The 106,742-nt window shown below is 47.7% G+C and overlaps 5 protein-coding genes across 7 annotated transcripts; 3 read left to right on the top strand and 2 right to left on the bottom strand.

Annotated features, from left to right (window-relative positions):
- Positions 1-5,756: 5,756 nt before the first annotated feature.
- DUSP15 (dual specificity phosphatase 15) lies at positions 5,757-15,352 on the top strand (the record flags this gene model as incomplete). 2 transcript variants are annotated; one of them, XM_084246927.1, is made up of 7 exons in its annotated part: positions 5,757-5,783; positions 7,824-7,857; positions 9,338-9,420; positions 11,818-11,867; positions 12,782-12,856; positions 13,895-14,066; positions 14,877-15,352. In XM_084246927.1, the coding sequence occupies 7 exons, from the start codon at positions 5,757-5,759 to the stop codon at positions 15,144-15,146; spliced, it is 711 nt and encodes a 236-aa protein (XP_084103053.1). In that variant the 3' UTR covers positions 15,147-15,352. The 2 variants fall into 2 exon arrangements, with proteins under 2 accessions (XP_084103053.1, XP_084103054.1); XM_084246928.1 differs by lacking the exon at positions 5,757-5,783 and adding an exon at positions 7,104-7,124.
- Positions 15,353-18,552: 3,200 nt separating this feature from the next.
- Positions 18,553-27,185, top strand: LOC311179447 (interferon regulatory factor 4-like; the record flags this gene model as incomplete). The annotated part of the gene is made up of 8 exons (XM_084246654.1): positions 18,553-18,783; positions 23,349-23,538; positions 23,824-23,918; positions 24,770-24,881; positions 24,988-25,053; positions 25,785-26,147; positions 26,738-26,856; positions 27,075-27,185. The coding sequence occupies 8 exons, from the start codon at positions 18,553-18,555 to the stop codon at positions 27,183-27,185; spliced, it is 1,287 nt and encodes a 428-aa protein (XP_084102780.1).
- Positions 27,186-29,689: 2,504 nt separating this feature from the next.
- Positions 29,690-31,049, top strand: FOXS1 (forkhead box S1). The gene has a single exon (XM_084246926.1). The coding sequence runs from the start codon at positions 29,800-29,802 to the stop codon at positions 30,790-30,792; it is 993 nt and encodes a 330-aa protein (XP_084103052.1). The 5' UTR covers positions 29,690-29,799; the 3' UTR covers positions 30,793-31,049.
- Positions 31,050-39,413: 8,364 nt separating this feature from the next.
- On the bottom strand, positions 39,414-52,800 carry MYLK2 (myosin light chain kinase 2). 2 transcript variants are annotated; one of them, XM_084247544.1, is made up of 13 exons: positions 52,667-52,800; positions 52,000-52,206; positions 51,138-51,468; positions 49,725-50,005; positions 48,106-48,211; positions 47,512-47,605; positions 45,764-45,873; positions 45,539-45,680; positions 42,541-42,611; positions 42,297-42,425; positions 41,594-41,746; positions 41,288-41,420; positions 39,414-40,324 (listed from the first exon to the last, which is right to left on the bottom strand). In XM_084247544.1, the coding sequence occupies exons 1-13, from the start codon at positions 52,716-52,718 to the stop codon at positions 40,244-40,246; spliced, it is 1,890 nt and encodes a 629-aa protein (XP_084103670.1). In that variant the 5' UTR covers positions 52,719-52,800; the 3' UTR covers positions 39,414-40,243. The 2 variants fall into 2 exon arrangements, with proteins under 2 accessions (XP_084103670.1, XP_084103671.1); XM_084247545.1 differs by having other exon boundaries at positions 52,042-52,206.
- A 14,299-nt stretch (positions 52,801-67,099) lies between these two features.
- Positions 67,100-103,130, bottom strand: TPX2 (TPX2 microtubule nucleation factor; the record flags this gene model as incomplete). Its single annotated transcript, XM_084247938.1, has 16 exons — positions 67,100-67,210; positions 68,780-68,967; positions 69,624-69,735; positions 72,376-72,522; positions 72,905-73,084; positions 74,109-74,204; positions 81,312-81,528; positions 82,723-82,864; positions 84,231-84,402; positions 86,023-86,174; positions 87,106-87,227; positions 88,864-88,986; positions 89,896-90,024; positions 94,815-94,941; positions 100,957-101,079; positions 103,025-103,130. The coding sequence occupies 16 exons, from the start codon at positions 103,128-103,130 to the stop codon at positions 67,100-67,102; spliced, it is 2,247 nt and encodes a 748-aa protein (XP_084104064.1).
- Positions 103,131-106,742: the final 3,612 nt, after the last annotated feature.

Raw genomic sequence — 106,742 nt, 5'->3', positions numbered from 1 at the left:
AGTGTATTTCAGTTGATCTGCCTGTTCTGTTCCCTACTCTGTCTCTGGTGAATACTCTCACCCCTCAACCCCTACACCTCTGGCCCATACCCCAGTTCTTTGAATAAAATAAATTAAATCTTAAAAAAAAAAAAAAAACAGCACCACAAACCCTACAGTGTCTCTCCTCTGCATATAACCTGATCTGGCAACTTATTAGCTATTGCCTCTCCTATGGATTCCCTGTTCTGTGCCTCACTTTCCAACTGCCCAGGGATTTATATACCAATCATACCATAGCTGATTAGAGACCATTTTTTTTTAAAGATTTATTTATTTATACAAGCACTGGGTACAGTCAGAAGCGCGGGAGGGTGAGAGAACCCAATAGAGCCAGAGCAGGGAGCAGAGCAGGCAGAAGGACCGAAGCACACTGCTGAGGGGAGCAGCGGGCGGCAGGAGAGGTCTGCGCGCCATGTGGGACCCTCCTCCGGCGGCTGGGGAGCAGCCGGGGATCGAACCGGCGCTGCAGAGGCTGCGGGCAGCTTCGCAACCCAGCGCTCAACCACTGCGCCACCAGGGAGGCCCCAAGATTAGAGATCATTTTAAAAATTATTGTTATTGGTAACAGCAATGATATAGGAGTAGATCTAACAAAATATATGCAAGACATTTCTTTACATTCTTATTAAGCATATATTCTATGCCATGACATAGTCTCGATTTTGAACACACAGCAGTGGCCAAAACCAACAATCATCTGCTCTTGTGGAGTTTATATTCTCAAGAGAAATTACAAAGTATTATTGAAGGACATTAAAGAAGGCCTGAATAAAGGGAGGGATATACCATGTTCGTGGATGGGAAGACCCACTAACATAAAGATGCTATTTCCCCAAATTCAATCATAATGTTTAATAGACCTTGTCAAATAAAAAAAAGTATTTGTGTTGAGAAAGAAGACATTTCTCTGCCTATCAAGTTCCATTATGATTCAGAGAGAATCAAATATCAATGGGATCCTAGGAACAGACACAGGTCTGTGTGTGTGTGTGTGTGTGTGTGCGCGCGCATGGTAGTGGTATGAACTTGATATACAATAGAGATGGCATCCTATATCAGTGGGAAAAGCATGAAGGACTCAGTGAATGGTACTGAGAAACTGGCTTTCCTTATGAGGGAAAAAATAGATGCCTAATTCACGTGGATTAAAGAATAAATATGACAAATATTTCAAACTATCAAAAATAAATGTATGTTTGTAGTTTCGGGACTAGGAAGGGTTTCTTAGATAAATAAAAATAAAGCACAGTTCATACAGGAAAGAAATTGATTTATGACTCTCAAATTTAAACTCACATAGCAAAAGACATTGTAAATTTGATTAAAAGACAAGCTACAGACAAGGAGAAAAACCTGCAACACGTATAACAAAAGACTAGTACTGAAAAAACTCCTACAAACCATTAAGACAATAACTTCCGCAAAATAAAAGCAGAAAAATGAGCAAAGAATATGAAAACAAAACTTTAAGCCAAGAGGGAACCTGTAATAGCCAATAAGCAAATTGAGGTATGCAAATCAAAACAATTACAAGATATGATTTTAAATACATTACTTAGACAAAAATAGAAAACATACATCACTGCCAAGTATTGCGAGGATGTTGGGAAACAGGAAGCTTATAGGCTTTTGGGACACACATATTCGGAAGGCATTTTGGCAACATCTCATAAAGTTGAAAATGTATACCTCTTATAACCCATCAGTTCCATTACTGGACATATATCCTATAGGCTCCCTAAATGCAGCTGCACAACCCAGGGACTACCTTCCATTTTGCTACTAACATGCCAAGTGACAAACTTGACTAAAGAAATTTATACATATGACATCTGTGCATAAGTCATATGTATAAGTCATGCTTTTTGCAATTCTTTTTAATGGTGAAAATATTAGAAACAATCTAAATGTCCATTAGTAGGGGAAATAGATGAATAGAGTGAGATATGTTCTAATAATAAAATACTATATAGTGATAAAAAAGAACAATCCAGATCTAAATTAACATGAAAATATCCCCAAACCTATTGTTAGGTGAAAAAAAGAAGGTTGTAGAAAGATAAATATCTTTAAAGGTTAGAATTTGTGTAAATTATAGACACACAGACAAAAGTATATCCTATATACTTATCAGCATAGAGGTAATAAATGTTTACAATTTTGGACTGGAAAGGGGCACATCAAATTCATGATAGTGGTTGCCTCTGTGGAGAGAGTGTAGAAAGAGAGGAACGGAGAGGGCACTTCAACAATTTCAAGCTTACTTGGAATTTTTTTTTTTATATCACGGTTGAAGCAAATAGGTCAAAGTGTTTGTTTTTTATTTTTGTTTTTTTTTTCCTAAGTGATAAACACACAAACCATAGCAATAAAAAAAAATATCATTACTATGTTAGAAATAGTTTAGGGTGCTTTGGGGATGCACAACAGTGGGGTCTAACCAACTCTAACTGGGGTTGGCAAAGACTTCCAGGAAGAAATGGGAGTTAACCCAGTAAAGGGGATAAGAAGAACTTTCTAGGAGGAGGGAATGGCATGTGCAAAATTGGATGTCAGTGAGGCGTGTTTGAGGAAGTGAGTGCAGACAAGGAACTAAGAGAGATGAGGCCACCAAATATGTATGTTTTCCTTCCTTTTTTTTTTTTTTGATTTTTTACAAATGTGGAAACAGAGCCCTAGAAAGGGGAGCAGAACCCAGACCTGCTAACTCCATGTCAATTGTTCCATGAAAATACTAGTGACAATGGTGATAATGATGACAGATCGTGCATGTCTCTGTACCAGGAAATTTAAATACATTCTCACTCAATTTCACTACAGACCTATGGGGCTTTTTTCCTTCCTATTTTATAGATGATGAAACCAAGACCCATTGAAGTTAAGAAATAGGCCCAAGATCACAGTGGCAGAAGCCAAATCCCACAGACCTCATTTGCTATGCTAAACAGGTTGGGTTTTTTCCTAAGAGTGTTGATGAGTTTATTAGGTTCTTATTGCTTTGTAGTTATCACAAATGGAGTGACTTAAAACAACACAGATCGATTAGCTTATACTTCTTGAGATCAGAAGTCTGAAATAGGTCTCACTAGGCTAAAATTAAGGGGCTGAGTTCATTCTGGAAGTGCCAGAAGCCTCCTTGTTTTTCTACCTGCGTTCCTTGTCTCATGGGACCCCTCCAGGTTCAAAGTCAGCAATTGTACCACTGCATCTCTGCTCTGGCATCACCTCCCCTCTGACTCTTTCTCTTGCTTCTCTCTTTCACTTAAAAGGACCCTGTTAATTACATTGAACCCACCCGAACAATCCAGGATAATCTCCCCAAATCACCGTCAGCAGATCAGCAACCTCAGTTCCATCTGCAGTTTTAATTCTCCCTTCTCTTTAACATAACATATACACAATTTCCAGGATTTAGAGTGTGGGCATTTTGGAGGTGACCATTTTTTTGCCTACCACAGTGAATTATTGAAGGGTTTTAAGCAAGGGGAATGACGAGGTGTTTTAGTTTACTGATTTTTGACACAAGCATTTGATTACGTTCACAGTGCTGTGAGTCAGGAATTTAGGAAGGGCTTCCCTAGGCACTTCTGGTTCAGGTGATGGCTGGAACAGCATGGAGGCTGGGCAGGCACCTCTTTGTATATATCCCCTTATCCTCCATGTGGTCTCTTGCAGGGGTGCTGTTTTGGGCTCCCTCATAACATGGCTTCCAGTGAGGCTGCCTGCTTACATGGCAAGTGGAGGCTACAAGAGCAGGAGGTCCAGTCAACAAGGAGGAAGCTGCTTCCTCTCTGACAGTCCAGCTGTGGTAGCCCTGTAGCATCCCTATGCTACTGTCTATTGGATATTTAATTTATATAAAAATACCCATACCTATATTTTAACATCTTCATAATATTGGTTTTCTAAAACAGTCACTTCATGACATTTAAGGCAAATTCGACTTTGCAATAATTAACACGTTCAAAGGCTGAACAGCACATAGATATTAAATGTGTAAAATCTAGCCACTATATTGCTTCTTTTTAGGGTTTTTATCATGGTAGAGTTCTTTTGCACATGTGATTTGATTATCCTCCCCACCACCACGACCACCAATAACCAAGTAGAAGTGAAAAGCTGTAATAACTGCTCCCGCATGGATGAAGAAACAGACCCGGGGGTCTGGCTGCCTTACCACGTTCACAGAGCTGCTGAGGCCAGGGCCATGAACATGAGCTAGTCTTCAGTCCCTTTGCCAGCATTTCTATATGCTACCCACTGGGTGGGGCATTCTGGGAAAGTCAAGTCACATGTCACCCCCAAGCCCACAACGTGGGGCATGCTAGATCCCTCATTCTCCTCTTTAACCTTCTCTCTTATCCCCTCTCCTTGGCTCCCACCTCTGCAGTCCCACTGGATCTTCCCAAGAGTCAAGCTTTCCCCACAGCCTTGCCTGTACTGTTGTTTTTGCTGGAAATGTGCTCTCCACTCTTTAAATAGCTGGATCCTTCTTATATGCCAGGCCATCTCAAATGTCACCTATTCAGAAAGATTCTTTCTCCCCCCTCTTCATTTCCTTTATAGAAAATGTGACCATTTGTAAATGCTGAGTCTATTTGCCTGTTTTGTTCCCCTCCCCGCAGAGACCTGACATTGTTATGTAGCTACAAGCCATTTGTGGCTACTGAGCATTTGATTTGTGGCTAGTCTGAAATGAGATGTGCTCTGAGTATAAAATATACACTGGATTCTTAAGGACATAATACAATTTTAAAAAAAGATGTAAAACGTGTCCTTAACTTTGCAATATTGACTACATATTGCCAGGCTAATATTTTGGAACTTCGTAATAATATTTTGGACTTAACAACCTGTCCCTACTTTTCTAATGTGGCTACTGGAAAACTTCAAAGTATACACATGCTCACATTCTATTACTATTAGGCAGTGCGGGTCAGGCTGTTAGCCAGGGATGGCTGGGATCATCCGCTTACTTGTATGTCCCTAGAACCTACCACAGGGGAGGTGCTTAGTAAAACTTCGCAGAATAATTTGGTTTTTATGAGAACCCTGGGGCTCAGAGAGAGCTGAGAATTGGAGGAATCCCCCCGTAAGTGGTGAATCTGAGGAAGAAAAAACAGTTTTCTTTTTCACCAGTCACTGCTCCTCACTTGGGTCCTGTCCTGCTCTGCGCTGCCATTCCTGCCACTGTCATCCACTCCGATAGATGAAGGAGGGGGAGGCAATGGCTGGAAGAGCAAAGTCGGCTCAGCAGTTTCTATTTCAGTCCCACAGGGGGTGTCTGGTTTCAATTATTTTACATTCTTCAGCTTTGGTCCTAGTAGTCAGGAAGGGCCCCCCTGAACGCACCCACGGAGATACCCAGAAAGGGTAGCTGGGGCTCCAAAGAGACTTGCCCAGGGTCACACAGCAGGTCAGAGGTGAACAGGGTCATATAACTAGATCTCCCCACTGGTCTCCCAGGACAGGACCCTGCCTCTGACTATACTGTTGTAATCTCCTCTACTGCAAGGGCCCAGGTGACTCCCCTACCTCACCCTGTCTCCTCACATTTACCTCTGATTTCTTGGGGCTGCTAACCCAGGAACCTAGCAGAGCTGACCCAAATGGACCATCCTTGTAGGGGCCAAAGTGAATGGGAGGAAGGGATGGGAGGATGGATGGGTGGTGGGTGGATGGTTGGATGGGTGGGTGGGTGGGTGGGTGGATGGATGGTTGGATGGGTGGTGGGTGGATGGGTGGATGGGTGGATGGGTGGGTGGATGGATGGGTGGATGGGTGAGTGGATGGATGGATGGGTGGATGGATGGGTAGATGGGTGGGTGGATGGATGGGTGGATGGATGGGTGGATGGATGGGTGGATGGATGGATGGGTAGATGGGTGGGTGGATGGATGGGTGGATGGATGGATGGGTAGATGGGTGGGTGGATGGATGGGTGGGTGGATGGGTGGATGAGTGGTGGGTGGGTGGATGGCTGGGTGGATGGGTGGTGGATGGCTGGGTGGATGGCTAGGTGGGTGGGTGGGTGGTGGGTGGATGGATGGATGTGTGGATGGGTGGGTGGATGGATGGGTGGGTGGATGGATGGATGGGTGGATGGGTGGGTGGATGGATAGGTGGATGGATGGGTGGATGGGTGGGTGGATGGGTGGATGAGTGGATGGATGGATGGGTGGATGGGTGGGTGGATGGATGGGTGGGTGGATGGATGGATGGGTGGATGGATGGGTGGATGGGTGGATGGATGGATGGGTGGGTGGGTGGGTGGATGGATGGGTGGTGGATAGATGGCTGGGTGGGTGGATGGGTGGATGGATGGATAGGTGAATGAACAGATGGGAAGACAGATGTTTGGGGCAGTGTGGAGGAGATGGTTGACAGGTGGGAAGCCTGCCTGGGGTGGGGGTAGCAGGAGAGAGGATCTACAGAAGAAAGGTGTAACCCTCTTTCCTCATCTCACACAGAATCTGAAAAGCAGAGGACCCTTAGCAATCACAGTCCAACCCCCATGTTTCTAATGGAAAACCTCCGTTGAAGGAGCGGGGTGTTTCGCCCCAGGGCCCGCAGGAGGTCCAGGCAGAGCCAGAACTGGGATGAGTCGCTGGTCCCCAGCTGGGGGCTCGTTCCCTGCCCCCCACCCTCCCGCGCCAGACAGTGCCAGGGTGGGGGAGCGGCCCCGCCCCCACCTCCGGAGGTGGCGGCCCCACGCGGCCCGACAAGCTGCCGTTGTCCCGCGGGCCCTGGGCCCGGCACACTGGGGCTTTGTCCAGCCCCCTGCCGCGACCCGGGGGGGCCCCACATGACCGAGGGGGGAGGAGGAGCCTGCGGCGGTACTGGCAGCGGCGTCGGCGGCGGCTCCACCGCCATTTCCCTCCCTGGCCGGGGGTCGGCGGGCGCTGGCGGCGGCGGGGCAGGGCTGGGCGGGGCCGCGGACGCCAGGCCCCCCGATCCCCGCCCGGCTGCAGGCGCCGGGCCTGGGCCAGCCGGACAGCTGCGACCCGAGCGCTCTCCGGGCGGCGAGCTGGGGGTGCGCCCGGACCCCCGGCCCCGGGATCATGGGGAATGGCATGACCAAGGTAGGGGAGCGGGGTTCGCGCCGCCCACCCCTGGTCGCCCCCAGCCCGGCCCGGCGCCGGCTCTGTCTGGGTCTCTCCGCCCGCCTCTGCCCTTCTGTTCCCTGCGAGTCTCTGTATCTCTGTCTCCTGGGGCTCAGACGCGGTGTCTTCAGGGGCCTGTGTCTCTCTCGGACCCTGTATCTCTGTGTGTCTGCTCCTGCCTCTGTCTCTGTGTCTCTCTGGTGTCTCCAGCGTCTCTGCCTCTGCCGGGCGCTCTGTTTCATTCTGTCTTTCTGTGGCTGTCACTCCGGACTCTCTCTCCAGGTCCCTCTCTCTGTCTCCATGTGTCTGTCTCGCTGGTCTCTGACCCCAGTGACCGGCTCCCTGGGGCTGTTTCTCTATCCTTCCCAGTCTGCTTCTGCATTGCCTGTCTCTGTCTTCCTCTCCCCAGCTCAGAATCCCACCCCCCCCCACTACCCCGTGCCCCTCCCTCAGGCCTTCCTACCCCCCTCCGCTTTCCAATTACTCCCACCCAAGCTGTCTCCCCTCCCCAAGCTCCCCCAGCCCACGCCCCTGCCTCTCTCAGAGTCCAGGTCCAGGAGAGGGAGGAGGTTGTTCCTGGGTCCTGACACCCTTCATGGGACAGAGAGGCCGTGGCCCCCAGCTGTGGATTCTGAGGTTGCAGCCCTCGGGGTTGACCCCTGCCTGTCTTTCCTGTAGGTACTTCCTGGACTCTACCTCGGAAACTTCATCGGTGAGCACTGCCCACTGTGTCCCAAGGCCGTGGCCCGTGTCCACCATTCATGCTCTGGCCCACGCACCTTGGGAAAACTGAGGAATGGGGCCTGAGGGCGGGGAAGCATGCCAGACTGTGGAGGGGCCACGGGGAGGTGGGGAGAAGAGTTTCTGAGCACTGAAGGTCTCATGGGCCGGGCAGTATCCCTAGTGCCAAGGGTTCAGAGAGCCAGACACCAGGCAAGTCTGCACCCCCTCTGAGCCTCAGCCTCTCCTTCACACAGTACCACCTGTCTCTAAGGGCTCTTCCTACCGGAGGTTCTGGGTTGAAGTCTGTCTGGGAGTTCCAGCTAGAAACTGGAACCCTTTCCCCCCGCCCCCCACCCCGAACAACCTCCTCAGAGGAAGAGAGGTCTCTGGAGATTGGACTCTATCTGGCAGATTTCATTGGTCAGCACTGTCTGTCCCAAGGCCATGCACTCTGCCTGTCCCAGGCTTGTGCTAAGAGACAGGCTGGAAGCTTCAGCAAGGCCAGGACGTCTGATGGGACAGGGCCCTCTGCTTCCAACCCTCCAGCCCCTTTGCTGTTCCACTCTTATAAACCCTGGTCCCTCCTCCCTGGGAGCTACTTCAGCAGCTAGTGATGCTTGGCCTCAGAATTTGATTAAGTAAATGAGGACAGGGGCCTGGAAGTTGAATGTCCCCAGACCCCAGGCCCAGCCCAGGCTGCACACCATAAGCTCTCAGCAATGTTCATTAAACGAGGAAGGGGACTTTCAGAGCTCGAGGGCTGTTGTTTATCTGATCATAGGAGGTCCACACACCCTGGAATCCAGCCCCTAGAGAGGACCACCGATAGCAGTATGGACACATCCCTGGGTCCTTTTTCATATCTCTTTGTAGATACAGATGTAATGTTTGAAACAAAAATAGAAACCTCTTCTGTGTGCTGTTCTGTAACCTGGGTTTCCCCTTTAATAACACATTGTTACTCATCAGAACATGGAGATCTTTTCAATGGCTGTAAGGTATTCAAGCATGAGTATATCATTATCCAGTCCCCTTTTGATGGCCACTGAGGTTGTTCCCAGTTGTTAAAACTTCGGATGTGTTTACTGGCATAAGCAGTACTGCATCAAACAGCATCCTCTACCCACAGCTTTCCTTGGCAGCTCACCCTGTACAGTCCATTCCTAGAAGTAGAATTGTTGGGTCAAGGCTATGCCAGGGAAGGGTATTTGCAATGGAAAGAACAGCATGGGCAAGGCCAGGGAGATGCTGAGCTCTGGTCACAAGACCAAATGAAGCCTAAGAGAGTGGCAGGCCCTGGCATGCCAGGAACAGGAGGTGGGGACGAAGCTGGGAGCTGGTAGAGGGTGGGCTAAGGTGGAATGGGTGGGGTGAGGAGGAGAGCTAAGCAGGGAGTCCTGCCTCCCTTGGTCATCAGAAACAAATAAGCCACACCTGCCAGATTGGCTCAAGCATCCTGTTTCTTTCAGATGCCAAAGACTTGGATCAGCTGGGCCGGAATAAGATCACACATATCATCTCCATCCATGAGTCACCCCAGCCTCTGCTGCAGGTACTCCTTGCCCCTGTCCCGGGGCTGGGCGTAGGTGGGAAGGACTCAAACCCTCAGGACACTCATATATCAACACCTACTATGTGCTGCCTCCCTGACCCATGCTGACTCATTTAATGAAAAACTGGCCAGTTGTATGGTTGTACCCTTATTTGACAACCGAGGCCCAGAGAGGTAAAGTAACTTGCCTAAGGTCACACAGGCTATCTAGCCTCAGAGGCCTGAACCTTAAAAAAGCCCCCATGTGGGCTTCCTATTACCCTTACAGAATAGATTATTCCAAATGGACCGTTCTGCGTCTGTGTCTGCAATGTGACCTCAGCTCTGGGGTGTAAAGGAGTTGCAGGATGGTGAAGGGGCTTTGGACACAGCTTGGCTTCCACTAGATGGGTTAGAGCTGGTTTTATTGAGACCTGGAAAAGAGAGGCTGGGGCATTAAGACACAGAGGAGGAAAGTGGGAAATCCAGACCACAGAGGCTGGGGTCCAGAGCCCAAATTCACACCTTCACCACTGCTCTCTCTGTAGTCAGGGGTACTGGACTTCACCTCTCTGAACATCAATCACCTGATCTGTAAAAAGGGATCTTTACAACAGTACCTACCTCCTGAGTTGTTCAGAGTCACATAATAGGTGCTCACAAATTACTAGTGATATCACAAAATTAATCATATTCTTATTCCTTAAACAGATCCTCCCCCCACCCTTTCCCTTGTGTGTGTCACCGACTAAAGGAAAAGAAATGTGGGTGAGAAAGGGCACTGGAGATCTGAGTTCCAAACCTGGTGCTGTCACAAATTTACTGTGTGACCTTTTGCAGGGTCCTTGCCCTCCCTGGGCCTTAGTTTCCCAGGTTTGCTAGTCTCTAAGAGAAACCTCCAATAATCTGTGATTCTCAGTGTCATTCCAAGAACTTTCCAGGTCAGTAGAGTCTGGTTTTGCTTTAGGGAAGGCTTGTTTTGAAGTATGCAGCCACTAGCTGCGTGAGGAAGGTTATCAAGTCCTGAATAGATTTACTAATGAAATAACTGCTTGCAAAGTCTCTGTTCCAGCAGCTTGGCCCTCTTCTCACAAGCCTCTTTCCTTCCCCATCCATCAGTGAATGTACCAGTCAGTGTCTGATAATGCTGTGCAAACCCAAGGCCAAATGTGTTGCAAAGGGAAACTGCAAACCTTGCAAAATATGCAGGATTTTGTGACCTTGGGGAAAGTAAGTTAGCAAAGGGCTGGAATCTCAAACAAAGGCACTGATGAATGAGGACCTGGCCAGGGGTCCCTTAGCCACTGGCCAGTGGCGGGCTAACCTCCTGAAAGAACCTTGAATATCCAAGGATTAAGCGAGGTCCTTCAAGAAAAATGATGAGGTTCTTGGAACAAGGGAAAAAATAATTCTATGATCTTGAGTGAAGGTTAAGTATAAGTGAAGGATGTTGTATTAACTTTGTTGGAGAAAGTACTGGTAATTGATTCATTGATTTTTTTTAATTTTATTAAATTTTAATTATTTTATTTTTTTAAGATTTATTTTTATTTATTTATGCATATAAAAGCTGGGGTGTAGGCCAGAGGTGCAGGGGGGTTAGAGGATTCACCAGAGACAGAATGGGGAGCAGAACAGGTAGATCTACTGAAATACACTGCTGAGGGGAGCAGCGGACAAGACGGGAGAGGTCTGCTGCACCATGTGGGTAGCTCCCTGGCCAGGGATTGAACTCATGCTGCAGTGGCTGGTGACAGCTTGATAGGGCTGAGACTTTAACCTGCACGACCAGGGAGGCCCTAAAATTATTTTAATAATTTTCACATAGTTTTATAACCCCAACTCACGTACTACAAGTTGTTTTCATAATCATTAGGTTTTTTTTCCCCAAGATAATAACATCTGCCTTGACCTTTTTGTTTTTTATTTTTTTTACATCATTGTTTGTTTTTAAATAATATTTGCTTCCCCTCACCCCCTCAGGTGTAGTCCCCAGAGTTTCCTTCGCCAATGCACCCATGCACCATCACCTCAGTCCCCTGTGCTCCTCCCTGCTTTGGCCTTTTTTTAGATGTATTTTTGTAATACTGATTTGAAGGGAAGTCACTTTAAGTGACCTATTAAGTGGCTATTTAATAGCCTTTATGGAGCTATTAAAAGAGTCCCTAGATCCTTTTTTCAAGTCCTTGTTCCCAAGGTACTCAAGCCTAACCTATGGAGTTAGGCTACCCTCTCCTCAGAAGGTTCTGGAATCAGTCAGAGCTGGGAGGCACTCAGAGATGGCATCTACCTCTTTGAACAGAGAGGACAACAGTGGCCCAGAGAGGGCAAGAACCGGTCTGGGGCTTGGGTGGCCCAACTGGGGTAAAGGGGCACAGGAGGGGCCTCCCACTGCCCACATGTGTTTTGTACTTGCAGGACATAACCTACCTTCGCATCCCAGTGGCTGACACCCCTGAAGTCCCCATGTAAGTTCCCCTGGATGAACTGACAGACAGACAGCTGCTTCCTGTAATGGTGGCAGGGAGGGTGGGAGGCGGTCTGAGGGGAGAGAGAGAGGACTCAGGCCAGAACGCTGACCTGGGGACCCCAGCACAGGTGATCACCAGGCCCAGGTGTCAGTCAAACCCCTGCTCATGCCCCCTCTACCCTAGCCAAGACCCTAACCTCCCAGATCTGCCTCTCCAGTTGTGAAATGGAGAAAGTACCCTGTCTCCCGGGAACAGATGCCCCAGTGAATTTGAAAGGATCAGGTTGAGCCTGTTCAGCCTGTTCCTGAGTTGGCATCAGGGTTCCAGTCCGGCTTTGCCATTTACTTGCTGTGTGACCTTGGACAAATCACTTCCCCTCTCTGAGAGGAAAAACACTCCCTGTAATCAGGGTCAGGGAGGCTTCCAAAGACAGATGGCATGACTTAAAGATCTAGGACAGGGCCTGGAGGGTACCAGGAACTCAGTGGGATCTCTGCTCATGTTATTAGCAGCAGGGCCCTCCTACTGGGAGGGACGCCATCAGACACTCATGCCCCTTGGGAATCTTGCTTCCAACCCCATTGCTTGTCCCCAAACAGTCTGGTTACAGACTCTGGAGGAATATCTCCACCTATTTCCTTGAAAGATCATGAGAAGTCTTCCATGAAAATAAGATTGTCAGGACCCAGCAGGGAGGTGCCCTGGCCTCAGTGGTGGGATTTGCCATCATTGGCCTCTGCCATTGCTGAAATACCAGCATTATTGCATCACATACATGTTCTCTATTCACTGCATGTGCTGGCTGACCTGAGGGCCCCAGGGTTCTTTATCTCTTGCCTTCCCGTAAAGGGGAAGGATACCTTCTAAGACACCTGCCCCCTAGTGCTCCCTGCTCTATTTTTCTTCTCCAGCAAAAAGCACTTCAAAGAATGTATCAACTTCATCCACTGTTGCCGCCTCAATGGGGGGAACTGCCTTGTGCACTGGTGAGTTAAGAGGGGACTGGGGGGAGTGGAAGGAAGTGTCTGTCCTCCCTCCCCAGCACCTGCATTTCCCAGGGGAATGTGGAGCCTGGGACAGATCTCCTCCCGCTGTCCGGATGCCATTCATAGAATAGCAGCCCATCCCAGGTGCATATCGGAGTTCTGTCCTTTATCAGCCGCGTGACCATGGCCAAATAGCTGTTTGCCCTGACACTCAATTTCCACATCTGTAAAATGGGGGAGAAGACCTGATGGACTCTGGGAGGGAAAGGTGAGGTCGTGCAGGAAGCCAGGCACCCTCCCATTGTTCTAGCTTTCTTTCCTCCCCTCCAGGCCTTTGAGTTGTTCCTGAAGAACAGGGACTGGGACTGGGATCTTCCCAGAGGCCCTTGGCTCAGTGGCTTTTTCATTCCATAACTTCTCACCCTGCCAGGCTCAGGTGGCTGTGCTGAGCGTGGGACCAGTTCCCTCCAGCCTTGACATGACCCTCTCCCTCCTTCCCCTGCAGCAGTGCACTGCCCATCTCCCCATTCTTCAGATCCACTCAGTTCCCACCTCATGGTCTTGGTACACTGCCCAGAATATTCTTGATCTTTCAAGATTTACCCTATGTCACATCCTTGGAACACTTTTCCTAACCTTCCCCGCTCCCTTCCACTAGGTTAAGACCTCTTCCAATGCAAACTCCTCTTCCCCTGCACTCACCTTCAGGGGTCACCACTAGAAATTGTTTCCCTGGTTTCTGTCTCCCCTGGTCATACTTCAAGCCCCAGATGGCAGAGCCCATCACTCTCTATCCAGTACCTGGAAAATAACAGATGATCAGGAAATGTTCACTGGGTGAATGAATGATGTTTTACTCAGACCTTTGATGTGGGAGAATGCCTGGGGGTACCATATGGGCAAGGCCTGGAGGTAGGAAAACAGGTGCAGGTGCCTTGTGATTGGTACTTAGGAGAGCTGGAGTGGGGATGGGATGCCAAGGAGTCCCAGAGGAGATTGGGCCTTACCTGAAAACTTTGGGGTGTGGGGGTATCTCAGCTTTGCAGGCATCTCCCGCAGCACCACTGTCGTGACCGCATATGTGATGACTGTGACTGGGCTAGGCTGGCGGGAAGTGCTTGAAGCTATCAAGTCCTCCAGGCCCATCGCCAACCCTAACCCAGGATTTAGGCAGCAGCTTGAAGAGTTTGGGTGGGGCAATTCTCGGAAGGTAGGGGCAAAACCTGGGGCAGGGGTGGGAGACTACACTTCCCTCGGGGCTCTGATCAGAAGGAAAAAGAGCCTGTGTGCTTCAGACCCCGCAGAAGGTTTTTCTGGGGTTTTGATCCGTGGTCTTGAGCCAATCTAGCCCCTACTTGTACTTACGTTTGGCCAGTGGGAGGTTTTCTTTTCCTTTTTAATTTAGAATGTGAACGCCTTTGGGCCACACCTTCCGTTTGATCGGGTCCCAGCCCTACCTGCCCCACCTGCCTGGAACCTGAAGACATTTAAGTGTTTGGCCCTTTTGGAGAGAAATGTCCTTCCCTGTCCCCCATCCCTGGGTCCCTGATGAGGGCCTAGGGATTCCTTCTCCTGCTCCTGCTGGGCAGATGGTACAGGGGCTGGCAAGAACTGAGGCCTCCCTGGGAACAAGGGATGAGACAGAGAACGAGAAGGGGGGCTGCCCTCCTCAGGGGGCAGGCTGGTACCCAGAGGCTTGACTTCGGGGCTGCATCAAGAAGATGCAGGCAAGCAAGCTGCCCTGTGTGAGGGGGCTGTGGCGCGGCTGGGAGGGGTTAAGGCGGTCCCCACTGTGCAGTAGGGTATGAATTCAGCAGGTCTGGAAGATTTGGAGTGTCAAAGGCCCAGAGGGGTTCAGGGAGAGGAAACCACTCAGTGAGGGGTACGGAGACTCACAAGGAGGCTCCTACGATGCTCAGGAAGGGGAGGGGCCTGGCGAGGTGGGACGCTCGGGGAAGGGCGGGGCCGTGGGGACTGCGGCCGGGCGCCCGCCCATTCCCACCCCACACCCCTACCCCAGCTCCGCCGGCTGCTGGAGGAGCGCTTCGGAGAGAGCCCTTTCCACGACGAGGAGGAGGTGCGCGCGCTCCTGCCGCTGTGCAAGCGCTGCCGGCAAGGCCCGGCGACCTCGGCCTCCACCACGTCGCACTCCACTGCCTCCGAGGGAACCCTGCAGCGCCTGGTGCAGCGCGCGCCCCGGGAAACCCACCGGCCGCTGCCGCTGCTGGCGCGCGTCAAGCAGACTTTCTCTTGCCTCCCGCGGTGCCTGGCCCGCAAAGGCGGCAAGTGAGGATCCCGCCCTAGTGCGGATCCCACCCCGCTGTGGCTCCCCTCTCCCTCCCCACTGATCCCCTTGGGGGTGGTCTGGGCCTCCCACGGCCTCCAGGACGGGCCCAGGGCCTGTGGGAGTCCTGCAGCGGCCCTGCCCCCCTGCCTGCCTTGCTTGTCTGCATCTGCAGTCAGTGTGTCCTCCACGTTTGTGTCTCTGTTTTTGAGCTGGCCTGCTGCAGCCACCTGGTGCCTTAGTCCTCGGGCTGGGTGAGGGGGCATCCGGGTCTCTGCCCCTTAAAGGCAGCGGGAGTGGGAGTGGGTGGGTGGGGGTTGGGTGGGCCTGGAAGATATTAAAGAGACACAGAAGTTACCTGTCTGAGCTGCTCCAAGTCATTTAGCAAAGTCAAGGCAGCAGGACCCTGCCAAGGGCCAGGAGCCAGAAGGAAACTGGTATGGGAGGGGGTCTGCATCCCCTAGAGCCCCCCGCAGCCTGCCACTCTCCCTGACTTCATTCTGCAGTGCTGACCTCTGAGACTATACCCACTTACTCCCCTGAGACCCCCTCCCATCTCTCTCCTGAGCCCTGATCTCCAGACTGGTGCTGAGTCTCTCCTGTCTAAACCAACCCTCTTCTCTCTGAGCCCCTCTCCATCCTCTTCCTCAGTCCCTTCCCCCTCCCCATAAATAAATACCAGCAGTAGTAGTGCCTCCCTCACACCTGACCTTTTACATGTAAGAGTTCACTTAATCCTTAAGGAAGAAACTGAGGCTCAGAGAAGTCAGACAGCTTACACAAGGCACACAGCTTAAGTAGGAGAGGCTGGATTTGAAGCTAGGTGATCTGAGTCCCTCAGGGCAACCATAAAGCAACAGACTATTCCGAGGATGGGCAGAGGTCACAAGAGCTGATTTTTTTCCTAAACTGAAATTAACCTGGGGCTGAGAAATAAGTACAAACTAGACTCACCTGTGTGGAGTTCTCACTATGCATCAAGCACTGTGGTTAGGGCTGTTGGGGAGGCCCAGATTTCAGCTTTGGGGGGTTGGGATTAGGCAAAGTAACCTTCGCCTGAAACATTCATTCACCAGTGTGCCAGGCATTGTGCTGGGCATTGGGGATACATCAGTGAGCGAAACCGCTGCCCTCTTGGTGCTGACATTCTGGTGTGAAAGACACCAGGGAAGCAGAGAAACAAAGAAATCGTGTTAAGCAGCGGGAACAGTAAGTGAAAAGGTCCTGGGGTAGGACTGTATGGCAGAGCAAGGTGGTGGAGCAGGGCGGCCAGATTCACCAGCATGCAGGGAGCCTGTGGCCCTCCTGACTGGCTAGTGGTGCCACGATCCACCTGGTTTAAAATACCTTTCTATTTCAAGGTGCCTCCCCACCTTGAAAACCTCATTGCCTCATCATCTGGAGAACAAAACAAGCCACCTTGATCTGATGTTCCAGATCCTTCATCATGCTCCCCCTTCTCTTGTTACACTTACCACACTCTGACTCAACAATAAAAACTGATTTGTACATTTATTGAACACTTGCAATGGGCCAGGCAGCACGCTCAATGCTTTACCCATGTCTCATTTAATCCCCAAGCAACCCTATGAAGTAGGCATTGCTATTTAACACGAAGAAAGTGAGGTTGGTGCCCAGGTCACCAGCTGGCTAGTGGTGGGTCTGGGACTGAAGTCAGGCAGTCTGGCTATGGACTCTGGCTTCCCTTCTAGTACCTTGCTCTGCCGTCTAGGAAATGAAGAGGCTGTTGGGCATAAGCAAGTCCTCCACTGCAATGTGATTATTACTTTGGTACATAGTTGCATGAAATGCTTCCTGCCCCACTGGAGTCCTCCAGGCTTGAGTTTGAATCTTGACTGTGGCTCTGTAAGTAGCAGAGCTAGTGACTCAAATATGGGGACAAAGGGTGAGGCGTGTCAACACACTTAGGTAAAATTAGAGTCTTAGCAATTGTCACTTGGAGACACCCAGTTAGTAAAAAGCAGAACTACGCTCCCCCAAATGGTGCTGGGAGCTCACAGTATTTAGACTTAATAGGCAGTCTTACAACTGTTTTAAGCAAGTAGGATGGATGGTGACTTAGGAAGTCACTGTGTCTGCATGATTGGTCCATTGTTTAGTCTCCAACTATCAGCCAATCCCACAGTGGTCTTCCAGGCTTCCAAATTATTTATTTGCAGTTACAGTTTCTATGAGATCAAAACCAGAAAGAGACAAGTTACTCTTCCCCATTTGTCTCCTTATTCCACAGGAACATGAAGAAGCCCCCCTGAAGGGCACACATGAAGGACAGCACTACCAGCTTCTGGTCAACACTGGCTGAGCATCCAGCTCTGTCCACTACAGACTAGAGTGGATTCCTCCCTTTAAATCTTAGTTCCCTCATGTACACAGCAAGGGGTGAAGCATTCTGAGCTAGCTGACCTCTTTCCTAACAGAAACCAATTTGACAATTTAATGAAAGATACAAACCATAGGAAAAACTCTCAGGCATGAAAAAAATTGCATAGACTTTCAAGGGGGACCACAGCCCCCACCAGGAATCTAGAAACTTCAAGTGTAGCTGTGGGGAGAGAGTTTGGACCACTGTTTAGCCGTTTGGGTTTGGGGGCAGAAAGACACAGGCTCAGATCCTGACTCCCCACCCCACTATCTCTGTGACCTTATTATAGGGCTATAACATCTTGAGTCTCAGTCTTTCTAACAAATAAGTGAGTAGCTTCATCTCATACTGCAGCAACACTACAGCAGAGACTTTGGCCAGGCCCAGCATTGTGGTGAGGGCAGTAAATGGGGACTTCCAAGATGTACGGAAATGTTCTCCAGGTGTGGCCCATGATCCACCAAGATCAGAATCCCATAGAGGAAACCCTTAAAATGGGCTCCCGCGCTTCCCGCCTAGAAAATTCGATTCTTCAGGCCTGGGGTGGAGACTAAGAGTGTGCATTTTTAACCAACCTCTGCCTCCCAATTCTGGTGGGAGTTAGAAGTTAGAAACACTAAACCATTCTAAGAGACCGACTTTTCCGGCAGGCTGGAAGATCAGAGAACAGGTGCAGAGGTGTTCAGAGCAGCGCCTCTGGGTCGGTGCTCATCAGGGGGCCCCTTCCAGGGACAAACAGAGCTTGGGCTAACAGCCCCACCCAGTGGGACTCTAGGGCCCCACTATACTTGATCCGGTGCACACCCCCGCAAGCCCCCCACCCCACCCCCAGCGACCACGGGGAGGGGCGAAAGAAACGGCCTTCTGGCCTTCGGGGATCCGGAGAACCCACAAACCTGAAAGAGAAACCCGCCCTCCCGGACTTTCGCTTTCGCTGTCTCGGCGCCATCCAGGTGGCCCCGCGGCCCGGGGAGAGTTGGAGTCCAGCCACCGCTCGCCCCGACCTAGCCCCCGCGCGCTGCGTCCTCGATGGTCGGCGAGCCCTGGCGGCGGGAGGAAGGGAAGGTCCTCGACGGCAGGCGACCCATGGCGGGGGCCGGGGGTCCCCTGCGCCTCCGCGACTGGCTGGTGGCGCAGATCGAGAGCGGGCGCTACGCCGGCTTGCGCTGGGAGGACGCGGGCAAGACCCTCTTCCGCATCCCCTGGAAGCACGCGGCCAAGCAGGGCTACCAGGCGCAGCAGGACGCGGCGCTCTTCAGGGTAAGGGGCGGCGCGGAGCACCAGCCGCGCTGCAGGACCTGGGGCCACGCGCTCCCTCGGTCCGCAGACTTCACTGGTCTCTAGGTTGAGGGTGGCGTTCTCCGTAAGCGGGAGACCTCAGGCTCCGAAAACAGAACGAGCCGCGGGCGGTGCGGCCTGCTTAGACGCCCCCGGGGGAGGTCCCGCCGCTTCCTGCGCCCAAAGCCCAACCCAAGTCTCCGGGAACTTGTCCGCGCTTCCAGCACCGGCGCTTCTGGGCACCTCCCCCCGGAGCCGTCCTGCCTTTCCCCAGCCAGCCACAGCTCCCTCCAGACTGGCTCCTTCCCAGCATTGAACTCCGGCTTGTCTCCAGGGGGCAGTGAGCAAACAGCTGCGTGTAGGGTCACTGCACCACCCACCCACGCCCCCCCTGCTCCGCCTCCCTGCCTCCCCTCCGCTTGGACAGGTGAAGCGCCCAGCCCCTCACTCCCACAGGCCCCCAGTCCCTCCTCTCTGCCCTCTCCCTCGCAGTCTGGCTTCTGGCCTCTGCCCTTGCTAATGTCTCTCGTTCCCAAACAAAAGTAAGGAAGGATGTCATCACTGTCTGCATCACTGTGACCCCCAGTGAGTCTGGGCCGGAGGAGCCTCCCTCTTCATTCTCAGGCCTGCCACCTGCCACCCCCCCCCCCGCCCCCCTGCTTGACCCCTGCTTCTCAACCCCCACCTCCTCTCTTCCAGCGCCTGGGCCCTCACTCACGCCTACAGCCCCCTATCTCCCACCCGCCCCGCCCACAGCCCCAGCATGAAACCCCAGGCTGCTGCTTGTGGCTTCCGGGACCCTTCCTGGATGGTCCCTCTAATGAGCACTTCCGCAGTCCTGTGCCTGTTGTCACTTGCCCCTACCAATTTCCGTGTCCCCAAAATAGAACATGGCAGCGACTGCCCCCACACCTCAGAGCCAGGCATCTGAGTCCTGGCCGCTCCCTTCTCTTCCAGTCTCATTCTACTCTGGCCCCAAGGCCCGCCGGCTAGTCCTGGGCACTTCTCTTCATTCCATCCACTTGGCCCATTTCCATCTTTCACCAAGACAACTGCAGGGACCCCACCAAACTCCCTGCTTCTCCCTTTCCCTCAGCTCTTCCCAAGGATAAATCTCACTTGGGCACTCCCCTACTCAGAATCCTTCCATAGCTCCCTACTGCCCTTGGGATAAAGTTCCCAACTCCTTACCGTGACCTCAAAGCTCTGCACTAACTACCCTTGCCTGGCCTCCTTTCTCTCCACTCCCGCCCTCCCCAACTTTAGACCTGACCTGAGAGTTCTTTCAGTTTCTAAATGCTTCCGTCTCTCTCACCGGTAGATCTTTGCTCACGCTCTTCCCTCTGCCCGGAAAACCCCTTCTCTTCATCTTCACATGTCCGAACCCTATGGGGCTCAGCTTAAACAGCCCCTCCTCAAGAGAGACTTCCCTGTCAAGTTCACTTGTTTAATGTATTAAGCTCCAGCTTGGTGCTTTTCCCAAGTCATCCCTGATGCCTCCTGCTTTCTCCACTGAACGACCTTTCGCTGTGAAGTATAAGTGCCTTGTAGGAGTCTGTCTCATCTACTACACCCCCTCCAGCTCCCTGAGGGTGGTGACACCAGGCATAGGGCCTGGCACATAGTGGGTGCTCAGTAAGTGTTGAGCAGGTGGTTGTGTGGTCTGTCCGTGTTCCCGCAGAGGTGGCAAAGGGGCCTTCTGGGGCCAGCTCTTCTACTGTGAACAGCTGTCCTTTCAGTCAGTCAATTTAGTCTCATGCTTTTAACATTTTTATACTTTTTGTTGGTGATTTCACTGCTTAAAATGGCACCAACACGCACAGTGCTGAGTTAAAGCGCTACCTAGTGACCCCAAGCCAAGAACGCTGCAATCTGCCTGATGGAAAAAATATGTGTGCGCAGTAAGCTTTGTTCAGGTGTGAGTTACAGCTCTGCTGACCTCAAGCTCAGTGAATGAACTGACAGTACATAGTAAATAAGAGACAGAACACACATAAAACTAGGCTACATGTTGATGAAAATAGTGTATATTGGGGCTCACAGGAACCTAGCCCAGTATTTTCCCCTAGCAACAGTTCCATGTTCATGAGATTTGATAGAACAGAGCTACCAGGAATAATGAGAACTATAGTACCCCACCCTCACACCCCCACCCCAGCTCCAATGACACCAGGCTGCTCACTGTCCCCCAAATGCACCATGCCCTGACCCAAGCTGTTCCCCCTGCCAGGAGCATCACTCTGCCTGCGGCTGCATACTCACCTGCACAGCTCAGCCCAGCTCCTACCACAGACATTTATTGGGCCTCTTCTGTGTGCCAGGAGTCATCCAGGTGCTTGGGAACGCAGCAGCGAGCAAAACCAAGTTCCTCTGTCATCACAGTGATAATACCTGGGCCCTCCGCCTGGGTTACCTTCGAGTTAGAGTATCTTGAACGTAGCGAATAAGCACTATCACAAACTAGCTCTGGCCGTGTGCCAGGCGTGGTGCTAAGTACCTTACTGACACCCACCACAATGACATGAGGTTCAATACGGTTTACGGACAACAAAATCAAGCCTTAAAGGTCCCAGCACTGACAAGTGGTGCTGAGAATGCTTCCTCGGACTTCCACTTAGGAGCGGTGGCTTTTTTGTCCTGATGCCCATGTGTCCCACTAAGCCTGGAATCTCTGAGGGCAGGAATTAAATGTGATTCATCAGTTAAGTTCTGACCACCAGCACCCCCGCCCTGAACATGAGAAAATGCAAGCAATACATCTGCTGCCCCCCCCTTGGTCCACTCCGCTGCAGCCACACTGACCCTCCTTCAATCTATCATTCTCTTCCTACCACAGGACCTTTGCACTGACTGTTCCTTCTACTAGAACAGCCTTCCCCCAACCCTTTGTCAAACCCCATATTTCTTTTCATTCAGACTTCAGCTCAAAGGCCACCTCCTCCAGGAGACCTCTTCTGACCACCCTCTCTAATCAGCCCCTCACTTCTCTGAATTATTTAGTGCCTCTACCACAGCAGTCACTCTGATGGTTTCATGAATATCTTTGAATTAATCTTTTACACCAGGCAGCTCTGTTTTGTGTCTTCTTACCTTATCCACATCATCTCAGTCTCCTTCTCAGTCTTTCTTAGTCTCACTCAGGATCATGCTCTGAAGATCTGTTCTTGTATATTCGTCCATATGCTGAGCTGCTCCTAGATGCTTCTAGATGCTGCATGATGAGCATCCATCGCACCCACACCACATGCACCTCTCCAGGATGAACACCTCTCCCAGGTGCTTTCCAGCACCACCAGTCGAGCCACAGTGGCTGTCCTTGCCCAGGTCCCCTGGTGAACCCCTGTGAGAATTCCTTTCGTTAGAATGTCTGCTCATAGGGTACATTTATACTCAATTTGACTAGGTGTGCCAGATTGCTATCTGAAGCTCCGTGTCCCTTCCACACCCACCAACAATGCCCCCATCAGCTCCCGGCATCATCCAACTCACAAAATTTTGTCAATTCATATTTTTATGTGCATTTCTCTGACGCTAATGAGTTTAAATATTCCCTCATATGATCACAGGCTTTGGGTTTCCCCTTCTGTAAACCACCAATTCTTGTCCTTTGATGAGATTTATATTTTTTTGCAGGGGGTGCTCTCTGCCTTTTGTTGATTTGCAGAAGTTCCCTGTATGTCCTAGTTCTGACTTAGGCCCCTGCTGATTTCAGACATTGTCAGGTTTTTTTGCCTTAGGGTTCATGCCTTCAAAGTTTTGTTTTTGTTTTTTTTTAAGATTTATTTATTTATGCATACAAGAACTGGGGTACAGGCCAGAGGTGTGGGGGGTGAGAGGATTCACCAGAGACAGAGCAGGGAACAGAACAGGCAGACTGACTGAAATACACTGCTGAGGGGAGCAGCCGGCAAGACAGGAGAGGCCTGCTTCGCCATGTGGGTAGCTCCCTGGCCAGGGGATCAAACTCATGCTGCAGTGGCTGGCGACAGCTTGATAGCGCTGTCTTTAACCTCTGCACCATCAGGGAGGCCCTTTCAAAGTTTTGTTTAAGAAGCAGTCTGTGCCCCTAGATTTTTTTCTCTATATATATATGTGTGTGTGTGTGTGTGTGTGTGATTAATTTTACAGGTTTACCTCTTACCTTTGGTTATTTTAGTCATCTAGAGTCAACTTTATATGGGGCAATAGGTAGGGACTTATATGGTAGTCTAGATAGCAAATCACTGCCACTGTTTATATCTTTTCTTCCGATTTATTTTTTTTTATTTATCACAATCCATAATTTGGATTATAGCTGTTTCCCTTTAGCTGTTTGCAGTTGTTTTCTCCAATTAGAATTGACTTCCTTGAGAGTGGGGACTGTGTTGTCTCCCTCCCCTAGCTCTGACTCATAGTAGAAGCTCTAGAATATGGAGGAAGAAAGAGAGGAAATAATGGATGGGCAGAGGGAGAGAGAGAGAAGGGTGGGGCACAGAGCAGTCCCTTACCCATTAGCATGGCACCCTCTCCTATATTCTCCCTGCCCACTTATCCCTGCTTGCCCCCAGGCCTGGGCCATATACAAGGGCAAGCACCTAGAGGGCGTTGACAAGGAAGACCCCCCCATGTGGAAGACACGGCTCCGCTGTGCCCTCAACAAGAGTGCAGACTTCTGTGAGGTGCGCGAGTGCAGCCAGCTGGACATCTCCAATCCCTACAAGGTCTACCGGATTGTGTCTGACGGTGCCCACGGCCCAGGTATCATCCTGCCCCCGGAGGGAGTGGCGAGGATGGCTGTCTAGCCAAAAGGGCTTATGTGAAATGTTGGGTTTGCTGAGCTTAAACTCATGGGCTGGTAAACATGAGGACCCTTAGATCATCCAGTTTATCACCCGATTTGAAAAGGAGAAAACTGAGGCCCTGGGAGGCGTGGACGTTACCTAGCTCATGAGTGAGCTGCGGTACTCTTGTCTGAGATCATTTCGGTTAAGGGGGTTCCCCTTAAGGCCCAGGAAACAACAGGCTGTCTGCTGCTCCATCCAGTTACCAGGGCATGTGCTCCTAAAGAGGACCGCGTTCCCCAGAGCTGGCAGGAGTCCCCTGCAAAAGTGGCTGAGCCCGCCTGCGGGACAGACAAGGTCAGTGTATCCTTCCAGGACCTGCAGCCCTTCCAACTCAGTCACCGCTCACCCAAACCACCCTCCCTCTGACCTCAGCACATTTATCTCTTCCTCTCCGTCAGCTCCTGCTCCATCACTGTCCACGTCCCTCCTAGTCCCTCCTATCAGCGCTACCTCTTCTTACCTCTGCCCCGTGTCTGCATTATCATCAGCCCCATTCTGCCCTCAGCGCCATCATCTCTGACTCTCTCCCTGTTCCCATCACCGCTGCTGTCTTCAGCTCCACCACTCTGTCTGCATCAGCCCTAGTTTCCAAATTCACCCTCATCCCTGTCGTCACTGGGGCCATAGTTCCATCCCCGCTGACCCCATCAGGTTCAGTTCCATTGCTCTGTTCCCTTCCCTGTCATCTCTTCCAGCTCTCTTGCTGTTACCGTCATCCCAGCAACTCCATCACTCCCTGCATTGCCTCTGTTCTTTCCACCCCATCACCTGCCCCCCACCCCATCTATGCTTCATCACTCCATTCCACTGTCTCTAGCCCCCATCATCATTCACTCCATTGCTCGATGCCCTTCCCCCACCTGTTATCTCCAGCTCCTTCATCTCTCACTGTCCTCATTCTCTCCCAGCACTTCCTCTCCCGGTCACGATTAGCTTGATCTCTGACCTGGTCACCTCCAACAACTCATCAACTCTCTCTCTACCCCAAGGGAGGGCTGGATCTTGAGCTCTGAAACTCCAAAGTTCCTATCAACCCCAGCTGGCCTTCAGTTTACGCAGACCTCCCTCTGCCCTAGTGGAGTCTGGGGACTCCTGTGGCCCACGGATCTCCTTCCCGTCTCACGCCCCTCTCTCCCAATGCTCAGGACGATTCCAGATTAGCCACAGAGGCTAAGGACAAGGAGCAGCCTCCCAGGCTGGCCCAGCGGGGCTCCCTACCGTCAGCTGCCCTGCTCCCAGGCCCTTTGGCTGACCACAGTAAGGACTGGGTCTCCTCACCCACCCCTGCCTCCTCCCAGACCTCTTCCAGGACCTTGATCTAAGGGCAGAGGGAAGAGGCACCTGACTCTTCCCCTCCCCCCAGGGTACCAGGCACAAGACCCCACACACCACTGGAGCCCTTCACCTTCTGAGGATTTCAGCAACCCCGGTAAAGAATCTAAAGACCCTCCTCTCTGACTAGTGTGCAGAACTGGAAAGGGCCCTGGGTTGGAGCAACTAACTTCTATGCCCCACCTAAAGCTCCCAGTCAAGACTCCCAATAACAACCACTAATATTTGTCAAGGGTTTAGCTGATGCCAGGCAACCTTCTAATTTCTTACACAGCTTTTGAGATAGATACTGCCATCACCCCCATTTGATAGAACTTTGCCCAAGATCACACAGCTAGTAATTCTGGGAAAGATGCTAATAGGTACAGCTTCCGAGTAGCTTGAGAGATTGGAATCCAGAGAGGCCTGGCTGCTGAGCCCACAGTCCTGACCATTGAGAGCACTGCTGGCTCCTCCAGTGGAAAGCTGTTTTGCTGTTGTTACTGTTATGTCCAACAGGATTAAGATCTATTTGCTGGGAAGAAGCCCAGATTCCCAGAGGCTGGGGCTCAGAGTGTGACAGAGGCATTCCCCACCCCCATGGCAGAGGTAGTCCAGGTCTCCCTATTCTTGAAGCTCACTACCAATTCTTTCCTGCTGGAAGCCATTATATACTAGCAAGCATCACTGCGGCCACTGCCACCACTAGAATTATCACATATAAAAAGGGCGGCCCCAAATCCCTTGGTGGGGGCCAGGAGGACCTCCTGGCTCCTTGTCCTCTTGCAGGAGTAGAGGGGGTGCTGGAGCCACCGCCCTGGCGCATGCCCCCCCCTCCCCTTTCCGCAGATTGCTGGCTGCACGTGCGGCTCTTCTACGGCGCAGAGCTGGTGCGCGAAGCCACAGCGCGCACGGCGGAGGGCTGCTGCCTGAGCCCGCGGGCCGCCGCCGAGCGCCTTCTGGGGTGGCCAGCTCGCATCGCGCAAATTCGCTTCCCGGAGCCTCCGCCCGGCGCCCGCGTGCTGCAGCGCCTGCTGCCCCATCTGGAGCGCGGCGTGCTGCTGTGGGTGGCGCCCGAGGGCGTCTTCGCCAAGCGCCTGTGCCAGGGCCGCGTGTACTGGCGTGGTCCGCTCGCCCCCCACCGCGCGCAGCCCAACAAACTGGAGCGAGAGCGCACCTGTCAGCTGCTGGACACCAGCCGCTTCCTCACAGGTAGGCCCGCAGGCAGGGCTGGTGAGGCTTCCGGCAGAGTGGAAGAGCACAGAGGGCATGGGCACAGGGGGTACAACCAGACGTAGACAGAGGATAGTGGGCACACAAGATATGGGTGCAGAGGAATGGGTTTATGGATGCTGGGCATGCTGTGGACATTGAAACAAAGGACAGGATACAGAAGCATCAGGATAGGAGGAATCTGGGCATCAGGAAAGCTGGGCATGGATGCAGACATAGGTGTATGGGAGGTGTCAGTGCGGGCAGGCTTGGGGCACTGGGTGGGGCAGAAGCATAGCACTCAGGCTCAGGAGACCATGGGGCTTAGGGATGTAAGCATAGGGTGGGTGCAGGACAGGCACAGGTAAGCCGTCATGGCTGTGGGGTGGGCATGAAGTGATGGGGGCACAAGGCATGATGAGTGAGGTGGGCACAGATGTGGGGCGTGAGACAGGCATAGGGACATGGAAATGGGAGTAGGCACACGTGGGGACATGAGCTTATAGGACTGGACATGGAACATGGGTGTCAGGTGGGCACCAGATGGGATGCCTGCCTTGGCCCGGCCCCCACAGTCTGGGTGCCCGTAGACCTGCGCGCCCACCTACATGATGGCTGCCCAGAGCCTGAGTACCAGATCCAGCTGTGCTTCGGTGAGGAGTACCCGGGCCCGGAGGATCGGCCTACGGAGCGGCTCATCATGGCCCATGTGAGTCCCCCTCCCCACTCCAGGGAGCATCGCCCCCTCCGTGCCCCCCATACAACCTTCACTGATTCCCCCCAGGCCCCCAGGACCTACTGTGAGACCCTCTGGTCTGCATGACCCTACTTGTGTGTGGGGAGGTAGCTGTCACTCGGGCATCCACTTCCTACAGGGATGGTAGGGGGTGGGCAAGGAGAGGGCTGACTCGCTGCCCCACCCCACAGGTGGAGCCAGTCTTTGCCCGGGAGCTCCTCCTGCACTTTAAGAGCCACAGCCAAGATGCCTCCTTGGGCGCAGTTCCCAACCCAGCACCCCCCAAGGCTTCGCTCATCTAACAGCGCAGCAGAGTCAGCCATAAGCATCGGTTTCCTCCTCTCTTACCCTCCATAAAGTCAGCTCACCACAAAGTCTGACCTCTACCCCTGTCTGGCCTGGCCTTAAACTGAGGCAGTGGACTTGGGGATTTTCCCGCCCGTCACCCAGGTGGGTTGGAACAGCTGAAGCTGATCTCAAAGCTGATCTCATCTGCAACCTCTCAGCCACAGGGATGGCTGGCATCCACAGCAGGTGGGGAAATCAGACTTGACCTGGAGGTTCCTGAAACAGCAGTCAGTGCAGAAACAAAACCTCATCTCTTGTTGAGAGCCCAAGTTGGCTATAGCAATTTACTTAAAGCCTGCCCTACCTGCAGTTGAGCCCATTGTCAGTGTTGCTTAAAGCTGACTTTACTAGCAATTAGATCTGCAGGGTTGTTTAGAGAGAGGCCAACTAGTAATGATTGCCTGGCCTCTGAGGGCTCTGAGTTTCTAGACCCTTCCTCCCACTCTACCACAAGTCTCTCTTTTGGGGGACAGCAGGGGGTTGGTAGAGCAAGGAGTTCCAAAACAGAGGCCTTGTCCTGAACCCAACGATTTGGTTGCTAACCACTGAACCAGCAGTGCCAGTGGATACTGCGGGTGCCCCAAACACAACCCAGAGACAGAAGCCAGCATGAGCACCAGGAGCCTAGCCCCTCCACAAAGCCCCTAAACTTCAAGCTGGGAGTCCTTGGGAACTGGGAGGGAGAACCCCCACTTCAAAAGCAGTCAGCTCTGCCATGTCAGTGAAGTCACTGTTTTCTGTCCCAGAAATCAGATGTTTTTTCTTTTTCTGATTTCTAACTTTATTTATAGGAATCCTCTTACAGATGGCAACCTAATAAATCTCTTTGACGATACACTAATAAGCCTTTTTTATGGGGGTAGGATGCTGGTACTGTATGATTCAACAAAGGACAGAAGTCAATTGGATCTCTACTTTTTAATTCATTCAACAAACGTTTACTGAGCACTTGTTCTGTTCCAGGCCAATGCTGGACACTGGGGATGCATGTTCCCTACTCTCTTGGGGATTACAACCTGTTTACCAGTGGGGGCCTAATGACTGTCCTCTACCCCTGCCCCTCACAGAGGAGGTAGGGTTTAGGAGGCAGAGACACAATCCAGGGCTCAAATCCCAGCTTTGTCACTTACTAGCTGTGTGACCTCAAGCAAGTCACTTAACTTCGCTGAGCCTCAGAGTCCTCATCTATTCAAAAGAAGCAATGAGGACCTCTGGAGCAGGGCTGGTAGAGGGGTAAATGTAGAAGGGAGAGGTAAGCAGGTTTGGCATGGAGGGTGGCACACAGTAGGGGCCCACTGACTTGGTTAGTTACTTGTGGGTGGGAGAGCATGGAGGAAGCTGCCTCATCCTCCAGATGACCTGACTGTCTAGGGCTTTGCTGCACCCCAGTTCAAGGCTGCTGCTGGGTAGGAGCCTCAGTCCAAAGTGACAGTCCTCAGCCATATCCAAATCCCTACTCTATGCTACACTCTCCGAGGACACTGGATTTCATGCAAGGGGATTTGCATGCCTCTTTACACAAATCTTACAACTGAAGAGTTGCTAACTCCATTTTAGAGAAGGAAAAACATGCTCAGTCAGGGACCAGGGCTTAATGGAGATGCTTCTTGGGAAGGGAAGGTCTCTGTCCTGATGACTGTCCTCCCCAAAGCCATCAGTAGAGGGCGCCAGGTCTCAGCAGAACAGGTTTGGCTGTTCTGGCCCTCCTGGGAGGTCCTGATCACCATCCCAGATACCCTGCCCCACATACATGCCCCAGTGCTCACTGGGAACAGTGTGACCTTAAGGGCTTTGCACTGCGGGGAGGAAAAAGTAGGCAACAAGCCTGGAAGAAGGAGAGCAGAAGGAGGAACTAGGGGTGGGGCATTTGAGAGACCCCTGGGGCTTTTCTTGTGGGGATTCCCGGTTGTCCAGGTCAGCATTTAGACTCTACCTGTCTCTTTTCTCCTCTCTCTCTCTCTTTTTCTGCCCCTCCCTCTCTTGTAGCTGTATCTGTGCTTCTTTCAGAGATTCTGACTTTCCCTGTGTGTGTGTGTGTGTGTGTGTGTGTGTGTGTGTGTGCCCCTCCGGGTGTCTTCATTTTTTCTGTCTGTCTTGCCTTTGTCTGTGTCTCTGTCTCTACCTCTATTTCTGTGTTCTGTCCCTCTCTTATTCTGTCTCTCCCTCTCTGTCTCTCTTTTTGCTCTTTCCCTCTCTGTGTCTCTGCCAATGTCCCTTTTTGTTTGTCTCTGTCTCACTCAGTTTCACATCCTGCCCCTCCCCAGCCACCACCATATAGCCCATGTGGCCCGAGGGTCTCAGTCCCTTCCCGCCCATCTCCTCATCCCTGGCAGAGCTGCTCACAACTTCCCAATCCTGGCCTCTCCTGCCCGCCCCTCTTGGGCCTTGGGGGAGGGGGCGAGGGAGGAAGGGAGGGCAGCCTGGCGGGCCCACCCCTTTTTGCCTTTCCAGGCTGGGAGGCTGGGCCAGTGGGCCTTTTAACCAGCCCGGGGCAGGCTGTGCAGGACGCCAGCCCTGGACGCAGTGCCTGGCCCCCGAGGTCCCGGCACCCTGGCCAGCCCGGCCAGCATGCAGCAGCAGCCTCCACCTGGGCCCCCGGGCCCTGCAGCTGAGCCCACCAAGCCTCCCTACAGCTACATAGCTCTGATTGCCATGGCCATCCAGAGCTCCCCGGGGCAGCGGGCCACGCTCAGCGGCATCTACCGCTACATCATGGGCCGCTTCGCCTTCTACCGCCACAACCGGCCTGGCTGGCAGAACAGCATCCGCCACAACCTGTCACTCAACGAGTGCTTTGTCAAGGTGCCTCGAGATGACCGCAAGCCAGGCAAGGGCAGCTACTGGACGCTGGACCCAGACTGTCACGACATGTTTGAGCACGGCAGCTTCCTGCGCCGGCGCCGACGCTTCACCCGGCGGGCAGGGGGCGAGGGTGCCAAGGGCCCAGCCAAGGCACGCCGCGGACCCCTCAGAGCCACCAGCCAGGACCCAGGAGTCCCCAACGCCACAACTAGCAGGCAGTGCCCCTTCCCTCCGGAGCTGCCAGAGACCAAAGGTCTAAGCTTTGGGGGTCTGGTGGGGACCTTGCCAGTCACCATGTGCTCGGCAACCATTGATGCTAGACCTCGACCGTCTGCAGAGGCCAAAGAGATGCCCACGCCCAAGCCTGCAGGCCCAGGGGAGCTCCCTGTGGCTGCCACGTCTCCCCCATGCCCAGCATTTGGCTTTTCTGCGGGTTTCTCTGAGGCCGAGGGGTTTAGCAAGGCCCCTACGCCCATCTTGACCCCCGAGACGGGCATTGGGAGTGGCTACCAGTGCCGGCTGCAGGCTCTGAATTTCTGCATGGGAACTGACGCAGGCCTGGAGCACCTCTTGGCCTCAGCAACCCCCTCCCCTGCACCACCCACTCCTCCAACCTCACTCAGGGCCCCGCTGCCCCTGCCTGCGGACCCCAAGGAACCCTGGGTGGCTGGAGGCTTCCCTGTCCAGGGAGGCTCTGGCTATCCACTGGGACTGACCCCCTGCCTATACCGGACACCAGGAATGTTCTTCTTTGAGTGAAGCCAGCCTGGCCTCGGGCAGGCCCTGCAGGACCCTTGCCAGCTACACCCTCCGGGCTGAGTCTGACTAGGATCTGGGGAGCTTTCAAAGGACCCCACCCTGGAAAGCCAAAGACAACGGGACAGGAAACCAACACTGGAGGGGTGACCGCTCACCCAGGCCCCTGGGGCCTCTGGACAGACTTGGGGGTGAGGGGAGTGGGGCCCATGGGATTTCCTCTGTGGCTCTGAGGGCCAATAAAGCCAGTGTGACGATGAGGGTCAGCTTGCTGGATGGTTGGGGACTGAGGACCAGGAGGCCTGGTTCCATGTGGGGTGGCTGTGGTGGTGGAGTATGTGGCAGGGGCTGGGGACCCCAGGTGGAAGGGTCCCACATAAGTGTTTCTCCTGCTGGGGACTTTCTCAGGGAGTTTCCCAGCAAGGAGAAGAAGGGGGAGCAGGGAATGGGGGGTGGTGATAGAGAAGGAACACAGCCCAGTGGGTGAGGCTGGGCTGGCTGGAGGGGCAGATGCCCTAGCCCCAAACTGTAACTCAGCACCCACATATAAGCAGTTATAAAAACCGTGAGCACTGGTAGCAGGGCTTCTCTCACCCGATTCCTGTGAGGTATGTTTTGCTGTGGTGGGGCTGAGGCTCGGAGAGTTTGGGGCCCACTAGCTCCCGTTCCAGGTGGCAAATGAGTGGGAGAGAGGAAATCAAAACGAGGTGTGTGTGGCTCTACCCCTGGCCCCTGACCGCAGTCAGGCTGAGGGTGCAGGAGGGGCACTGGGCAAAGCTGATGGTGACCCCTAGAGTAGAGAGGGCATTTCTAGAATTCTGGAATGCTGGGACTAAACAGACACCCTTGCCAGTTGCACGATAGGGATCCCAGCCCCAACCCCCTTATCTGGGTTTCCCACATGAATGGAGGGACCCTTGGAGCCCCCAGATCTTCCAGGACTCCTGGTGACTCTAAGAAAGCATCTCTCCCAACAGGGGCCGGGGATGGCTGTTCTGGGTACAATGGGAAGTGACTGAGCCCTGACCTTTGGCCTCTGCTTTCTGCCCCCTTGGGTAGAAACAGGAGAAATGCCTGTATCCAGTTTGTTCTGCTCAGACTTAGGGACCTGAAACCCTGTCCCCACACTCTCAGTGCCAGAGGAACTGAGGCAAATGACTTTCTCCTCTGAGCTTCAGTCCCTCCCCCATCTGAATCATGGATAGAAAGGAAGAAAAGGGGGTCAGGACTGTCTATTGTGTAGGGGCCTGGAGGGTCCTATATCCCATGAGGTGACACCAGGGGGCTGGAAACTGGGCAGGCAGCCCAGGCCCCTCCAGAAGGCCTCCCCCGGGGCAGGCGGCCACACTGACTTGTCTCTGCTGCTCCCTCCTCCCTTAGCAGGTCCCCTGGGGCCTGGGAGGAAGCTAGTCCGGCTGGACAGCCCCAACTGTCTGGTTCCCACAGACTCCAGAGCCTGGGTGGAGGGGGGACCTGCTGGGTGGGGGCTCACTGTGGCTGGAAGGGGTGAGGGAAATGCCTGGCCAGCTGTGGGGCCCTCCCCCACCATGCCTGCTGGACCCCAGCTGGAACACAGAGCAATGGGGAGGCTCTGTCCCTTCACCTGGGTCAAAGGGGAGGGGAGAGAAGTCCTGTTTGAGGGCTTGGGGGGAGAAGAGCGCCTGTGTGGGTTCGTGGCTGTGTGTTGTGTGGGTCAGTAGGTTTTGGGGAGTGTGCGCGCCATACTTAGGTTCCAACAGTCACAGGGGCTGGGGAGTTACAGGGCTGGGGGCTCTTTCTGAGTTGGGTCCGGGAAAGAAGCCTCTGCTGGGCACTCTTCCCTGTGGTGCATTCCTGTGGAGACCCTGTGACCCCAGTTTCTTCCCAGCCTGTGTCCTGAGCTAGTAGGAGGATGGGGAGGCCAGCGGGCCAACTGGGGGAGCCCAGCCCTCTGCATCCTGTCCTGCCCACCCCCTGAGAAACTTTAGCCTGTGAGGAGTGGGGGCTTGGGGAGAAAAGAGCTATGTCCCCTGCCCAACCTTTGCTCAGGAGGAACAGGCAAAGGACAACCACAAACCCATGCCTAGGCTCAGCTGTGGACGTGAGCCCCCTCCCCATGTCCTTCTCTGGCCCCCAATAGCCAAGACGTGAAGACAGCCCCCTCAGCCCTAATTCCCCAGCAGGACCGTGGGCTCAGTGCCTGCCTTGGACTTACTGTATGAGCCTGGACCAGTGCCCGCCTCTCAGGCCCTGGTTTCACTCCCTGCCCAGTGGGAGGGGGATGGGCAGCCTGGCTTTGAGTCTGGGTCCCAGGGGAGGGTGTGATGGAAGGTGGGAGGGGAAGGAACAGCCTGGAGACAATCCCATCCCCAGAGGTGCTGGACAGGAGGCCCAGACATCATGATCTCATGTTGCCCTCTGCTTGCTGCCCAGCCTAGGGACCCCACCCACTGGGCCTCTTGCCTTCACATTCTTTCCATGTCCAGTAGACACCCTCTGGTTCCTGCCTGCCCCTCCCCCTACTTGGGGGATGGGGTGGACCGTGTTCAGGGGAGATTCAGTATGCTTAAGCTGGGTGGACCCAGAGAAAGCACCTCAGCATCTTGACAGAGCTGGTGAGACTGAGGACAGAGAAGGTAAATGACATGACCAAGGTCACACAGCGAGGCAGGAGCAGAGCTGCCTCCTCTCCAGGTCCACGGCACTGCCTCTGCTACCTTAAACATATAGCTCTCAGGGGGTGGGCCAGCCCGGCTGACTCTGCTGCAAGGACCCTCCTTAAAGGAGACCTGTCTGTTGCCTCCTCAGCAGGTTAGAGCAAACCAAAGTTCCTGGGTAGCTTTGCAGAGTGAGGCTAAGTTAAATCTAACATGGTAAAATCAGCAGAATTTCAGAATGTTCCAGTTTTTAATCACAGCAGCTCAGATTCTTGGAATATCAGGGTTGAAAGGGCGTCTCCTGCCTGATTGCTGAACCTCCTCTATGCCAAGTAGTGACTATCACGTGGGGTTCCAGGAAAGGGGAGCCTGCTGTCTACAGGGGTGACCCTTGCTGTCCACAGTTGGCAGATCTGAGGACTGTCAGAACCTTCACCTTCTGGTTCTGTGGTCTCTTCTTAGGGCCAGAGAGGACTCCCTGCCCCCAAGGAGGCTGCCCCTACCCACAGGGCCAGGCCCTCCTCATCTTATCTCCCTGCCTGCTCTCCCACCCACCCGCCCGCTTCCTTCCCTGGTTTACAGCATTCCTCTGCCAAGAGTTCCACACTCCTTCCCACACCCCACACAGCTCCTGGCCAGGGGTGGGAGACCCTCTTCCACAGAGGGTGGGAGCACTCCGAGGCCACACAGCGATGGATGATCAACAAGGGAGGCTGTGTGGCCAGCCGGGCTGCCAGAGGCAGTAAGTGCAGCGGCTAAGAGCAGCCACTCTGGGTTCAGGTTCCAGCTCTGCCACTTCCTGGCTGTGTGACCTTGGGCAAGTGGTTTCCCCTCTCTGTGTTTTCCTCATCTATAAAATATGACCCTAACAATAACTACCCCCATGGGGTTGTTATGAGTTCATATTTTCAAAGTGCTTAGAACAGGGTCTGGCACGTGAAATTGGCTCTGTGTTTGTGAAGCAAAATAAGTAAATGTTTGAGCCCTGGGGTTATGTCCCCTTAACCGGATGTACCCTCCAGGGGAATGTCTAGTCACTGTGGAGCTGGGGGCACACAGGGGGAGGAAAGACTGTTAGATAGACAAGTCTTTGAATTCAATTCCCGGCATCTCCCCTTCCTTGCTGTGTGACCTTGAGCAAGTGGATTCACCTCTTGGCATCTCTGCTTCTTCGTCCATAAAATGGGGAAATGATCCCAATCCCCAGGAATAGTATATGGGAAAATTTCATCCTACATGTACAATTCAGTCAACAAGGATGAAATTGAAACATTAAAAAAAAAAAAAAAAAAAAAAAACACTGGAGGGCCTTGTACTCTCAACCCAGTCCTCTGCCCCTTCCTTTACACAGGGCAGAACCTCTATCCCTGCAGGTCTGGGGGTAACCAATGCTCTGTTCCCAGCTCTCCAGCAAGAGGTGTGACTCAAAAAGGCAGTTGGTGGGGTCAAAAGAAGGAATTCCAGGCTCAAAATAAGCCAGCAGCTCATTGAGTCCCACAGACGGCCAGAACCCTGCTTGCGCCCACCCCAAGGCCAGGTTCACCCCCTTCCTGATCACAGTCTTCAGGGCACCTCAGGGCACCCCTGTGCAAAATGAGAAGTTACACTCTGCTCCTTTCACAGCTGACTGATTGGTGAGTGTCTTTTCCACCTTGGGCCTTTGCATTTGCTGTTCCCTTCTCTTGGGGTGCTCACACCTTAACTGCTGGCTTCTCAGCATCCAGCCCAAGTAAAACATCACCACCATCACCTACGCAGAGATGCCTCTCCTCACCCTCTTATCTGATTAGATGCCCCTAGATTAGTCTCCATCCCTGTACCTCATTCCTTTTCTCGCAGGGCACCTGTTGCAAGATGGAATTATGCATATTTCTGCATAATTATGCATATTTCTTCATTTTTCATTGTGTCTCTGTCTTGGAATGTCAGCTTCAAGGGTATGGGGATGGGTCTGCCTTATTCATTTTCTCTACTTCCCTAACGTGGTGACCAGCACATAGCCGGCCCTTGATAAAGGTGCTGAACAGATGAGTAGAGGGCTGGTCACCCATTCATCCAGGCCCCTTGGGTGAAATCTCAGAGGCCCCTCATTCAGAACCACACCTCACAGGCCCATGTGACCTGGCTTCATCTTCCCTTGCGCCCCTTGTTCCAAACAGCCTTTGCACTTACCTGTCCTGTCTGGAACAGTCATGCATGAAAATTCACAGGGTTCCCTCCCTGTGCCCTTCAGTCTCTGTTGAAACGCCCTTGGCGACTGACCCGCCCCCATCTGTGCATTCTAAATTCACTATTGCCATTCCATGTCTGTATCTGCTAGAATGGAGCTCTAGAGGCCAAAGACTTGTCGATTTGCTGCTTGTCCCCAGCACCTAGAATCCTGTTTGCAATGTTGTGGGGGCTGGGGAGTGGGGCTGGAGAAATTGTTGCAGGTCAGACATGAGCTCAGCAGTCTGTGCCAGATGCTCTGTCTACACAGCTCATGAAACATGCATCGAGCCTGGGATGCAGGAGAAACTATTACCCCACTTTACAGATTGGAGACTGAGGCTAAGAGAAGGCAAATATTTGCACCCTGTTCTGCCTGACATGGCCCCCAGTCTCCTGTCCTCGCCTGTCTCCCTCCTCCTGTCTCCAGAGCTCTTACAGCCAGTCTTCAGAGCTCTCACAAGCAGACTTGACCCCACCTCCTTTGGCCTTCCAGCCTCCAGTTTCTCTCTCCTGCTCACCGACCTCCCTAATCATGTCTCTCCTTTGCTCAAAGGCCTTCCATAGCTCCCTATTGCGCTGAGTCAGCCCCCACTAACTTCTCTAGATTTATTTCTGCTTCATCCTTAACAAAATCCCTACTGGAATGCTCCAAGACAAGCTTGTTCCCAGCTCCCAGTTCTGGGACATGCAACCCCCTCTCCCTGGAGCACCCTCCTCACTCCATCTGGAAAAGCCCTACTCCTTGTTTGCTCTCATCTTGGACATCACTCCCACCAGAGAGAATAGGGGCTTGTGGCTCCTTCCATGTCCTCTCCCACCCGCTGGGATTCCAGAGGCCCTGAGCTCCCTGGGAGCAGCGACCATGACTAAGTTGTCCGGGCTTGTGATGGGGGGTGGGGGGCAGGCCCAGAGCAGGGACTCACCAGAGAGCTGTGAAGTGATTGAATGTGTCAGAAGTCAGACTACCTGCTTTGCATCCTGACCTCACTATTTACAGACTGGGTACCCAAGGGCTTGTCCAAAAACTCCCTGTGCCTCAGTTTCCTCATCTGTGAAATACCAATAATGAAAATATCCCCTCACAGGATGGGGATGAAATGAGCTCAGACATGGGACTCACTTGGCACCTTGCCAGTGTTCAATAACCAGCACCTATTTGAGTAAAGGAAGGAACAGGTATCGGGCGCCTACATGGATGGCAGTGAGGTCACAGGGGCCACATCCTTGTCACAGCTGGATCTTTTCCCACCGTTGCCTTGTTGGGTCCAAAGTGGCTGGTGGAATGCAAGGCCACTGGAGGCAGACAGGAAAAGGCCCGTCACCAGCCCTGGTGTAATCCAAACCAGATGCAGCCTCAGACCCGTGGGGGTGGTCACTGTGGGTCTGGCCAAGGCCCAGAGGCAGGAAGCAGTCTTGAGGAAGGCTCTCTGGGCTGGGACCAGCCGGGAGGAGCTGTCCCATCGAGGCTGTTAACCCTTCTGAGCCCACTGGGGCACCCAGGACACCCAGGATGGGGAAGTTTGCCACCCAGGCCCTGTAGGGCACAGAGCACCTTGCAGTAAAGGTCACAGCATTTCCTCTGTGATCAAGCCACAACCTGGGCACTGTGGTGGCCAGGGAACAGCAAGCAAGGGGCAGGGGATGCTCGCAGCCTAGCATTCAGGACATGGAGAACCCAAGATCCCAGGCTGCCAGGGCTGGGAGCTCGGGTGGAGGCACTAGGGCTGCTGCCCCAGCCTGCAGAGGCAGAGGTCAGTCACATGCCAGGCAGGGTCGCCACTCCTGCTTCTTTCCGGACGCACTCGGTGGCCCTTGGAGAGAAAAAAAATCTTTCTGAACCCCACCTCCCATTCTTACTGTCATGTTTATATTTTTTCCCTCCATGGACCAGAGAAGGTCCAAAAGAGACGTGTGACGAATGTAAAGGAGCTTTATAAGATGTGCTCCCACGAGGGATGGAAGAAGGTGGTGATTAGCTTTGTTCCATGGTTCTGCAGGGGCTTCCTGCCAAAGACCTGTTAATTTGCTGTGTGGCTTTGGGCAAGTGACTTTCTCTTTCTGAATCTGTTTCCTCACCCGTGGAAGACGGTCAATGAGCACCCCTACTCCATCTCCCAGCTGTCACAAGGCCCTAGTTGCAGGAGAGGAGAGCAGAGCTGAGATTGTCATTTTCTTCTTATAAAGGAGGAAATTGAGGCTTGTCCTTGTCAAGAGTCCTGGGTTTTAGTCCCAAGCATTGTTCTCTCTGTTAAGAGAGCTTCTTGGTGTTGGACTCGGTTTCCCCAGCTGGATCCAAGCCCTGGGTCTCTGCTCTGGCCGAACCTCATTTCCTCTCCCTCCACACCACACCAGTGACTCATCCCTCATCATCACGCTGTGTGGCCGAGGCTCTGCCTGGGTGGGGGCCAGTGAGGCCAAGAGAATTCAGAGGAAACCACAAGCCCGGCCCAGCTGGCAGGTGGCAAGCCAGTGGGCAGTGATCCATGGCCCCAGGGGCCTTGCCCACAGCCTGTCTCCCAACAAGAGCCCACACCAGGCTTCCCAGGTCCCCATGTCCTGACTACAAGCCCGCCAGGCTCAGACCTGGGAGTCCCCTCCTCCAGCGGCACCTGTACTGTGGGACTCTGCACCCATCTCCCATGACAGGGAAGGATGAGGGTCTGACCTTGCCTTTTGGACCAATGTTCATGGAAGCGGGGGAAGAAGGGATGCACTGGCAATGCCCCAGTTTTCAGAAAAGTTCAAGAGTCACAGGAGGGAGGTGGCGCAGTGGTTAGGAGCAGGGGCTCTGGGCCCAGACTGTCTGAGTACAAATCCAGGCCTGCCACCAGCTAGCTGTGTGGCCCTGAGCAAGTGGCTTAACCTCCCTGAGGCTTGACTTCCCCATCTGAGAAATGGACATAACACCAGCCTTGCGGGGTGACTGTGAGCAGTCCCCATGATCTAGACACCGGAACTGGGCCAGCACCGGCACCCAGCGGGGCTGGGTGAAGTGACTGCTGTCACTGCTGTTCCCGCCAGAACTCCCAGGGCCCCAACAGGCCAAGCAGCTGCCCCACTTACACCAGCCTCACTTCTGACTCAGTTGTCCTCACAGCCAGAAAGTCTGCAGCCTCTTAAGGTTAAGCTCTCCTGCCCGCTGGGCTGGCCCCTCCCGCAAGTAGAGACCCCTCCCCTGCACTGCAGGCCTGGGGTGAAATGGGCTGGGGCCTATGGGAACGAATAGAGAACATCTCTTGTTTGAGGCCCCCAGCACCGCAGGCCCGGGAAAGCCCTTCCTGACTTCTGGCTCAGTCTAGAGACTCTGCTTTCTGCTTACACCTTGTTCTGTGAGAAGCAGGTGGGCTCATGGGCAAAGTCTGACTCTGGGAGAGCTCATTTCAAGCCCCAACTTCTGAGTAACCTTCAAGGTCCTTCCCCTTTCTGAGTCTCAGTTTCCCCCTCTGTAAAATAAGAGTAGTGATAATAATATCCACTGCATAACTTCGTTATGAGATGTGAGTTAAAATATATACAATGCTTAGAGAGAGGCTGGCATACCATAATCACCTGATAAATGTTGACTGACCTACCCATCACAGGTGGGGAAACCAAGGCACAAAGTGGTGAAGCCACTTGCTCACAGCATGCCCTGGACAGGACAGCTCCTGAGGCTGCGTCAGTAGCCCCCTCGCCGGCACACAGAGGTGACCTGTGCCCACCTGCGACCTCACCCAGCGTGTGCACACAGAGGGAAGGAGGCCACCTCCAACCTGTACATTTATTTACAAGGCACAAGCTGAGAGCACGTTGGGAGCTGCCTGGTGGCCTTCCCACTCCTCCTGGGCCATCATCTGAGGCTGCGGGTGACCCCTGGGATGGGGGCCTGGAGTGGCTGGGTTGGGCCATCTTGGCCCTCAAGCAAGCTCGGGGGTGGTCTCCCGTGTCCCCTGGGCCTCTCCCCTCCCCCTTGGATGGGCCTGGACTGGGCGTCCTCTCTCACACGGAGTTCCTGTGTGTTGGTGGTCGCAAGGAAGGTGGGCGGGGGCCGAGCCGGCCCAGATGGTGTGTGCTAGGCCTTATCTGTTGGGAGTGGGGAGGCGGGTGGGGGCACAGAGGTCCTCGTTCACAAAGCCTGCTCTGTCTCCCCTGGCAGCTGGGCCTCAGGAATCGGTCTTGACGTCTCACTTCCCTGCCAAGAGCCTCCTGTCCAAAACCACAGCAGCCCCATGTGCTGGGACCCCCAGCCCTCCCACCCCGGCTAGGAGCAAGCCCAGGACAGGGATGCCCCAGGAGGTGCAAAGTGAGGGTCACTGGGGCAGCAGTTCCAAGAAGAGGAGTCAGGGAAGGAACAACAGGCCGTGGCTGGGCTGTGGCTGATGGGCCGGGCCCTCCCTGTCTGAGGAGGCGCTAGCAGGATGGATTCAGGCCACATCCGAGGTGGCTCACGTCGGGGAAGCAGCCGCTGTATAGGGGCATGGGGAGCCCCGAGCCTCCCGTCCTGGCGCAGCCTTGTCCTGACCAGCCCGCCCTGGGGATCTGGCCCATCTGCTCTGGCCTTCTGGGCTGTGTGGCCTCAGCCCGGGCCACTCTGTGGCTGCATCCAGGCCTCAGTCGCTCCTGGGGGCTCAGACCCCCAGAGCCATCAGTGCCCCTGAGCTGCTGATCTTCTTGAAGCGATTCGCAGCGCTGACAGCGATGAAGTTTTTCTGAGGGGTGAGGGAGAGGGGTACCAGTCAGCACGAGGTGGGGGAGGGGGAGGGAGAAGCTAAATGTCCCATCATTAGTTCTCCATCATTCATTCCAGAGTGGCCAGAGGTCAGAGAGGATGCAGTGCCCAAAATGGCCACAGGAGGCGCCACCACACTGCATCCTTCAGGATTCCTACCTTCATTCAACAGATAAGTCTGCCAGACCTGAGCACCACTCAAGACATCCTGTGACTCCTGTTTTGCTCCAAGTAAAAAATAAACCCTCACTGTGGTCAATGAAGCTCCCTATCCTGCTTGCCATTCCTCTCCTACCTCCTTAACCCTACCCAATGCTCACTCCGCTGCAGCCACACTGGCCTCCTACCTGTTCCTCTCACTCTCAACTCTGCTTCTGCCTCAGGGCCTTTGCACTGGCTGTTCCCTCAGTCTGGTATACCCTTCCCTTCATTACCTGCATGGCCTGCCCCTCATGCTCATTCTCAGTGAGACTTTCCTGACCACTCTATTTCAGAAGAACAGCCTCTCCTTATTTTTTTTCTAGAGCCGTTCCTTAATCCTTTTTTTATTATTCCCCATCTCCTACCAAAAGTTAAGTCCACCAAGACTAAAATCCTTGTCTCTCTTGTCCACTGATGTATGCCCAGTGCCTAGAAGTAGTAGGTGCTCAATAAATATTTGTAAAATGGAGGGAGGAAGCTGGTGATGGGGTCAGAGACCTTTTCCCTGAGCTCGAGCAATCAGCTAGATGCCCCTCCCCAGAGTGGAGGGGTGGCTGGAGGGTCACTGCTTCAGGGCAGCCGCCAGCCCAGGACAAAGAGAAAAACCAACCCTGTTTTCCAGACAGGGCCAGGTTTGGTTGACAGAACCTGCCAAGGCAGGGCTGGCGGAGCCCAGATCTGGTGCCAGGCGCTCTTCCCGTCTTGCAGCCCCTCCCTCCACCCCACCCCGGTCCAGCAGTACCTTCCAGCGCCTCTTCATGAGGTATTTTTTAAGCAAGATCTGGGACTTGAGGCGTCGGTTACAGCGCTTGGCTTTCTCTGCCAGGTTGTTGAGCCAGGGGTGGGCGAGGCACTGGGCAGCACTCATCCGGGCCCTGTGGGGAGGGGGTAGCAGAGTGAGGGTGGGCAACATGCCCATGAGACTCTGGAGCCCAGCCGGCCTCCCAGCCCGATTCCCACCCTGCCAGCACACACACACACACACACACACACACACACACACTCTGGGCTTGCACACATGGGGTTCGCATCCTGGGGTAAGCCTCACCCCTGGTCCTTGACAATGAGGTTGGAGACAAAGTCTTTGGCCTCGTCTGAAACAGCCTCAAAGGTCTCCTCATCAAAGTACCAGTTGGAAGATAGAACATTGTTTAGGGTCTCAGTGTCATCATCTCCCAGGAAGGGGGAGAGGCCACTCAGTCTGGAGGGAGAGAATGGCAGAATGCAGAAAGGTGAGATAGGACCTGCTGAGTCAGCTGTGGGGGGTCAGGGGATGGGGGAGTCCTAGAAGGCAGCACCATGTGCTGAAAAGACCCCTTGCCTCTCAAGCAGGACAGACCTGGGATGGAATCTGGCTGGGTGAGCTTGGGCAAGCCACTTCCCCTCTCTGAGCCTCACTCTTGTCATCTGTAAAATGGGCATATGCATCCCAGCTTCCCAGGGTTACAGTGAAGAAGAGGAATGATGAGTGTGCAAAATGCATCCACTCCCCATTTACTCCCACCCCAGGTCATCAAAGATCTAGTGTCAGAGCCCTGGGCTGGATGCTATAGCTTTGGGGCCTTGGTTTCTCCATTCACAAAACAAAAAGTTCCCCTTTGTGGTTCTCCCTAGCACTCATGCACCCTAAACCTCTGACTAAAGAGGTGGGGAGTTGGGACCACCTTACCAGGACCCCAAGGCTCATCTTGGCCTCGGCTGCCCACCCACGTGCCCCAAGCCCATGAACGCCACTCTCCCCCGGGGCTCACAGCATATAGGTGATGACCCCCATACTCCACATGTCTGTCTTATCGGAGATTTGGTCGTAATTCACCACCTCAGGTGACAGGAACTCCGGGGTCCCAAAATTCACCTTCAGTTTCTCATTGGGGTTATACCTGGGAATGAGACCACGAGCTCAGAGCACGGCTCCAGCCTATTCGCAGGTACCCCTCCCCTGCACCCCGCCCACCTCAGAAACTCACCCACCCTCCCTACCCACCCAGGTAGTACCTCCGTGCCAGACCGAAGTCAATGATCTTCACCAAATGGCCCGTGGTGTTGACGCACAGGATGTTCTCTGGCTGAAGAGAAGGGGGTGACCTGGATTGGCCTCTGACCTGGCTCACCCTTCATTCCCTGCCAGGTCCACCCAAGTCCCAGCCCCCCCCCCCCGGGCCAGAGTGGGCAGCTCATCAGAGACCTTGCACCCAGCTGCCCAGGCACAGTTGGGGTCCTGAGGCTCCTGTGAGGGTTCAGGTGGTATTTCCCTCCATTTAAGGCCATGAAACAACAACACGATAACAGCTGTGAGGAAGGAGAAACTGAAACTCACAGAAGAGAGCTGTGCCCAGGGTGGGCAGGCCAGCTCAAGGCCACCACATGGGGCTCCAGGGGCCACAGCAAGAAAGCACCAGCTCGGGACTCCCAGCGGAAGCCTTTCGGCCTCTCGGCTTCTCACCCGCCTGTGTGCACTAAGACATGCTGCTCTTCCTGCTAAGCCGCAGTCACTTCCTAGTGTCAGCACGTCAGTCCTCCCCACAGCTTCATGAGGCAGACTCTGTAACCACCCATGCCTGTTTCACAGCTGAGAAAGCTGAGGCCCAGACACAAGTGGCCTGTCATCCAACAACAAGGGCCAGGGCCAGGACGTCACCCACCAGACTGTCTGACATCACTCTGCCTGCCCTCAAACAATGAGGACCCAGGGTGTCCACCAGGGTGGGAGGTAGTGGGGGGCTCCCCCAGGGCTGGGCCATCTTCTCCTGGCCTCCTTGCTCCCCACCCTCAGTGGCCAATAAACACCCCCAGTCAGGGCTCCGCGCCAAGTGAATGTGTCACCAAGTAACTGCAAAACTAGCCCCTCTGCTCTGGGCCTTATTCTTCCTTCAGGGAACGCGAGGAAGCAGGACTAATCTGAGCTTGCAGGACAGAAACATTTTCCAGTAGTCAACAATGGTTCAAAGGCAGGAGATTTTGCACAAAAACCCTGATTTCCTGATTTTTACTACCTCCTGAAAAACCGGAAGCCCCACCGCATGGCCAGGCAGGGCTTGAAGTGAGTTGCCACTGACCCCGGAGGTGGGGCCGAAGCCTGCCACCCCCTGGGGGCGTCATTCACACCCCACCCAGTCTTTTCTATTATGGGACTGGGCTTTGAGAGCATTGGCTCTGAGACCCCTAACAAAACCGTTCCCAGAGGCCCTCTGAATGGATGCGTTCACTCAGAGCAAGACACCACTAACCTTTAGTAGTGCAATCTGGTGTCCCATCAGGACGGGGAAGAAAAGAAAGACCCCCAGGCCACAATAATTTGGGGAAATTGGCTCTCCCGGGGCACAGTAGAGCGTCGATGTCACCAGGCAGAAACCAGCTCTGCCCCAGAAACTCTCTGCCCTCGTCCCCCATCCAACCATCAGCATATCAGATTGACTTTATTTTCCGAACTCATCTATCACCAGCTACCCTCACCCTATGCCCCCCCCCCGCTGCCCCCACCACCATCTCTCTCCATACAGCCTCCTAAATTCCCCTCTTCCTCATCGGTGCCATTGAAATCCATCTCCCTCACCCACGCTTCCTCCTTTATCTGGGGCGATAACTGCACACCTGGCACAGGGGCTGTTGGGGTGGGCTCACTCACAGAGTCTGCCCCTGCAGGCACGCCAGGGTGGTCTTCCTGGCTGACCCCACCTGGCCCTCGCCTGCTTCCCCTCACCTCATCACTGCTCTCCCCATTACTCTCGCGTACCTGTTTGGAATAGTTTTAAATGACCTTTGGATTTGGTTGTTGCATGAATGTCTGTCCTTCCCCACCACCACCCATGGACCTGCAGGCTCCAAGACATGGAGCTATGTCCCTCCTCACCCTGCTGGGAGTTCGCCTTGCGAGAGCAGAAGCAGGTACCCGGGATGGATGTATCAAACGAATGAATGGAAGTGCTCTCTGCTTTGCTGATGGTTGCTGACCACCTCAGCGTTCAGATCTCTTCTCTTCCACTAGTTTCTCCACTCCTCCCCCAAACCCTCCTGCTCTACCTGCTCCACAACATGGCCAGCACCCCCAGACCCCAAAGCAGCCACTTCCAGTTGATCAGAGTTGGTATGGAGCATAAAACCCTGGTGGCGGGAGGGGTTAAGCGTCAGCACTATGAATATATCCGCAGCCATTGCAACTCCATCCCCAGCCAGGGAGGTGACCCACATGGCGCAGCAGAGCTCTCCTGTCTCTCCCGCTGCTCCCCTCAGCAGTGTATTTCCTCAGTCCGCCTGTTCTGCTCCCCACTCTGTCTCTGGTGAATCCTCTCACTTTCCCCCACACCTCTGGCCTACCCCAGTTCTTGGATGCATAAATAAAATTAATTTAAAAAAAAAAAACCCACTTGCTCTCTCTGAGCTGCTATGTGCAGGTACTGTGCCAGATCAGAAAAGGGATTTGAATATTCTTTCATTACACAACTTTGTTAGCGCCTGCTGCGTGCCTGCAGCTGACACTATACCTGGTGTTCCTGACTCCCCTTCCAGAACATCACTCCATAAGGGCAGACACTTGTCTCTATTGTATTCAGCACTGGATGCCTTTAAGCTGGAAACACCTGCTGCCTGGCACCCACAGCAAACATTTATTGAATAAATGAACAAGGATTCTTAGTGCCTGTTGGGGCCACCCCTGAGAGGACAGCCTCATGACACTTGTCAGCAGCCTCTGTGTGTGAGACACTCTGCTTGGGGCCCACAGGACTGCAGAAGACCTTCTCAACAAACTCTTAGAACTAGATGAGAAGCTCCCAAGAGCTAGGACCCAGTCTTTTTTGTCTTCTGTTGGATCTGCTGCTCCTGATACTTAGTAAATGCTAAAGAAACCCTTTGGAATGTACAGAGGGAAGGATGGATGGAGAAAGAAAAGGAAGAATGGGGGACTGGGCGGCCGCAGGGACTGCTGGTCTCAGCGCCCACAGAAGGCAGTCGGATGGTGTTCCCGACCCCTCCGGGGAGGCCCCAGCCCCAGTACCTTGAGGTCCAGGTGCAGAACCCCCATCTTGTGCATGAAGAGGATCCCGTCGCAGATCTGCCTGACAAACACCATGGTGTCCACCTCGGTCAGGTGATAGTCCTCATCCACAATCCTCTCGAAGAGCTCGCCGCCCTCGATGCTGTGTGCACAGACCCCTCGACAGGCTTGCTTCCGGGCCTGCTGGCCCCCCTCCCCGGCCCCCGGCCCCACCGTGCCACTCACTACTCCATGAACAGGATCATGTCGCGCGCTGTCTCTATGGCCGCGTACAGCTGGATGAGGTTGCGGTGGTTCAGCTGGTTCATAACCTCGATCTCAAGCAGCACCATTTCCTGGGGCAGAGGGAAGTCGGGGTTCCTCTCCAGGCACCCCTCAGCCCTGCGCCCCTGGCTAGACTACTCTCAGGCCTCACCTGACTACTCCTGAAGCCCCTGCTTGCGGTGCCCCTGCCTCCATCTCTCCCCACCCCAAGCCTATTGTCCTGACACACCCCGCTATTCCTGCTGGGACCCCTCCTCCTCCTGATGGAATATAGGGGCACCTCAGGATCCCATCCTCCACACATCCCCTCTCCGCACTCTCTATCCTCAAGCCCCAAGAATTGCCAGGCCCTCCAAATGCAATTGACTCTCAGTAGGGCTCCACCTCTGAGCCCCTGGAGCCCCAGCCTCATTGCCATCTCCTTGAATGACTAACAGGAACCTCAACTCTGTCATGCCCAAAACTAAACCCTCCTCATCGCCCCTTCCCCACAATCCAGCTGCCCTCAGCTTGCCCGTCTGCAAGAGAACATGCACCCAGGTCACAGGATCCCTCGCACCCTCCCACTTCCTCGTGCCCCACATCCACTCCCTCGGTCAGGACATTCCTGGCTCTACCTTCAAACTAGATGACAGACCCTCTCATCTCATCCCACTGCTTTCGAGTCTAAACACAGAGCAAACGACACAGAGCAGGTGCTCGATCATGGCTGCATCAACCACCGACTCCAAGTCATTCACCCAGCACGTGTGTTCTGAGTGCCCAAGCTGCGGGGTCCACCAGGGGCTGGGCCCTGGCAGCCAGCACCAAGGGTCCAGGCCCGCTGGATGGAAGCGGCAGAGAAGGCAGGGTCAGGCAGAAAACACATTCCTTCCAAATGTGCTCAGCGCGGAGGGGAATTTAGGGCTGCAACACGCCAGAGCTCTTGCTCGGGCTCTTTGGGTGCTCCATATTTCTGCCATAGACTGTCAGGAAAGCCCATGACCCAGCAATTCAGGGGGCCTCCCACCCCATACTCAAAGGTTCCTAGTAGGCACTCTCGGGTCTTTCCTCCACAGTCCCCTCTGCATGCCACCCTCTTCCCTGCTTCTTCACCAGGAAGCTGTTCATTTTCCAAGCCTTCACTAGAGACCCAGCCGGCGGAGTCCGGAGTCCGCTCTGCACCTCCTCCTAGCCCGCCCTGACCTCCTGAGTCACCTCATTGCAGTCGCTTGCTGGGTCGCCACAGCCGCTTCGCACCCCCTGTGAACTTCTGCCCACATTCCCTCACCCATCCATGCCCCGAACTAACACGGCTCTCCCTCAGCCCCTCTGAACCAGGCTGGGTGCTTGAGGCACACTCCAGACCAAGCCTGTTTACCCCACTGAGCGGGGAGCCACATTTGCTTCACTTCAGGGGGAGCCCCAGGGGCCAGCACGGGATGGGACCCAGAGCACAAACTCTTCAGTGTCTGTGGACTTGTACCCCGGAAAGAGTAGGAAGAGCCAAGCCTCGAAGGGGCGTTTCCACGACAAGGCCACTAACTGAGCGCTCTGCTTTCTGGCCCAGGGTGTCAAGGGCCTGTGGCTGGGCTGCCTGGCTGTCTGTCTATCTGCGTGACATCTTCAGGACCTAAGTCTTGCACACCAGGTCCCGCCCAAGACTCATGGGTAGAGGGACGTGAAAGGCGCCCACTGCCAAAATCCCCCACTTAGCCAGCCCCCACTACCTTGTCTTTGGGGGTCTGTTTCTTGATGACCTTGGCTGCCAACTTGAGGCCCGTGGCTTTCTCTGTGCAGGTACACACTGCTCCAAACTTGCCGCTGAAGGTGGAAGAGGCTGGGGCTGAGATTACTCCAAGCTGGGCACGCTCTGTTCCATCTGGATTCCCCCCTGTGAGATGGAAGCACCCAACCCAGCCAGCCCAACTCCCTCCTGAGCAGTGAGCTCCACTGCAGGGAAAATGGCTGAGCCGCGAAGACCGACCACTCGCCCCGGAAGAAGGCAACTCCAGGGCTCTTAACAAAGTAGGAATCACCCAAGGGGCTCCGTGTCATGCCTGAAACTGAGGCAGACAGGATAACACTGCTTCCTCTGGGTGACCTGTAACAGGGCTGGGTGAGTGACAGTGACTGAATACAGAGCAGCCCATGTTACAATTTGTACAATTTGCATACAACAGATGTGACCACATAGAAGGAACTGTGTCCACACGGGTCATGTCTAATTGGGACGTGTCTGAGATTTGCAGGGGGAAGATGTGAGGCCCTGGGGCTCAGGACCTGCCTACCCTCACCCATGAGTCTGGGGTCCCAGCTCTCACCCGCCCAACGCCTCCTTGGAGTTCATGCTGAATTCACTATTGACATTGCCCGTCCTCAGCTCCACGATGCGGTGGGGGAAGGGGGCCGGGGGTGGTGGGCAATCATCTGCAGAGTAGAGAAGAGCCCTCACAGTGTCAGCGCTGCTGAGGATGCATCCCTGCACCACCCCCTCCTGCCTGGTCTGGGCCCCATCCAGGGGACGTCACTGCTGAGGGAAGCCGGCTCCAGGAGAGGGGCTAGCAGGCCCAGTTTCCAATTTCAGCTCTGCCACCAACACACTAAATAGCTTTAGGAGGCCCATGCCTCAGTTGGGGAGTTGGGGGGCAGCTCCTGCACAAAAATGGGGACAGCTCATTGGACTTCTTGGACCCTCCCACATTATAAGACATGAAGACTCCATCCCAAGCTATCTACATTCCCATTAAAGAAAAAAATGAAAGGAGCTACACAGTGGAGTGCCATATGGGGGTGCTTTGCCTGGTGGGGTAGGTGCCAACGTCCTCCAGTAACACTGTTGTCCAACCTGCGCCTGGCCCTGATGGTGGTTGGGGTGGGGGGGGCGGGGAGGAATGGAGATGTTTGATAGGGAGAGGCTGCCACCTAGTGGCAACCTTAGGGAGCAGCGTGCCCTGGCAGCAGACAGGCTGAGTCATCGGGAATGGAAACCTCTTTATAAATAGCAAGAGGGCGACAGGGAAGCCGGGCTGGTGATAAATCAGAGGGCCCTTGGAGGTTGTTCAGGTCCCGTCACCCCGAGGATGTGATTTCTGGGCGGAGCAAGGCAGAGGTCTCTGCCTCTGCTCCCAGGAGGAGGCAGGGCTCCTGGCTGCCTCCCAGCCGCCAGGCCCTCCCACCCTGTCTGGGTGGCACAGTGCCGCTCACCAGGCAGCCTGGCCGGTCTCCCCGGGCACCTCAGCCCGGAGGAGGGGGGTGTCAGGACACTCTGGGCTCTCCTGACCCCATCTCACCCTCCCCCAGCCCCACACCCCTGCTCAGGGCCTTTCTCCCTTCACCTGCTGGCCAGGCTCACTCATGCTGCCTGCTGACTAGACCATCACATCCTGGCCTGACCAGCCCCAAAGGCCACTCCACCATGCTGCCCCTTCGCACACCCCAGCTTCCTCGGTCACTGCTCCCACAGAAGACAGACACTGTCTTCCCTGCTCGTGAACCCTCTATATCTCCCATGGCACCCTGCTCGGCCCCCCACCTCTCCCTCCTGGATGTAGTGTAACTATGGAAGGCCAGGTTTTGAGCCCTTCTATAGACTGACTTAAAATGCCACTGTCCAGAGAGCTGGCATTGCTCCAGTCACCTGCCTGTTTTTTAAAACTCCATTTTAGCCAAAGTAGAAGAAAATCAAATTTAGCTCTAGAGTGGGGCTGGCCTGACGGCCTGGCCTGGCTGTGGGCTTGGGGGCGCTGCCTTTCCCTTTTCTGGCCTTCATTTCCCCATCTATCAAGGGGGACTAGGAACCTGGACTTCCTAGCGTTGTGTGACACGTGTGAGTCAGCTAGGGTGAGGCATGGCTCAGAGCAGTTCAATCCTCTAAACAAGGAGATGGGGAGGCCCCTTCCCTACTCCCTAGGGCGACCCAGTCCCACCCACCCTGGCCTACCCAGAATCTGGAAGCAGTCCTCCTCCCGGGCTGGGGGACAGAGGGCCCGCCCCAGCTCCGGCCTCTCCATCCCCGTCGAGGTGTCCCCTTGCACCTTGGACTGGCCAGCCTGGCTCGGGGCCTTCTCTCCTGCTTCCTTCGGGCTTCCTGCCAGGGTAGTCTTCCCTCCTTCTGCTGTTTTGGCCAGCTCGGGATGCATGGGGCTGGGGACCACAGGCACCCCTTCAAAGACGAGCTCAGATGCTTCATTTGGGAGTTTTTCAATCACCGGCTTCTCAGAGCTAGAACATGAGAGCAGAGATGACGCCCTCAGCAGCCGTAGCCCTGCTGTGCCTCAAGCGGGTCTTGATGCTTCCAGAGCCTCACCTGCAGTCCAGAGCTAATCCACCCTGCCCTGCCCCCAAGGCACAGGGCAACACAACCCGATTCACGGAATACAAAATCAAGGGATATTAATAATACCGTAAATGTCTGAGGTCATTCTCTTTCCTATCAAGCACTAATAGATCATCAAAAACTACAATAGGGGCCTCCCCTGGTGGCGCAGCGGTTGAGCGCTGGACTGCGAAGCTGCCCGCAGCCTCTGCAGCGCCGGTTCCATCCCTGGCCCCTGGCGAGGGTCCCACATGGTGCGCAGACCTCTCCTGCCACATGGTGCGCAGACCTCTCCTGCCGCCCGCTGCTCCCCTCAGCAGTGTACTTCGGTCCTTCTGCCTGCTCTGCTCCCCGCTCTGGCTCTGGTGAATTCTCTCCCCCTCCCGTGCTTCTGACTGTACCGGTGCTTGTATAAATAAATAAATAAATCTTTTCTAAAAAAAGAAAAAACTACAATAGGGTTGTTGGTTTGGGTTCATCATTATCTGGACACAATTAGGAAATTATGTAGTTTTTGACTCATAAAAACTATGGTGATGAGACTGATATTAATACATAATTCAAACTGATATGGTGCTACTATTGTGGCTTAAAATATGTCATTAATGACTCCTTTAACATGATCTGCATTCAGGTAAGTATAACTGATTGCATCATAAAACTCGTGTTATATTATGGTTATGAAGTATTAGTAATGATCTATCAACCTGGTTATTCGTGATCTTTCCCTATAACACCAGCAATTACGTTACGAAGACTTCTTAGCCCTGCCCCTGGCTAGACTCAGATTCATGGAGTAAGGGGAACTCTGGGGGAGGTCTTTGAGGACCTCTCCTGCCATTCAGGTGTCCAAGAGTTATCACAAAGGCTTGGTTTCTGCAGGGGGACAAAGAATAAGACTGATGCCCGGGACAGAGGGAGCTGAGCATGCCAGCTACAATGCCCAGAGCTGGAGGTCACGACAGTGATGCTTGAGACAGGAATCTAGCGAGGCCCCCACGACAGGGACCCCTCCCACCCCCAGGAGGGGGCATTCACCTGGAGATGATGGCAGGACAGCTGGGACTGTGCAGAAAGGCAGGTGAGCCCCTCCTGGCTGCTTCTTGGCCCTTGGCCTCCATCCTGTGCACCTTGGGCTCTCTGGGATCCTGGCTGCCTGAGGGGCCCTGCTCAGTTGGCGGCCTCTTGACGCTGGCCTCAGCAGTGGCCGTCTGCTGGGGCAGGGCTGCCGGCTGCCCGGCACTGCCCTCCGCAGGACCCCCGCCCAGGCCCCCTGCTCCCTCTGGATCCTGGCTGCTGGTTGAGGGCTGGGCCAGGGCACTGTCTCCTTTCTCTGGGCCAGGACCTCTGGCATCTTTCTTCAGGGGGGCTGAGTCAGGTTCTTTCTTCTTGTTTGAGGACTCAGTTTCTTTCTTTGGGTCTGGGGGGCCTGTTTCTTTCTTTGGATCTAGGGGGCCTGTTTCTTTCTTTGGGTCTGGGGGGCCTGTTTCTTTCTTTGGGTCTGGGGGGCCTGTTTCTTTCTTTGGGTCTGGGGGGCCTGTTTCTTTCTTTGGGTCTGGGGGGCCTGTTTCTTTCTTTGGGTCTGGGGACCCTGCTTCTTTCTTTGGGGCTGGGGGACCTGTTTCTTTCTTTGGGTCTGGGGGGCCTGTTTCTTTCTTTGGGTCTGAGGAGCCTGTTTCTTTCTTTGGGTCTGGGGGGCCTGTTTCTTTCTTTGGGTCTGGGGGGCCTGTTCCTTTCTTTAGTTCTGGGGGTCCAGGTTCTTTTTTGGGGTCTGAGGGGCCCGTTTCCTTCTTTGGGTCTGGGGGACCTGTTTCTTTCTTCAGGTCTGGGGCCCCAGGTTCTTTCTTTGGTTCTGGGGGGCCAGGCTCTTTCTTTGGTTCTGGAGGGGCAGATTCTTTCTTTGGGTCTGGCAGTTCAGATTCTTTCTTTGGTTCTGGGGGGCCAGGTTCTTTCTTTGGTTCTGGGGGGCCAGGTTCTTTCTTTGGGTCTGGGGGGCCAGGTTCTTTCTGTGGGTCTGGGGGGTCAGGATCCTTCTTTGGGTCTGCATGACCAAGGTCTTTCTCTGCAGCCAGGGGTCCTTCACCTGCGGCACCTTTAGATGACTTATCTGCAAAGGAGGTGAGATACCAGTCAGGATCCAACCTCCTCCCTCTTTTTCCCCTGCCAGGCCAGCCAGAGACCAGCTCCTCACCCCAGCAGGCAACAGTTTGCAAGTCTTTATCCTTCTGAGCCTCTGGGCTGCTTGAGGGGCTCTGGGTGGGCTGCCTGTACCTTGGACACCCTGGGTGGGCAGCATCTGGCCCTCTAGCAGGACTTGTTGCCCCACCACCCCCTGCATATAGGTGCATCCATGGGGGTTTCCCAGTTTCCCAGTCTCTCTGGGGTGAGCTCCATGGAGGCCCTTCCCCCAGCCCAACCTTACCCCAAGATCATTCTCACTTTTGGGAACCCAGCGTGCCATACAAAGCAGCCTCGGACACAGAACCACCATTGAGGAACAGACCCAGCCATGGATTCAGACACCCCTCCCCAGGCTCCTCCCTCCGTCTCCTGCCCCAGCCTGGCACCTGTTGCTGGGCTCGGGACTTCCAGCTCGACTGCTCCGTTTTCTGCCGCCATGAGGTAGGTAGGCGTGTGCTTCTGCTTGTCTAACTCAAGTCTGTCTAACTGCAGAAAGAAGAGCGTGGTGCATCAGGCTGTCAGATTCCTTGTCTTGTGCCGCCGAGAGGTGGCTGGGGCCAGCTGATGGAGGGGAGAGAAGTACCTGGACCAGAGAGCCAACCTGGTGGCTGGCTGGCTCTCGGTGGCTGCCCAGGAGCAGTCCCGGGGCAGTTGTAAGGGCTTGGGCCGGGTGGGCAGAGGCGGAGGCAGCGGTGCGGGCAGTGGAGGCGGGGACGGAGGAGAGGATCTCTTACACCAGGGGCCATGCAGCTCGGACTGCCACCACCTGTCACTCTTGGCCCCCGTTCAGAGGACACGGCATTCTTCCCACGGACCGAGGGGGTGGGAGGGAGAGTGGAGCTGGAACAGCAGGAAGAGAAAAGGGCGGGGGTACCCGGGGCCCTGGGGGAGCAGCCCTTTCCCCAGGCCTGCTCGCTCCAGCTCTGTCCATCAGTGCACCACAGCTCCTGTGGTTCTGCTACGAGCTACACAGGCCCAGGGATTCTCACCCTGACCCCAGAGCCCAGCTCTGTGCCCACGGTCCCTGCTCCTGACAGTGGACCTCCTAGGAGCGTCGTTGGGTAAGAAATTGTTTCAGGTCCACTTACTCCACCTGCCCATGGGTCTTTGAAAATGTCTTTTTCTTGGCCTCCTGGAGAGATGGAGGCTGCCCCGAGTGACTGTGGGAGGTGTCAGCGCCCTCGTACCCCTCCCCTCCGCTGAGCCCATCCACTTCTCTCCAGCGGCCACCTGGAAGGGGGTGGGATGGGGAGACAGTCTTCCCTCCACCACATTGGGGCTACTCCAGACTGAGGTGCTGCGGCTGTGATGGGGTGGGGAGAGGTGGGACCCTGGGGGTCTTCCCTCACACAGGGGCTGTATGCCCAGAGCCTGCTGTGCCGGCCGGAAGGAGCTCCGGCGTGGACATCCAGGTCCTGACGTGCTCCAGCCAGGCACGCCCCACTCCACGGCCTGGACGCCTCTGTCAAATGGAGGCGGTGACCCTGCCCTTAGACAAGAGGGTGCAGCTCGCCCCGCCGAAGCAGTGAGGGATCAAGTAGCTGTAAAAAGACTGAGGGAGCCATGGACAAGCTGCGAGGAAGCAGCCTCCAGAAGGCGGGGCAGAGGGTACAAGGTGCAGAATCACCAGTCGAGTGTGCTATTATGGGGGTCACGGGGTAAAATAGATACTGTTTTAACATAATAATAAGCAATAAGGAAGTTTTCAGTCCACACACACACCAGGCTCCCTCTGGCAGGCTAAGCAGGAAGGGGTGGGGAGAGACGAAAAGTAAAAGGGTGGACCCTTTACTTTAACATTTGAACCAAGAATCATGTGAAGAGCTGACTATTCAAAATGAGCCATTTTCTTCTCGAAGTGAGCAAGTGTTGGAGGCTGTTGGTGCAGGTTTGCAAAAAGACTTGGGCTTCCTTCCCCTGGCTTGACAACTTTGGCTCTGCCTGGCCCTCTTTTTCTGCATTTTTCTCCTTCAAGGCCCCAGTCTAGGAGGCAAAAATACTAATATCTCCTTGTATAGTACTCGCCGCCTGCCTGGACTCGCGCTAGGCGCTCTAACGTAGATTCACTCATGTGATCTTCAGAGCAAACCTATGAGGGAGGTTCAGCTACAAGTAGGGAAACTGAGACAAGGAGACTAAGTAACTTACCCAAAGCCAAGCGGTTTCCAAGGGCCTGTGCTGGATCTGCATGCCCCTGCGGGCAGGGCGTGCCCATGCTTTGAGAGATGGTATTGACTTTATTCACATCCTCTTCAAACATCATCTCCATAATAACTCTTGGGGCTTTCATCCAAATCTCTAGATGAAGACGGAGCATAAATTGTGAATTTTATGTGATTGCTCCACAGGAAGGGAATTGAACCAGAAATGACCCCCTTCAAAACCTTAAGTCCTCTTTCTTCCCTAAAATTCCCCAGTCTATACCTGCCCCCCCTTGCCGGGACACCCTTTACAGATCTCTCCGTGAATTCTGAAGGAGGGGCGGGCTGTCTGTCTGTGCCCGCTCTTGGAGCCCCTGGACCTCTCTTTGGTCCTTTCCACAGCATGTTCTGGTTTAGCTTGAAATGTTGACCCCCGGCTCTGGCCACTTCAGCACCCTGGCTGGTGCCACCAGACACTGTCTAGAGCCCCTCGAGGGCAGGGCTGTATGATACTCACATGTGTCCCCAGCACAAAGTGTACTTGCCAGTCAGTGTTTGGTGAGTAAATAACTGGGTGACTAACGAGGCTCTGGACCGGGGTTTGTGGGATTACTCTCCCATGTCGGCCTTGCTGACCTCCCTTGTTGTGACAGCGCTTGTCAATACCCACTGTTTACCAAGTGGGTGCCCGCTAAGGGCCAGGCTGACTCTGCCAAGCTCACTGGACCCTCACAAGGGGCCTGGGGGCCAAGTGTTAGACCAATGTGAAGGTGCAGGAACTGACACTGAAGAGGGTAAGAGCGTTGTCCCCAGAGCAGCTCACGCTACCCAGATTCAGACCCAGAGCTGCTGCCCCATGAGACCCGAGTCCAGGCTGACCCGAGATGAGGGGCTTCTTTGCCGTCTTTGTTACTGTTACGATTCCTGTTACGATTCCCAGTGTTTACTGAACTCTAAGGGAGCCAGGCCCGGGGGAGAGCAACCTCATGAGCCGTGTCCATGGTTCAGCCTTCGAAGAGCCTGAGGCTCCGAGACGCTGAGTGAGAATTAGGCAGAAGCCTTCCCTCCTTTCCTCATCACAAGATGAGCACCTTCCTCCCAAGAGGGGGTAAGAAAGCCTTTGGGACAGAGCACGGGACACAGATGCTGCAGGGAGACCGTCACCAGGCAAAGTCCCGGCACTGGGTTTGCGCCCCCAACCCAAGGCTTAGTTCCCCGCCAGGCTCTGCAGGGTGGCTCAGAGCACTCAGGGAGCACATGTGTGTAGAGTGCTGGCCATAATGTGTCTCACTAGCTCTGTGGACACCCCAGGTAGAGAGCTCAGCTGTCCCTGAACGTTCCTCCGCAGTCCCTCCCGCTGGGATGAGAGGCTGGCCCGGTTCCGAATCCACAGGATTGCCCGCAGCTTGCTGCCTGCCTCAGCTGAGCTCAGCTCAGCCAGCTGCTCCCTGGGAGTCCCTCTTCTCCAAGCTCCCCTGGAGGCACAGGGGTGGAGCAAGGGAAACCTCCACCCAGTGGGGGGCTGCCAGAGCCCCTGCCTACCCTTGAGAGGGGCCTTCCCACTGCATACCAGCTGTGCAGCCACCATCTTCCTCTACAGGGACAGGGCAGGTAGTGGGGCAGTGCCAGGACCAATTAAACCCGCCAGGGGAATTAAGGTCAGCAGGATGCAATTATGCCTGTTGGATTTAACAAGGCCAGAGAGAAGGTTCTCCGCGGCCAGAGTTCACGGCTCCTTAGGCCTCTTGCCCTGGATGGCTCTGCATTCCAGAAACCGGGGCTCCCAGGCTCACCATCCCAGGGAGAATTCCTTGGGAGTGGAGGAGTTAACTCCTCTCGGGTTCTGCCTTCCTGGCTCCCGGGGAGAAATTGATCCAGCCAAAACACTTTAAAAGGACCTGCTCAGAGGAGACGTTTCCTGGCCTGACCCTCTCCTTGCTCGGCTGTGATGGAAAATCCAGGGAGTTGAGCAATGACCTGACTCCAAAGAGAGCCGCCAACTCCTCTCGCAACTTTCCCTCCGGTCCTGGTCTGGGAGCCACCCCAGGCTGCCACAGCATCTCCTTTCCTCCTGCCCTCTCCCACCCTGGGCCCCTGATCCCCGGGTTTTGGCAGGAACTCGGGCCCCTGGGAAAGCCCTCGCAAGGCTGCTGTCCTTGCAGCCAACCCTGCCTTCCCCTCAAGGGCTGGAGCAGAGTCGCAGGGACATTCTGTGTGGCGAATGTAGATTTCTCTGGAAACACAAATGATACACTGTTATGTTCCCGAGTTGAGAATTTTTAATGCTAAGATTATTTACTGAATACTGTTGCAAGGGCCAAAGCTCTCCCTGTGGGGACACAGAGATAAAGTTGGGGGAAAGCTACACAGCATCACCACATATTGCATTTTGAGGTGAAAATATTGTAAACTCATTCATAAAATGGCATCCTTTTAAAAAAAGGTTTCGAGAGAAAATGTCTCAAGGGATGTAAGTATACATATTAACAGGTGTGGGAATGAAGATGACTTTATTCTTTACCTGGAGTTTCCAATTATTTTAAACTGTTCATTTAGGTAACTCTTAACAGAATAACCTGAAACATGTCAACAGACTCAAATTTCTGCAATTCAGGACCAAGTGGTAAGAGCTCCGCCTGAAATGCTGAATACCATAGGGCTTCAGAGGTGGAGTCTCTGGGACTGGTGAGGAAGGACTTCTCAGTTTCAGGCATGACTTCCTCAGTGCCTAGTGCCCAGTTTAAAATGAAGGCTCCTTGGAATGGGGCCCCAAGACCCTGCCCTTATAATGAGCATTTTGGGTGGTTTTCACGCACACCCAAGCCAGCTCCGAGGCCGTCCCTGGGAGTAACTGGCCAAGTGCTTCTGAGTTCCATCCCTCTAGAGACCTGGCCAGGGCCTCTCAACCCTGAAGCACATGGGAAACCCCTGCAGAGCCTCAAGAGTCCTGAGCCCCAGCCCCTCCAGATGCAGCCCCTCCAGCCCCTCCAGATGCAGACCAATTAAGTCAGAAAGTCGGGCGGCATGTTGGACACCTCCCTATAGGAAAATACCAGCATGTTGGTATTTTCAATTTCCCCAGAAGATTCTGTTGTACAATTGGGGTGGAGAGCCACTGCTCTGAGGCTCTCCCAGGGCACACATCACTAGAACACCCCCCAAGTTAGGGGAAAGCGATACACAGGCAAAAAGCAGCGGTGCTGTTGTACTAGTGATAAACGCTGATGGTGTGTATTTATGCGTGCGAGACGCAGATATTAACTCCTTTAATTTAATCCTCATGGCCACTGAGTCAGGTGAGTACTAATTATCACTCCCATTTCCAAGAGGAAACTGAGGCACCATGATGTAACTATTAACCCGCCTAAGGTTTCAGAGATAGCATTCAGGGGGCGGGAACTTAAACCCGAGCCTTCAGGCTCCAGAGCCCTCACACTTAATTTGTCATCAGCTCCCAGGACCTGACATTCAGTGTGTACTCTGCGATTGTTGAAGGCTAAGCGGAGGGCCCTGGGTCAATGGGCAACCAAGACCCACCCCTCCTTCACAATTTCACCCTCTCCCCCAGCCCAGCCCAACTTCTCTGCAGCATAAACAGCGAAGCCCAAAATAGCAGTCTAATGACGTCAGAAGAACAAGGTCATCTGAAAACTGCTCATGGCCATTGGACACCTCCCTATAGGATCAAATAGCAGGAGGGTACCCCAGGCTGGTGCAGCTGTTCCAAGAACAGGAAACGCCCCAGGAGCTGACTTGGAAGCACCGTCTCTTGAAGGCAGGGCTAGTGAGGGTCGGGGACAAATGAGAACACAAAACAGAGTGGCAGCGAGACCCAAGGGTGTGGAGTCCAACCCAGAAGAGTGGTTTGGCTTTATCTGGCCACTCCTGTCACAGGATCTCAGGAAATGGCTCAAAAAATGGGGAATGCACACTCTGCCCCGTTGCACAGGTCAGCTTCCCAGCCCCCCATCGTGCTATTTAGAAAGCTCCAGGTCTGTTTGCTAAAGTGGGTTACCATAAGAAACAGGGGGTGCATGGCAAGCTCTGAGCTGCTGCTGGGAAAAGAGGGCCCTGCCTGGAATGGTGACGGGGCATCTAAATGAAGGGTGAGGAGTGGGCTGGACTGAGTCAAAGGCTGGCTGCAGTCTGCTTGGCATCTGACCACCTTGGCTATTATTCAGGCCTGCCCAGACTTGTGACTTAATTGACTGGCGGCAGCGGCCACACATCCCTGACGGGAACCCAAGCATCCTGCACAGCCTGAGGAGATGCCTGGTGTGTGCAACTGAGGACGAGGACCTGCCTCCCAGTCTCTGGGAAGCTTAGCCAGAGGTCCCCACAGCAAGGACAAGAGTTCAGTGAGGGAATCTTCAGAAAACACTTGCAGCAAAGTCCTGAGTTGCTGGCCCTGCAGCAACTTCTTTTTCTCCTCACCCAGGGCAGTCTTTGATCAAAGTGTTATTCAATTCCCCTGAGCCAGGCCCTACACTGGGGGAGGTCCTGAAGATACCCAGTCCCTATGGCTGGCTCTAGTCAAGGGACGTGACTGGTGTGGTGGAAAGGGCACTTGAGGGCAGACAGACCTGGGTCCAAATTCTGATTCGGCCACTACTAGCAATGTGACTTCGGAAAAGTAACTTAAGCTCCAAGCCTCAGTTTCCTCATCTTTCATATGACTTGTTGGAAGGACATATGGAAAAGCATTCTTCCATCTTCTTGTGGTAGTGGTGTCTTGGCTGCGGAGAGAAATTCCTACTCAACAAACTCAGCAGCTCTCCTGTGTATGTGAACAGACCGCCCGGGGCACTCTGCAGGGAAGGAAAGGGGTCCTGCCTCCAGACCAGTGCTTGCTGGGACTGGACACTGAGGGTCAAAGGAGAGAAGAGTTGCTGGTTTCTTGGCTGGGAGGCCTGCTGTCTACCCAGACCTGCAGGTCCCTCTCCTGGTGCAGAGGCTCACACTGGGTGTGCATCAGTCTCCAGGAGGGCTGGTAAAACCCACTTGGGGCCCACATCCATAGTGTCTCACTGAGTAGCTCTGCAGTAGGACTGGAGAATTTGCATTTCTAGTCCCAGTGATGCTGATCTGCCGGCCAGCAGACCACACAGAGGACCACTGTCCTAGATCAGTCCCCCAGGCCAAGTTGCTGAGCTTCCAGAATGCTAATACCCATTTTCCTGAGGTCTCTGGGGAGTAGGAGTATTTTGGTATGTGTACGAGGAAAACACAGGAACACTCAGCCCCAACTGTCAGCACAGCTCATGTTTCCACGAGGGAGATGCTCAGAAGCTAAGCCACTGAGGGAAGGGGGTGGGTACTGGGAGCCCCTCCAGCTCCTGTTTGCTCTGTGTTGCTTCCTGTCTTCATTTTCTGTTGCTGCAGAGAAAAAGGCTAATGTACAAATAAGAATCAGTTTGCCTTCCACAAGCTCAGCACACACCCCTGGGCTTTCTTGCTTGCACAAACTCCCAGAGTCCCCTCCCCGAACAGTCCTGCTCCTTTCGCTGGTTGTTAACTGGCAGCTGCCGGCCTTGTCCTGTTAGGTGTTAACTTTAGGTAAACAGCAGGGGCTTCTGGCAACCCCTGGTGACACATGCCCACTGACAATTAATACTGAATATATGACTCAGGCATGGTCACGCTGAGTCACACTGGCCAATAGAGAGGAATAAGTGACCGATGTGACTCTTGCTTCCCGGAGTGCCTTTGGTTCATGTTAAAGCTGAGAACAAGTTCCCATCCACAGGGCTGGAGGGCCCATCCTTTAATCGAGGCCCTGAGAATTCAAATGACATATACTCAAAGGGCAAACATCAGAAGTCACTCTCCCAATTCTGAATCTAGGGCTCATTTCACAAAATATTGTGTTTCCCCTGAACCCCAAGACAATTATCCCAACACAATCCAAGTGCCGTGGGCTCCAAACACTGTGACAACTGAATTGTGGTGGAAACAGAGGAGCAGCAGTCGAGGTTATCAGTTTTCCTGTGACATCCTTAAGATCCAACAATCAAACCACTGCTAGATCACCAAGGACTTCCTTGCTGTGATCTGTAAGAATTCTGTGAACATTCTATGAAGTTTTCGCCAGTTCCAAGGTCAAGAGAAATACCAGAAAATATGTGTGTGTGTCAGAGGACATTGTTCAGGGATTAGTACCCCGGGGTGATCTGGGCTGGATTTCCGTTTACAGAACCACCCTTGGAAAGTCCTCAACAAGCTAGCGCACTGTTCTCCAACATACTTCACTGAAGTTCAAATGGAAATGCAGGGGCTGCAGAGCTTGCTAGAGATGCCCTCTTGCAGCTGGTCACGGAAAGATATAAATATGAAGGTAGGGTGGGTGTGGTTAGAACCAATTGTCTAGAAAAAATTATGAAAATATTCAAGGTACAAAGAGCCTTACTGTCGGGCCTCCCCTGGTGGCGCAGGTGGTTGAGCGCCGCGATGTGAAGCTGCCCGCAGCCTCTGCAGTGCCAGTTCGATCCCAGCCAGCCAGCAAGGGTCCCACATGGCGCAGCAGACCTTTCCTGTCATGCCCGTTGCTCCCTTCAGCAGTGTATTTCATCAGTCTGCCTGTTCAGTTCCCGGCTCTGTCTCTGGTGAGTCCTCTCGCCCTCCCACGCATCTGGCCTGTACCCCGGTTCTTGTATAAATAAATAAATCTTTAAAAAACAAAAAACAAAGAGCCTTACTGTCATCCTAGTTCAATATCATTTGACAGACATAAAACAGGTCCGGAAAAGCAAGAAAGACTTACTAAAGATCACCCAGTATTGTCAATGACAGAAGTGAAATTATATTTACTGCCCCTACTTTCTCAAGACATACCACGACCCCAGTTCAAGTTTAAGAAAGACAAAAGGTGTTCTCTTTTCAAATCTGATCTGTGTTAGTCTATTTCAAAATACAGACTCCCAAGACTTTAAAATAACTAGAGCAGTCTCCTGAAAGGCTTTCTAAATGCCAATTAAACTTCACTGGGCATTGGAGTCAGTAATATTGAAAATACATCAGCTGAAAGGAGCATCCCATTAACAATGCTTTTGGGAGGGACTTATATTTTCTCTTTAATGTTTTAATTATAAAAGTTGACTGATAAGTAATTTGAAACAGTCATTTAAAGTTTAGAAATAGACATGATACCTTGGGGTTGCGGGGGTGAACAAATCTACCCCTTAAAGAGACTCCAGAAAAATCTTTTGCTAAGTACTTATTTTCAATGGGGAGATACAAACTCAAAGCAAAGGGAGCTGCTGTTAAAATCAGTATTTATAAAGTATACATGCTATAGAAAAAATATTTGAGGTAAAAAACCAGAATATTATATATGTATATACAGGAAAAGAAACCCTACAATGTAGAAAAATACACAAAAGTTTCATACAAGAAAAAAATAGATTATACCAAGCACTAGTTTCAAGGTGGGTAAAGGAACAATGCATTTCTTTCTTTCCTCCCATGACCAGGTATTTTCCAAAGTGTATATAATCAATAAATCCCAATTTAAAAACAGAAACAAAAATGCTGTCAAGTCCAGTTGAGATATTCACAGAGCAAATTCCAAAACAAGCTGGGCAGAGGCGCCTGGCCACAATTTTTAGCACATTCGCACACCCACCTATGATGTTCTGGAACACCAGTTCCATCGCTACATGGTTTCTGCAGATCAGACAGACCAGGTTTTTATTTCTTTCCTGTTTAATAAAATTGTAAGAAAAAGGGAGAATGCAACAAATGTCTTGGGGTCAGGTTTTGTCTGCTGAGACATCTCCTGACAAAACCTAGCATTTCCCTGCCCCTCCAGCTTCGGTCTCCAAGTGAAATGTCAGCACTTGTCAAGCCCTACAGGAAGCTGACACCTTCAGCACAGAAGAGCCCCACTTTGGCCTGCGCCCAGTCACTTACTCTCTTGCAAGACAGAGAGTAGCAAATACCATCAGACATTCCAAACGTCAGTAACCTTCACCACAGCTAGAAAACAGAGCGGGTATGCAAGAACACAAGGAAATGAGGGAGAAAGAGGTTTTTGTCCTCAGGCTGATTTTTTGTAGCAACTACACTGGCTTCAACTGGATAACAAATTGTCCTGGAATTCCTGGCACTGGAGCAAACATGTTAGCTCCCTGGTTACGCCTTCGTCACTGCTCTCACACTTTAACCTTCCTGCTCTTTCCATAGGCCTGGGCTTGTCTGGTATCCAGGAAACTTTATATGTTGTCTAAACTGACCATCCCGGCAGGCTGCAAGGCAGATGGCAGCTCAGGATTCAGAATGTTGACCAATTCCTACCTGGATCCACACCACCAAGCTGTAACTCACCCACCTATGCAGAAATAGGAGCCCAGCCACGTGGTTAACAGCTTTTTTAACTGCTCCTCTCAGCAATGAGGAACTTCCCCAGCAGACAAGATTCAGTGTGATAACCTTCTTCAAGAAAACTGAAGAGGAAGCAATGTCAAGATTTATCTAAGGGGATAATACACAGGTCTAACTAGACACTCAAACCAATAAGCTCCTAATGTTCAGCTAAGGCGGGTTGTGAGAAGACTAGGTGCTGCTGACCCCTGGAGTCCTTGGACCTCAGGTCACGAGCCCAGACATCATGTAGAGGACCTAGGCCCCTACAGGACTGCCCCACGTCCCTAGCTTTTCAATCAGAGGCTTTAAGCTTCCATCAGGGAGGAAGAAAGGACATTCCCAAGGCAGCACCTGAGCTACACATTCAATGCAGACACACATAAAAGAGCAAGGTACAGGAGGAATCAGTACATATAGAAACCACCTCTGCAAGGACTATCTCTGGGGAGGGGAACCAAGCAATTGGGGGAAACTTTATCTTTGTAGCTTTTCAATTTTGAACCATGTGAACGTATAACCTTTCAAAGAACTGAAGTTTAAAACAAATACAGAATGCTATCATCTTGTTACAGAAATTAGAATGCTCTATAAATTTGTGTGTACATAAAGAACACACAATCGTCAACAATGGGCCATTCGTGAGGAAAGGGAGTGGGGGAAGCAAGGAGACTTTCATGTTTTATTTTATATAGTCTACATTGTTTTGTTCTGGAAAGGCAGTACTACTTTACTTCTAATTTTAAAAGAAGAAACATCTTTAATAACTGCAATCTCACTTGCAACAGGACTCCCTATGCACTCGCAGCACTTTTTGCGTCTGTCTCACTCAATCACAACCTAGCTTGTGTTACAATGTGCCTCTGTTGAACACTAGAGCAACCGCAACTGCAGCTGTCTACCACTCTGCTCCACTTTCCAGGGACAGAACTCTATGGAAAAGAAGTAGTAAGAAATAAAACAGCAGTAGAGGTGGTAACAATATAATTACTCAAGAACAAAATGATCAGCAGGCCTCCCGGGTGGTGCAGGGGTTAAAGTCTGAGCACTATCAAGCTATAGCCAACCACTGTGGCATGAGTTCCATCCCTTGCCAGGGAGCTAACTCACATGGTGCAGACCTCTCCTGTCTCACCTGCAGCTCCCCTCAGCAGTGTACTTCAGTAGATCAGCCTGTTCTGCTCCCTACTCTGTCTCTGGTAAATCTTCTCACCCCTTGCACCTCTGGCCTACACCCCAGTTCTAGTATGCATAAATTAATAAATCTTTTAAATAAATAAAACGAAGGGCCTCCCTGATGGCATAGGGGTTAAGTCTCAGCATTATCACCTCTACAGCCTGTGGCCTGAGTTCGATCCCTGCCCAGGGAGCTAACCCACATTGGGCGCAGCAGACCTCTCCTTAGCAGTATATTTCAGTAGATAAACCTGTTCTGCTCTGCACTGTCTCTAGTGAATCCTCTCAACCCTCAACACTTCTAACCTACACCCTTGATCTTTTATGCAAAAAAAAAAAAAAAAGGCCGAAGTGTTTGAGTTTTGAAGGAAATGGGAGGCTGTGCTAGAGAAGTAAAGTGTTTTGGTGGTGGGGGTGGTGTCATCTGTAACTGAACCTATTCCCCTAAGTCATATACAGTGTTGTACACCAATGTTACCGCAATTTAAAAAATAATTAATTCAACTTAAAAGGTCATGTGAGATGGTCTGAAAGAAAGCCAAAGGAAAATTGAGAAATTCAGAAGCAAAAAATGATGGCTCCTAAATTTTAAGTTCTGAAAGTGATAAACTCTCTCTTGATTGCATCTAAAAGCTTGTCACATTTGATGTGGGTATATCTGGAGGGGGTAATCCAGAATGGAGCAAACAAGGGAGGATTCAAAGGTTCTTAATTCTCAGTAACACTTTCAAAAGGCTTCAACTTGAAAGCTAGATTTATTCTCCTGCATAAAACTACCAAAAAATGGGCAAAATGTATGGGAAAAAATGAAACCACTTGGAAGTATATTAAGGACAGTGAACTGTTAGAGAAAAGTCACATAGGACAGACACAGAAGGGAACTCAAGAAAGGAACAAAACTAGAAAACCAAAGTCAGAGGTGACGCCCCAAAAAAGAAAGTTCCCCCAAGAATACAGAAGAGATGTGAAGAAAGGGGTTGAACTGGAGTAGTATGACAGGTGGAGAACTCTGTTTCTGTTTGGGGCTGATACATGGGGAACCTCTTTAACTTCTTTCTTTCACTCTGCACATTTGATCTGTTAGCACGTCTCATCAGTTACAACTTCAAAATACATTCAGAATCCAATCTTTTCTCACCACCTCCACTGCTACCACCCTAGCCCCAGCCACTATCAGCTCTTACCTGTACCACAGCAAGAACCTCCTCACCTTCCTGTTTCCAATCTCACATGCCCCAATTGTCTCCATGCCAGTCTATTCTCCACCCAACAGAGAAACATCACCTAACAGAAGAGACAGTCACTTGCTTATGTCTGGCCCCGCGCGAAGTGGTAAGCTCCTTGAAGGCAAGGTCCTCTGACTAGCACCAAATAAATATTTGTTAAATGAACCACGTAAGTAGTTATGAACAATATATCATTATAACTCTTGGAAATAAAAAAGCAATTGTATTTGCATCTGTTTGTGGGCCCTCAGGAGGCCTAGGAACTACAAATCATATCTTCCTTTGTCACCTATCCATCAATGAATCCATAATAGCTTGTACATAATGCTCACTGAATAAGGGAATATAAAATCAATTAAATGTTATATGTGGTGCCTAGGACTGGCCTGGGCAGAGCATGGATGCTTTGTATCAACTTGTATAGGTATTTATAAACAATATCGTCTAAAAGAAAAATATACAACTTTAACATGGACTGAATGAATGTTGTGCCACCTACAAGAAATTCAGGGATGAGTAAGATAATATTTACCCTCAAAGAACTTGTATTTGAGTCTCCACTAGTTTGTGAATAAGTACAAGTATCGATAACCTGAGTATGGTGTAATTGTTCTGCCAGAGATATACAAGAAACATTTTGGAGGCACAAAGGAGTAAGTAATCATTCTTACACTCTTATCATTTTCAGGTGGTAAAGGAAGGATTAAAAAAAAGTGACTCCAACTGAGCCTTGTACATGCAGAGCTTACCAGACGAGAAAAAGCCCATTTAGGCAAAAAAGCAGAGTCTATGCAAAGGCATAATATACATGATCGCCTTCCAGGGTGGTTCCTGGGAGGGAATTAACAAAATATGGGAGCATATTCTGACATAAGGCAGAAAAAAGTTATAAAGCACTTTTAAGGATAGAACCTGTCCTTCTGAAAGTTCCAGCAACCATCTCTCATCCAAATCTACAGGCTGAGTTTGATCCCCAGCCAGGGGGCTAACCCACATGGCTCAGCAGATCTTTCCTGTCTCGCCCACTTCTCCCCTCAGTAGTGTATTTCAGTCAGTCTGCCTGTTCTGCTCCCCACTGTCATTGGTGAATCCTCTTACCACCCCTCCCACCCTGCCGGAAGCTCTGGGTTTACACCTGTTTTTCTACGAAAAAAAAAAAAAATACATATATACATATGCACACACACACACACACACATATATCTAATGACAAAATCAGGGAGGGGAACACAACATATTTACTCCAGTCCAAGTCACTGGAGGACTTAAAACGCATGCTGCATCATTCCCCATTTATTTATTATCAGCACCCACAAGGGAGCTGCCTAACAGCAGCTCTACACAAAGCTTGCCAATGGCTGCTGTGCAGTTGCCATTAGCCTATGCAGTTTTCTTCACTGGTGCAGGTAACGAGGCTTTCTGCCTGCATAGTGAAGGGCTCCTTAACTCTAAATTTACTTTGTCTGGAGATAAGAGGAAAGATTCTGATAGACTGGTTGGTCCTCATTTAAGCCATGACTTAAATCCTATCTCAGCATTAATTCTTTATTTTTTGATTAAGATAAAAAAAAGAGGAGAGAGGTAAAGGGCAATAGAAATTACACAGTGCTGATAAACTTTAAATTCTAGTCAGAGTAAAAATCCATATTATAGATTAACTGACCTGTAACAAATAACCAACTACCTGGAGTCTGATCAAGGCATACATGAATTGAGTCTCATCGTTACCCTCAATAATATGGGAAAACAATTTTCAACAAAAATGGAGTCCCCAGTTGTCAGGTATTCTCTGTTAGACTCGCTGGTCAAAGTCTAGAGGAATGGGTTCTCTCCATGCCTTGGTGACAAAGAAAGAAGGCGCCCGGTGTGACAGGATGAGCAGCTCCTGTTCCCAGGGTGGTCACGGCTCACAGCGACTTTAACAGTGGAATCGAGTAGAGAACTTGGGAGACACGGGCACAGTCAGGGGCTGGTCACTTGACTTTAATTCTACACTCTGGTATTTGCGTATTGGCTGTGCCTTGTGCACCTGGAGAGTAAGAAAAATAAAAGTTACCACTAATAGGGATGTTAGGGAACTAGTTGTTTTAATTTTTTCTTCTTGAGAAAATGGTTGAATCATTTTACATATTATCAGTCACTAATTCAAAGAGAAAATAAAGAAAAGCAACACAGTATAACAGAAAAAAGCACATGAGTTTTAAAGCCCAAACAGGTTTCTATCCAGGTCATGCTGGGTTCCTCAGTTTGCACTAAAGAATGTCAAACTTTTCTCTAGTTTGGATTTTTATTACTCTCTTAGCAGAGAAGAAATACATGCTAAGACTTTGCAAGAGTACAATCTCAAGCTTACTGAGTCTTAATAGTCACCAAAAGCATGGACCAAAAAGAAAAACAAAAAAGCAACAATCAGGAAGGATGCTAAGAGATGTCCCTCCATTCTCCTGGGCAGTTTAAAATCCTCAATCCTCAATCCAGCCCAATTATAGAGCACTGACTAGCATTAACTGAACTGTGCTTTAGGATGTTGGTATCAGCCCATACTGAGAACAGCTGTAAGAAAAAGTTCTAGATGGAGACAAACACAAGGGGCAGGTACCATGAAAACTAGCTAAAGAAAAACCAACGTCAGCCTGAAAAAGCAGCTGGTTTTGTAAGTACATATGGAGTGGTGACTGTACTGGGTTTTTTCCATCCCATTAACAAATGTTAGTTTGGATTCTGCCCAGAAGTTAGTTTCCTAAATAGTCCTAGAGCCTTCTTAAGGCCATAATCACCTCCGTCAACAGCTGCATCTGTTGCTGGCCTAGCATTTTTGGGCAAAACCTCAATAACTTATGTATTTCGATATTTAACCTTACAGTAATCATATGAAGTTCCATCTAAGAGTCTTTGCAGTAATGCAGTGAACGCAGTCCACTGGCCTCCTGGTGAAGGCATCCTTACTGTAAGCTTTCTTTTTTGACAGTTAATATCTAAATCATTTTGCTAGCATTCCCATGAAGGGTGACCTGGACCAATAGGCATTAAAACTGTAAGAAGTTTGAACCAAGTATTAGGAGGGAAGAAAAGTCATCACACAATTTCCATGTCCTTCCCTATCTACGTATTCTTGTCTGATTGTAACACATTGATTCTTCTTGAGCTTTAAAATAATAAAAATTATTTTTTAATTGAAGTTCAATGAATTAAAAGAGGGCCTAGGAATGCATCACATTGCATGGCTACACCACATAATGCCCTCCTTATGAAGACCTCTGGAAGAAATTGTCTGAATTCAGTAGCAGGGATAAATACATTTTTGGAACAACTAGGCATGTTTAGAGCTCGTGAACATGTTGAATTTGTAGCTAACAGGTTGGTTCCTAAAAAGGACCAAAATTATGGCTCAAACGTAGCAGCTACATGGATCACAAGGTACACATCTTTAGCCTTGTTCACGTCCGTTTTGTCACCACCACTGGTTTGTGTGATTTCCTCGTCAGCTGTCTTTGATGTGTCCTTCTAGGCACCTAAATCCTCTCTGAAAAAGAGCTGAGGTACAGATAAAATGAAACAGACAAATATGGCTTAGTCAGTGGTCATGTTGCCCAGTTACCAGTTCTTTCCGTAGCCTGGCCAGCTCTTCCTTCTGCTGTTCTTCCTCCTGCTGCCTGGCCTCCTCCATCTGCTGGGCTTTCTTGGCTTCCACCTCAGCCATTTTCTTCTCCAGCTCCTGCCACTCTTTGGCTCTCCTCTCAGTGGCCAGCTGAAAAGGTTCCTGAACTAGAGAACCAGAAAGGCCCTCTGAGTACAGAAACAGAGAAATATTGGTGCACAAGCAGGACTTGCATAACCCGAGCCCCCATGCAGCCAACAAGTGGCCCAGATGCACACAGCAACAGAAGGCTGAGCTCAAAAGAACCCCTCTGGGAGAAAGATGGAGTATACCACATGACAAAAGTTTTAGAATTTAAGAGTTGGAAGGGTCTCTGGAAATCATCTAATGAGAAGAAAAGCAAAACCCACACAGGTGAAGTTGCTTGCTCAAAACTTCAGAGCAATTTTGAGACACATACACAAGAAGAATTCCAATTTTCTAAGACTATGACTCGTGCTTAAGGAATCAAATGTTTTATATCTAAGTCTTGCTTCAGGGTGAACTCCAGCAGGTAGTTCTGGCTCTCCTCCTCTCACTCCCTTGCTAGTCTTTGGGTGAGGAAAGCCAAACTGTTGCTGAAATGCCTGCTACCTCTGCTCAGGCTCTTGTTCTAATTTAGCAACACAACATAGCTGTTGGGTTCACCAGAGGCAAAAGATGGGTCATGGGGGAGAAAAGTTAGATCCTCTAAAGGCAAATGCTTCTGGCTGACACAGCATTATGTGAAACAACTGATCCAAGGCATTCCCCCTGGGAAGTCTGACAATTCTGCCCAACTCCCTGAGAGTATATATAATACTACCAGCAATGGGTTTTCTCTCTTTCTTAGGAACAAAAGGCTCCTGGGAGGTGACGTTGTTTGGACGAGCCTTGAAGCAAGTTGCTTCTTTCTGCTGTTTCAGTTCTTCTTCCAGCTATTAAAAAGAAACATAACTCAGATAAGCAACTACACAACTCTCGGTGACTACCACCTCAGTAACTCAAGTTCTAATGTTTCTGCACCACTTTACCCATAAAGATGGGAGATGATTTAATCTAAACTCAATTAAAACCCTCTTCATAATGAATAGATCAGACTGACATCTGAACCCACTGAGAACTAGAAAGTACCTTAGAGATACTTTTAAAGATACTGTTAACAACACAAAACAACCAAGTAGACATGATACAGCCTCAGATGTGACCACCTACGAAGTACTCTCCCTTCCTCCAACCCCAAGAAGAACCTAACCAGAATTAAGTCTTTAGATTTGATTATTCACTTATAAGAAATACCAAAGATAGAGGAATATATTAAACAACACCATGGGAATGCAATGAGCAAAAATTCAGATTGCCAAAAACCTTTAGGACAAACAATCCAGTTTATTCAACAAATACGATGCAAGCAGAGAAGCCTACAGATTAGAAGGGATTTAGAAATTTATCAGGGCCTCCCTGGTGACGCAAGGGGTTAAACACCGCACTATGAAGCAGTCCGCAGCCTCTGCTACACCAGTTTGATCCCTGTCGGCCAGGGAGAAACCCACGTGGCACAGCAGACCTCTCCTGTCTCGCCCGCTTCTCCCCTCAGCAGTGTATTTCAGTAGATCCGCCTGTTCTGTTCCCCACTCTGTCTCTGGTGAATCCTGTCACCCCCCACCTCTCTAGCCTGTATCCCAGCTCTTGTTTGCATAAATAAATAAATCTTTTTAAAAAAATAGAAATTTATCAGACAAATGCGAAGTGTGGACCTTATTTTGGATGCTGATTTGAACAATTTAGCTTTTTGAAAAAAATTACGTGGGTATATATGAATGCTGACTATTTGACACTGTTAAGGAATTGCTGTTAATCTTTTTCAGAGTGATGACAGCATTGTGGTTATGGTTTTTTTTTTTAAGTACTTATATTTTAAAGATAAACACTGAAATAATTTTGGATGAAATGAGATGATACCTAGGATTTGCTTCAACGTAACCCAATGTAAGTAGAATTATATATAGTGTAGTGATAAATGGAAGTACAGAAAAGTAAGATTCTCTGTTTTGATCATTCTAATAAAACCAGATGACAGGTTCATGAAAGTTCATTATACTATTCTCTCTACTTTTGCATGTCTGAAAAACTTTAAAAAAAAAAAACAAAACCCTTTTTTTATTATGACACCACATGTCAGAGTACTTGAAAAAGGGATCCACTACTACTTCCAAATCAACAACCCTAAATTTTCCTAAAGAATAATGCTAACATGGGACCCACATTCAGTCAAGTAAACAATCACATTCAAGAGGAGGCCTTCAAGAGGAGACTTTCTGAAAATAAAGATTAGCTCAGACCTCTCTTTTGGACAGTCCAGGGTAAGTGATGATATAAAAATACTTATAAATTTAGGGATTCAGGAGGATTTTTTTCCCAGATAGGACAGTTAGATCCCAATTAAACTAGCCAACAACCAATTGTTTTTTGTTTTTTTAAAGATTTATTTGTTTGTTTATTTATTTATTTTTGCAAGCACTGGGTACAGTCAGAAGCTCGGGAGGGTGAGAGAATTCACCAGAGCCAGAGCGGGGAGCAGAGCAGGCAGAAGGACCGAAGTACACTGCTGAGGGGAGCAGCAGGCGGCAGGAGAGGTCTGCGCGCCATGTGGGGCCATGTGGGACCCTCCTCCGGTGGCTGGGGAGCAGCCAGGGATCGAACCGGAGCTGCAGAGGCTGTGGGCAGCTTCGCAAACCAGCGCTCAACCGCTGCACCACTGGGAAGGCCCTAAACTAGCCAACAACCAATTGTTTTTAATCACCTATGAAGAGCACACTGTCAAGAAAGGAGCTCACCACATTGAGAATCTATTCTCCCCATTATTATTTCTTAGCAAAGAACCAACAGAAAGAAGTGAATGTTTAATGAAAAAGTCCCACAAAAGGAAGAGATGAGATCTTAAAAGAAAGGCCTGACACAAAAAGTCTGTCAGTTCTCACATTCCCCAGATGATATAAAAATACCTGCAGGTCAAATCTAGTTTGTAACCTTTATGTGCACTTCCCATGAATGAAAAATAGTTTTTACACATTTTTTAAAAGATTGAAACACATATACACACATGTGACAGAGACCAAAAATAACCTACAAAGCCCAAACTATTTGCTATCTGGTCTTTTTTTTATTTATATAAGCACAGGGTACAGTGAGAAGTCGGGAGGATGAGAGAATTCACCAGAGCCAGAGTGGAGAGCAGAGCAGGCAGACTGATGAAGTACACTGCTGAAGGGAGCAGCGGGCGGCAGGAGAGGTCTGCGCGCCATGTGGGACCCTCGCCCGGTGACCGGGGATCGGGGATCGAACCCGCACTGCAGAGGCTGCGGGCAGCTTCGCAACCCAGCGCTCAACCGCTGCACCACCTGGGAGGCCCTACTATCTGATCTTTTACAGAAAAAACTGCTAAGCCCTGATTTAGAGTGAAAGCCCCTGAAATAATACAGTATGTTAATTCCCAGCTGAATTTTGGTGTTGTGGTTCTACCTATTCTAACAAACCAACTAAGCAATAACATTTTAATTGCCCTTCCCACTCCCTACCTGGTGCTTCCAAGTCTGTGCCTTCATAGCACCTCTTTTGTCAGTCTCCAAGCAGAAAGGCTCTATCTGAGTTGCATTCTTCACCTTCTTCTCTGGCAGATTAATGGTGTCAAAATGAGGCACAGGAAGTGCCTTGAACTTGGGTATCTAACAGAAAATAAAACATAAGATTTAAGATAGATTTCTCTCAACATAAAGTAATAGTTACTCCATACTATTTGGATTAATCTGAAAGACAAGAAAAGGCCTGTTTTCAAAGCAGCATGGTCCAGCAGAAAAACTAACAGGCTCCAAAGGAAATCTAGGTCTTCCTCTGAATATTGCCAATAACTGGCAGTGTGCTCACAGGCAAGTCACTGAACCCCCTTGTGCAAGAAGGGTTATTAAAATTACTTGTCCTATTTACACTTCATAAGGTTTTGGGAAGGATCAAAGGAAGAAAGTGACTTTATAGTTAAAAATGCAACATAAAAGATTATCTCTGAGGGATCAAATAGCATTGTGCCACCTATAGAATGGAAAAACCTACCTCCTCCCCTTTCTGCAATTCTTTCATTTTCTTCTCCTTCTGTAACTGACGTTCTTTGTCTCGAGAATCAAAAGAGAAGGGGCATACTTCCACAGTTTTTGTCTCTGGGATTTGGGGCTTAAAAGGCACTCCATAATGTGGCACAGGTTGAGCTTTTATTATTACTGGATCCTCCTCTTCCTAAGGGGGGAAAATTGCAATTTAGAAATAAAAAAAATTTGCTCTCACCTCCTCAGAATATGGAGTCAGAAGACATCACATGACAGAAGTCATTAGTTGAACAAGTCAATCAATCTCTTGGATGTTAAACTTTTTCTATCAAAGAAGGATAATACCTAGGTCATTTACAAACTCACGGGGTGGAACCAATGTGAAAGTATTTGGCAAAGGACCTAAGCAACTACTCAAAAGGATCTAAAAATTTTCACACAAAGCTTGTAAAAATGAAATTAGATCAAACAGTATGAATAAAATGAAAAGAAAGATACCATCCAAGCATATAACATGGTCTCTTATTTGACGCAGCCTCTAGACTATACTAAAACATGTGACTGGGAGCTAATAATGGCTGCCAAACCCAGAATAGGACCAAGTTGTTTGGGTTCAGGCTGGTAATATAAGATTACTGTGTATTTTAGTTTCAAATGAACCTATAAAAAGGCTTAAGCTTGAGATCTGCTATAAAATTACCATAACTCTGGATATTTATAGATAAAATGGGAGATGTAACAAGAAACTAGCCTGATCAATAACAGTTTGTGTGTTACAATTTCATGAAGCATCACCACACAGTCACCTTTGCAACCCTTGAGTTAATGGAGACACAACAGGGCAGATCTAACTGCTTAGTATAAATTTTAAGTCCCTTACTGGACAGTGACACTAGCTCAGACAAAATAGGATACAGAGTTTCACAGTTTTCAATCCATGTTACAAAGTGAGACTGATTTTCAGTGCTACAGAAATGGAGAAGGTTTGAGTAAGTTGCAGGCAGTGACCACTGATATCCAGAAAGTTCATATCCTTAACTTACTATACCTTGCTTTTGGAGGATCAATAAAGCTGATCAAATGTTTATACCTCATGTTAAGGATAACTCCAGACAAAGAGTGATTGCCTTTGAATTTCATTACATTTAAGAGATTAATGCTTAGATTGATTATGCAGAAAGAAAAAGGAAACCCCTTCTCTCAAGGGAAATCACCTCATCTTCTTTGGTGGACATTCGGATTCTATTCTTCAACGTAAAGGCTGGTGACTTGGGGACAGTGATTGGAAGTACTTTCTTTTCAGGAACACCCTGGAAGGAATCAACTCAATTAGACAACCCAAAACAAACTCTACTAGGGTAATCCCTTCCTTAAAGGGAAGTTTATATACCAAGAATCAGAATAGACTAGTATAGATTTCAATATGCTGTTATTTACCCAATAGAGACAAAGATGTAACTGATATGCAGCAGCACGCCAAATGTAGATTAGCATGCCAGAAGAGCAGCAAATACCAAGGACACAGCTAATGTTGTATAATCAGTAAAAATATGATTCACCAAAATCTTTTTGGTATTTATGAAAAATACAACAGAAACCGATGACAGTATTTTGTTCCTCTCCCTTTCCATAGTTCCAGTCACTCAAAAACAAAATCAAGACTTCCAAATATATCCAAGAACAAAATAGGTACCTGCCCATTCTCTTAAACCTATTCCACTTACAGCTTTACAAAGAGAACTTATATTTGAACACATTATAGTCAAAAGGCAAAGGGAAAAATGTATTTGGCAAGTGCTAGTTCAATTTCCCATTGCCAAATAAATGAGTATAGGATAAGAAATGGATATAAGGAGTTCACAAAGACTTAGCTCAATTTCATTAATAATTTTTTAAAATATAAATTAAAATAAGATATTTTCACCTCTAAGACTGAGTAATAGAAGACTAATTAATACTGTGAAGCAAGCACTCACAAAGAATTGGATACTGGTAAAGGGTACAAGTTGGTAGAACCTTTGGAAGTTATCAGATGTTTAAATGGCATACTCTTTCACCCAATGTTATACCTCCAGTATTTAGTCTTTAATTTTGTTTTTAGGTATATTTCAACACAACATTTTTTAAAAGAATAAAAAAAGGGAATAACTCAATTATTTAATTTTCTACATTCCATAATTCTAATAACTTAACCATTCTGAAGAATTTCCCTTAATGGTTCTAAAACAAAGCCAACATTGCAAATATCTGCAGACTGAATTACACTGTGCACATCATTCAAAACTAATGCATTTCAGCAAGTTAGTCCATAAGCATTTTCTGATTCTCAAAGAATTTAAACTCTATGAAACTTGCAAATCTGGCAATTAATCCTAACTGCAAAATCTCTTGGGCTATTATTTTCAATGACGTATATGACCAGACCAATTTTTAAATAATCACAACAATCCTGAGACATCCTCAATAGCTTTATTCCTTATACTCACATCTACATGCTGCCCCCAGCAGCTCTTGATCCTGGCTTCCTTCCTAACTGTCCACTGCCATACCATAGCCACAAATCACATGATCTGCTGTCTGTACTACTCCCCTGGCTTTTTAAGTCCTTTAGCTTCTCATTCCATTCCCCCAATTCACCTTTTGTATATAGTCAGAATTTTTTTTCTAAAACACATCTGATCATGTTATTTTCTGACTTAAATTCTCTAATGGTTCCTACTGCTAACCTAGAACAGTATACCTATAACAAAGTCCTTAGCATGAAATACAAGGGGCTTCACAATCTGGTACCCTGCCTTACTTTCTACCTTTATCTCTTACTCTTCCTTATCCAGCACCCTCAAACTACAAGCATTACTAGTAGCTGTACACATATAAGTCTGGTTCTCATCTCAATACCTCTGTATACTCTATGTGAAAAGCCCTGGCAGCTTGGAAGCACTTAACTCATCTTTGCAAGCCTCCACCGAAGGGCCTCCTGTTTTATAAAGCCACAGAATCTATAACCTCTCTTTTCTGTATATAGCACTATCACAGTACATCTAAAACTTTATTACATTTATTTATTTATTTAAATGTTCATCTCCTACTAGCCTATGAATTCAGAGTGGGGATGGACTTTTATTCCATTAACCCTTAACTTGGCAACCACTAGGCATTCAGTAAATGTTTATTAAATGAATACAATAAGAATAAATAACAGGATTTATACCTTGGACTCTTAAGACTCCCGGACTAATTTATACTGTGGAAGACGTCTGCTGAATCCCAGCAAGGCTGCAACAATGCATGTTTGTCTTTCTTGAGGTGGCTTTCACAGTCAGTTTCAGAGTCATGCAAAGTAATCAGTCTTTACTTTTATTAAACAAAATTGTTTCCAGCTTCCAACTGACTCTAGACTAGCTCCTAAAAGCAAACTAATCTTTAGAATATGAAGATTTGCTATCATTGATGGGACCCACAAAGACTCTGCCACAGGATCCCAAACAAGTGGTTTTCCAAAATGCTTTATATAGTATCACTGGAAAAGAGTTTACACCCTCCCAAGATGACCATAATGAAGGGAACGCCCATTCTGCTGTGAAAGTTTTTATGTTTTCTAAAAAAGCAAGGATCACTGGCATAAAATCTAGTATAGCAGAACTTGTAATCAGAGTGACAACAATTCATGAAGTTCACTTTCAAATGCTTATCCTAAAATAACAACAAAAACCTGCTGTTCTACAACATCTTGGACAGATAGATATTAGTCTCTTGCTGGCACACACTCTGGACATGTGGGAGTGGGAAGAACATTGAGCAAGGAGCCAGGAGTCTGTTCTAGTTCAGCTCTGCTTCCATTCTGCATAACCCTGTGCACATTAGATAGCTTTCGAGGTCTTGGTTTTTTCCATAAAGTAATGGAAATATATATTTTAGGACTCATTTAGATCTTAAATAATCTTTTTCCTATTTCCCCCTTCTCTTTGCATCTACCCAGCAAAGACATGCATTTAAAAAAAAAAAAAAAAGTAATGGAAATTTCTAATATATAAGCATGAAAGAGATATTCACAAATGGGACCAATCCTTATAATTAGTTGATAATGAGTTTATGAAAATCAACTTTGAAGCAACTCTCTACCCACACCCCATCTCCACTGCAGTCAAAGCCAATGGAGAGTTCAATCAGAAGTAAAGGAAACTGGGGCCTCCCCGGTGGCGCAGCGGGTTGAGCGCTGCACTGTGAGGCTGTCCGCAGCCTCTGTAGCACAGGTTCGATTGCCGGCCAGCCAGGGAGAAACCCACATGGCACCGCAGACCTCTCCTGCCTCATCCGCTGCTCCCCTCAGCAGTGTCTTCAGTCTGTCTGCCTGTTCTGCTCCCTGCTCTGTCTCTGGTAAATTCTCTCACCCTCCCACACCTCTGACTATACCCCAGTTCTTGTATACATAAAACAATCTTTTTAAAAAAAGAAATAAAGGAAACTGGGTTCCTAGAAAGACAGGCTTCTCAATTTGGTATTTTAAGTTTTTTTTTAATTATAAGCTCCTTAAAGGCAGAGATATTGCCATTTGCATTCTCCACAGCACCTACTAGAAGACTGTGTGGCAACTGTTCAATGAACATATGTTGATTAATATTACTGTCCTTATTTGTTTACATAGCAATCTGCTCTACCAGACTGTGAAAGCTTTGAGGACAAGGGCTACGGTCCTTTTCCCTTTTTGATTTCCCAGTATGTAACACCAGCTAGAAACACAGACTGGGTGACAGTTTATGCTGTCACCCACTTAATTATCCAATATTGGAGCTCCTGTGCTGAGGATACAGATGTGAACAATATAGATACCCAAGGTCCCTGCCCTCAGGGAGCTCACATTCTAGTGGACGAAAAAGAAAATGAAAAGGTAATAAATCAAACAATTCTTTTTTTTTAAGTGTTCTGAAGAAATCTCACAGAATGTAGAGCCAAAGGATGGGGTGGGGCAGGGAAAGCTCCAACAGGAAGGTGGGGGAAGGCATCTCTAAATAGGTGATGTATAATTAAACATTGACAATGTGAGCAGACACAGGAAGCATAGGAAAAACAGCCCAGAATAGGGGAAGGGGTGTTAGAAGTGAGTACTTCCACCTAAGACAGGATATGCCCCAATTGTCCTGGACAAGTTCTCAGGCCTGTCTTGGAGAGCTAGGAAATTACTGTGAAGCAATGGTAGCTCAGGGAATATACTAAATAAAAAAAAAGAAGACTGCTGGTGTCCCCAACTCATCCCTAAAATATTGTTGCTAAAATTATTCACTGGCCTCACTGTCACCACATCCACCTCTGTGGTGCCCCAGCTCCCCACTAAATGTTGGCACCAAGTTCACATTTCACACCCTTGAGCTCAAGGTTTTCATCACTCTATCTCTGCAACAAGAGCCCTTTTTTCATCCGCCTCAGGGCCCACTGCTGCCCAAACCCATCTCTCATTAGTTCTGCTGTCTATTTGCCACCTATCAACCACAGTGGGAGAGCAAAAGAAACACTATAAGGATACAAGGAAAGAAAGTTTCAGCATCAGGGGACACAGATGAGGAACAACAGTGCAGACATACATGCTGCAGTCAGGTTCTGGGAGGCAGGCTCTTCTGCTCTACTGTAAGAGTCTAAGATGAAGTTAAGACACCTAATCTCGGGCCTCCCCGGTGGCGCAGCGGTTGAGCGCTGGGTTGCGAAGCTGCCCGCGGCCTCTGCAGCACCGGTTCGGTCCCCGGCCACCGGGTGAGGGTGCCACACGGCGTGCAGACATCTCCTGCCACCCGCTGCAGACATCTCCTGCCACCCGCTGTTCCCCTCAGCAGTGTACTTCGTCAGTCTGTCTGTTCTGCTCCCCGCTCTGACTCTGGTGAATTCTCTCACTCTCCCGCACTTCTGACTGTACCCAGTGCTTGTATAAATAAATAAATAAATCTTTAAAAAAAAAAAAAAAAGACACCTAATCTCAGTTTTGGTACCAACTTCTAAAAATATTTCTATGGGCAAGTCATGTTCTCCTTTTGAAGCCTTCCTTCTAAAAACTGAAGAGGACAGAAGACTATACAATATGTGTCCATTGGGCTGAGGTGAAATAGCTGGAAATTTTAGTAGGGAGAGCAGCAAACAGCATCAAACTCGAAAAAGCACTTGCCAAAATAAACGATTATAACAGCACTGTAGGAGAGAATAATACAGTGCTTAAGGAGATGACAGGTTCAAATCCTGGTTCTACATACTAATTAGCTCTTGGTTGTCTATTTCCTCATCTGAAAAATAGGGACAAAAAATTAGAACCTACCTCTTAAAAGTTATGAGAAATAATAAGACCATCTACATCAAACAGTACAAGGTAAACACACAACATGACAGTTACTACTATTAACAAGATGACCGCCTGCTGTGTGTTAGGAACTACACTACGCTCTTCACTGGGCTCTCTCTTCTACACTGCACTTAACAAACCAGAACTGGGCCTCCCCGGTGGCGCAGCGGTTGAGCGCTGGGTTGCGAAGCTGCCCGCGGCCTCTGCGGCGCCGGTTCGTTCCCCGGCTGCTCCCCGGCCACGGGAGGAGGGTCCCACAGGGCGTGCAGACCTCTCCTGCCGCCCACTGCTCCCCTCAGCAGTGTACTTCGGTCCTTCTGCCTGTTCTCCCTGCTCTGGCTCTGGTGAATTCTCTCACCCTCCCGCGCTTCTGACTGTACCCAGTGCATGTATAAACAAACAAACAAATAAATAAAAACATGCCTCTATAAAAAAAAAATTAAAAAAAAAAAAAAAAAAACCAGAACTCCAGGGGTAGGGCTCACGTAATAAGATCCCTGGAAGATCCTGAAAACCAGTGGATACGACAAATACTTTCTTACGGCACACCACATCAATTTCATCATACCTTACTTATACACCTAGTGCTCTGCTGATCTGTTAAATCAAAATTCTCAACAAGGCATAACCTGCTACCATGCTACCTTAAGATCTCACTTCATTCTTCGCGAACTCCAATCATACTTCCCCACTTAGCAGCTCATACCAGCATTTCCAAGCACAATAAACTGCCAAATCAATTTCCTAAATCAGTGTTTCCAGAAATGAAGTTCAGATATGACTAGTGACATATATACATAGGAGAAGATGATAAATGTGATGTGGACTTTTTTTTTAAGCAATCACATATTTTCCTAAGAATCATCTATTTTAAAAGGTACCTTCTATTATATAAAAGTATAACTCCTGAAACCATGATGTTGAGATTCATATCCCAGCTCTGCTATTGGCTAGTTTGAACAAGTTATTTAGCTTTGTTTCCCAACTGTATAATGGCCTGATGAAAATACCCATAAGCTTACCTCATAGAGTTGTTATGAGAATTATTATATAAAAATAATTTATTTTTAGAATAAAACTTGATATACACTAAATTTTATATATTAGCTACTACTGTTGTTATTATTCATGGCAAAAAGTACTGTTTTTCCATGTACACAGCGATTTAAAAGTTCCCTTTGAGATCACTTGTTTTTTATTGTATTATTTTTTACGGAGGTTACATTGGTTTCTAATCCTTTGTATGGCTTAGAAGCACAGGTTCATACCTCTTCAGATATGTATATTACACCATGAACACCACCAAAGCACCCAAATTCCTCCACCATAGTCCATTGGTAGCCCTCCTCCCTGTCCTACCTACCAATCACCCCTTTGGTAGCCTCAATTCTACAGTAGACTTCGTTACCAGTCCATTTCATTTGCTTTTCTGTAAGTCCAAATTCTGGAGTCCATATAATGAAGAGGCTACAGAATGAAGTGTTAAGATCACACACTCTTGAAATCAGAGTGCCTGAATTCTTATCCTTTTATTTATTAATAAAATTATAAAATTAAATAGCCTTGGGAATGTACTTAACCTCTCTGTGCCTCAACTGCCTTGTCTAAAACTGGTGATAATGCAAGTAATCCACCTAAAGTGGCTGTAGTCAAAATCAATGAGCTAATATACAAAAAATGGCTAAAAGCAGTGCCTGGCAAATAGTAAGAGTTAGCTATTAGGGCAATGATATATATTGATGAATAAGAATAACTACTGCACATTGTCACAGTGCAGGTCAAATACTCCCTCTTCTATAAAGCTTTCCTGAACCTTCTATCTAGGAGAAATCATTATCTCCTTTGTATTCCCACAGTACTTTTAACTACCATCTTTCTCAAAAACGTCTTCTGTTTTGTAAACATATTGTTTATCTCTTTCATTGGACCTTAAGTTTACTGACAGCAAAATTCACCGAGAGCCACTTTAGCACCCATAGTTCCTAATATGATGCCCTGATCATACACTCAAAACATCTGTGAATGTGTGAAAGTGTGAATATTTGATCATGAGCAGGACACTTCTGCCAGCATGCAGCGCCTCAGCCATTCTTACCACAACATCTTCTAAGATTTTAGTAGGGCAAGGTCTGGAATGAAATTCAAAGTGTTCATCCTCTGATTTCTTCTTTGACTCTCGCTCTTGGATTCTTTTCTCAATTTCCAAATCAAAACCAATAGGCTGAGTGGGTGGTTTCACAGGTGGCTTTTTAGGCAAGATGGGCCCACTTTCAAGAATTCTGGGATCAAGTTCCCGTGCTTTGAATTTGTATCTGTAAGGTGAGAGTTTAAATGATAATCACACACACACACACAATTTTAATGAGAACTACACAAACAATTAAGTAAAAAACAGAAAAGCAGGGGCTTCCCCGGTGGCTCAGGGGTTAAAGTCTCAGAACAACCACTGAGGCCCATTTCAATCTGGGCCAGGGAGCTACCTACATGGCCCAACAGACCTCTCCTGTATCGCCTACTATTCCCTTCAGCAGTGTGTTTCAGTAGATCTACCTGTTCTGCTCCCCAATCTGTCTCTAGTGAATCCTCTCAACCCCTGCACCTCTGGCCTATACCCCAGCTCTTGTATGCATAAATAAATCTTTTTAAAAAATTGAAATAAAAAACCAGAAAAGTAATAATTATTAAAATTACCCATTGTGAAATTTCCATAGCAAAATTTGAACTCTCTCCATAGCTAGCATTTCTACCTCTAGAACAAAGAATAAATGAGTCCTAACATTCTCACCATTTAAAGAGTGGGGTCTCTCTTCACAGAGGAACCTCCAACTTCTCAAAAGAACAAAAGGATATGGGGGCCTCCCTGGTGCGCAAGAGGTTAAGCACCGCACTATGAAGCAATCCGTAGCCTCTGCAGCACAAGTTCGATCCCTGGCCCACCAGGGAGCAACCCACATGACGAAGCAGACCTCCCCTGTCTCACCCACTGCTCCCCTCAGCAGTGCAGTCAGTCTGCCTGTTCTGCTCCCCACTCTGTCTCTGGTGAATCCTCTCACCCCCTGCATCTCTGGCCTGTACCCCAGCTCTGTATGCATAAATAAATAAATCTTAAAAAAAAAAAAAAGAACAAAAGGATATGGAAAAACAATAGGAGAAACAAACTCCAATGCTAACCACATTAAGTTCCAGTTTTCTCCACCAATAATTACAGTAGCAATCCCCTGGGTAGCCATAAATGGGTGGAAACTACCTAAACTAACTTCTGAGAACTCTCCTTAAATGGAATTGTAAGTTCTCTCACCCTAACCTCTGTATTACTTTTTCACCAATTTTATACACTACAAGACATCTCCATATTTCCTACTTCCAATCTTTTAATCATAAGCAAGGACACAGTCCACAGTCTATAACTCAAATGCCCTGAGTCCCCACAGCAAGAAAAATAGTGACTATCTCTTACAAAACTGTAAAGCAGGCAGGTTCTTGCAACTCTTGCCACTGGGACTTACTGTTGCAGTTTTTCCAGCTCTTCAGCCTCCTGATCTGCTGCACTTTTATAGGTCACAGGCCTTGCACGATGTTTGGTTTGCAGTATGGGAGTCTTTGGGTCTCTGGAGATCTTGGCCACAGTGGATTTGGAAGGTAACAGGACTGCAAATGGAGATCACAGACATTTGCCTAGCTCCTAAGATCCATTTACTTATAGGTGCTGATTTGGATAAGTAGCCCAGAGATGCCAAACTGTGCAGTGGCTGGTCTTCCACTCTCAGCTCATCTCCTGACAAACATTCAGTCCCTTGTTCCTGTCATTCCTTACTGAGGGTGTGAAGGTATACTTTGGATAAACTCTACGATCAGCTTCTGAACTTAAAATCCATTTGTGTCTAAAGGATTTCCATCATTGCATAAGCCTATACATCCTTTCTGTTTATAATACCAACTATATTGACAAGATTTTTGTTTATTCCAGCTTTAAATAAGAATGTTCTTCTATCTTACCCAAAGTAACATATAGATTCAAGCAAGCCCTATCAAAATTCCAATGGCATTCCTCAAAGAAATAGAATAAACATTACTGAAACTTATGTGGAACCACAAAAGACCCCTAATAGTCAAAGCAATCCTGACAACAAAGAACAGAAGTATCTCAGTCCCAGACTTTAAACAAAACTACGGAGATATTGTAATCAAAACATCATGGTACTGGAGTAAAAACACAGAACAATGGGACAGAATTCAGGGCCCAGGAAAAAACTCACATTTATACGGTCAGTTAGTTTACAACAAAGGAACCAAGAGTACACAATGGAAAAGGACTCTCTTCAAGAAACAGTACTGGGAAAATGGGACAGCCATATGCAAAAGAATGAAACTAAACCATTATCTCATATCATGCACAAAAACTAACTCAAAATGGATTAAAGACTTGGATGTCAACATGTCTTTCTCCATCTTCCACTCCCTACAGCTACCGCCACATTCACAGTATTTAACATAGCTTATAATAGTCTATGGCTCTCTTAGTAATTAGTAGTGATACTGAGTAGCATCAAGTCCATTGTGTTCACTTCTTTACCCCCCACACCCCAGATAACTCCTGGCTTGTGATTAAAAAAAGTATGTTAAATCACTGAACAAAAAACACACAACTTTGTGAAATGTCTTCATTTTTTATAGGTTGCATTATGACATCTGCATATGACAATCTGACACATGGCAAAGATACCCTTAGTGTGTAATGATGTCTCAGGTTACCTTGATTCTCCTTGGTCAATTATTGATCAGGAGAGACAAGATGGTTGATAGGTATAAGTGGACAGATTATAGGTTGATAGGTATAAGTAGCTTAGAGAAATGTTCAACTATACAGTTAGTGTCTACATATGGGGCACATGCCATACTACAGTTTCAAAGGTAGGATTTCAACAGAAAGCAAATTCATGCCTAAGATGTAAGGAATAGGAATTCTAGGGGAGGCTCCAGCCAGCTATGATAGTGGTTAAAAAAAAAACCTTACCAACATCATCCTTCTTGCTCCTCAAGTGGTATCTGTTAGGGGTTCGTTTGTGAAAGGCTTCAACCTGCTGTGCAAGGGGCACATAGCTAGAAGTTGTTTCATCGAATGTTCTTTTCTTTCCTTGGGACAGGTTGAAAGGCTTAATAATGGTGCATCCTCTAGTTACTTGGGCCTGTAAAGAAAGAAGTCATTCCCCAAATAAGGTTATGAAAGAGTTCAGATATACCATAAGTCATATACTCAGTACAGAGGATCAAAAGAAAAAGGGTATATTTAAAGTCAATATTATTATTAAGTTTGTTATTATTGTTAACATTATTACATTTGTCAGTCCTTGAACAAGAGTTATAACTGAATCTACTCCCATCCTTTAAAAAAAAAAGGAAGAAAGCATCTAGCACTCAAATGGTTCTACAGTAGGACTCAAGGTGATTTTTCACAAGCATGTTAATGTTTCAAAACACTGAAGAGGGCCTCCCCAGTGGTGCAGCGGTTAAGCGCTGGGTTGCGAAGCTGCCGGCAGCCTCTGCAGCGCCGGTTCCATCCCCAGCTACCGGGCGAGGGTCCTACATGGCGCACAGACCTCTCCTGTCGCCCGCTGCTCCCCTCAGCAGTGTACTTCGTCGGTCTGCCTGCTCTGCTCCCTGCTCTGGCTCTGGTGAATTCTCTCACCCTCCCGCGCTCTGACTGTACCCAGTGCATGTATAAACAAAAAACAAACAAACAAACAAACAAATAAATAAAACATGCCTCTATTTAAAAAAAAAAAAAAAACACTGAAGAGCAAATTTATTAGAATAAGAGGGAGCAAAAGCTACAAAAGGCATCCACCTCCAATCCTAATAAGTTTTCTTAATTGGGCTTCTGGGTCTGGATCAGATCATGCAGCTGCCTGCATCATAATCTCTCCAAATATCCACAAAACTGACTGATGAACAAGACTACTCCCTGGATCATTAATATTTTTTAAAAGATTTATTTTTATTTACATATGCATACAAGAATTGGGGTGTAGGCCAGAGGTGTGGGGGGATGAAAGGATTTACCTGAGACAGAATGGGGGGCAGAACAGACAGATTGACAGAAATATACTGCTGAGGGGAGCAGCAGGTGAGACAGGAGAGGTCTGCTGTGCCATGTGGGTCAGCTCCCCGGCTGGGGATCGAACTCATGCTGCAGTATCTGGTGAGTGATAGTGCTGAGACTTAACCCCTTGTGCCACCAGGAAGGCCCTGGATCATTAATTTTGATTTAAAAAAAATTCTCCAAGGATCTTCATTTCAAAAGAAGACGCACACCCTATGGTTTAAGACTTAAATAACTAATGATGATTGCAAATGTAAGTAGAGATTCTTAGCACTAAAAGTTTTATTTAGGATTGCCACTATTTTTGTTATCACTCTGGTAACAAAACCGCAGAGGGTTTGTGTGGTCAGCCCCAAGCTCGTTTCCCCCATGATCTGTTGTATACAACTTTGCAGGCATAAGATTTTCTGTGAATTTTGTGACAGCACAGTCTGTAACAAGCTTGTACCTACAATTTGCCACACATGATTCTATATGCGCTATGCATTCTCATTTCAACTTTAAAAACACTTTGGTTCCTAGAGAAAGAGACAGTGATTTATCCAAGATCACAGTTAACAGAGGCAAACTGAGGATCTGGATCTATCTTAACACAAAAATGTGTTTCTCTCAATTATATTATTGGAATAAGCAGTGACCACAAATGCTAGATCTGAAAGCCTCACTGAATTAGTAATGGGAATATTCACTTAGTCCATCAACTTACAGGAGATGGCGGATGCTTTCGCAGTTCAGATGTAAAGTTTACTTCCTTATACTCCTCCTGGTTCTTAGGATGTTGTTTGATTCGCTCATCTGTGCGGAAGTGGAAATCAACTGATTTGGTTACCTGGGTCACTGGTTTCTTCATGGATTGCCCTGAATGAGGAGCAGAGAAAAACACAAAGGTAAACTAAGAATAGAAAGTACCAGTAAATCCCCTTTATTCTACTACTTCTGATATTTCTACTACTGTGGAGCTAACTTTGTTTACTCTGTTTACATACAACCTAAAACTTGAAACAATTCTCAGGACACTAATATATTTGCCTTATTTACTGAGTACTATTAGGTATGAAGCCTTTGTCAGATATAAAATGTAAAGAGGTGGCGAAGGGAAGAATTTCATCTCCCAGTAAAATTATAATTCTGGAGATAAAACGTAGCTGGAATACTTTGCATAAGAAAAGCTATGGAGTGACCTTAAAAGCATGCTTAACCAAGCAACTCTGAGGAGGAAAATCTATAAGCTCTATGAGTGCCTTTTCCAACCCAGTAAGCAGGGCTTTACAGCTTTGATTCTACTAATAATGACTGTGTCAGAACAGAGCAGAACCCTTCAGCACCCTCGGTCATACTTTTCCTCCAGAGCTACAGCTAGATTTACCTCTGCCTAGGATAAAACAGGAAAACAAAATAAAAATACTGGCCTACCCAATTGCTCTACTGTCTGTCTCAATCCTAGTTCCTTTCTTTTCTAGTACAAAGAAAAAGAAACAAAAAAGGAAGGAGGAATTAATTCTATATGAAAAAATGAGAGAAGTAAAGACAAAGTTGAGTGTGACTTCTACAGTCAGAGATGGAGAGAAATGGCATGCATGCTCTAAGAAAGGGTCAATGTATATTAAAATGTTCTGGGGAATGACCATTGGAATATAAATGAAACCCATGCCCAGCCTTCTAAGTAAACACATCTTTTTACCGTAATTACTGACTAAAAACCTTTTTTTTGCTTCAGTGACTTCAAAAAACTCTACCAAGAATACAAGAAGCCCCCTCATAATTGAGACTCAACTAGAGCTATGCTGACCTGCTCCTGCAAGAGCAAATTTCTTGAATTCTTCATTCTTTTTCCGCATCTCCACCACCTCCTGCTGCATTTTCATTCTCTTTTCTAACTCTTGCTCCTCAGTACTTTTTAGAATCTTCTGCCTGAAGGACAAATCCGTAAAGAAGATAAGAGAGGAACAGAAAGCAAAAACAGATTCAGTGATTCAAAATAATCTGAAGACATTATATAGATTACATATTTTTTTGTTTTTTTAATTTATTTTTAAGATTTTTAAAAAAGATTTATTTTATTTATTTATACAAGCATTGGGTACAGTCAGAAGCGCAGGAGGGTGAGAGAATTCACCAGAGCCAGAGGGGAGAGCAGAACAGGCAAACTGACGAAATACACTGCTGAGGGGAGCAGCGGGCAGCAGGAGAGGTCTGCACGCCATGTGGGACCCTTGCCCGGAGGTCGGGGATAGAACTAGCACTGCAGAGGCTGCGGGCAGCTTCGCAACCCAGCACTCAACCACTCTACCACAGGGGAGGCCCTATATAGATTACATTTTTAATTGGAATAAAATAACCATTAAAACCAAAAAGCTCCATCTAATGATTTAATATTAATTTAATCAGAAACACTATTAAAAAAATCAAGAGGTACAATTTTACTAAAATATTTTTCAAAGTTCATAAAAGTAGCAAAACTATAGAATACAAAAAATTCACAAATTTGACTATACAGTAATTAGCTTTTATGCCACAGAAAAACTAAAATTAAAATAGTAATAGAATGGGAAAACTCTTTGCAACAAATATGGCAAAAAGTTATTACACACACAAAAAAATACTGTGATAAAGACAGACTTAGGTGTTCAAATCCCACTCTGTCAATTCATTTTCGGCCTATAGGCTCCTGAGAGAACTATATCTAGTCTCAGTTATATCTTCTATAAAACAAGGAATATAATCACTCATCCTCACAATGTGCCTTTATATCAGATTTAGACTGGCCCCTCTTAGGAATAAGAGTATCACTAAGACCACTTGTAGAAAAATTGAAAAGGAAACAGACTATTCATCCAAGAAGTATGGCAAAGATGTTTACTGTTAAATAACAGTAATACAATCTTGTTACCAAACAAATAAAAATGAAAATAATATGCCATCAATACCATATCAATTAAATTTGAGACAATTTTATTTTTTTATTTTGTTTTTAAATTTTTATTTATTTATACAAGCACTGGGTACAGTCAGAAGCACGGGAGGGTGAGAGAATTCACCAGAGCCAGAGCGGGGAGCAGAGCAGGCAGAAGGACCGAACTACACCGCTGAGGGGAGCAGCGGGCGGCAGGAGAGGCCTGCGCGCCACGTGGGACCCTCCTCCAGTGGCAGGGGAGAAGCCGGGGATCGAACCGGTGCCGCAGAGGTCGCGGGCAGCTTCGCAACCCAGCGCTCAACCGCTGCGCCACCGGGGAGGCCCAAATTTGAGACAATTTTAAAAGTAAAAAGAGACAATGCACATGAGACAACAAGGAAAAAAAAATATTCACTCAAAGCTGATGATACTATAAATTTGCCATTAAGTGTCAACAGCTATAAAACCAGTTGAGACTTAAAGAATGTATTTTCCTGGTGTTTAAGACCCAAGCACCCACCAGAACATAAAACAATTCACCTCACCATGGTTTATAGTTTTAGGAGTTTCCCAAGCTCTATGTATACCAAACTGCAGATGGACCCATTTGTGACTTTATTAACTCTGAAGTATAAATTCAGGAAAGATGCATACCTTACAGGTGGTACACACGTCACAGTGTGTCTACCTTTGGTTTTCTCTGGGGAGGACTCATTCTTTTCAGAAGTACCTTGATGAGTATGGCCTTCTCCCTCTGGCTTCTTTTTATTGTTAGAACTTGAGTCAAAGGAAAAAAAAAATAGCCTCTTAATTTTCTAAAGTATACCTTGTACCACCCTATCCCCCAGATCCACCACACATGGCTTACATTTTCTCATTCTTTAGGACAACAAACATGCTTCAACCACAAGAGCCTTCCAATACATTATCTGATCACATATACCAATGGCTACAAGTAAACTCTGAGAAGTCAAAGTAAGATATGACAGGTAATGAATGGTTCAGGAAGGTGAGAGGGATTCTAACTACTTATCATCAAATGAACAAATGGCAGGCAGTTAGTTGCTCTACCAATGTCTACTTTACTTACTTTCTTACTAATGGAACCCCAATTTTGTTTGGGGCAACATGACCTGAAGACAAAAGTAATAGCCTCTATTACTATTATTAATAGCCTCTATTCCAACTAAGAAAGGGTCCAAATAACACAGTTTGGGCAAGTGAGATTTAACTTAAAAGTTTCCAGAAAATAGTTCATTTTGCTGATATGGGTGTTGCCCCCCTTCCTTTACCATGCCCTCCTTCTTTTCCTCTTGTACAGGGAAGAGGTATCAAGTTACCGAGATATAACAAGGAGGTAATAAGGACAAGGAAGAAACTAAGAACTATAGAGCAGCCATCTTAAATAACAGGTGTGGGGGAGAAAAAAGCAAAAAAAGCTAAAGATCACAGAGACACTGTCCTGGCATTGTTCAGTCACTGAACCAAGGCCAACAGCAAACTACTTTTAAACTTCTGTGCAGTAAATCATTATTCTCTAAACCACTCTAGCTGAATAGGCAATAATTACAGCAAAATAATTCCGAACTGATAAAAAACAAGAACAAGTACCATGTATTCTATAAACGTGATAAAATAGTGCAAAGAGGCAAAACCTATGCCAACTGAGAAGCTTCAACTACTTACACTTTCATTTTTTTGGAGGGTGGAATTTCATTAATGATTACAGGAGTAGCACATCTCTTGGCATTCATTTTTACATGGTGTTTTTCTTCGCCTTCCAAATCCTTCTTAGCAGAGAGTCTGACAGATCTTCTATAGTAGAAGAATTGACAAAAGTTATCTATATAACAATATAACTACGATAGATATACAAATGCTCCTATGAAAGTATATCAAACTGGCAGCTCTCTTCCTAAGGCTGCCTACCTGGGTCTACTCTTTTTTCCCTTCTCCTTTTCCTAATAAACCTATACTTTGAAAAATGTAAAAAACAAAATAAAACAAAACAAAAAAATACTGTATATCAAACTACAAAGGGCTATAACAAGTCTAGTGGTATTATTTTCTACCTTAAAGTCTAATCACTACATATCTAACTGGTAGTTTTTAAAATTTAATCATAAAATATTGGTAGTTAACTGCATTAATGTTTGTAAATTAGACCTCAATAAAGTTAAATGTTTTTTAAGGGCACTGGCTATCACAACTCCCTCCTTTTGTAGGTCAAAGTCAAAAAAGATGAGGTGACCTGACCCTGCTTCATAGTAATTTGCTGTCAGGCTTGAAATTAGAGATCAGACCTCCTGGAAACTGACAAATCTATTTTATTTTCGCCCTTTTCATTAGAATATAACACAGACCAAAAAGTGCACAAAACAAAAACTCAGTTAAATGATCACAAAGTAAAGACTCATGAAATCACCACCTAGGTGAAGAAATAGAACACTGGCAGCAGCTACTATCTTGACCTTTACTGTACTCAATACTTTCTATCATTTTACCTATAAACCTGCACTCCATAAGCATGGTATTTTCTTTGGAAAGAACAGACACACACACAAACAAAAGAAAAAACATTAAAATATAGTCAGACTACCACTACTTGCTTTATTTTGTTGTGGGGGGGTTGTAGTTTATTTCAGTCATCATTCTGTTTGTGAAATTCAACCACATTATCACAGAGCTCTAATTCACTGACTTTCAATGTTATAGCAATCATTACAGAAATGTACCATTATTTGTCCATTTCCTGTTGATTCTCATATGTTTCTTGGCACATATGTACACATATTAGATATGTTAAACTGTGAGACTGCCAGGTCATAGGACCTGTTTTCCAATATGCTTATCACAATAACAAGTTTATAACAAGTCTATATTGCTCCATACCCTACTGAAAACAATATTACCAGCAAATTTAATTTTAACCCTATTGGTCATATGTAAAACCTCTCTGGGGTTTTAATTTGCTTTACCATGGTACCAGCTAGACTGAGCACTTTTTCATGTATTTATTGCTCAGATGGTTATCATCTTTCAAATAGTGCTAGTTCAAATCTCTTCCTTGTCTCCACTGGAAGAAAAGTGCAAGTTTCTTCAGGATAACTGGTGCTCTCACATGTAAAACCCAAGCAGTTTTATTGGGTAAAGAAGTAAAGCAAGGGTCTCCCCGGTGGCGCAGCGGTTGAGCGCTGGGTTGCGAAGCTGCCCGCCGCCTCTGCAGCGCCGGTTCGATCCCCGGCTGCTCCCCGGCCACTGGAGGAGGGTCCCACATGGCGTGCAGACCTCCCTGCCGCCCGCTGCTCCCCTCAGCAGTGTACTTCGGTCCTTCTGCCTGCTCTGCTCCCCGCTCTGGCTCTGGTGAATTCTCTCACCCTCCCGCGCTTCTGACTGTACCCAGTGCTTGTATAAATACCAAAAAAAAAAAAAAAAAAAAAAAAGAAGTAAAGCAAAAGATTAGAGGTTTGGGGGCCAAAACAATCTCAACGTAGTCTCTCAAACTTTAAATGGGAATATGCCAAAAAGCCAAACTACAAAAGCAGCGGCTATCTATGGAAATAATAGGAATGGCCAATAATCACATAAAAATGTGATCAACATCATTAGTTATCTAGAAAAATGCAAATTTAAAAAACAACATAATCATCATTAAAAATACTGACAGTGCCAGGTGTTGGCTAAGATATGGAACAACATAAACTCTCACATACTATACTGCTAGTGGAAAAGTAAAATGGTAGTCACTTTGGAATACATTCCTGACTGTTTCTTATAAAAATACACTTAACAATACGGCCCAGTAATTCCACTCTGAGGTATTCATTCAAGAGAAATACGCCCTTAAAAAACTATTTACAGCAGTTTTATTCATAATAGATCCAAATTAGAAACAACTCAAATGTCCATCAATTGGTGAATGGATACAGTCAAGTACAAGTGTACATATAATTCCATTTATAAAAATATATAGAGCAGGCAAAATTAATGTATGCTGAAATAAATCAGAATAGTTGCCTCTGGGTAAGAGGTAGGAGAATGAGAAGGTAGACAGTAAGGATTAACTAAAAAAGGATTGTATGAGGGAACTTTCTGAGATGATGGAGATGTTCTATTCATTTTAATTGTGGGTGCTATGGAAGTATATATTCATCCGACTTTGTACACTCAAAATCTGTATGTTTTAAGATATGCAAATTATATATCAATAAAATTAGTGAATTTTTAAAAACGGACTGAGAATCAAAAATTAGAAAGAAGGAAAAGTACATGAAGACATGATCATTAGGAGCCATTACTTAAATTCAACATACAGTGATACATATAAGCACAGAAAAATTTGGGGTGGCTTTAGGAAGATATACAAGGGGATAAGATTCCAAAAATTAAAACACATATTTGTGGTAAAGCAACACCTCCATGGAGAAATGATTATTACAGAATGTTGACTCTTAAATTAATTGTGTCAAAGGAGTCTGGGTTATCCTTTAGCCTATCCATCAAAACTATGTGAAAATAAAATAGTAGGGAACTTGTACAATTATCTGCACTTTCCTGCTCTTCTTTTCTAGATCTAGCATCTCTGGACTCTGATAAATATGAGATAAGTGGCACTAATATTTTACCTCATAAATTTTCAAAATACAGTATCATTTATAAAATACTGTTATATATATTATCTTATCTGCCTTTTCTTACAGTAAGACTGAGAGATATAGTTATTTTCAGTAAACCTAGGTTTTCAGTTGGAAGAGATTATCTGCCTTAAAACAAAACAAAAGCTATTCAGGTCTTCTTGACTCTGGGAGTAGCTGACTTTCTGTCATACCATCATTTCCAGAAAGCATTCCAGAATTCAGTCAGGATGAGGGACAACTCTAGTAATCATAAATATATACAAGGGCCTCCCTGGAGGCACAGGTGGTTGAGCGCAGCACTGTGAAGCTGTCCGCAGCCTCTGCAGTATGGGTTCAATCCCACCCAGCTGGGGAGAAACCCACATAGCACGGCATACGTCTGCTGTCTAATCCACTGCTCCCCTCCGCAGTGTATTTCAGTCTGCCTGTTCTGTTCCCCACTCTGTCTCTGGTGAATCCTCTCACCCTCCTGCACATCTGGCCTGTACCCCGGTTCTTGTATAAATAAATAAATCTGTAAAATAAATAAATAAATAAATAAAAACAAAATAGAGAAGCCAAGATACTAATGCTTTCTTGATTCTGAAGGAATCTATAGGACCCTAGGTCCTTTTGCAGTAGGCATCACTTCACAATCTAAACATGAAACAGAAATCATAAAACCACCAATAGTAGCCTTTTAAGACTCCTATGATTATTTATTTAGCTTATTGAGATTTCACATAATTCTTTGATTAAACTGGCCTTCTTTTCCAGAAAAAATTAAGATAGCCCTACATGATACCATCCTCAAAAAGAGGTCCCTATGCCAGTATGAAGCTTCACAAAAGGTAACTTCATTACTTCTAAGCAACAATATTATAAATACTCTGCCATTCCTCTTTCTTGATTATATTCTAGAAGACAATAAATTATAAAGAATAAATGACCCTTGGGCCTCCCCGGTGGCGCAGCGGTTGAGCGCTGGGTTGCGAAGCTGCCCGCAGCCTCTGCAGCGCCGGTTCAATCCCCGGCTGCTCCCTGGCCATGGGAGGAGGGTCCCACATGGCATGCAGACCTCTCCTGCCGCCCGCTGCTCCCCTCAGCAGTGTACTTCGGTCCTTCTGCCTGCTCTGTTCCCGGCTCTGGCTCTGGTGAATTCTCTCACCCTCCTGCACTTCTGACTGTACCCAGTGCATGTATAAACAAACAAACAAATAAATAAATAAATAAAGACATGCCTCTATTAAAAAAAAAAAAGAATAAATGACCCTTAAACTCTGGGTAAATCATAATTACTAGATGGTGAAAGTTTAAAAAAAAACTAGCTCTGATTAGTGCCATGTGAAGGCAACTAATATTAAGACTAACCGCTCCCAAACACTGTCTTTTTGTATTAAAAGAGAAAAAAAAAGGACATGGATACAAAATGCAATATTCAAAGATATCAGATGTTCTGAGCTCATTAGTGTCAAAACTGCAGCTTAACCCATCCATCATCTAACCATTTATTCACCAAGTACTTATTCAGCTTCTACTTCTGCCAGACACTGTCAGGAACTAGGAATACATGATACTTGCCATTATGTTTACTCACAACCCATAAACAAGAAAAAAGGATTCAAAAAAGGAAAAAGGATCCATCAAATATTCACACAAATAAATGTAAAATTGCACCTATGTTGATGGGCAAACAGCAAGGGCTTTGAAAACAAACTGATCAGTTTGAATCCTAGCTCTGAAATAAACCTGCCTTAGGCAAGCAACTCAGGACCTCTGAGCCCTTATTTGTAAATCAAGAATATTGCCTGCAACTTACAAATGTTATTAAAATCAAATAAGGTATCATAAAGAGTCTCAGGTAGTATGGAAAACATAACAGGTATTCTGTCCAATAACATTATTTTTTTTAAAATTGGTAAACTATTAAATGCCTATAAAACTAAAACAAAACAAAACCACCACTTTTAAACTCTGAAATAGTCTTACCTCTGAGCTTGGGCTGAAGTATTTCTTGTAGTAGTTCCCTTGACTTCTAGGGAAGAACAAGTATTTGACGGAACAGACTGTCCCACCAGATTTTCTTTTTCTGCTTCTTTGTAACAAGTGTTGTCAACTGTGGGAAAGCTAACACTAGTCAGTACTCAAATTCCAAGGAAATGAATAGAAATGAGACACATATATACAACTTAACACAAAATTCTAAATGAAAATTACACACACACACACACACACGCATATGCACACACTTGTAAGCCTGAGAAATATGGCTATTTTATTTTCGTCCTAATTAGCAGAACCCTTAGTTCCAGTGAAATCTTATACAGAAGACTGATTTATAAAGGCTACTTTGGTTGAAGCAGAAATGAAACAAGCAGGGTCCTGCCTATTTGCCAGCCTAAGGCATCTCCTCAGGAAAAAGCACCCCAAACACATCCTCATGACACTTCAGGACATCAATAAAGATAAATTTCTGAAAGCTTCCACAAAGAAAAAAAAAAATCACCTAACGAGCAAGTAAAATCGGATAAGCAGTGAATTCCTCCTCAGCAATACAAGACAATACAAGACAAAGGAACAGTGCTTTCAGAGTAATTAAAAAAAATTTTATCAAGGTACAATTCTATATTAAGTGAAACTTTCAGCTATCTATCAAAGTGGAAAAGTATATTTTCTGACATGTGAGAATTCAAAGTTCTGTTGTTGCATATCTAATCTTAGGAAGTTCCCTGAGGATATACTCCTGCAAAATAAGGTACAAATGAAAAAATTAAGATCCAGAAAACAAGGCAGCAAAGATATTAAGATAATGTTATCCCAAAAAGCAGTTATAATAACTTCCAAGAATTGCTGTCCAATATGAAGCAAGCCCAATACAAAGCAACATAACTGATGAAGTTTCAAGAAAAGTGAATCCACCTGACTTTGATGTGAGGCTCATCTTTATGTAGCACAGAGATTGTGACAATGGAACTTAAGAGAGTCAAGAAAGGGGGCCTCCCCGGTGGCGCAGTGGTTGAGCGCTGGGTTGCGAAGCTGTCCGCCGCCTCTGCGGCGCCAGTTCGATCCCTGGCTGCTCCCTGGCCACTGGAGGAGGGTCCCACATGGCGCGCAGACCTCTCCTGCCGCCCGCTGCTCCCCGCAGACCTCTCCTGCCGCCCGCTGCTCCCCTCAGCAGTGTACTTCGGTCCTTCTGCCTGTTCTGCTCCCCACTCTGGCTCTGGTGAATTCTCTCACCCTCCCGCGCTTCTGACTGTGCCCAGTGCATGTATAAACAAAAAAAAACAAAAAACAAATAAATAAATAAAAACATGCCTCTATAAAAAAAAAAATTAAAAAAAAAAAAAAAGAGTCAAGAAGGAACAGGTTTGCATTATACTAATTGGCCTGGCACTGAGCAATACTGACATATATAAAATATAAAAGCTACTGATATAATAATACTATCAGGTATTAAGGGTGTAACCACAAGCTCAATTTAAAACAGTAAGATTATGAAAGATGCAGTATTTGAAAAAAAGAGACTGGATTTAGGGATGGGAAGGAGGAGCTATTCTATCATAAATACTGATGTTACTATGGCCATGTATTTCTTTATAAACATTTTTAATGAAACAGAAAAAAGTACTATAGGGATACTGAGAAAGAGAAAATCAAGCAAAGGTTTAATGGAAGAAATAGCATTTGATAGCACAGCTTATGAACTATGCCTTGATAAGAGAAAACTGCAGTCAAATGACAGGGAAGAAAAGTCAGGTCACTAAAACACATTTCATGATTCATTTATTCCAGAGAACTTTTTTTTTGGAGGGCAGAAAAAGACATATAAATAAAAAATTATAGAATATTATATCAAGGCAGCAATAGAGACATTTACTCCAATTGAAAGAGAGGATTATAATCAATTTTAAAAAAGCAAGACAAAATTAATTATATACTTTACTGCCTTTAAATGTAAAGACATAAATGCTAACACTAATCAAAAGAAAGCTGGGGAGTGACTATATTAACATCAAAGTATATTTCCGAGCAAAATATCCCCAGAGATAAAGATCATTTCAAAATGATAAAGTGGCCAATTCATCCAGATGATATAACAGCCTAAGCATTTATGTACTGAACAACAGAGCTTTAAAATACACATAGCAGAGGGCCTCCCCGGTGGCGCAGCAGTTGAGCGCTGGGTTGTGAAGCTGCCTGCGGCCTCTGTGGCGCCAGTTCGATCCCCGGCGGCTCCCCAGCCACCAGAGGAGGGTCCCACATGGCACGCAGGCCTCTCCTGCCGCCCGCTGCTCCCCTCAGCAGTGTACTTCGGTCCTTCTGCCTGCTCTGCTCCCCGCTCTGGCTCTGGTGAATTCTCTCACCCTCCCGCGCTTCTGACTGTACCCAGTGCATGTATAAACAAAACACACAAATAAATAAATAAATAAATAAATAAAACATGCCTCTATTAAAAAAAAAATTTTTTTTAAAAAATTTAAAATACACATAGCAGAAACTATAAGGAGAAATAGACAAATACATTATTATCTGAAATTTCAGTAACTAATTGATGGAACAGAAAAATCAGTAAGAGGGCCCTCCCCGGTGGCACAGCGGGTTGAGCGGAGCACTGTGAAGCTGTCTGCAGCATCTGTAGTGCGGGTTTGATTCCCAGCCAGCCAGGGAGAAATCCACATGGCGCGGTAGACCTCTCGTGCCTCGCCCACTGCTCCCCTCAGCAGTGTCTTTGGTACGTCTGCGTGTTCTGCTCCCTGCTCTGTCTCTGGTGAATTCTCTCACCCTCCCATGACTCTGACTATACCCCAGTTCTTGTATAAATAAATAAATCTTTAAAAAAAGAAAAATCAGTAAAAATATAATGGCCATAAATTATACATAAGCAAATAGGCATACATGACTGTATTCCAATAAAACTTCATTTACAAAAATATGTTGAGGGGTCTACCTGGTGGTGCAAGGGGTTAAGCACCGCACTATGAAGCAATCTGCAGCCTCTGCAGCATGAGTTCAATCCCTGGCTGGCCAGGGAGCTACCCACATGGTGCACCAGACCTCTTCTGCCTCGCCTGCTGCTCCCCTCAACAGTGTATTTCAGTTGATCTGCCTGTTCTGTTCCTCACTCTGTCTCTGGTGAATCCTCTCACCACCATCCCCCACACCGTATCTCTGGCCTGTACCCCAGCTCTTGTATGCATAAATAAATAAATCTTAAAAAAAAAATATGTTGAGGCTAATTCATGAAGAAGACACACTATTAAAAAAAAGAGCCTGTGTACCTAACAAAAGAGCCTCAGATATATAAACTGGCAAACTAAAGGGATAAACAGAAAATTCAATAATCAATGAAGACTTCAATAGTCCTACTTTCAATAATAGATATATCAAGTAAGGAAATAGACTTGAATAACACTATCAACCAACTTGACCCAATTGACATTTATATAACTTTCCACTCACTGACAGTAAAATATACATTCTTGTGAAGTGCACAAGGAACAATTACCAAGACAGACCATATTCTGTGTCATGAAACAAATCTCAATACATTTTAAAGGATTCAAGTTACCCAATTCTGTTCTTTGACCACAATAGAATTAAATCGCTCAAGAAATCAGTAACAGAAAGGTTTTCTGGAATGCTCTCCCTCCCCCCTATTTGGAAATTAAATAACACACTTCTAAATTACACACAGGTAACTTGCAATTAGTAGATAAATAAGTCTTAGAGATATTACAGCATAGAGACTGCAGTCAACAATATATTATAAACTTCAAAGTTGCTAAGAGACTAGATCTTATTGTTCTCACAACAAAAAAGAAGTGATAATTATGTGATGTGATGGGGTGTTGACTAATGCAAGATAGTAATATACTGAAATATATGGAGGGCAAATCAACACATTGTACACTTTTAAGTTCACAAAATGTATGTCAACTATCAATATATCTCAATTTTTTTAAAGAGCAAATAGGTCAAAGAAGACATAATAAGGGAAATTAAAAGTATTTTGATTAGAATGAAAATTAAAATAGGGCATATAAAATTTGTGGGCTGCTGGGAGGAAACTGACAGCACTAAACACATTAAAAAATAAAGATTTAAATAAAACCCAAATAAAAAAAAAAAAACAATAGCATATTGAACCCAAAGTAAGTAGAAGGGAAACAATAAAGAATGAAAATCAATGGAAAAAATAATAAAAGTTAATGAAACCAGAATCTGGCTGAGAAGATTAATAAAATTTATCAATCTCTACTCAGACTGATTAGCAAATAAAAAGGAAAGATACAATTACCAAAATCTAGAATGAGAGCAGTAACATCACTACAGAATGTATAAATATTAAAAGGATATGGAAATATTATAAATAACTTTTTGCCTATAAATTCAACAATTTAGATTAAATGGACAAATTACTTAAAAGACAAACTACAAAAGCTGTATCTATTAAAGAAATTGAATTTGTAGTTAAAAACCTTGTGGGCCCAGATGACTGAGTCTACAAAAAAAATTACTAAAATTTATAAGTGACTTTAAAAGGCTGCAGGACAAAAGATCAACATAAAAACTGTATTTCTAGGTACTAGCAATACAATACAAAACTAAAATTAAAACACACGTATGGAAAGTGCCTTGAGAATACAAATTAAAGAAATCAGTTACAGAAAAAATGGACATTTAAGCTGGACCTTAAATGTTGAGTAGGAACTTTTCAGTTAGATTAAGAGTATTCTACATAGAGGGCACAGCACTGATAGGGAGTATATGTAATAAGAACACAAGACTCCCAGGCATGCATGTAAACAGTATGTATGGCTGCATGATGGGCCTAGCAGAAGTCTTTTACTTTGGGGTTTACTGTTGACTTAAATAGAAAGTGGCCCACACAAACTAGGTAAATATTATACCCCTTTCAATTCAAGAAAGGCACAAAGGCCATCACAGCATCAGATCTGCCACACTTAATCAACTAATGCAATTCATGTGAGGACAGATAGCACTCAAGGTCACAGGTATTCCAAGCATGTGAAGAGAAATCTGTCATACAATTCTAATCTCACATGTAAGTAAGATGGATGCTTAAGTTGGGGGTCTTAGTCCAGACCCCAAATTCCATAGATATCACCTGTACTCATGCATTAATCACTTAAAAGTCAGACTAGCAGCTTAGATTTTGTAAGCCAGACATGTTCTCAGAAAATACAGTTATTTCCCAATGCAACCCCTCTGGTGAATGGTGCGATTAAGGCCAACTTCAGATTTACCCGTTCCAACAATTTTCAAATTTCAAAATTTGAAAATTGGTGATGGATGCACAACTACTCTGTGGGATATACTAAAAAACACTGAAATGTACACTTCAAGTAGATGAATTATATGACAGGTGAACTATAGCTAAATATAGCTGCTACTTAAAAAATCATTTTTAAGAATCCTTTTGTTCTGACCAATATTCTGCAGATTTAGTAACCACCAGTTTAAATGTCAATCATCTTTAAAAATCAGATACAAGGGGGCCTCCCCTGGTGGCACAGCAGCTGAGTGCTGGGCTGCAAAGCTACTCGCAGCCTCTGCAGCGCCGGTTCCATCCCCAGCCTCCGGCTAAGGTCCCTCATGGAGCAACAGACCTCTCCTGCCGCGCCCGCTGCTCCCCTCAGCAGTGTATTTCTTTGTCAGTCTGCCTGTTCTGTTGCCCGCTCTGGTGAATCCTCTCACCCTCCCACGCTTCTGACTATACCCAGTGCTTGTATAAATAAATAAATAAATCTAAAAAAAAAATCAGATACATGGCTCAAAGAATTCTTGTACAATGGCAAACAGTATAGTCTTTCCTGCTGTTTTGTTTCCCAGTCAGATCCAGGTTACATTATATTAAATCTTACTATAAAAAGAAAAGTTATGTTTCTGGTAATAAAATTTCATATTAGCTTAAGTTCCAAGAGATGAAAAATTAAAAAAAGTAAAGCACATCATTAGTTTCCCATGCACCATGAAATGATTTAGCCCATTTCACCAATAATAAACCAAGCGATGTGCTATATAGGCAATTTCCCCAGACCCCTAAGACTCCCAATACACTGTTCCATCATTCTGCCAGGGAGTTTTTCCCTAAGATGTTCTTTCTTACCTGGTTTCAAAGGTGTGACAATAGCTTGCTGAAAGTTAGCTTTTCTCAAAGGAGTTTTGCCCTGAAAGAGTCCTCCTGTGCCATTCTTCCCAGGAAACTTATTCTCCAGATTGGCTTTCTCCTCTGTGAAAAAACATGATCATCATCAACTAAACAATCAGCAAGGAAGTAAAATAAATCAGCACCAAGTACTTAATTAAAATAGACCCTAAAGCCCCTGACTTGTATATATCTAGCTCATTTGACAAAGTTCTAGTGATCAAAAAGAAATGAATTATGTAAAAACTGTCACTGAAACATTGGCAACATCGAACAATGTACCACAGAGAAGGAGATGTGCAGACTCTGCATTGTGAATAGCTCCTTATTTGACTTATACACATTTAGGGCTACACAAGCAATAATTGGCCTTATCCACCTCCTAAATACATCATGTTGCCCTTAAAGAACATTGTAGCCACCAAGATCCACAGGGTTCACAAGGGATATCATACAGTATACTTGAGTTGAAGGTGTACAGTATACTTGAGTTGAAGCTGTACATTCTGATGGCAACGGTGTAAAAAGATGTAATTATTTGGAAGAAAATCAGAAGGTAATATATTAGAACTAAGGTGGACTTGAAAAAACAGTGGTATTGTTTTCTTCTAAGCTGTATCTAATACTGTTGTGTTTCTAATATTTTCTTTATTTGTTTTAAAGAAAAACTTGGGAAAAGAGAGATAAGCCAATTCCTCAGTATCAGTGGTGTAAGGGCATAAAGAAAAGCACCACAGGCCATTGGCCCTTTTATCTATCCTACCTCCAACAGCCCTTCTCAGGACCTCCACAACACTCTTAAGTCCTTTTCTAAGAGAATGGCATATACCATCACATTTGGAGGCTACCTATCAGATAAGCGCAGCTGCAATGGACTCATTTTTGTCCCTCCAACCATATCGATTTCTCTTAATAAAGAGCATTAAGGACACTGAAAATAATAAAATAAAGGGGCCTTAGCAATCTACTCGCCTGACCTATCACTGGGACCACATTTTTAAGTAATATAAAAACATAACCAGGGCCTCCCCGGTGGCGCAGCGGTTGAGCGCTGGGTTGCGAAGCTGCCCGCAGCCTCTACAGCGCCGGTTCGTTCCCCGGCTGCTCCCCGGCCACAGGAGGAGGGTCCCACATGGCGCGCAGACCTCTCCTGCCGCCCGCTGCTCCCCTCAGCAGTGTACTTCGGTCCTTCTGCCTGCTCTGCTCTGCTCCCCGCTCTGGCTCTGGTGAACTCTCTCACCCTTCCGCACTTCTGACTGTACCCAGTGCTTGTATGTATGTATGTATCAATCAATCAATAAATAAATCTTAAAAAAAAAAAAAAACATAACCACATCCTTATTTACTGTCAGCCTGGTATTAGTGTTTGGTGCCACAACACATGATCCAACATCAGGATAACCTATCTCTATTTGAGAACTGGGGTCTGAGTAGCATAATCCATACATAATTCATTTGTAAATGAATTAGGGAGGGTAGTAGGAAAGGAGGGAGAGGAGTTATAAAGGGAAACACAAGGAGCCTTGTGATGTGAGAACACTGATATCTTAACTGCAACAGCAGAAATACCAACCTACACAGGTGCTAAAACTGCAAACAATTTAATACACATAAATAAAAATGAGAATAAATGAAACTACGGAAGTCGGAGTAAGATTGGTGTACTGTGTTAGTCAATATCCTAGTTGTAACCTTACACAGCGCTCCATGCCTGATGATGGTAGCAACTAGTGGCTATTAACAGACATGTTCTAAGTCCTAGAGTTTCACTCAATTCATCTCACCTGGATTTTCTCACAAATTGCTAAAGTTTAAAGATTTGTCATCCTTAACAGCAAGATAACTTTGATTTGTCCTGACAGTCCATTTTTCAAAGTACTGGATATTTCAATTATTTCTATTTGATAGATAACAATTTGGGTCATCCATAATGATAAGTTAGTTGTTTTCTTGCATCTCCTTTTATTTTTAGGAGGTCCTTAGCACAAATTACTAACCCTTAAAATGACCTGACAACGCAGACACTTACCAAACCAGGAATCTATGTTCTGGGTGTCTTCCTCATCGTCCAAAGATGTAAAGTTGATGAAGTCCGTGGGAGCATCATAGGAATAAGAGGTTTTAACTTGTGACATTGTGCCCCACTTTGGCACAGAAAAGCAGATACTTTTCCAGTATTTCTGTCACTTTTCTCAACAGGTCACCTTCTAAAGAAAGAAATGATTCAGAAAGTTGGTTACACAAAAATCTAAGATAGCAATTACTTCACCTTTTACCACACTTGCAATTCTGAAAATCACCTGGACAATATGCCTTACTTTTCAAATCAAACTTTTCTTTTTAGTAATTTAAAAACATTCTTTGAGTTAGAACTAGAAAGAGGCAATTTGAAATTTGATGAGTATCTACAATATGTCATGCACTGTGCATTATTTTATTTTCCCTCAATCTACTGTTTTCTCATTTCCAACCTTACCCACATCCAGTTTACTATCTCTCCTTGAATAACCCAATTTCTGAAACACATCATTAACTTATATACCTATCAACCAAAACCTTATTCATCATTCAAAATCCAATTCAATTCTCTATGAACTCTATTCCAATTTCTAATTATCATACATAATTGTTGTATCTCCAAAGTGCCAAGACTTTGTTTACCATCCAATTTTACATTAGTTAACTATGCAAATGCTTCCCCTAGCAGACTGTAAGTTCCTAAAGACAAGGATGGGGAAGCACTCGTCTGCCCACCTGTGCCTATGCAGGGGCCTCTTTTCACCAGCTCTCTCCCTCCGCAGGGCAGCAACCTCCTGCCTGCCCATGAGCTGTGCTCGCTGGGGCTTCTCTTCACTGACCTCACTCAGTGGAGGCAGCTCTACTCAAGGCCGCCCGCATGCAATATGCAGGCCTTTCTCAGCATACCTGTCTCTTTTGGGGCAGCTCTTCCTGCCCGTTTGTGTCTATGCAAGTGTCTTTTGCGATCCTATCCCTTTTCTAATAAACCTGCTCTTTAAATATCAAAAAAATAAAAAGGCAAGGATGGATTTTATTCACTTGCATATATCTCAGCCATCAAAGTACTTAGAGCCGTAACTTATACAAAATAAGACCTCAATGAAATTTTATCAACTGCAGATTTTCTTCCTTTATAAATATCTTCTTAAAATTTCTATACCTGGGCATGAAGGAAATGACTTTGAAAAAGCCACAACATGCAGATTAGATAAAAGAACAAGTCAAAGATAGAGGCCCATCCCTATCCCTATGTACAAAATTCTGCTCTTGTACTGTGGAAACCTGTGTAGGTTTAAAGTCAGCGCCCCCTCCAGGCAGATATGGTTAGTAAAACAGCTGGAAAGAAATGAAAAGAAAATAACCTACAGATCACATTCATTACATATTCATTTCCCCCTGAAACCCAATGAACTAGTTATTACTTATCTTCTTTCAGGGAATAACATGTACTTAAAAGTATTATCTCTTGGAAGAGAAGTAATCATGCTTCAAGTTCTTATTTTATTATACAAGTCACTGATCATTTTAAAAAATTAGATCACAAAAGTTTGTATTAAAAGCACATACGTCACACTATTCTAGACTTCCCATCCACATTACATGTGTTTACATGCACCCTTTCTCACTTTTTAATTAAATTATTGATTTTTTAATGTTTCACATATTTTGAGCATTTTCCTTGTCGATAATTAGACATATGGGCCTTCCCGGTGGAGCAAGGGGTTAGTTAATTCTCAGCACTGAATCCATCTGCAGCCACAGCAGCATGAGTTTGATCCCTGCCCAGGGAGCCAACCCACATGGCCCAGTAGACCTCTCTTGTCTCACCTGCTGCTCCCCTCAGCAGTGTATTCAGTGGATTCACCTGTTCTGCTCCCCACTCTGACTCTGGTGAATCCTCTTACCCGCCATGCACCTGTGGCCTACACCCCAGCTCTTGTATGCATAAATAAATCAATCTTTTAAAAAAAACAGACATATCATCAATTAATGGTTGTATCATAATTTACTGATACCCTACTTCTGCAATATGTTCATTTTAAAGATACTACCAAAATAATATCCTTTGTGAACTTCTATATACACATGCATTAGTCTTCCCTTAAGATAAATTCTTAAAGGAGATACTGCTGGTTCTTGACATTGTGAAAAAAGTTTCTCAGAAGAGTAATACCCATTTGCATTACCAAAAAGGTGTGCCAGTTCTTCAAACTCTCACCAATCATGAGTACTAAGAGCCCCTAGTGCTCATTCCCTCTACACTACACCAGTATACCTTCACTCTAAGATAAATCATGAGGTTACACTGAACCTCACTGCTGATGACTGGTTTGACCAGCATTACATTAAGCTTCTCTCAATGGACTAGGGTAATTTAGAAGGTACTTCAGTACCTGAGAAACATTTGTTCTGACAAATATTTGGCTTACACAGTGACATCCATCTTTACACTAGAGAACTTCATCTTTCATGTTCTCTCCTACTAACTCACTGCAGCCAGAACTCCAGACAGAAACATGACATTTTAGAATTTAGAAGAATTTTAAGATAACTACTAACTTTTGCAGTTCATAGATAAGGATTAATTAAAGCAAAAAGGGGCCTTCCATATTACACAACAACTATACTAATGATCATGATAACAAGGTGTTTATGCATGCATGAAACTATGAAATACTAAATACATACTTTCTCTAATGCTCTCAATAATCCTATAAAGCAGCAATTTTCCCCTTCCTAGAAGAAGAAGCTGAGAGTAAGAGTGATTGAATGACTTGCTCAGTAATAGTTATGTGAAAGCAGAACTGGATCTAGAACTGCGGTACCTTACTTCAGCACAATGTTCTCTCCACATTATTCTGCCCTCTCACCCTGTGAATTAGGGAAGCATGCTAATGTCATTAAGGTCTCTATTTGCAGAGAAAATAGTACTGTATTTAGTTCTAAGTAAATCCATTCTCCAGTCTTTTACTCTAGATAGAAGAGTCATTATTATCCTCATTCTAAATTTTTCACTGTCCTCCATTTCTATTTTTATTATTCAATTTAACTCAATAAGCTACTTGTTAATGGCCCACTGATATTATACATTTGCTAGGGGCCCTGAGAAAGGAGATCAGCACTCCTTTCTCACTAATATTCAAAGATTCTATGTCTTCATACAAACAAGTAGAAGATCTAGTCTTAGACACAAAGGAACTTAAAATTTAGATAGGAACTAAGGTCCTATCATATTCAATAAAAAAAAATCACATACAATATCTAAATTATATACTATAAATATAAAAAAAGAATTTGAGATTAATATGGCTTAAGTCAAGTTATGATTAAATATTTTTACTGAACATCATTAAACAGTAGGAAGCATACTATGATGGAAGCCATCTCTTTGACAGCCACCTTTGAAGCATGGAGTAGTCACACAACAGTAGGAATCTGCTTAGGGGTTCACTGAAAAACTTTTGCTTTCCTGATATAATTTCTGGCCTTGTCCCTGCCCTTCACCTTCTTCTTGCCTTGAATGCAGATGTAATAATGGCTAGTGCTATAGCAACCATGAGTGGACAGTCAAGAGAGTAACAGACAGTGGCCCTTATTTCCCCAATCTCAGAAGATCAAAAGTCAACCACCTACCTCCAAACTTCTTATGTAAGAACTATAATACTCTTTTTGCATAAACCGTTATAGTCACATTTTCTGTCACTTATAGTCAAAAACAATGCCAACAA

Source organism: Talpa europaea, assembly GCF_964194135.1.
Source record: "Talpa europaea genome assembly, chromosome: 11".
Classification (NCBI taxonomy): domain Eukaryota; kingdom Metazoa; phylum Chordata; class Mammalia; order Eulipotyphla; family Talpidae; genus Talpa; species Talpa europaea.
The sequence above is the reverse complement of the archived record's forward strand: the minus strand, read 5'-3'. Positions and strand labels throughout refer to the sequence as shown.

Excerpts from the sequence above, each read along its gene's own strand:
- MYLK2 (XM_084247544.1), bottom strand. The coding sequence starts at position 52,718 with ATGGCGGCAGAAAACGGAGCAGTCGAGCTGGAAGTCCCGAGCCCAGCA. Across the intron at positions 48,212-49,724 it reads GGACTGCTTCCAGATTCTGG|ATGATTGCCCACCACCCCCG; the intron begins GTAGGCCAGGGT and ends TCTACTCTGCAG. Across the intron at positions 41,747-42,296 it reads GGGGTCATCACCTATATGCT|ACTGAGTGGCCTCTCCCCCT; the intron begins GTGAGCCCCGGG and ends CTCTCCCTCCAG.
- FOXS1 (XM_084246926.1), top strand. The coding sequence starts at position 29,800 with ATGCAGCAGCAGCCTCCACCTGGGCCCCCGGGCCCTGCAGCTGAGCCC.